The 144179-nt window shown below is 39.1% G+C and overlaps 1 protein-coding gene across 1 annotated transcript; it reads left to right on the top strand.

Moving 5' to 3' along the window:
• Nucleotides 1-25082: 25082 nt before the first annotated feature.
• Nucleotides 25083-138022, top strand: LOC102226730 (xylosyltransferase 1). Its single transcript, XM_023334238.1, has 11 exons — nt 25083-25492; nt 75278-75860; nt 83293-83465; nt 83550-83752; nt 91534-91614; nt 93416-93632; nt 94054-94230; nt 101580-101845; nt 109359-109557; nt 118735-119068; nt 132572-138022. The coding sequence occupies exons 1-11, from the start codon at nt 25196-25198 to the stop codon at nt 132892-132894; spliced, it is 2853 nt and encodes a 950-aa protein (XP_023190006.1). The 5' UTR covers nt 25083-25195; the 3' UTR covers nt 132895-138022.
• Nucleotides 138023-144179: the final 6157 nt, after the last annotated feature.

Below are 144179 nucleotides of genomic sequence, written 5' to 3'. Positions count from 1 at the left end.
GAAAGCATTTAGTAGACTAATAATAAAGAAGTAGAACTTTATGAAAGGTTTGCTTCCTGTTACATGGAACTGGCAGAGCATTTTAGAAAAAAAATTGACATTACAGTGTTGGAAGGGTTATGAGCCAGGACTGCTTAACTGCTTCAGGACCTAGATGGCTCGTTCTGATCAGCGAGGCCATAAATCCTGCTCTCTACCAGCCATCTTTTTCTGACCTTAAGCTGAAGTGCACTCGGGCTGTGAAGCAGCACAATGATCTAAAGCACACCATGACAGTTTTTCAGAACATTTGTGCTTTGCTGAATTTTTCTAATATTAAATGTGTCCTAGCTTCCTGGCAAATGTGGCTGTTAGTTGTCTGTAATTAAGATTGTTGGGTAACTAAGACTTTTAGAGCTTGTAACAGTAAAATGAGAGGATTTCTGAGGAAAGAAAAAATAATTTGTGTCCATTTCTACTGAACAAAGACTAAACATTTTCCAGTTGGGTCAAATTTTCTCCCAGGACTTCCCTGCTTCATTCATCTTTCCATCAGCTCTGACATTTATGTTTGGTTTCCTGACCCACATGCAGAGGAGACTCATAGAATACTAAGCAGTTTATTTACAATATCAGTGGCATGAAAACAGAGTCCATTAATCAGACACCATTTATTGCAGAAGAACAGAGGATCTGTTAGAAGAGGGTTAACACAGAAAGGAGAATATGAACTCGAAAACTGGAGGTTGTGCTTATAACAAGCAAAAAACAAAAACAAAACGCGGTCACAAGGAGAGGCATGAGGTGAAGTAATGCAGGCAGGTTTAGGTTTCTTGACGATGTTTCCAGGGCTGCTCAGGACGATCGTGTGAATTAGTTAGTTCTTCCTTGAGAGTATACTTGAAGGAGGCGAATATTCGAGGAATCCAACTTTGAACCAAGGAAGCAGTGATAAAGCCAACCTGGGAGGCACAGGGAGCACTGGGAGTTAGAAGCATGAATAAATGATCACAGAGACTCTAGGAGGCTCGACTCTACCACCAATGTGGGAAGACCAAGTCTTCTGCTGGCCGCCGACAGCTCCTTAAATCCCCCGCAGACTGAGGAGTGCAACTGCAGTGAGGTGTGAGAGGTTCCTGATCTCTCAGACGGTGAAAGCTCTGCTACACAGGATGAAACTTATGAATAGGTGCGTACTCACAAACAGTAAAGGGTCATGACACTGACACTGTGGAAGAAAAGCATCCCCCACAGCATGATGCTTGCTCCACCATGTTTCACAGCAGAGTTGATTTTGTATGTAGTTTTTCTGTTCAGTTTTGCGTTTAGACAAAACACCAATATTGATCATGCAGCATGATCAATATTGGTGCAGCATTTCCTTCTCCCACGCTCCTGTGTTTTGTTTAGGTTTGCATGTAGGCAACACAGCAACTATATTTTGTGAAACGTCTCTACAAAAGATTCATAGCACAAAATTTTGCAGATAATTTTATTTATGACTTTTTATCTGAATTTTAAAATCCACAACACCGAACTGCTCAGTGATGTTGTGCACCCAGAGCACGGTGTGAAGCGCCTTCAGAGAACAAATTTGTTTCCTGCATGTTTTAGTAGTTTTTTTTACGCTTTGTAGACTACATGATACTCCTGAATATTACATCTGACAGCAGAATGCATTTAATCTATTCTAGCTGAATGCTGCAGTTGTTCTGTCACATGTAATTGTTAACATTCTGCTTGTTACAGTGGAGATATAGAATATCTCCTTTTGTAGTAATTCCTCTGTTGTAGATGTCCTAATATTGTCTGTGCTTCTTTTGGCTAAAACATGTAAAATGTATCAGGACTTTTTAATGTTTATGTTTGTTCCAAAAGTTTCGAGTCTCTTAATTATTTGCCAGTTTGAAATGCAAAAAGATTACAAAATGATGTTGATCAGTTTCTTACCCACAATGTTGAAGAGCACCAACCAAGAAAAAATACTGTTGCATTAATGAGGAAGTCATTTGCCAACCCCAGAATTGCTCAGCTGGAATCTCTCCCAAAATAAGCATGATACAATCAAAAATACAAATTTAGTCTTCATTTCAAAGACTCATGCATCGGTTCTTCCACACTACATATTTTGTTGGCAGCTTGCAAAGCCTGGCATTCTGCATCAACACTCTTCTTGTCAGTCTGTGCCTGTGTTCTTAAACAGTGTTTTTGCACGTATTTGCAGCCTGTATTTGTTAAATGAGTACCGTTGTACAATCTGAGCTGCGGTTTGCTGTGTTCTGAAATGTTAATCAGCTCCGACAACAGGATCAACAGTGTCCGGGGGATGTAGGCTAAGGACAGAAGGACCTTGACGGCGGGACGATGCGTCCACCCACACTAACTAGTCAGCCTCTTTTCACCGCATGACTGTCAAGACAATTATGATTGTGCCTGTTTGTGCTGAATTAGATAAATACAGCTCAGGGGAGACAAATTCTTCAAATGTTGGCAAGTGTTTACAGTGGAGGCTCAGAAACAGTGTTTGGACTTCAACAGGTAAAGAAAGAGTTGAATTTCTCACATGAAATTAAGAGAAGGTGAAAGGAAAATAAAGCAAAATTTGACTAAAAGAGAGTCAAGGCAGAGAACAACATGTAGGGCTTGTTGTGATTGTAATATGTATTTTATTGACATTTTACAAAGTAGACCAACACAAAATAGAGTATAAATGTGCAGTGGAACATTTATACACATTTTTTTTTCACAAGAAAAAAATCTGAAAATGGTGGTATGTATTTTTATTCAATATCTTTACTCTGATACTCTTGTGCAAATATTCATCCTGGTAATAGCTAATGCACAATTATGCTTTGATCTAAATCATTCCATTATTCATCTGTCTTTATATTTAAGGTTGTTGCCATGCTGCATCCTGGACCTTCATCTCATTGTCAAGATTTTTGTAATCTCCAAAAAGATTTTTTTTTTCCAGGATTGAGTTGTTTTTTTCAACCTTTGCTTCCTACATGTTACAGTTTAATAATGCTTTGCTCCAAGCATGTTTCAGCACTACATGCTGCAGCGCAGATCCCTGATAGACGAATAACTCATCACATGCATTTGCTGGCTAACCGTTACGCTCTCTGTTGTGTCTGCTCGCTGCCAGATCATCTGTAGCCTTTGGTCTCAGCATTCCATCACTGTTTTGTTCGTATCTAAAGAGCCTTGGTGTGTTTTCTCCTCAGCCTCTCGTCCCTTTTGGACTTTGTTCATGTGTTTGTACCAAGTAGATAATCAAGTTTCTGCTTGTCTTGTGTGCTTCAGCATCGCCCTCACCAGTCTATGAACGCAGGATTCTTCTTTTGTTCAACTCTTGCTTTCCCTAGAGCACTGAGTTTTTGGTTGGGATTTTTGGCTTGCTCTGATGTCATACTTTTGTATTGGGTTATTTCTCAGATCTCAGACTGAGGATATCAACTTGCAACCCTTTCTTGCTGTTTCCCTTCAGAACATCACTCTTCCACTTAGCTCAAGAAAATACCCTCTTCAGCGCTGTATCTGCTGTAAACTCGATTCACATCTTAAAGCTAACCCATAACCCAAAAACAGCCCTTCTTCTTACAAGGCTCAAGCTTTGGGCCCCATGAGGAGCTGTTGGTCCCTACGATATAGTATATGTCAGGAAGATGATTTTTTTTTACACTGCATCAAATATAAGGCCACACACAGTGTATGTCGTTCTAGCTTCACAAAGACACCTTAATCTTAAATCTAACCCCTAACCCTAAAAAATGGGACACACCACATTAGGACCCAGCTTTGGCCCTCATAACGCTCTTCCATCTTCAGAAGATTAGTGCATATGCCAGAGAACAATGTGCTATCTTGTGAAAGCACACACCTGTGGCTCCTGTGGCTAAAATCCAACTCTAATTAATGCATAATAGATGTATGTCCCTTGCTAATGTTGAGCCAACTCATGCACTGAATGTCTCCTCGTAATTTTAGCGGCATAACACAAGGTAGAGCTTAGGACCATGTTTGTCAGGTCAGTTCGCATCACAAAATCACATGCATCAGCTATAATAGCTCTCATTTATCACAATCCTCACTGAGGAAGACCCACCTTATCCGTGCAATGCTCCTTGCCAAAGACTTATTACTTGTTGTCAGTGGAAAGGGGCACTTCATAGATTAGATTCATTACTGACCTCATCAAGCGTACAAAGAAAACAAATTGGGCAAAAATGTAAAATGTTTATCATTTGTTGACACGTGCCCTATTTTCCACTCCCACTCGTTACGCTCTTAATTTGAAGAATCGTCACCGCAGTCAAGCCACGGGAATCTAAGAGTAGTAGGAGCGAGCGGACGTTAGCTTGTATCTGGGAAAACAAATCAATAAGCTGAGCGCTTTTTTCTTCTTCTTCCATTACCAAGACAGAAAAGTAAACCGCCGGCACCAACAGTGGGATCACAGCAGTCACAGATTGTTGTGAGGGGTGGAGCAGGAGGAGCAAATCTAAATGAATTCCTGAGTTTATGTGAGAGCAGCAAACAATTACTCCAACACTCTATTGATTGAGCACTGGGTGGGAGGGAGACTATAAGGGGGTTTAATGCTGAATTCACCAGAGCTTTCTAGTTCACAGCCACGATTGCGCCGCCAAACTCATCAGAAAAGTTTGACCTTTTAACTTAAGAGGAAACGCTGAAAACCGAAGCCATTTTCTGTTCCACATTCAAAGCCAAAAGGTGTTTAATATTATGTTGTGGATGTAAGAGTGTGCATAGCTCTGATGAAATGCCTGAAACTTGCGGTGCAAAAAAAATGGAACAGGATCAATAATTACAGTACTTTTTTCTGCCCTTAACCTAATCAGTACAACTGAAATACAAGTAAAATCTCTTACCGGAAGATAAAAGAATAATATAATGTGAGTGTGCGTACATTAGGAGCCAATCAGTTTGGCACATCTTGACTTGTCTCAGTCACTTTGGAGCATCTCTTGAATCATCCTCAATATTTTCAAAACAGTAAGTACATTTCTCAAAACAATTTGTGCAAACAAGAAAACCCCATGGATAGATCATATCATAATTCCTTGTCTGTTAAAAATAAACAAGCATCCAAAAAAAATCCTGCTTTTCTCATTCTGACCTAACAGTTTTTACACCCATTCCCCAGACATGAGAATATAGGTGTCACGAAGTGCGGGTGTGAGGTGGTGAGGCAGACGCTGTAGACCCAGATGAGATAAATAATGGAAGTTTAATGATGAAAATAGGCTCAATTAAATCACAAAAGTCCAAAAAACCTGGCAACACAGTAGAGCAGAAGGCTAGGGCTCAGCACTGGTAGCAACAGGCTACACGAATGGACAAGCAACATTGACAACGACATTGACAAGGACCCAACGAGGAACAAGGAACACAGGTGGAGTTAAGTACACTGGAGGGTAATCACAGAAACGAGACACACCTGGGAACAATCAAGGGGAGGACAGGACAACGAAGAGACTCAAGGACAAGGAAAACTCTAAATAAACACAGATCCTGACAATAGGATATTGTTTTCATATGCCCTGCACAGCCAATATTTGCCAGAAATGTCTGCAGCTCTCTAGTTGTGGCTATTGGCCTCTGACAGCTTCCTTGGCCAGTTTTCTTCTAATCACTGCTTTCATTTTGGAGGGACAGTTCTTGCCAATGTCACTTGCTAATCCCTGTTTTCAAAGTCCTCCACTGCAAATCTAAAGCCTTGAAAAATCATTTTATCGTTCTCCTAAAGGCAATGTTTTGACAAACAGATCCACTGAGAATGACAAAACAATCAGGTGTGTTTTTATTGAGTTGCACAGGTTATAGGTCACATGCCAGATGGAAAAAGTTCTGAAATAAAATATATTGGTCTTGCTATTACACATCACAGAAACCTGGCGTTTCAACAGGGGTGTTCAATGTATGTACTACAAATGTCACTACATGGCTCTCTGAACTCTGAGAGTTTAGCATTTTGATTTTAAATAGAAAACATATGTATTCAATTATCTTAATAACAGAGCACAACTAATATAGCAAAAAGCAGAAAAAGCTTAACTGGAGGATTCAAATTATAAACCTTACTTGCTGATTAAGGACATGTTGTGTCTGTGACTGTGATTTAGGTGCACTCTATGAAGTTGTTTGTGTTGTCGCTGCCACTCTACAAAAGGTCATTGCTAATCAGCCGAACCAGTAGGAGAACATAATCTCTTTCAACCTACGCAACTGAGAGCTGCAGCGAGGGCTGCTGTAGACAGAATAGCCTCTCTCCATCATTACTTTCCTCCGTCTCTCACCTGTTTTTTTTTTTTTTTTTTACATAAATATATGTGTAATCAGACTCTCGCTTTCTCTCACATTAAAGCTGGGGTTTCTATTTTTACCTGACTAACAAGGTATTGGTCACAGAAGATGCAGAAAAACGCTCCCTGAGATCAGCAGTAAAGATGGTACTTGTGTTATGCCTGCCTGCACAGCTCTAAGAGGTGGAGGGAAAGGGAGACAATGTCAGAGCGAGAGCTGACAGTGGTTAGCAAAACTCTTAGTCTTGAAACAAATGAAAAGAGCTGGCCTGGAGCTGAATGTCTAAATGACAGATGTGCTGTTTCGCTTTAAATGAGACACAGTTTGACTCTTTGAAAAGTCAAACATGCACAAAGGCTTTCATATAAATATAGAGAGAACCTGGAATGCACTGAGCTGTGTGAACTAGTCCTCCCCTCTTGCAATGTTAACTTTCCCCAGAGGTATCTAACATTTGAATAAGCATTGTGTCATCTGTTTTCTAAACTTGTTTCCCCTTATTTTGTGTCTGCTCTTTGTGCTAAGCTGACTCACATCTGGCTGCAGCCTTACATTTTAGGCAGCATTAAAATTAAACATCACTTCAAAAGGTTTAGCTGAACACCCGTCATAACAGAGCATCCACATTTCAAAAATATATTTTTATTTTAGTGACAAACAAGCCATCAAAGTATGAAATGATGCTCACTTGACCTTGAGCAGCTTCTACACACTAATGGCTACAATTTAAGAGTTCCTGTTCTTTTCATTGTGTGGCAAATATGCAGTTTATGTCTGACAATATTTTCATTGTATTATATAACATTATGTTACATTATAGGATAATGGTGGCAACATTCGTTCCGTAGTCGGTGGGTTGTCTGGTTGAGCCCTGCTCTGTCTGTCTCTGTGGTCGAAGTCTCTTCAACTACTTTGCTTTGCTGACCTGTGCCAGACTGTCCCAGGGTACAATCCAGTAGTCAATGTGTGCTTGAATGGGTGAATGACTGAATGCAGTATGCAGCACTTCGGGGTCCTCTGGACTTGATACAGGTACAGGCCCATCCATCCCTCCATTTTCTAACACGCTTATCCCCTGTGGGGTCGTGAGGGGCGCTGGTGCCTATCTCCAGCCGTCAACGGGCGAGAGGCGCGGTTCACCCTGGACAGGTTGCCAGTCCAAGTACAGGCCATTTACCATTTATAGTATATTACCTTGCTCTCTGTAACTTGTTGAAGAGGTGCATGTCGAATAACCGCTGGAGATAGGCACAAGTCACCACACCACCCCGTTAGATAGATAAGTGGATATCTTGACATTACTGACATGTACATGTCCAAAATTAACATATAGTGCCATCTTATAGCATACTCAAATGTTATGAAAATACCCTATTTACCAAACATAACTTAAAAGGCTTTTGCCCTCACAATTTAATGCCTTAAAATAAGCCTGTCTCTTTAATAGTGGGAGAAAACTCCAATCACTGGCACTCTCTGTATGAGATCAGTTCAGGGATTTTAAATCCTGGTGTACCTTGGCGCTGGGAGCTGGCCCATCCCTGGAGGCGACATGCAACACCCCATGCTGCCCTTGCTGATGATGAGCAACAGAGTCATCTAATGAGACAAAAAGGCCTTCCCACACTTATTTCCTCTATTGCATTTTACAGCCAATTATGATATGCAGTGCAGTGCAAAACGCATTTCAAGAAGTATTAGCGCCTAATTGCTGTGTCTCCTTATTTTCTTCCGGATCTCCTTCAATTATTGTTCATGTTCTGTCTGTTCTGATGTTGTCCAATAGCAAAAACGCGGTGTTAAAGCATCTCGTGACTTTTAGATGCTGATTAATCTGCCAACTTTGGCAGTAAGGACAAAGCAGGACACTCCCAGAAGTCCACTGTTCTTTCCCCAGTGAGAAAGAGCTGTTTTGGCAGGCAGATCAAAGACCTACACAGCATTAGCCAGGTGGTTTTAATGCTGCGCCTGACAGGTGTAACTTAAGACCAGCTGTCAGTAAGGCAATATCTCAGCTGAAGTTGTCCTAAAAATGTGTAATATTTTACACAAATATCATTTTTTATTAAAATCCAGTGGGAATTTGTTAAAATCACAAATATATACTGAATTATAGCACCAAGCTAGTCGCAGATACACATTTTACATGCATGATGTGTTTCCATTTCCAAAGAAAATGTACTTGTAGTAGGACCTTGAAGGGGTAAAATGAAACTGAATATCCTAAATATAACTGACAGGTAGATTTCACACAACCTTTGTGAAATAAACAATTGACTTTCATGTCTCAGGAAAAGCACATGTCAATTCACAAGCTGCCGTTTTGTCAGCAGACGTCCATGCAGACCTGTTTAAAGTATGTGTTATCATTCGACCACTCAGCAAAAACCCAGAGGGAATTGGATCTGGCAGAGATAAATTATTCATTGGCTTAATGAGGGCACACAGTGCTGGACATGGTCCATGAAATAGTGTCTTCCATGGACAGGAAGTTCACTGAGTGACGTGGGACAAACAGAATAGCTCCAAGGTGATTGAATTACAGTATTAATAGACATGGAGCAATAGAGAGTTGTATTAATTCCCAAAAAGTGAAGTGCTACAGACAGGTTATGGGTCACATGGCATCTGCAAAGTCTGGCTCAGAAACAAGAAGGCTGCAGTAGAAGATGCTCTTTTTCATTTGGATATACGGTATTATCTCACTGTAACAATAAAGGTCAAAGTGAATTACAACACATTTTAAATGAAAACTATCAAATTTATGTTCATTCGTGGCAATCAGGCATTTTAAAACATCCAGCAGGATTCATCTTTTTTTTTTCTTTACATTTTCAAATTCAAAATGTTTTCTTAGTCTCTTTTTTTAAGTGTCTTGGGTTTATTACCAGTGTGGTATGAGAAATTATGACCTCTTGTTCAATGTATTCAATGTACTGTGTTCATATAACAAGACCTCTAGTCCCATTTATTTTATTGATTGTTAGTTTTTCTTTTTTTGTTGCTGAGCTGTTTATCATAGGTGTTTGTATCTTGTTGGACTTGTCTTAGTTTAATCCCTGTATCTTGATCACTTCATGTGTTTAAAGTGCTAGATAAAGATTGATTGATTGATTGATTGATTGATTGATTGATTGATTGATTGATTGATTGATTGATTGATTGATTGATTGATTGATTGATTGATTGATTGATTGATTGACTATAGCATACGATCTCTACATGATGTAGAAACCCTGCATTATGTTTCTTACCTTACTCCAATGCTCTGGCGCAGTGAATGCAGAACTGATGCCCAGCTGCCTCTGAAGGTTTGAGCTGAACCATTTAATGTCACTGAATTTGCATAAATCAGCCACTATTATATGAATTTGTCAATATGTGCACAGTTCACAGATGTGAACCCATCTGTGAACTGTGCACTGGTTGTACTTCAGTAGCTGGTTCAAAAGGTCAGTGGAGCAATCAGAAGAACATATCAAAACGATTGAGATCTACCCGACCATGAAGTTATGGTTTGATGTGCTTGTGCCCCATGTCATTTAATTTTAGGCCTGCAAGGATTTATTTATTTTTTCCCCCCAGCTTTCCCAGAGTTTGTCACAACAACCTTGAGTTGTCGTACATGTTTCTGAACCAAGGAGTTTGGATCCGTACAAGAATTCCTGAGATTTCTTAGCCAGTATTATCAGAATGAATGAGACAAATTAAGTGTTTTACAGACATTTCAGCCATATGATGACTCTATGGCATTTTGTTTAATCAAACATATTTAGATAGTTGCAATATTTTAATGTGTGCATCATCTGAATAGTGTAACTGGGCATGATAATATGACAATCAGGCTTTAACAAGTTTACAATTTATGCAAAAAAGACTACAACCCGATTTGTCGTCATCCTCTTTGCACATAGATCATTTCTATTCAAAGTTCACATGTTTTTTGAATAAACAGTTCAACTTCAGTTCGCTGCTATATGACTCTAAACATTGTGGTGGTAAATTCTTTTGATCAGCATCTCTTTGCCTTTAATCACTCTGACCAAAGACCTCCATATAAACTGCATTTGTCCTTTGCATTTGTTATCAAAATCAGCTCCAACTCCTTCAGATGTTTCCACACTTCCTCTCAAAGCCCCTTTCTTAATGATGAAGCACTTTGATATTTTTCTATAGCGTCCGCTGCTTTGAAGGATCAAGTATCATTCTTTGAAGATCCTGTGCGAGTTGTTTGGAGGGGCTTTGATTGCTGAGTGTTACTGCGAGGGCCCAGAGTGATCAAACTGCAGACATGCTGAAGATTCCTCTTCGTCTCACCTCACAAGCAAATTAGTATCTAAAGAGGTTCGTGGAGTTTGATTTAACATTTTTGACTTTTATGTGATGAACAAATGCTTTGCTTGCATTTTGGCCAAGAGAAACTTTTCTTTCTTTCTTTTTTTTTTTTAAATCAAACTCAGGATCTAACAACATAAAAAAATGGTTTGCAGCTAAACCATAAATCTAAAACCACCATCAGCTCCATTACTGTGAATATGAGCCACTTGCAAAATTTTGTTAGTGAAAAATAGTCATCATCTAATAATGATGTGTAGCTGTAGCATTGCTGAAAACCATCAAAAGTCAGTAACTGGATTGTTCAGATGATATCTGCCCCACATTTCACTTTTTAAGTTTCTACTGGGTGATGATAACAGGTCAACAGGACGGTATTGTCAGAAGCTTTTCCTCTACACTCTACAGACTTTGTCATAATTGTAGAGATGTTCCATAAGCACCTAAAAGTGTGTTTTTGCAAAGTAGAATAATAAAAAAAAACAATTATCTGCCGCCTATGTTCCATGACACAGAGCGAAAAACAAAAGTAATATATTTGTAGCCAGGCTTTACAAATATATTTTATAAGTGAACAGATTAGCAACTATTAGCAACGTCACAACACAACTTAAATCAAGTAACTATAAACCTTACCACAGCTTCTAGGTGTTATGTTTCCAGGTTTTTCTTTATATTTCTGTCAATTTGCTGCTGTGAGTCATCTGTCATTTTGAACACCACTTTTTTGAACACTGACTGAGGCAACCGAAGCCTTAATTGTGGCAAGCGAGGCTGGCAGAGCTGTGGAGTGCAGTGCTCCATTTGTGGATAATAATATGGTTTGCTGGTGTGGGTTTTTAACCCTTACCAGACCAACGGATGGCTTTGAGGAAGGATTTTTTTTGTTTCCTGTTTTTGAATGTTATTGGATCAACATAATTTGTTGATTTTTTTTATTTATATATTTTATCTACTTCATGCTGTGAGCCAGGTGTTAGTTTCTGAAATGTCTTGGTTCCTCAGATTGGGACAAGCGAAAGTGAAGCTGAAGCATACAATGTGGTTAATCACCATGCCAATGCTTGAAAATGGACGTTCAGAAACATTCTACTCAATAAACTGAACTCGAGTTATTTTACAAAGAAAAGTTGTCAAAAATGTCAACCTCAAAACGTGCTAAACTGAGAGACCCCAAAGACTAGCAGCTGTAATCAAAGCGAAAGGTGGTTCTACAAAAAGACGCCTCATTCCCTTCACCTCATTTTCCTTCCACTTCATTTAAAAGGGGAGGTTGATTTTTCCAGGAGACTGTTGTTCTTTCTATGCATTGATGTAGTGCCACTCTGTCACTGCGCAAACAAAGAAATCCCACATTCAGTCACCACCTTGATATTCGCGTACGTTTCCATATCTTTTGTTGGTCTTTAGTTGTGAAAATGTGATGTTTTGCAGTTTGTTGCAATTTTCCTGTGGCTGACTTCACTTTTCCTTATCCATTTGCCCTTTTAAAGCTTCAGCCTCGACATGTACTGGCTGGTCTGTTTTCCCTGGTGGTGATTCAAGCTTTGTACCTGATAAGAAGTGCTGCGCTCCTCTAGGGCAAACGGTCTGATGTGAGAGCCGCTTAACTCCCCAGGATTTGAACATTTCTCCAGAATTCACCATCGCATTTGCACATATGGGCATATCTTAAGTTTTTACACTAAGTGTAAAAACTTAAGATTTCTGGTCCACACATTCCCAGATCAGCTTTGAAACCAGATAATCTGCTGATCTACCTCTATTAACCTCATAGTTATGCATTTATTTCATCTCGTGCTCTGTCAGTCTTTTAAGAAACCTTTCTCAAAAGCCGTCTCCACTAGTTACCGTTGCTATGCCAGACAAGCATTTGAGCTTTCTGTGGCACACTTCTGCAAAATGCAGCCATCAGTGTTTGATTTAACACTTGGTCTTAAATGACTGGAATTAAAGAGAGAAAAACAACCCAGACTCCAAAAATTATGTTGTTTTTTTTAAAGTCTAGCACTAAAATTTATTTAGTTAACACATTCTTTACTTAAATGTTTTGCGTAAAAGAGCCCCACAGTTTGGCCGTATGGAGTTTATAATACTGAATTTCTGTCATATTTTAAAAGCAATCTGAACTAAAACTAATCAATTGATATTAGCTGAGAATAACAGCTTCCACCCACTGAGTCCCACAGAAAATCATTTCAAAGGTTTTGATCAAATATATTATTCAATTGAACAATTAGCTTCATCATGATTGCAAGGCTACAAATAGGTTTGTTGACAAATCCAGCAGATTTGATTCTTTCTGATGTGATCAAAGCATTTGCACCCTTCTGTGTTTTTTATTTTATTTTTTACCTTCTTTGTCACTTTAAATGTTTCACTTTGAAGATTTCACAGCCATTTGTAATTGTTTTAAGTGCATTTCTATTTTATTTTATTTTTCTTTACAAATTGCTTGCAAATTGTACCTTTCTTCTTTGATTACTCTGTGTTGAATTTTGTCCTGTGCTTTTATTGTGCTTTCTGCTTTGCTGCCAAACTTAGTCAGGTTTAAGTTCACAATCACACATTTTGGTAAACCATTTAAACGTTTCAGACCAAAAATTATACAAATTTGGGCAGTTCCAGAAAAAGTATGGCAGGGAGCCGCTGCAGTTTTGGATTGATCATAGAGGGATAGTGAGAGGAATTTTGGCCAATTTGGTTCATGAATTACCTTCAACAAGATTAATAGACCAGATTCTGCTGAAGCCCTTAACAGTATCATCAATCTGTTAATTGTGCATCAGATTTAGTCTCGGAGAATAACATAGCGAAATTAGTAATCAAATGTTTTGAATTTGGCAGACCCATTAAAGGTACGTAACACCATTTGTGATGAGCATAGTTCCTAAATTCTAAATACTTTTTAAAAAATGTGCTGAAAGAACAGAAAACTTTTTTTTTGCCAGGTCTCCATAGAGAGAGAAAGACTTCGATCTCAGTCAGATATTTCCTAAGTAAATTAGTTTGAAATAAAACGAATTTAAGAAACTTTTCCAAATACTTGGTATCCATGAGTCATATATAAAGCAGCTGCTAGGCAAAAAGAAGCCTAAAGCATGAAACAACAACAACAACAACAACAAAAAAAAATCCAAATCTCAAAGACATTTGGTCAAATATTCTGTGGAGACAAAGGTACAACTTTATCAAAGGTCTCTGTCCTGTTACACTAACAGCATTTAAGAAAAAGATAATCATATTTACAGTCAAACACAGTGGTGGCAGTGTGATGGTCTGCGACTGTTTCATTTGTTCAGAACCTGAAGAAATTGTGACCAAGTCATATATTCTGCTCTCTAGCCAAAAATTCAACAAAAAACATTACAACCGTAGCTTAAGGAGCTTACGCTCAGCATGACAAAGATCAAAAACAAACCAGCAGGTCAAACTCTGAATGACTTCACCAACCCCGACCTGAGTGTTCTAGAGAGACTCAGTCAAAGCCCTGGTTTAAATCACGATGCTTTGGCCCAATATTCCCCCACAGTGATATAAAAGATTCATAACCAGTTAAAGGAACACTTGAGGGCAGTTATCGCTGCCAAGAGTCATACAACCATGTATTAAAGTTAAGGGGTAATTACTGTTTTTTACATAGAGGCATCTGGTTTGGACAGCTTCCTTCCCTTAATAAATGAAATCTTCTTGTGAAAATTGATTTCTGTTTTGACTTAGGCAAAAACACAAGACTACTGAAAAAGTGCACCATATTCTATTCAAAGACTGTACAGCTCTGAATCTCTGTGGACTCTCATAATTTTAGCTCTCTTCCTCTCTCTATAGTAGCCACAGCCACTTTATTCTCTGGTTGTATCCCAGTGTGAGGGGAAAAAACCCCTCCCTGCCGTCCCCCAGGGCATCCCTGTCAGAGCTACCTGTCTGCAGCTGTGTTTCTCTGTTTTCTGCTGCTCTCCAGTCAGCAAGCAGCCTGATTACATAAACCGCTGAGTGCAGGAGAGTGTCCTACAGCAGGACGCCTGAGGCTTCAGCAGCTATGTTGTGTATCGCCCACCCGGGCTCCTCTCCCTTCTGTCCCAGACTCAGTCCACCAGCTGGCTGCTCATCTGTGCCTGTCTGCTGTTTCACCTCAACACGTAGATGCAGGTGGATTGTTTGCACGGAGCGAGCACATGTTTGCTTTTAGCTGCTGGTCAGTTCAGTCAGCCAGTCAGTCAGTCAGTCAGTCAGCGAGCGTGGCTGTCTGTCTAGCTATCAGAGTGACATAAAGGTCGACTTTATTAAAACCAGCCCATGTTGCCAGAGGGAACGGTGACCACGGACACGGCAACAGTTGGATCGCTTGGCGCCCGGCAGCTAATTAGAGAAAGTCATGTCTCCTCTGCCTCCATCTTTCTCTGTTTTTTTCATCTTTGTATCTTTCTTCTTAATCAGCTTACCAGTTTTTTTGCTCCCTTCTTCATTCATAATTCATTTAGCAGACGTGGGTTCCGAGGTTTAATTATGTTTTCATTTCTCTTTTCCATTCTCACTCTCCAATAATGTAAATTTTTGTCATTCAACAGTTCTTCATTTGTCTCATCTTTCTGTCAGCCTTTATCTCTGCTAAAACATCCATCCCACCTCACACCGCCGTTTCTTGGCATCTGTCTCGTTCTCGTGTATGCAGCGATGAACAGCTTCAGTCCCCCTGGCCTTTTTCACTCTCCTTGATGAAATATGAATTAACATTTAGAAGATGCTCAAATATCTTCAGCGTGTTTTGAGATTCTGCACGTGTTTCCGTCTGAACGCCGCAGCCTTATCTCTGTTTTTGAAACTACGTTTGCCTGCAGAAATGCAAGCGATTTGATCGCTAAATTAGAGATTTTGAAGCTCAAACAGTGAAAGAAAACTTTACAATGAGATTATAGATTAGAGACATAGAAACATTGAGAGCAGTGTTTCTATTTACTCATAAAAAAACTGTGCTGTTACAGTAAAATATCATCTTTCCAGCTGGCTCTCTTACATCCCAGGTAGTATATTGTGCAAACGGTTCTGTCAAAATAGCAACTTCTACAAAAGTTGTAAATAAACAACTCCTCCCAAGTAGAGAAAACTGACCAAAGGCTTCAATAGGAAGCCACTGATATGATTGTACTTCATCCAAAAAGCAGTCCTTATAACAGGAACATTTACTTTGAGGGCTTTCTTGCTTCTTTTCACATGAAATCTCAGGCCAAATAAGCTGAATGCTTTGGAGGAGGCTTTTTAAATCAAGCTGTCTGGATAACATTTTGTCCGTGTTTGATGTCTGAAACGACAGATATTAAAACTAATTTACTTTTATTCATGTAGCTTTTTCACTATTCACTTACAAGTTGCAAAATGCAAGGATAATTCTGTTATTTTGTTCTTGTCATCTTTTACCTTTGCCTTTTTACAAACTTTTCAAACTTATTTGAAGAAAATATGGCAACACTTTCATTTTAATTGCTGAGGCTCGAGTCGTGGTGTCACATTTTCTATGCTTTTGTGTTATTTTTACCTCGCAGGTAATGTGCAGCAACTACCAAAAACTAATCATACCATTTGAACCTTTTCACATTTTCTCACACCAATACCACCAATCTTGGTGTATTTTATTTGGATTATATTTGACAGACGAACACAGTAGTGCTTAAGGGAGCCTAAGTAAAAAAGCCCAAAAAAGATGAGGAAACTGCTCGTTCTGAAAAAGGCTCAACAAAGGCAGAACTGACCAGGTGAAATCACTTTATCTAAGAACAATTTTGTGCAAAAGTAAAACTAAAAACATGTCTTGTACAGCCCATAGACCTATCTTTCTTTAAAAGGATGCATAATGGGTCTTCTTCAGGCATCAAGTTGAAGTAAAATATTATGTGGTTTATAATTTAAATAATACAGACGTCAAAACCATGCTAAGTATTTGTATTCATCTCTCTTTAATTGACTATCTCTTAAAAATATCCACTGTGAACAACGATATTAGAGGTCTCCTAATTTGGAAACGGTTCCCAGCTAATCTCAGTGTAAATTTACCTGTTCTGTGAAGACCTCAGAGGTTTGTTGGAGAACGCGGGAGAACAAACAGCATTGCGAAGACCGAGGAAAACCTCAGGCAGGTCACGGAGAAAGTGGAGAAGTTTAAATCAGAGTTGGGTTACAAAGCAATATCCCAGGCTTCATGCGTCTCAGAGCTCTGTTCAATCCATCATCTGACAATGGAAGCAATATGGTGCAACTATAAATCTACCAACATATAGCTGTCAACCTAAACTGATAGGTCAAGCGAAGATAAACATTAGCCAGAGAAGCAGCCAAGAGGCCCATGGTAACTGGAAGAGATGCAGAGATCCACAGCTCATGCTTTGGATGTTCTTGTCTTCAAGAAGGGAAGTTGGTCATGGCAGACGGAAAGTTGGTGAAGCTAAATGTAAGACAGGCCTCTGTGCTCCTTTTCCCAACCGAAGGGGTAAAAGCTGTGCTGTAAGTGCATTGTGGGATATGTAGTACGATTGAGCTTTGCGTATTTATGTTACAGCAGTGGTCTCAAACTGCAGTCCTCGAGTGTCAGAGTCGTGCAACTTTTAGATGTGTCCCTTGTCCTACGCATTTGTGTTAAATGGCAAAACTGCCTAGCTAGCATGCAGCCAAGCTCTACAGCTAATAATAATTCTACAACTAATGAGCTTCTATTAGAGCCAGGTGTGCTGAAGCGGAAAAACACCTAAAAGTTGCAGGACTGGGGTTTGAGACTACTCTATTAGAGGCTGCAGAAGACTTTAGTCTGGGACGAAGGTTCAGCTTGTAGCAGGGCAACAACTTTTAACATCCAGGCAGAGATACAACGGAATAGTTGTGATTGATTCATAGTTATGTCTTCTAATGGACCAGTCAAAGTCCAGATCCAAATCCAATTGAGAATCTCCATCTCATCTGACTGTGCTTGAGCTATTGTGCAAAGGAGAATAGGCAAAAGCTTAAGTCTTTAAATTTGCAAAGCTGGTTGAAACATATGCCACAAGACTTGCAGCTGTAACTGCAGCAAAAATTCTCTACAAATAATTGACCCAGGGAGTCTGAATACAAATACAAAGATAGTTTTGGTGTTGTAACCTAAATGTGTGTGTTTTTTTTAGTTTAATAGGTATAAATGCATTTGCAAGGCCCTGTAATTTGAGTACTCCTCTTTAGTATATTGAGTGAGATTTTTTCTTCTCTCTTTTTGTCCATCAGACCAAATTTAACAGTCTTTAAATGTGCAGCAATAAAAACAAACTTCTGTAACTCAGAAACTGACTAGAATGTCTAATTACACTGTTGAATCAAAAGTGACAAGGTTAGCAACTCGCTGTCTGTGAGAAGCAGCTTCCTTTGTCTGCTATCAGACTCTTGTTTTGGACTCTGCATTTGCTTTGTCTGTGTGTCAGTAATGTGATCCCTGAAGATGAAACCCACAATGTGTGGCTCAAAATAATACTTCCTATTTCTGTGTTTCAATAGCCACCACAGTGTGTAATTTACTCCCCAGTCCGAGGGGCAATATATGCAAAACCTTGCTGGGTGTTGGAATCTGCATCTAGCAATTTTATTGTTTTCTTCCCCGAGTTATGTTATTTTGCCCTTCAATAAACATAACCAGCTATCAATTTGTCAGGAAGCAATTGCTACTGTCGTTGTGTAGTCAGGCAAAATTATATGATTGCTGCAACACATTGTGTATCAAAGACAGAAAACAAACGTAGGATTGTGCTATTTTATGTCACACTGGTTGAGAATAATCTGATTTAGCATAATTTGACTTATTAATATTAGGAATATCTGCATATGATGTCGCAGAACTCTGAAAACAAGAGAACACCATCGGAAGAAATTTCCTTGGATCTGGATTTTGGGCATTAAGTAAATATTTACCCATCACCTTGATCTACTGGCAGATGTATCTATGCAAAATAAAGAGAAAAAAGTAAATTAAAGACCTACACCACTTTGACAAGAGCTCAAAACTCTAGTACCACTGGAACTTCCATGAACTATTTATTCTGGCCCCATGATGGTAAATGTAATTAATTCAGGATTCTTTCTCATTGAAAAATTCTGGACTTTCCAAGACTTCATTGTCCACAGTACAGGCATCTTAACCCCACTTTAAAAATCTAAAATACAGAAGTTAATTGTGAATATATGGCAGATCTTTCCACATTGGGAAGGAACACACGATTTGGACCAACACATCATTCTCTGGGTGACGGAACCAGTGTCGTTTGTGAATTCCTGCCCAGTACATCCATGCTTGAATACAATGCTTGGAACAAATGAATGTTCAGGTATGTGGAGACTGTAAACAACAATAAACTAAATGTATTAATATCTTGCTTGATTGCTGATGATTTGCTCTTATGAGGTCACAGAGAAAGTGTGTTTAAGGTGTTTCATAAAATAAATTCACTTTCACTCAGTTGTTGTGACACTATCAGAAGATAAACTAGAATAGAATAGAATAGAATAGAAGTTTTATAAATACTAAATTGAGTTTCAAATAGCCTTTGTCCAGTGTAGAATTATGGAGCTTCAGTATTCCACTTATTTAGGGAATAAGTGGAATACTTATTCCCCAAATAATAAGTATTCCAAGTATTATTATTTGGAATACTTATTATTCCAAATAAGTATTCAAATTATTTTCCGTTTCGAACTTGAGATGGTTAAAGGCAATTAATAAAGACAGAAAGGGCTATTTACCTAAGCACATATTTAAGGATGTGAATCAAATCTTCTGTGATGTGCAATATGTTTTAGCATTGCTTACATAAAGGACACAGAGCCATCTCACCCAATAAAAAAAACACCTAGATGGTGAGTGCCACATTCTTCTTCTGCACAATAAAATCTATCTGATTTCAATCTATGCTGGAGCGTCAGGAGGCCATCATGACATTGATTGGGACACCTGGGCCCAGTGTGTGTCACTGTTATAAAAGCTTACACTCCTTTGTTTCCTATATCCCTCTCCAAGAATTGCTTGCATTTAAATTACATTTTACAGGAGGTTTAAAATATATTTTTATTAGTCTTTAAGTGTTTGGACATGTTGCTTGAATACGGTATAATGGGTAAAATGGATTTTAGACATCCATATGTTTTAATATGCTAGAAAAACATGCATGCAGAAGGCGTCCTATAGTTTTTAGCTTATGTCTGACGTCACTGTCCTTTGTATGTCATGTCTGCTTACATATAAAACACAGCATGGTGTTCATGCTGCAAACGTATTTAAGTCAAAAATAACAAAATAAGAAAATGAAGAAAAGTCCTCCACGCCTGTGATTTTCTGTGCTTAATTCAAACTGCAAACTGAGAGTTCATCAATTAAATGTCAGCGAAAAGGAAGGTGATGTTAAAGCTCCAATAACCTCACCAGGCCCAACGAGTCCAATAGGCAAAAAACTGACAAAACACACTGACACCTGGGAAAAATCAAACTTGACATTTAACAGTTATAGTGATAGTGACAGTGATAGAAGTAGGATCATTTGAAATCATACTTGTTTTTTATAGACATGAAAAACATACTTTTGGATTACACAAATCTTCTAAAACATTAACAAAAATGCTTTTAATTATTTGGGTTTTTCACCTTATTTTTAAAATAGACAGTGGATGAGGCAGCTTGGCTTGACTATTATTCTCCTAAAGTGATGCTGGTAACAACCGCAGTGCACTTGACACGACAAGAAATATGGAGTGAAAACTACAGAGATTTTCCATCTTTCTGGATTTTTCCTGGAGTGAGAAGTAACATGAACCAAAGCAGGAAAGCTCCATGTATTGTGAGCCACCGCAGAACCAGCGGTGCTGTCAGTCAGCTTGGCGTGAGCTGCAGCCTCAACCGAGGGGAAATTTTCCTCCCAGGCCTAACACGTGTACATTGAGCCAAGGAAATTATAGTGTGCAGTAAAATGACATAATGTGAATCATGCTGAAATTGGGCACAGATGCTGCATGTTAACATTGTGGAAACGCTTAAAAATTCTTTGTCAGTCTCTGATCTTTTTTAGACAGTGGTACTGTTAAGTGGCGAGATTATGCAAAGGAAACAGACAGGACAGGCACTATGGCAAATAATAATGCGGCAAATAATAATGCTTTTGGGTTAAGAAGGGCAGGCGATACTTGTAGTGAGTATGCAAAAGTATTCATACATGTCAAGTTCTCATTAATTTCTTCTGCTTGAAACTTGAAAAAGGCTTAACCTGGAAGAACATTTTGGCTTTCCTCCTCATTTTTGACTTTATTGTATAGAATAAAAATCCCTTTGCTTTCTAAACAAGTACCAGTGCTCAGTCCAAATGGATGGAGAGTTTAACCCACAGACTGAATGTGACCTGACACAATGTACAAACATGTAAGGAGTACACTGAAATAAGGCAACATACAGTATATTGTTAATAGTAACTAGAAGAGAAGCTCAGTCTAGGCTAAAAATGTTGGTTATTGTCTTGTTGTTGTACATGGTTGCTGAGTTTGAATCCAGGCCTGAGGTCTTTCTTCATCTAGTTTGCATATTCTCCCTATGTATGTGTGTGTTCTCATTGTGTGCCTTTCTGATGGACTGGTGAATTCTCGGTGGCGCACCCAGCCCCTCGCCCAATGACCATTTGAAATACTGAAATACACAAGCCCCCCAGCCAAGATAAGCAGGTATTGACAATGGATGAATGAACTGATGCTGTAAATTGGTAGCTTTAGGGAACAGAAACACCTGGTTTGGCCAGAAAACACAATCCTTTAGGACCTTACATTGTCTTCAAATAGTGTCACTCTGATAAAACAGGACAGGCAGCATGTACAATGTTAAGCTTATGTGTGTCCCTGCTTTAAGAGGCATAAAATGACAGCCTTTCACTCTGATGATTCTGCTGGCCATTCACGTTGGCTTACTGCGGGGACTTTTTGAGAGACTTGACTTGCAGTGAGCCATGGCTTAATGTTTTTAGTAACACCTTTGCCTTTCCTACCATGACAAGTCAAAATGCCTGCTGTGTAGAAAAAGGGGCCTGCTGCAGGAGATATTGTGACTCTGTTTATATGATTGCCAAACCTGAGAACCATGAACGGCTTCAGGAGAAAGGAAAGGGAGGCAGACACAAAGACTGAGGCCTTTGTAGCAACCACTTACCTGAAAATGTGCCCAATTTGTGAAGAAAAAAAGTCTTTGAAAATGGTTGTATTTGTCAGAGCTCATTCAGTTATACTGACAGTTCAAAATTCTTCCATATTTTGTGATTTGTTTTAAAGCAATGACAGACAACAAAGGCTTTTTTTTTATGATTTTTGTTTTCAATATAGTAAAGTACCAACTGAATGAGTGTATTCAATTTACCTAGATCTATTTGTCTGCACTAAAAGCTTAATTTATTTTAAGACTTAATCGTTTAGTGCAGGGCCTAAATCCAATCTTTAATTTAAATCTGTTTTTCTAAAATTTCCCTTAAGGCTTTTCTCTATTTTCACTAGTGGTTCCAATATTTCCGCAAAGTAATATGACAAAACGAAAAGGGAGCGCAAGTCAGAGTAAATGGAAAGCTGGAAGTGGTAAACATAGAACAAACCAGCGTTAAAGAATTATAACTAACAGTATCAAAAATAAATTATATTAAGAAAACGACGCCAAAGTCTTTGATGAATCCAGATTCTGAATCTGTTCCCTAACTGAGTAACAATAAAAAGTGCTGAAAATGAAAGCAGTTCTGAAGCTTGCCCTTTCAAAAAGAGTTACTTTCAAGAAGATGTCCTACACACTGTCAAAGAGCTAAATTAGGCTCTGAATACTTAAGAAATGTCAGTGTAAATTGGACATAGTAGTAAAGAAAATCAACAAAGCACTCCGCACAGGAGGACGGCCTCTTTTATTTATGTGAAATGTATGCAGATTGCTTGACTGAAAAAAAAGGAACAAAGTTAAATTGAAAACAAGAAAATTGTAAAAGCCCTTCATTCATTATAAACTTATTTATGTAGCTGACAAGAAGGAAAGGGGAAGGGTGATGAGCTGAAACCTGAAAGCTGGAAAAGCACTGCAGAGGCAGTTGGCCTCATACTAACTCAACACAATAACACTGGAGGTAATATATGAGCCAACAAGGATGAAACAGTGTAAGAAATAAGAACATTTTGCACATGTAAAGAAAGACATTACTGACAGCGAAGTATATAGAACTCAAATGGTGAAAATGATCAGCTGGAACAAGTGAAAACATCATTTGAATTCACAACATATTCAGAATTCAGTGGCAACTTTTCTGAGGCTGAGTTTTGTAGAGCAGTAGTCTTCATTCCTACATCTGCATGTTTTAGGTGTTTCCTTACTGCCACTTGATTTAAATGAGGTGTTCATTTATGGATTTCTGCAGAACATTATGGGATCTTGGGGGAGGTAATAATGACCATTTGATGATTTTAGACACATCCAAAACATGCTGTCTAGTGTTCCCTTAGGAACAGGGTTAGGGAACACTTCCATTGGGAAATGATGAGCTGTTTGTATCTCACCTGTTGTAGATGACCATCCAAAGTACCTCCCATATTTGAGCTAATGGCCCGTCACCGAGGGGCCAAGTCTGAAGCAGATTACTGCCATTTTACAACAGATTTAGTCTAATTAATGTTGGTCAATCATTACCAATAACAAATGTGAAACATTTACTACAGAATGAGTATAAATGGGCACAGAAAACATCTAATAACAAAGCAACAAGTATTATTTAAAACCTACTTTCTTTACTGATGACTTGAGAACATTAAGCTTTTGTTCCACTGGCATTTGCCCTCTAACAGATGTCTTCTGTTTTTTTTTTTTTTTTTGGTCACAGTTAAGTGTTCCAGATGATCAAACAAATGTTAATTTCAGACAAGATAAAGAGAGTAAACTACAGACTGAAATTATGATTTCTTATATTGAGGGGAAAAAAGTTTCCGAACCAAGCTGCCTATATGTTCAAAAGTAATTGAATCCCAATTTTAATGACTAGTTGTGCCACCATTGGCAGCAACGAAGCCTAGAATGTGTTTGCAGTAACTGGTGATGAGTCTTTTTTACATCGCTGTGAAGGAGGTTTGGCTCTCTTGTCTATGCAAAGCCTGTTTAAGGGAATGCCACTGCATCCCAATTGGATTTAAGTCCAGAACCTGACTAGACCAAGCCAGAAATGTCCATTTATTTTGTTTTGAAGAATTAAAGGTGGAATTGCTGGTGTGCTTCATTGTCCTGCTGCATAACCCATGCAAGTTCACTTGAGACTTAGGTCAAACTGATGACTGGATATTTTTCTTCAGGGCCAGACAATAATTCATACAGTTCCATCAATAACAACAGGCAGAAGTTGTAAAGCAGCAAAACAGTCCCAAACCATTCCACTATCAACACCATGTGAAGGAATCACTGCTCCCTGTTCATTAGTGGTTAATGGCTGTTACTGCAGTTCCCTTGAGCTCCAAAGGATTGGTTAGAAATCCCCTTCTCTCCATCTGATAGCCGGGTGTAAAAGACCTTCTCATGCATTTTTGAATTTCTTTAGATTACGTCATAGTGTGTTGATTTTTCTTTGTTGGCCTAATGAAGTTATACGGCAGTGATCAGAGCTGTTTGTGACTCGTGTACTTTGACTTAGCTTTGCAAAAAAAACATCATGTTCTTCCCAATTAATTCACGATTAAAACCAATAAAGAGGTTTAATTACGTTTAATTAAAAAATAATTATTTTTACTTTGTGGTTAGGTTTGCTTGGATAGCATTTTTTCCCCCTTTATAAATTAAGTTGGCATTTTAAGCAGCATTTTGTATTTGGTCGGGTTATCTTTGCTTGATGATCTAGTGGTTGCTTCTTCAAATAAAGAAGCAACCACTAGATCATTATTTCCTTATTCAAATAAAGAAGCAACCCAAAATACTTTTTACCTGACTGAAGGTTTATTGGAGAAAAAACCCTTTTTTTGCAGTTTAGCCCAACAGAAAGTTGACTGATATGAATTAATAAAGCTGCCCAAGGGCAACATAATAAAACTAGGGACCCCACAGTCAATGCCTCTATTGACATCAGTTAACTTGACTGTCAAGAAGCCCTACAGGCCCAGTAATTCTGCAATTTTCTGCCTTCTAATAACGCAAAGTGAACATTTCCATATTTGCAATTACCTGTACGTATTTGATATTATCCAAATTCTTCTTTTGGTAGATTAAAACGTGGACTAATTTCCGTCTCACGGAGATTGAACTGGAAGTGGACTCCTAGCGCCCGGAGCATCACTTCTGTCGGGTTTCACCACACGGTGGCCCCCCTGTCTCTCCTTCCCGACGCTCCTCCTCGCCTCCGCCGCCACCATAAAGCTCAGCCTCCCTCCACCGACACCACCTCCTCCTCCACCTCCTCCTCCTCCTCTGCCTCCCTCAGTACTTCCACTCTTCTCATCCCGTCTCCCCTGCTCGCTCGCTCGCTCAGAGCCACAGACGCTCCTCCAGCTCTGTGCAGCGCGGCGTGCGAACATGGTCGGCGGCTCCTGTGCTCGCAAGCTGGCCCGTCGGTCTCGGTCCGCCCTGATCGCAGCCCTCACCGTGCTGCTGGTGCAGACCCTCATTGTGTGGAACTTCAGCTCCCTCGACTCCGGCGAAGAGCGAGAAAACGCAGGCTCCAGCGTGCGAGAGAAGAGGGACCGGGTGGCGGGCAGCAGAGCCGCCGGCAGCGAGTATCTCCAGCGCGGAGACCAGCAGCAGCGGCAGCCCGGGCAGCAGCAGCATCTTCCTCCTCCGGGGAGGGGGACGTCTCGTCACATACAGCAGCCGGTAAGACAGCAGCGCTGTGACCGTGTGGTCGCATCTTATGCTCGGTGTAAAGGACCTCATCGGGGGGAAGGATGTAGCGGTTGGCAGGCTGGGTAAAACATCTTCGGCTTAGATCCCTGTTTTTTTTTTTTTTTTGTGTGTGGAGACAATCGCTCTGCAGGGCCTCTGAATGAATTTTTGATCGTTGTCGGGCTCCTCTGGAAGGGAATGATTGTCTTACATGAGCAAGATGCAAAGCATGCTCCCTTTTAGTCATCCAGTGCATCTGTAGAATGAACGCCAGACTTCCTTTCTTCACAGGGAAAAAAAAGATATGCCAAAGCAGAGTGAAATCAGTTCACTCCAGGGCAGTGTGGTTGCAGGGAAGGGCGAAAAGGGGAGAGAGTAGGGGGGGAAAAAAAAAATCCTTTCACAAGATAGCAGCTGTGAAGATGCCTGGACAGCAGAGCCACTGTCTGGGGTTGTAGTCTATACCTGTCAGGGTCTATTTGGTATTTCAAGTCAACAGTTTATGCACAGCTCAGCAGCACTGTCTGGGCAATGCCAAACTGAAACATAACCTAATTTGCAGGGTTGGTTTTGATGAGTGCAGAGGAATTAGAGTCGTCAAATTAAACATGAGGACAAATCTTCCTACATATGAACAAATCAGCTAATACCGCAGTTTCTGCAGGGTATTAAAAAATCTTGTACTTCCATCCAGTCCATTGACTTTTTCTTGCTCATTTTTAATTTTACAAGTTGTTTTGTTGCAAATTGCATAAACATGGGCTGAGTTGGGCTATTTTGGATGAAATTTGTGTTTTTTCTTTAAGTCTTTTATATACTTTGAACATGAAACTGAACAGTCTGTGTCCTTTCAATTTTGTTGGGTCCTATGACTCATACCATAGTGCTGTTTTTTCCTCTTTCTTTGCAAGTTCATGTCTATTTTATTTGCATATTTGAGATAGGTTAAATAACTCTACTTTTTGACAACTCCAGTCCTCAAAGGTGGAGCTGAAACTGAAGGGAACCCAGAGGGCTAAAAGTCTCCGGTACCTCCGGATTTCCCGTACTAGGTCTTAAATTTGATCAATCAATATGTTGAGTATGGATTATTAATTTATTGCTTCATACTTCATCTATTTGTAACAATAAATCAAGCTGGTTTATTGGATGTTGCCTCTCTCTGTTTGCCGCTTATCTGTGTAATCAACTCCAGAATATAAAGGAACTTGTTTCATTGAGCAAATTTAAACAGATGTTAAAAATTTTAGAGAACTAAATATCTGGATGCAAATATTTTAACTGTATTGAACTATTGCTCGTGTCACTGGTCTCAATTGAGTTCTGGGATATTTTTAGTGACATTTTGTAACGTCTAACCAATTTTATGAGTTTTTTAATAGCTTTTTAGTGCTGCCTTTATATGCTGTCTTATTTGCCAAGGCAAGCTTTTAAAATGATATTTCAGGATTCAAAGGGCTTCCTTTGTTAAATAAGGAAAAAATTAAAACAACTAAATGTTTTGGCAATCACAGTAGAATTGTTCTTTGCATGTCCACTATAAACTCAGAAGAAGTGTATATTTAACTAGGTTTGGCTTCAAGAAAGGAATTTCATTAGTTAATAAAACAATATGTAGCTGAATATTTAACTTATTTAGACTATTTTGTAAGTTAAGCTATAAAAGGAATATGCTATTTCTCAGAATTAATAACATTCTTAAATATAAATAATACATGTCACAAATATTTTGAAAAGTTTCAAATTTAGCATACAAAATCTCACTGAAACCCTGTCATTCATTCTGTTGTATCTGTTTTATTAGCATTTAATAACATTGCTTAATGACAACTAACAGGCTCCATTGAATTGTTAGCATCTGTACTATGGACTACATTCCTTAAATCTAATGAATTTTTATATCACGTTATTAAATCATCACTTCTAGACTGAAAAATTAATTGTACTTAAGTGTCATGCCCCTCTGGCGCCCAGGCCACATGGACTTGTACGACACGCCACATACAAAACAAGATGGCCGCATACAAATCACATGCTCCACAAAAACACCATTACATTTTTAAACTCAACCAGCAGCACTCGTTTTCTTTCCCAGGCTTTACAGACAAAAACAAGAAATGAAAAAAATTACCCTATCATACATCAGACTTAATACAGCATCCCCAGATAACCAAAATGCATCTGCATTACCTATTTTTATCTATTCAAATAGATAAAAACCTAAATCATAACGACAGCAGAGAACCAAGTGATACTGGCGACAGGGTCATTTGAGGCACCAGAGAAGCGAAGGCTGGCCGGTGTGGTCTGACCTAACAGCCGAGCTCCTGTAGATCAGGTTACTGATGAAGTTAATGCTGGTTCAGATGAAAAGCAGTCAGATAACAAAGTGCATCGCAGTTTGTTGGGTATGGCATTACATAGTGGTGTGGATTTATCTGATACACCAGTCTACTCTTCATTCGGATCTTGAGGGAAATTAGGAGAAATTACAGCACATTAGGGTGTTGTTATGATGCGCTGCATTGAATTACTGTGCTGCACATGAATTACATAACAGCAACTCCGGATTAGTCATGTTAGAACCTTTTCGTGCTGCGTCCACACTAACTTATCCAGTTGTGCTTCATTGTTAAAACACCTCTTTTTCCTTTCATCTATTAGACGTGGGCGCTTTGCTCATCTGTTTCAGAACGTCAAATCTCTTTGTGGTTGAGAGAAACCAATCAGGCTTTGCCATGTCAATATCAGTGTCTTTCAGATCTGATCTACCGATTCCAGTCATTAATTCTAGGAATTATATAAAAAAGGAAAAAATGTGCTTCATGTTCTTTGGTAAATATAGTAGAATTGAATAGAACACAAAATGAAGGAATGTCAAGATTACAGAAGATGTATGCATCAAATTAAATACCCCTAACACTCACCTAAAATGCTGTTATCTTTTAGCTTTGATGCATTTAACCATTAGGAAAAAAATACCGTAGAGATGCTATGATCAGACTTTTCCTGCATAATACCAATTATAGGATTTTGTGGAGATTTGATTTGACCTATTGATTCTTCATAAGGACTATACCACATCAGAGGTGAGAAAAATGTGATGGAGGATCTTCAACAGAGGTAATAACTTTCTAATCCACCAGAAAACAATGCCTCCAGGACATATTACATAATATATTGTACTGAAGAACAACCTGAGATGTAATGAATTTAAAAAATAGGAAGTAAAATTTTGAGATGCACCAGTCAGGCTTTTCCTGGTTGATACCGAGTTCGGGCTTTCTTTGAGAATTTACCAGCTGTTTCCAATAATGACAGATACAGAACTTCTTTTTCCGACTGTAATACAAACACGAGAAAACAAAAGTACTGCAGTGTTCCTAAATTAAAGTAACAGATTAGAATCCAACATAGAACCAAAAAAATGAAAGATTACTATTTATGAATCATCTCTAACTTTTATCCATTTCTTCTGAAAGTCAAAAAAGTGAATCATAATATAAGTTTTTGGTTGATACATCAATAGATCAAAAATTGTGAAAGTGCTTCTTCTAGTATGTATTTAACAGGAACAATAATAAGTGTTTTCAAGATTTGATAGGACAATCTAGACTGGATAGGACAATCTGGCCGTTTGACTCTGGTGATTGATTAATTTATCTCTTAATACAATTTTAATATGTCACTTTTCAACAACTCATGGACAATACAGGAAAAATTGACAGATTGATTGGTTTATCTCTTAAGAATTTTGATTGTAAAATCTGTACCTGCTGATCTCTTATCAGAGCTGGTCAACAGGATATTAGGTGATGTTGATTTCTCACTGATTTATTGGAACATCTCTAAAAATAAAATTTCCACAGCACCTAACCCTCCGATTACTGATATGAGCCCGTTAGGGGCAGATTAGACAACTCCCGTCTCTGGCTCATTCTCTCTACACTGTATAGTTCTGTAACCTCCAGATTCGACATCCACATATTTTCTCCTACCTGATCACCGTATTTTCATTCCCTCTTTAGTTATGAGAAGCATGCATGTCTGAGTGGATCTCTGTGAGTTGGCAAGGCCGCCTTGCCTTGTGTAAGACTGCCGCATGAGTGCCAACTGATGCTATATGAGGCAGTGCGTCTGAGGAAAGTTCGAGCAGCAATTCGATCCAGAACAGAATGAGCCAGGAGCTAGACTTTGACAAAAGGCAGCATTTCTACATGATAACTGGTGTTACATGGGAAAATTATGCAGATCTTCAGATGTGTCATCCCAGCAGGCAGAAGCCACAGCTGTCATTAGAGCATATTTCTTGTTTTGTTGTTGTTTTTAGGGAATTTCTCCTTGAAGAGTGTGCAGAGTTTGTGTTTTCACACATGCTTTGACTACCTGTTGAGCATTTATCATCCCCTAAAAGTTCCATATTTATTAATTAGCCTGTCGTCTTTATTCTCACATCCATTTATTACAAGAGTTAATGTCACAATTATTATTAATAGGCTTGTAAGGGTGTGTGTGAAGAAAGAGAAACATGCCCTCAGCAGCAGATTGAGGAAAAGCTATGAAAGTCTACACATCTGGCCATCAGCAGTTTCTTTCCATCTGTCCCAGCACTCCACTCATATTCTGTCATGATCCCCCTCTCCCAGGCGTAGCGGGAGTTCAGGCTCACTCCCGTTGTTAAGATTTCTCCTCTTAGTCATGGTAATACGTGCAACATTACCCCTGATGTACATGTTTTCCATTGCATCAAGTTTTCCAAATGGTCTCCTATGGCAGTAAAGACATCACCAGCCATCTGGTTGCATGTGAATTTTATTCTTCTTTTTAACTGTTTCCACAGTATAATAATGGCACACGTCTGCCTTAACTACAAGTGATTACAAGTTATGATATTAGGAAGTTTGTTCTCATGCCACAACACACTCAGCCAGACACTTGAAAGGTGAAGGATTTGTCTCTGAGAAAAATGGCTCACTGACTGAATCCAGAGAAATACAAGCGACGTACTTTGAATACATGTAGATTTTTATGTACCTCATTATTTATTATTATTTTGTACCTTTTTAAGGTCATGCCATAATATCACAGAGGGATGCATATCCAGAGTTTGACTAGATCACTCAAAAATGTTCATTTGTATATTTAATTTTCTACCTGCATTAGTATGCTTGAGTTCAATAAAGCTCACAGGCTGATGGCAAGAGATTCTCCTTCAGGATTTTCCATTATAGGTCATCATCAATTTCACTACCATTACCATGTTTGACTGTGGATATGAATCTTAAGAGACACAAACCAAACGGTTCAAAGATGTGCTTAGCTGGAGTCCCAAAGATCATTCATTCACTTCCTCGGCTGCTAAAACTACAGGCAGACTATAATTCTAAAACAGTGCAGAAAACATCATCGTTCACAACTTCTGTTCTTTTTGTTCTACCTGCAGAATTTAAGTAAATGGGAGAAAGCTCAGACTCTCTGTGAAGCATCTTCTTTTTTCTGTTTTTCTCTTTTTTCTCTGTGCTTCCAAAACTCTTTGGCATTCTTGGCACTAATTTGCTTTAGAAAGAAAGAAAATATACTAGATGTTAAATATTACGTTGGCTCACATGATCTTAGAATCTATTAGCACACTTATAATGTGATGTTGACATTTAATTCATATTAGTTAGTGTTAGTGATATTTGCTGCAGAAAAGAGATTGTATTATCAAGTAACCTCCATGGTGAGAGGTGAAAATACTGAACAATTGTATTCATCAGCCTATATTGAAATATAAGAGTAAAATAGATACATGGATAGACATTTTTAGGCAAAAAAAAACGCAAGTGACCTCAAAGACTGACAAAATTAACATTAATAGATTGATTGAAAGAACATAACATACAAGGATTATTGTTAGTTTTAATAATGCATAGTCTACATTCAATGCTTCAATCTCTTGTAACCATTTATCCTCCAGCCACATTCACAAAATGATTCATCCCAGTATGTCTATGATCACAGCACTGAGTCACGCTGACAAATGCATACACACCATGTTTCCACTAAGAAAATGATCATTTTGGCCTTTATGGGTAAATTGCTTTGGTCTACTGTGTGAAACCATTCCTCTGGAGTCCTTGAATCTTTGGATTTTCATGCAACACTTGTACCATTTCCTGTTAATTTCAAATTACATGACATTAAGGTGTGTCTCATGTGATATGGAAAATCTACCTTTTAAATATGTACAGTCAGTTTATATTTCCCTTCATAATTTCTGTTAGCACCAGAAGTTAAACACTTGGTAACAAAAAATAGTCTCACAGAAGGTCGAAAGGTTGTAGTATAAGTACTTTGATTTCTGCTTCACAATCTGTCTACCGCTAGATGACAACTCCCAAGTGCACACACAGGTTTTCATCTGTCCCATTGTTTCTCTGAATAAAATAAAGGTAGGTCAGGGATGGTCTTTATTAGAAAGTAAAGAACATAATACTGCTCAAATGGGGTATAAAAATATTGAAAACTTGCCTCTTGTTAGAAATGAACTTAGACTCAAGCACACTTTGGTAATGTCACAGTAAAAAAAAGTCATACTTACTACTCATTCTAAAGAATACTTGATAATGTTGTTGATGCTACAATTTTTCTTTTAAAGCATAGTTTTCTAAGTGAACAAAATCGGAAAATATAACCAGTAGCAGTTTGAGATGATTTTTATTGAGTTAATTAGTGTCATGCCAATAACAAGTTGGTAATACAACAACAATTTAGTATGAAAAAGAAAAACCTCAGTGATGCATACAGCAGCATACCCATGAGGGCAGTAGCGATACACTAATCTCACGATACGATATGCGATATTCTGCTCACAATATGATATTTATTGCAATATTGAGCAAATGATACAATTCGTTTTTTGCTTGCAAAGTCCCTGTGAAATTGCCAAAAAAAGTTTACACAAATCAGTTTAGGAAGGAGTCCTTTGAAAACTACAGACAGTACATGGCAGGAATTACCAAAAGTCTTGACTGAACTGAAGGAGGTTCTGTTTCTACTGTTCATCACAGTTCTGCAGATGATGGCGATGTAAGTACATAACGATGTGTTTGTTTTGTATTGTTGTTCCGCGCAAACATAATATGTCAGCTAGCATTTGCTAACGCTGTGCTAAATGCTTCTCCTCTGTATAACCTCGCAAATATATTTTTAAAAAAAGGTTGCATTTGAGCAAAAACACAGGCTTTGTGCTGAATTTTTGTGCTTTTGTGTCTGTTTTGAGTTAAAGACTACTGTGTGTTTGTTTGTAGTCATTTTGAGGAGGTGCTATGTAAACACTGAGTCAGGAGGGCTTGGCCAACAGTTCATTTGCATAATCATGATGTATCCCTAAAACAGCGCATTCCTTAAGCTTAAGGAGCTCAAAACAGGCAGAACTGATCAGGTGAAATCTCAATATCTGGGATTAATTTTGAGTATTAGATGCTATGAACATGTTTTGTACAGCCCACAGACCTATCCCACAGCTTGTTCTAATATAGTGGACCTTTAATATCACTTGTTTTATTACTGACCATAATAAAATTGAATCGTATTTCTAGGCCTGTCGCGATAAACGATAAATCGATTAATCGTATGATAAATTAAAACTATCGACGTCATTTCAATTATCGGCATTGTCGTCTCTTCCGGCCTTTTTCTCTTTCTGTTGATGACACCGAATGAAAAAAGGCTCAACTCCGGTGCTCTCCACCGACTCCTCCCTTCCTCATTTCCTTAGTTTAATGCCCAGCGCACACTACACGATCTTAGAGCTGTCAGCCATTGTCGGCCCATTTTTAAAACCTGAGATCACACATTAACCGACAGAAATCCTAGGTTTAACGGTTCGATCGGGTTTGTTCCTGCCGTGTGGTGTCCAACAATGGGCACAAAATAATGGCTACAAGTCCAGTTAACTAATTTTAAAACCAGACATTAATCAGTGCTTTACTACAATCTACCTGCAATGCATGTGGCTAGTGTCAGCGTAAAGTCCTGACTGAATGAAAATCATTAGAACCTATTTACGTCACGTTAACGAAGAACAGCTGAAAAGTTACCGGGTTTATCAACTGCGGTAGCAATTTCGCTCCAACTCCTCCTCTTGTCATTTCTATATTCTTTGCATGTTGAATAAACATTAATGTTGTTTCCACGTCGGCTGGACTTCGGGTTGCGCTGTGTCAGCTGTTTGGGATTCCCCGACGTCATTTCCCCTCAGAAAACACGGAGGAGAATCCGCGCTTTCTGATTGGCTACCTGTCACATTCAACAGGTGTAGTTAAAGCTCCCAGTCGGGGAAAAACCCTGATTTAGATCGGAGCGGCAACGACGATCTACCATAACACACCACACAATCTTAGAAAGACCAACGTTTTAAGATTGTTGTAAGGGGAAAAATAGGAGCAAAAAATCATGTAGTGTGAATTATTGCATCAGGTAGTCGATGTGCCCATCTTCTCTATTTAAATCTAATTATTACTGAAGGGCAACACAATATACAGACTTCATAATCTGCCCTCTTTTGGTTGAATGCAGTATTTATTTCCACTTTGGCTTTATGTTGTTTAGTTTTTATTCAAGTACATTTATTGTTAATGGAGACTGAGAATCCATTTTATTTTTGTTTTTGGTTGTTTTGCTTATTTTGTTTATCAGCTCCAGTGAAAATCTTTTGAAAATAAAGTGTATCTAACTTTGGCAGGAAATCGCATGCATTATTACGTCATTTCCATTAAATCAGTGTAAAAAGGTCTTCAAACAATATTATCGTTTATCGCAATAATTTTTTGAGACAATTAATCGCTCAGCAAAATTTGCTATCGTGACAGGCCTACGTATTTTTAAGATTTTGGGAGTGGAAGGCTTATCTTGTCCCCAATAAAGGCAATTTAGGAAATTTTTTAGTATCTATTATAATGAAATATTGAATATTTTGACAAAAACCCAAAACATACTAAAAAGTTTTCCTCTGGGTGGCTTTACCGTACAAGTTTAAGGAACAATATGGATTGGCTTACATCCAGGCTTATTCCCCGTTGATCTGATGTGCTATGCCCCTAAAGAAGGCATTAATGTAAAAAATCACAATCCAGTGTGGCTGAATTAAAACAATAAGAGTGGTTAAATTCCTCCAAAGAACTTTACAAATTATTGCAAAGTATTTTTCGGAGTTGCTGTCACCAAGGCCTGCACAACCAAGTATTATGAAAAAAGCTTACTTTTTCAAATACTGCCTGGTTGGTATGGATAGGCTGAAAAGAAATCATTGCTATTTGAAAACCATCTGTATTTTCTCATGTTATCTTTGGTAATAAAATTAGTTTGATAATCTTGAACACTTAATTGTGATTAAAAAAGCAAAAGCAGAAGAAATTGCCTTTCAAGCAAATTCCAAGTTGCTGTATTTCTGCACAAGACTGATTTTATGCCATCTATGCTAGAAGATGGTGCTTCTTTAAAGTCAATTGTAAATTTAAATAAATTGACATCTTATCTGTTTAAACAGACAGCATTAAACTTTGTTTGAGCTGCCTTATCTGCCTTTTTGCCCAGCCGACAAAGGCTCTGTGGTTTGTGTACGCCCATTCTTCCACTGAGGCAGAGGGAGAATCTGAATCCTGCAAACAAAGCCTAATATTAGGCTAATCATCATTCGTCTCCATTCATTTGAGCAATTTGTTACTTCTCACTGACGGTGGCAGATCCAACCTGTGCAACGTATTTCACTAAAGTGAAACAAAAGCCCGCCATTGTCTGGTGTGACATTTTTAATGGTGTCATTATTTAACGGCCGGCGTTTTCATTTATCATGAAAGGGCTTTCATTCACACTGTAATAAAGCTGCTTTCCCCCCCCATCTTCCCCTCACGTCAAGTCCACTTCATTCTCACACTGCCATTCCTGGGGGTGCCGTTTGTTCCTGCTCCGCTGCATGCACCAGTCACTGTCAGCGCTGGGTTTCGTAATACATCAAAGCCACTCTCAGTGTGGTAATTGGCATTTAAATTGGCTCTCCCAAAAAGTAAATCGTTCAGACGTGAGCATGAGCTGCTCTGCTTTAAACAAACCTTTATACACACATGATTACGGTCCTGAAAAAACTCCCCAAGGAGACTGTGATTTAAAAACTCTTAATGGCCCAATCTTTACAACAATAACGTGTTATTCTGTAAAAATCCGCAATAAGGAGAAGAGTAGAGTGCAGCCTGCCCATCCATCAAAAACGTATTGTGATTTTGAACACAGAGAGCCTCTTTTCCAAGTGCCATTAGTCTGAGAGAGGTTGGCAACATATTCAGATCTAAAGGAAGAAGTGTGCACCTGAGAGACTTGAAAGAGACTCCCTGAAAACCTCAAATACTTTGATGCTGAAGTGTAATTTGTACACATGACACAGTCCTTCGTGCCGCAACAGGAAAAACATTTTATCATTACCATAATGCAAAACCCCTGTCATGTTACTTTGCTAAGCCGATGCCACTAATGTGAAAACTGTCAGCGTCAGTGTGGAATCCTGAGTGTGTGAAATGATGTGCAGAAGAGCACTGACGGAGTATCCAAAGCAACTCAAACACAACAAGCCACAGACTTCCCTGCTAAGCCCATTGTGCAGCACAGGTGCTGAATGGACTCTTCAGTGCACCATGCATGCATGCCATCTGTTCGCAGTATCGAAAGACTCCTTTTTCCCGTCTTCCTCTGTTTCTTTGCCGTCATTGTGTAATGAGACAACAGCCATTCAACAGGTGTTACGCTGCTGAAAATACTACGCATGTCTTTGCAAACAGAAAACACAGGGGAGTGACTCACACAGTCCGGTCAATTATATTGACTCCCCGCCTGGGCGATGAGAGCGGAGCAAGTTCCATTACCATATTATGGTTAATAGGGCAAATGGATAACTGCAGCATCGAGTTAGGAGCAAAAACTGTGTGTCGAGGATTTAACGGCAGAGGGTGTGTGCAGTTATTCTGCTTGGATTAACGTGGTCTGTGTTGCACGTGTGGGAAGGACTTCTGCTGCCCTTCTTGGTTTGAGGTTTTTTACGAACAAGTAATGGTCGCCACGTTCCATAGGAAGAAAAATAAGTAAGAGTTTTGGTTTTAGCAGAAATTGTGGAAAATTTTGATTTTACAGACTTTATGTCCAGATTGGAGAGTTATTGGAGTATTTTCTAGGTCTCCATACATATGGAACAGGAACATGAAGTAAATTGAGGTATTTTTGAGCTCCATATTTACATGGAGTTGCATAGTAACCACTGTTGTTCCCGTAGATTCTGTAGAAGACATTAAGGTTCTTGTTGTCCATCTGTCTGTTGTTTGGCACATGTTCTCTTGGTTTCTGTTCCATTTCTCTTGACTGCAGTTGAAAACATTTGAAAAAAACAGATGGATCAGTAAATCAAAAGCTTCCTCATTTAACTTCTTCTTTATCGCTACAGGAATATTTTCCTCATTTACTGTGGAGAACGATTCTGCCATAATCATTTACCAAGACACTCAATATGTGGAGCTGCACAATAGGCTGATTCATTGTTGTCGTTGCAAAATCAGTGCATGCAACAATGAATACGTGGATGAAAATGTTGAAAGATCGTTATACTTCAAGTAACATTCATTTACCCTCACATGCCAATATGTTTGGCCAAATGAGTGGGACTTTTGTTCTCCTTGATGCACAAACTGTTCATAAGTCTTATTGACAGAAATCCCAAGTTTCATAGAATGGAAGGAGAGGAGCCAAGAAATTGTTGCTGAACCATCCTTCTCCCATTGTCTTCTGCTTAACTCAGGGTGAGATCATAGAAGGCTTCAGTCTAAGCTGAGAACACAGTTACTTGTTTTGCTAATTTCTAAAACCCTACCAAGACAGGAACGCTATTAGGCTCCAGGTAAAGCCTCATCCCCAGTTCAGAAAAGAGCATTCCATGTTTTCTGGTTGTGAACTATGACCTCAGACTAAAGAGGTCCTGACTCTAGTGATCGCTACAGGTCATGTTGTGGCCTGACCCCTTCCTGGTGCTTATATGACCCAAGCAGGAAATTTTTTAGTTTTGCTTGTCCCTTGTGCAGTTTGTGCACAGCAACATGCTCACAAAAATGTATTTAGAAAACGATTTTTCACAGATTTAGTGTAGATAGTTGTGGAAGAGCCCCACATTCTCTTGCAAGAAGTTTGTTTCTCCAATCAGGTCTTAACGCTTTTTTGTGCTTCAGTGAATCTGTGTGTGCTCCAACCTCAGCATGGCGCCTTTCCTATGGATGATTTGTAAAAAAATCAAAGATCGTAACTATAGTTAATTTCTATCCTGTCAAATCTACTCCAACAAAGCCCAACATTTAACACCAATTAGATCTGCATCCCTCTGTCCAATATCCCTCTGTGAACAAACAGCCAATCCTCACATAATACCAGCGCACACTACTGTCTCCTGCCTCCTAGTTTCCCCATACACACACACATCCTCTGCAACCACTGTTGCAAATGGTTTCATTCTCCGATACATTATTAATGCATCATCCAGATGAATGAACCTATATTATACTCGGTGATGACAATATTCTTGCAGGTAAGAGGCTTAGCAGGCAGCCCTGGAAGACACACACAGGCGAGATAGGAGGTATAGTTGTTTGGGCTTTTGATGGTGAAATAGAAATTTACATAAAGATCCATTACTTAGTGCAGCGCTAAATGGTGGCCCAAGAAATATTTGGAACATCGTATATATACAAGGATTTTAAGGTCTGTCACGCAGCTTCTTTTTTATGGATGAGCTGGTAGGAGATTCTCACAGTGTGAAAAACCTTAGCTAAAAATATAAGTACAACTGTTCACGGTACTAACAAAAAGATGCAGATAAAAACATATAACAGAATGTAATTGCCTTTATTTTCAAACAGCCGAAAAGTGTAGCAACCTTTTTTGAGCCAGCAGTGCAAGGAGAAACTTACTCAGTCACTTTCTCTGGGACCTGATTGAAAGGACTTTAAACCGTAGGATTGATACGAGGGGAACATTTTGAGGTTCTGAAACCCTTGTGTATCTTGATTACGATGAGTGGCCCTTGTCTACTTCCTTACCTGCTAGCAGTTTCCGGATGATTCTTTCAAATAGAGCTCTGTTAGCAGAACAGGACTGTTACCATGAGAACATTTCTCTCTGTCTGTCTCTCTCTTGCTCGTTCTATTTTTTATTAATGGAGTCCCACCACTTGCAGAGAGAGTTTTTGTTTGATAAATATAGCTTATTTCCAAATGTATAACACAAGATCAAAAATTTTTTTTATATATTTTGTATTATCTTGTACACACTTATGAGGGAAAGTGCTGACTTGACAGTTGTTCAGCAAACACTCACTAAGACACAAAAGGTACATGAATAATTTCAATGGAAAGTTATTCGGAAGGTAAAATGTGGTGGAAAGAAATGCATAAGTTGAGATGACAACATTATTATACCTCCGTTAATCACCAGCTCACACTGTTTTGGCAGCAAAAGGAATAACTGTTGCGTTTCTGTTTTTGTAAGTCATGTAATACTGTGAAACCATTGTTTTGTTTTGTTTATTTTACCAAAGGTTATCATATTGTAATAATCTCCCATACACAATCTAACCACAAACCTAATTAGGTTTCAAGACCAAGTTTTCAATCGCTGTAAATCATGCTTTTAAAAATAGACTTTCACATTGTAATTATGCCCTGAAAATGTAGGATTAAACTAATTTATTTCAGAAAATGAGCTATTTGAATGAAGTGATTCCATGGGAGCACAAAACATGAGAATTATTGCAACTAAAACACAGCATGACTCTAACTTTCACTCATGCAACACAATTAAAATCAATCCGCTGTTATAGTGCTGCTTCTTACTTATTCTGTGGCAAAGTACAGATTATTTAGGAGAGGATCTTGCAGTTTTCCAGTAATGGCACATAAAATGTAAGTGAATTTTCCCTTGATGGTGTTGTTTGTCAAGTTTGATGTGATGAGAGGCTGCGGGTAATGTTGCTAGAAGTGACAGCCACATATCCGTTTTCTTGCTGTTTCTTTTTTATTTTTTTGCTTTTCTTTTAGCACTGATGACTTATAGTAAATCTAACATCTCTGCTATGTCCCCCGCAGCATTCCCCATGAATAGTTTTGTGCAGTAGGTCATTAGACAGCGTGGAGCGTGCTTGTCTTTTAACTGTAATAGTCGCATGTCATTGGGGAAAGAGCTTGACTGCCCTCTTCTCTGAAATCATTGCAGCTCTGCCTCATTCTGCTCCAGTGACAGGCAACGTGCTGATTCACATGTACAATAGAAATGCACATGAACTTGTAATCACACCCACGCAGACTAATGACGCCGAGCACGGGCCGCTGCCTTGCTGCTCCTCTCTCAACACATCATACACTAATCTTGGTGTGCTACGTTGTCCTTAAGCGACGGGGAGGGGGACCGTGGCAGGAAGTGAAAAGGCTACATGGCTCTGCGGCAAAGACACAGGCCGATGACATGTTGGCTGGGCAGAGATAGAAGCGATCCGGCCTGTCAGGGAAAGCTTTTGTCCTTCCAGTCCTGTGGAGCACAAGGAGAGGAACTGACAGCGGTGCTTTTCTTCCTCTTCCTTCTCCTCCCTTTTTTCTCTCCTCATCGCCACTGGAGTTGAATACCAGAAACCCCAGAAGACTTGTCTCAGTGATTAGAGGGAGAAAGTGAGAGCAGAAGAAAGGGAGAGAAAAAGAAAATGCCGAGAAAAGAGAGAAACACACATATACATATACGCAAGACGGAAGAAAGCTGGAGGAAAAAGGGTTTGAGGGGGAGAAGAAAAGAAAAGATAAATGTCTCATCTTCCTTTCTACAAATCCGATGTTGACTCAAATCCAGGCGTAATCCGGAGGGGGGGGGATAACCCGTTTTTGGTGTGAAGGCTTGTTAGCATTGGTATGGATGTGACATTGAAGACTTTTTTCTGTGATCACACAGAGATTATGCTTTAAATTGTTTTTTGTTTGTTTTTGATTTTTCATGTTGGACCTTTGACTGTTAACAACCAGATGGTAGAAAAAAGGTACAGAATCAGTAGACAAGACTCAGTTGTTCTAGCTTCACCCACTAGGACACACAAACATTACTTCTTGAAGGTTTGGACAGAATCTCAATTCTTTTGTGGACCATGGTTCTTACACAGTCTGGAAATGTCTGGACTTGGATGTGAATGTTTTCCAGGTCTGGAAGTATGAGAACATAGGAGTACACATAAATGTTTGCATTTCAGACTTTATTCCCTATTCAACTCTTTAAATGTTGTCCTTCCTTTTGTTCTTTCCTCCCTCCTTCCTTGGCCTCTAACTTTCATCACTTTTTGTCACTTATCACTTTTTGTTCTCTTCTTTCTTGTCTCCTTCCTTTTGTCCTTACTTTTATGTATCTTCCATACTTTCTTTTCTGTGTCCCACCTTTCTTTTCTTGTGGTCTTCTTTCCTTTCATTCCTTGTGTCCTGCCCAGATCCCATCCACCCTTTTGTTTGTTTCTTGTGGCTGTCCTTCATTTCCTGTCTTGTGTTTAGTTCTTCCCTATTTGCCTCCTACCTCACTTGTTTCCTTGCCTCCTACCTCCCCTCCTCTGATGTGTTCTTCAATACAGTATTTGACTAGAAAAGTCTAAGTTTAAATGCTGTGTTTGAGTGAGAATTGTTCTCAGGATCTTGAATTTAAAAGGTCAGACCAAAGGTATATTATATTTTGTAAGTTGTAGATAATGTGCTGTATTAAAGATCATCATCAGGGTTACTTGTCGGCACCATGAGTCAGTTTTCTTGTTTAGCTTTTATGTTGTCATACCAGTTTACAAGCACAGTGGTGCCATTGTCTCTGAACCAGCTTTGGAATGGCCTTTGCTTCACCACCCTCTCAAGGCTTCAATTATATTATTATGTGCACTTTTTCCTCCCACTAAATGTTCCAGTAATGTGTCTTAGTTACAGCAGTCTATGAACAATCAGCTTCTTTGCCTGCCATGCTTGTTAAGGGTGTCAGTGAAAATATAGTTCTCATTTGCTGTAAGCCATAATCATCCAAATTAACATAAACATGTTTGACTGCGTGTACTAAACTCTATGCAATACACGAGTTTCACTTTTTGAATTGAACTGCTGGAAAGAATGAACTTTTCAATGACATTCAAACTTATTGAGATGCAATTTCATAGCATTAAGAGAGTCTTAGCATAATATTTATACATGTATCTGAACACACACACACACTCCAGCAACCTCTTCAGCATCCTTCTCCCCTGAAGAAACACCCACAGAATAGCTAAAATAATAAAATATTCTGCTTCCTAAATCAGAAAAGCACTCACAGACCCTTCATGAACACACTCACGTACGTGCCAGCACACACACACACGCACACACACACAAAGATCTCAATCATCCTCTTCCTCTTCTCTCGGCTCATGCATAACGTCTCTGCTCACCACCTGAATAGCTGCTCTTCAGTATTCATGTTAGGACAAGTCGGAAAGCTCGCTCTCATTACGGAGCAGGTGTTTTTTCTCCATCAGTGGTGCATTTACATCCCGGCTGTTCTTTCCTGACTGCCGACAGCTCCGAGACAGAGAGAGAGAGAGCTCATGTGGTCTTAATGCCGGCATTAACGTTGGCATGTTTGTACACCTTGACTACTTCCTCTCCTTTATCATCCGCTTCGCCCCCTCCCTTTCGTCTTCCTCTACCTCCTTGAGTATCTCACTGCGCCGCTGAGACGTTCATCGGCCCTCCAGACGCCGCAGGCCCTCCAAATCAGACTCAATGAGAAGCCCCACAGAGGCCCGTCGCAGCCGGGAAGAAATTGCGGTGTAATTGAGCTGCGTGATAATAATACGTTCTTCCCTCTGATTTCCTAACAGCGGCGAATCATCAACACCATCATCATCGTGCCATCACATCAACACTTCCACGCTGCTGCTGCCGCCGCCGCCATCGAAGCTGACCTGCTCTTTTGCTTCAGTCTCTCGCTTTCTCGTCAATTGCTTTTACTGCACCTTTTTTATTTCTATTTTTGCTCTCCTGCTCTTCCCTCACTCTGCGCTCAGACCCGTTCAGCCAAATATCTTTCCAGTTTCTGTTTCATGGCCTCGGGTGGCGTGCCTCGGAGGTGCAGGCTACATAAATGACAATGTTTCGAGTAGCTAGTTGTTGTGTGAGGAGAGAATTGACAAGAAGGGAACATAATTAGGATGTGTATTTTTTTTCACTGAGACACCAAAGTTGTTTCTGGCCGTTTTTCTCTTTTGTGTTTTGTTTGTTTGCAAAGTCCAAGGTGGTAAAAATGCAAAGCTCAGAGCGTCATGCCTTCTACAAGAAAGCTCTGAGCTGTTTGGAGCAAGTCGTCGCCCTGGCTTTCTGCTTAACGACTTCACAATTTCCGATGCATTTTCAAAATCGCTGCCCATTTGCTACTTTGGTGAGAAGGACTTGCAGACATCTCAGCTCAGACCTCTGGCTTAATCAGCCAACCAGTCCATGAGCCGTAGGGTCCTGGTGGCTGGTGTGGGCTGCACATATTTTCTCTTGTGCAATATCAGCAGTCAATCTAAATATCCGTGTGAAAACAAATGTGGTGAGAACAAAAAGTAATGTAGCTGATCTATTGCATTTCTGTTTACTGGAAAACTGTTTTCCTGTAGTTTAGAGATAGCTTTTGTTGCTAGCGTTACTCAACATTGATGAACCCTTCATTATATTTTCGACACAACCACACATTTCAATGTGTTTAATTGAGATTTTAGAGTAGAATAGGATAGAATTCAACTTTATTGTCATTGCACATGTCACAAGTACAACCAACGAAATGCTTTTGTACTTGCATCCAACCAGAAGTGCTTAACAAGAAAATAAAAAAAATTTTAACTGACGGATCAACACAGAGTTGCATAATTGTGAAGGTAGATGAATGCTAAATATTTTTGTCTCATTTTTGTCCAATAAAAATATTAATTTGTGGTGTACATTTTTATTAACACTTTGTAAAACCACCTTTTACTGCAAATACTCCAGCCTGCCTTGTTTTGCACCCTCAAATATGGTAAATGTTTGCCTGTACTTAGCTCCATCCATTTTTGGTTTATCGGATAAAATCCTAAAAGAACACATAGAAATTTTCTGGGTCTAACAGAGTTTTAAAACCCTCAATGGGTGTGAATATTTATGTGTATTACATCCGTCCATGCTAAAGTCGGGTAGGTAGGTAAAAACCCAACAAGATTTTTTTCCTGTTTAAATAAAAAAAAAGAAAAGAAAACGAAGCTAAAGAGCACTAAGAACATTTGGACTTGAAAAATGTTCAGGAACACTGTTTCTCAGGTGACAAAGTGCTGGAAATGTGTCATTTTGAGAAGCAGAGATTTAAGAAAAAGGAACTTCATCAATCGTTTCGAAGGGAAAGCATGATTAAAATGTTGTCTGTTAAAAAGCAGCTAAAGCTGTTCTAGTGGACCTCTGAAGGAAAACCGTGTCTTTAGATTCACATAATGTGAGCTTTTTAAGACATTGCTGGTTCATGAGTCACTGCTGTGCGTCTCCGTTTGTTTGGTGCAAACCTTCAAACTAGGAGCTCTTATCTCCTGTCCCTGGATTAGAACAAGTTTGAATTCACTTTGTATAAAGTCTCCCTCTATAAAGACATCTGAGCTAAAAATATTCAGACATACCTGCATTCTCACATACAAGTGGCTCTTTTTATAAAGCATAAAGGCCTCTTTGTTTGTCTTTTTGGCATGCCCAGGGTGTTTGCTTAAGATAATAGAGAATCCTTCTGTATCTGAACAGGAAGCAGTTACACTGCATCAGAGCTACTTCTGAATGTTATAGACAGAAAGGGTTAATCAGAGCAACTAAAGCTGACCTGAAAAGATAAGTCGGTGGTAGTTGAGGGCTTTTGGCGTTGCAGTTTAGATTCTGGGGAGCATTTGTGTGCGTCTGTGAGCAGTAGGAGAGTTTACACACGGCTCAGAGTACTTTAACCATTCTCATGAGAAATGCCTTTCCATAGCAGAGAACCATTAAGAAAATCATTGGCGGCTTATTAGTGTCAGCACTCTACTAGTGTTTGTGTGTGTAAGCTCAAACAAAGAACAATGCTGCTCTTTTTTTCCCCTCCTCTCCCTTCCTAATGGCCAGACGACATTTTGCAGGAGCTAAAGGTTAGAGCATTTCTTGACTTGTTCCTTTGTCCTCGAACTACAGCAGGGGGGAAATTGGTTTGCACCAGTAAATATGCACATGTCTTTTTTTATGCAACTCATTTCACTTGGTGTTCAGATAAATGTTTGGTGAACTTGTCTCAACAAAGTTGTGAATTTGAGTAAACAAACGAGATATGTTTGCTGAGCAAGTGTATTAAGCAACTCTTTGAGGTTAAAAAGAAAATTTTCAGGCCTGAAAAAAAATCATGCCATAGAGAAGTACCGATCAGAGTTTTTGGCTGAATTTTGGCCTGCCAATGTCAATTTTATATTATTCCAGTGTCCCGCCATTTATGTTGCAGATTATATTCTTTTAAAAATAAAGTCAGAGGGATTTTGAGTTAATATTTTAAACTCTTTAGCATCTTTTATTTGCAATTAGTATGGAAAACAGCAGTTTCTTACCTTAACTCTGAAATTTTAAAAACTCAATATTCCAAATTTCAATATCAGATGTTTAACACTTGAAAGGATAAAACAGAGCATCTTTTATCTACTATGTTCAGCCTCCATGTTATCAATAAAAGATTTCATCTATCACCATTAGCACGTAGCGACAAAATACAGTCCTTTTTTTTTACAGACAGGAAGAAAACGGACACATTTTGATTTTGATTTGGAAATGTGTAGCAGTTTTGTAACTGTGGAGGAAAAGTCTTCCTGAAACTTTTGAAAGCATGTGCTGGAAAATACTTTTGTGTGACCAGTGAAATTTTCTGTGGCAGCAGTCAAGTCTAATCTGAAGCAAAACCAGCATAAAAAAACAAGGCAGTGCAAAAAAAAATAAAATGCCAGGCTAGAGGGAAAAAAACAGAGCAGCAGAGTTAATCTCTTAAAACCTTAAACAGAAACATAAAAAACAGGGGTCTGTGTTACATTTCACTAACACAAAGAACATTTATGTAGAGAATAGTCAATGATGGGCCGTTTTTTGACAGATTTATTAGAAAATTATATCATATTTTTGAAGACATTAACTTTCTGTGCTATGATCTCAAAAATAAACTAACTTTGGAAACAATTATTCCAAGCAAAATCACAGATGATGAAGTTGTTGGTTTTTATAAAAAGAATCTTATGAAACAAGTCTAAGCAGATCTGTGAGGTGAACACAGTATTCAAGTAAGGCCGGTGTGTGTTGACTGAAAACAGTCAAGATATGGCTTCCGGGATGCATCCTTATGAGAAACAAGGCTGGCAAGGATTTACATTAATCTTTTCACCAAACACAGAACAGAATATTGATAGATGTTTAAAAACTCTCCAGATATTACTGTTGTTAAAAAACAGCCATTTTTAATCTGAAATTATGCTTCTGCAGTAAAGAATACACTTCTTAAAAACATTTGACTGCTTTTTTTCTTACCAGGGTTGCTAATAGTTATTGAGGTCACTGCATATGAGAATCAGACAAAAGATTGTGTTTTTAAATACCATACATCACACTAAATCATGCATTTCAACATAATGTATATGAAACTAAATATTAGTGCCCTAGTGAATCCAGTACAATATCAATCCAGAGTGACCGTGATGATCAAATATTGATATGGATATGGCAACACGAAGCTGTAATCTGAAAATAGAAAAAAGTTCAGTTTATTTAATAGACCCCAAAAAGGCAGTAAAGTTCAGTTAATTATTCAGATTGATTAAAAATATCTATCTGTAAATCTATCATTCCATCTAAATGTATATATATGAGTATTACGTTTTCATTTAATTGTCGTTTTTCTCTGTTTTTATTTGTGTTAATTTCATATATTAGTATAAACTAATTTGCTTCAGAGAAAATAAAAACCAATTTTGGTGGAATAAAACAGAATCGGGTGCATTTAGGAAAAGGTCCAAAAGAGAAAAATATTAATTAGCCTCTAGATATCCCAGTTGCAAGCATCAGAAACCTGCACTGCAGGAATGAGCTGCAGTTTGATGCACTTCTAAATACAGTATACAACATTTTTATAATACTTAGAAAACGACATGGGGTGTACTCACTTCTGTGAGATGCTGTACATCAGCTTTTCACATTTCCACCATACAGTCCAAAGATATGGAGAGAATGCAAACATCACAAATGCTGAGCGAGAAATTTGGTTGAAGCAATTATAATTCCACCTAGGCATGTCTGCTTGCTTAGCACTCAAGTCTATTTGCTTAAAATACACACATTCCTGCAATTTAACAGCAATAGAGGGAGTGTAATGAGTTGTTAACTGTTTGCCTCATGTGACTGTGTCGCTGTAAGGTGGAAGGAATTATCAAAGGAATGGGACTTTATTTTACCAGTTTTAAATCCAGTGGCAGGAAAGACGATTAATACAGAGGAAAGTTATTAAGTTTCTCTGAATTATTATGCAAATTTTCCTTTCTTACATGCTGAAATTTGGCTCAAGCACTACAGTATTTAGGCTTTGCTGAAATGCTTTGACAAACACTGGGATGGCTGGTGATCGTAGTGGCATCCAGTAGACAGAGATGCCTTTCATTTGCTTATAAGACCATTGATTTTCGTAGCACAATGAGGACATGCCCCTCGGATTAAACAAAATCCAAGGACAGATGTGAGAGAGAGCATTTGGTTATCAGTGGATGAATATCTGTATCCCCTCTGTTTTCCATCCGTATGCCGAGCCAAACTCCCAGAAAGTGACCGCTGTAGTGCACAGCCATGAAGCGATATTGATCCGCTCATCTAATTCACAGCAAGACGGCACATAAGCGTATTTATTCTAACAGTCCCTGCGTTTTGATCGTGTTTTTGAACGTGACATTTTTACCGAGATTAGGCAGATCTTATGACGGAATTTCATCATCATTTAGGTTTTCCAGCTTTCCTTTCAGTCAGCTCATCAGCTCAGGATAAACCCACTTTGGCGGCTACTCGAACGCAGCAGCTTTTAACGTTGGCAATTTCAGATAGGACTGACAAGAGATAGGTTATCTACCGCTACATCCAACGACCCCTTCGGCTTAGTCCTTATCAGCAGATGGAGTTTCTCATTCCCCCCTCCATCAAGGGGAAAGTGGAGGTAAGCTTTAACTGCTAATGTTTGTTTGTTTGTCAGTGAGATTATGCAAATAGAAACAGACATTTCATCAATAAGCGAAGCATAACCAAAGGACTGATCGGATCTTGATAAAGATCTGAATCTCGCCTCACCCGATTTGAGATTCGGGGGCTTTGGGTTTGGCAGATGACTGCTCTGTACGAGTCCTTTGAGTTTCAGCGGAGCTGCAGATGTTAAAAGAGCTCATTATACAGAACACACCATCTGCTAATAGGGGATGCAGTTGAGAGCACCGCGGCAAATAAATAGTTGTGCCTTGAGTGGAGATGGTTTGTGTTGACATGAAGTGATTCCGACATGTGCCACAGACAAAAAACTTAGCCAAGATCATTTTCTGCAGGTAAACATAAAAGCAACAACCTTAGAAAATCCAGACATCACCCTGAAGCCACAAATCTAAGCTGTTTTTTTTTCTTCTCAACTTTTTGTACAATGTCATTCATAAAGTAAAAATAAATTTAATTGCTTCAAATCTTTTTTTTTTTTTATTTAAGATTATATTTTTCTTCTACAATGGGAATAAATACTTAAGTGTGAGTGAAATGAACAGTTGGATATTACTGAAAAAAAATTAGTGATTAAAATACCATTTAGTCACTAGCATTTTCCATCGAGTTTTTTGAGCAATTAGCTGTTGGCTGACATTTGTTCTGTGGTTGTTTTATTTTAACTGAGGAGCTTTGGTTTGCAAACAAATAAGTTTACTGTAGTAATTACTCAGAATTTATTGTGTTTTTAAGTCAACTATTTTAATAGTTGAAACCCTAAATATACTTTAACATGCATTAATACACAAACCAGAAACCATTCACCACCATCCATAGCACTACCGCTATGGTAGTGCCATTTATGGTACTACCATACCATACCATACCATACCATACCATACCATACCATATCACTACCACATTCTTCCTTATTTTTTGCTGTTGGGGTCACAGCCTATCAGTGCCAAGGAAAACAAATGGTACTCCTGGATTGGCTGGTTTGCAGACTCCAGCCAATAGCATGTCAAGTAATATTGCAGCTACGTATCTCACGTTTCCAAACTGCCTTTTCTTTCGATTTTTTTTATTTATTTGTTTTTTACATATTTTCTATGAAAAGATCTGTCAGTAGTCAGATTTTCTGTTAGGCAGCACTGTTTAAAAGACTACAAAGCCAACAATTGTTTTACTTGATTTGTAATCCCGTATTACTTTCCATGCACTTTGTTTTGTTAGATTTTCCATAACAATGAAAGTACTTTTCAGCTGAGACTGTATTGACGGCTGTAGCTCTGTCTCTGGATGGGCCCAGTAAATTGCCATCATTAAAACTTAGATGAAGTTGAAATGGAAATACAGCGAGTGTTGGGTCTCAGAAATGCCTGACTGTCAGTAATCACTGCAGACAAACTGTTGACATTTTTGAGGCAAATTCTGCATCGTGATACATCACTAATGTTTAATAGATGAAGAGTGCATCACGCCTCTGGCTTTGCTCATGTTTACCATGTGTTTTTGAATGTGTACGCACCACTGAACATCAAAGGTCAGCGAAGGTGATGAATGCTTCTTCTTCCCGTGCGCGCGTGTGTACGATGTGTCGAGCTCCACATGTCGTCTCAGCCTGCAGCAGACCCGATGATTCAAAGGACACAGGCTGCATTGGATTCACAGAGTCTGACCCTTTACTACAGCAGCTGTTACTATAATTCTGCAGCTGTGTGCCTTATTTATGTCGCTGTGTTCTAACACCACTAAACGCAGCTCAATATGTATATTTGTTGCGTTCTTGTCACTGTTAGTATCCCCTCTTACAGAAGGATATGTGCATCTCCCTGTGTTTTGCATGGCAGTGTGCGACTGTGTGTATTTAGCGCCTGCTGGCTCACCCCAGGCACTCTGTGCTCTTGCCAGTGCCCTGCTTTGACTCCCAGAGGCCTCAGAGCTTTTTTGCTTGGCTATGCTGACAAATTGATGCTGCCGGACTGGCTAACTGCTCCTTCTGTGGCTGGCGCTGCTGCAGCGTACTGTGAATACCAAGCGATGGCACGGGGCGCTTCCCTCTGCCTCTTTGTTTCCACACGCGCAAACAAACAAATGCGAGATCAGGGAGCAGACCCGTCTTTTAGCTGGGCTTCGCTTGAGGAAAAACCACCAAATCCAGCCTGCAATCTGGATCAAAAACCCTAATCCTCGGCTCTGGGGGATCTGATCTGAGTCACTGTGGGTATGGCTATCAGCCATTGCTTCCTTCCATATTTCCCATTGCCAGTTCTCCTCCTTTCCTCTTGTTTCTCTTCAGCTTATGCCCTATCAAATTTTGGGCAGCTTTGAAAAGGGAGGATGGTAGGTTTGTTTTTACCAGTAACACTGCAGTCTGGGCATCTGCTATGTCAAAACGATTAGCACAACAGGAGGTGTCTTTATTCTCGTGAAAAACACATATGGCTTCCATATGTGCAACTGAGCATCAGCTTGATCTACATATTTGTATAGAAAGGGTTGTACTTGGCAACATGATCAATAAGTCTTTCAACTGCATAGACAGTACAAGCAGCGAGTGTAAAACAAAAGTGAAAAGTTTGTGTGTCTAAGATTCATGAGCATATCATCCGGACTGGCATTATACATACAGTGATATTAGGTGGCACAATTTTTAAAAGTTTATCTTTATTGATTCTAAGTTTGTCATAATGCCAAAGCAATGTGGAAAAGAAAGCTTCTTGGAGTCTTAATGATTGTAGACCATAACATTTCCTCTACCACGTTTTCAAACTCGCAAAGCATATCAAATGTGTATGCTTCAAAGTATTGTAATTTGATAGTTTGAAATATGGTATGTTTACTGCAAGAAAAAAGATCAGATTTTTTAGTTTTGACTCCTCAGTGGTCTTCTAACTCTTAACGCAAAACAGTTGCTGAGTTTAATGGACTTCCACTGGCTTAATACCCGCATCTAATGTACATTTTAGTGACCAAGATGCTAATGTTAAGGTTATTGGGTACATTGTGAAAATGAAGGTGAGGAGAGAGGACTATGTGTCGTAACTGCAGTTTACATTACAGTATTTATTAATATTATTGAAAATTAATGCTTTCTTCTCATCCTGCAGCCCAAATACTCCTCTTTGCATCACTTTGAATGGTGTTTGCATTTGGATAAGACAGAAAATAAATGTGAGTTGGCGACATTCTGACATTTTCCATGAATGTTTGCCATGCAGATTGTTGCTCATGAGAAAAAACAGATATAGTAATCGGGGCATCCTCAAGTTTCAGCAAAGAAGTATTTTCCATCTTTTATATTTCCAGAAGAAGTGTGAGTAGCTGGAAAACTCAAATTACTGTTTGGCATAGAGCACTTTTCAGTTTGGATGATCTTTTGTGCTTCCTCAAAAAAGGCTTTATGAAGACTGCTGTTTATTAGGCTATTTAGCTGTAATTGGTTACTTCCTCTTATCTAAACAAGCTCCACCACCATTCTTTTCTTAGCATTGCTGAAATTAAAAATTTTTTAAAAACTGTCAAATGATCTTACACTAATATGATTAATATGTGTATATTTAGGCTCAGCTGGTAGACGTTTGGGTTGGCGGTTCTATCCTCAGTCATAGGCTTGTATAGCAGCCTTCTGTCAGTCTGCCCCAGACCAGCTGGGGCTACAATGTACTACATTGTAATACTCTGAAAATATTAGATATGCAGTAATCTTGTTGAAGTGTGTGTGAATGGGTGAATGCAGTGCAAATTGTTTTGGAGTCCTCAGACTTGATAAAATGAGGTACAAGTTCAGGCCATTTACAGTTTATTTATTTGGGAAAGTCGTTTGTAGTACTGGATAGCAATATACCTTTTTGATAGTGCAGCGCAATGCCACCAACCTCTGCTAATGGTCACCCACTCACAAACACTCAAGCTTGCTGTTTCATTCCCAGTTTCACAAACACACAGAGGACGCTCTGTGTGGCACAGTTTTCATACAAACTGGAGCAAAACAGCTCCTGCCCAGGCTTAGTTTGCCACATGGCACACGACTTTAGCTTCCGTTTTCTTCAGCTGTAGCAACCATCAGCTAGTTTCCGCAACTCGCCAAGGTTAACCACATAATTGCTGCACTCATCTGGATGAATCACTTTTCAATCTGGCACAGGAGCGTGATCCTACTGTCGAAAATGAGCTGCTTAGGTTGAAAAGCACACGAGACTACAAAGCCGAGGCTGCGGACTCATAACCCTTTCTGTAGAGAGGAGAAGATAGTACTGGTTTGCTCGGCTTATCTCTATTAAAAGGTCATGGATTAGTAATCCCTGGGCCTTGTAGCCATCACCCGCTCTTATGGATCCACTCTGTGCGGAGTCAGCAAACCAGTATGGGGAGCTTAAAGTGCTGTATGTTGTGGTAGGAAAATCTGATTGCTGGTGTTTGGCCCATAATGAATCTTGCTGGGTTTTTTCCTCAGGACTACTGTTTCTGTAAATAGCAGAGAGAAACAGAAAGAGCAAACCAATAAAATGTCAGTGAAAATGTTGGGACGTTTCGGTCTTATGACATGCCCAACCCATAAAAAGTTTTAGTGCAAGTGGACATGAATGACATAAATTTCCCCTGGCAATATACAGCTGAAGGAAAAGCTGAGGAAAGCCAGAAAAAGTTTAAAGTTACTGTATCTTAATGTACTCGTCCATGAAACTGGGAGACTTAGAGGAAACTTTTCCTCCTTAACCAAGAACATTGGATGTCAAACCAGTTCGCTTCTTATTTTTAAAATATCATAAAGGAAATTTGAGGACAATCTTATCAAAGTAAGAGCATGGAGTAACTGAGAGTAGATTTGTTGATGACTTGACCTTACTACAGAATTACACAATTACATTTATGCAGCTCGTTTTTTTTTTTTCTTGAAGTCATTCTGCAACTGTTGCATTTTTTATTATTTTTAAAATAAAGCTTTTAACTTATGAGTGAATATACCAGCAACAGATTTTGGAGAGCTCTCACACTCTGATGTAATTTCAGGCACTAATTACTGTACTTCAAATGTCTTTTTAAGAAGAAATACAACTTTTTTTATTCTTTCTGTATAATTGAAAATTAAACTGCTATAACTTTAGGATGTTCATGTTGAAATAAAATAATGAATTCTGTGGCCAAAGTTACTGTCTCTGAATTTCTAAAAATGCTTCTAAAATACATATCTGATGTTCTCCAGGTTATGACGCCGTCGTGCTTGATGTAAAAACAACACGTAAATAAGACATAACTGCAGCACTTCTCATTTTCTCTCTTCTATTTTGTTGTAGAACTTTCCCATACCACAAGATACTAAATATAAAGTATAAAACAGAGCTGCAATATCTTAACCTTCCTGATATCTGCTTGAGTGTTGCTCTCTGTCATAACCTCTGTAGACTGCAGAAAGTACAGATTCCTTTATAGACGTTTTCAACACCCTAACCAGAGCTACAGGATACTTGGATATATTAGATATGCAATAATCTTGTTGAATGTTATGATAACAATATTGCTATATTCAATAAATACATATGGAAATCAACAAGTCTGTTTAGGACTCATAGCAAACACAGACTCCAGGTAGTGAGTAATTGATAAATACCGAAAATAAGATACAATTTCTTCAAAATTTTCAGCAAAAATCATGGCTACCTTTGCTGTAGACTGAAAAAAAGTCTTTACTAGAACATATTAATTGCTCTCCTTAAGCAGCTTTTACTTCCTTAAACAACAAACTTCACAAAGTTTAATACTGGCATAGAAAGCCTTAATACACGATGCTTGATACTGTCATAACTGTAAATGTGCTATTGCTAATTGTGCTGCCCTAACCATGACAGATGTTAATTATTGCTAACTTTGAGACTCCTTTATTGGGGAGAGACTTCCACACCGAAGAGTGTTGTTTTTGGTGAAAGTTGGTGACGTTATGCATTCATCGGTTGCAGAAAAGCCAACTAAGTGGTCAAATATCATAAATGACCAAGCATACAATTGTCTAATTAGAAGCCTCTTGACTCTTTATCAAAGTTTGCATACTTTAGCCAACAAAAGAGTTGCAAGCCTGTGCCATTTCTATGTTGTCAATCCAAAGCCAAAAATCCTGACAAACTTTTTGAGGATTTCTAATTAGTAAAACTATTTGAAATTAAAAAAGCTCTTTGCAATTAATTCTGCTGGGATTCTTAAAAGTTTCAGACATTTTGTTATGACAACATTGTAATGAATTATGGGACACCGTCTGCCAGTATTGCAGGTAACAATTGCCCAAAGCCTTTTTTAGTACAGCTGAGAGTAGACTGTCACCTTGGTGTGTCTGGAAACTTACAGCCACTGACTGATCATAAAAGAAAACTAAATCCTAAAAGCCTCTACCTTGGCCACAAAACACGAGGCATAATAAATTCCCTACTGTTGTCAATGGAAAACGTTGAAAGGTTTTGGCTTTCTTAAAGACTTTACAAAAAAACAATTTACTTTTGTTTCCAGTCAATCTGGAGGTAAACTAGCACTTCTAGCTTAGAAAAACCTAAAGATTATAAATAATTTCTCTTGTAGTTACAGGACAAATATACTCAAACAGGTGAGAGTACTGACAACTGTTACAAGGGGTTAAAATATTACCCCAAACCCACATGTTGATGTGAACAAATATAAATTCATGTGTAAACAGCACAAACCTTCACTGTTTTTTACTCATTTTTTCATATCTGCCAAAGCTGAAGTATTGAAAGGATTTATTTCTACAGAGACCTGCTACAAATTTGAAAGTTTCAATTATGTATTTACCTGTGGTGGATTCAGAAGTCGCTTGAGAAACTATTGAACATCATTAATACGATAACGCCTTGAGCTGAACTGACAAGGATGGGGAAAGAAAAGGGAACAGAGACAGCGACAGACCAAAGAAGGCAAGTGACAAACAGGCTGAAATAAAGAAAAGTTTTTTTTTTTTTCAGAATAACACTACGTGGGAGGAGATTTGGAGTGACCTAATTAAAATGTTGGAATCCTGAGAGAAATAAATTAAGAAAATGTCAGTTAGGCTGAGCCGGAGGAGGGAGATTAAGAGGCGCAAGCTCGTATACTGTCTGATTTTTCTTTTCTCCTCTTTTTCCCGTTTATCAGTGAAGCATGGGAGCAGTGCTCTAAAACGACGACATATCGAGTTGCTGGTTGTTGTTTTTTTATTAACCAGTTCAGTACTTGAAGAGGGGTTTGAAATGACTTGTGAAAACAGAAGAACCACAACTTCTGAAAGGGAAGAAAATTCAACAGATGCTCACATTTACTGTTACTGTTTAGATTGTGTAGCCATTCTTTCATTCGTTTATACCACCAGCTTTAGGAAGTTTTATAAGATCACAAATGTTTTTTGTGAAGGGAGACGTCACACAGTGTGAGTGAGACTGAGAGAGAGAGAAAGCAATCAGTATAACACAGCTTTGTAGTGAAACGGTATTTCACCAGTCCTTCAAAACAAGCCAAATTAATTAATTAGAGGTGAAGTTTAATCTGTGAACTGAAACATATCACCTGTAACGTCTCACCGAGGCCTTCTGTTTTTTTTTCTGATAAAGAAGGAAAACCTAGGAAAATAAAATGAGATTTCTCAAATCAACAATCAGTATTTCCTCCTATTCTGAATTTGTGATTTTGTGACTTGTAGTAGTTGTTTCTCTCTGCCATGATCACTGTGTTTTCTGCACTGTTGTAAACCACAAATAAAGCAAATCATTATGATGTTTCACAGGAGCTCGGCTCGGTGGGTCTTGTGGATTGTAAGAGGTCTGTGCAAAAACGGACATTGGAAAACCATGTGACCACGTGTCAACCGTTCGGCTTCTTTCCGACCATGCTGGACCCTTAAGTGTGCGTTGTTTTTAGAAGTAATGGACCCTTACTTTAGCCAGGGAGGCTAGTTCTGTTTATGAAAATACTACCAATGTTTCCAAATCCAGAATCTACCATGCCAGTTTCCGACCAGATGATCACCCTTTAGGGCTGGTCAAGCAAAAAGTTTGTTGAGGTCAGTGTCCTATTTCATCTCTGTTTTTTAGTTGAAAGTGAAAATCTTAATTGTCTCAAACAGCTGATATGGTTTGATGATGAGGATATTTTTTAAAACGGAAACCTAGAATAACATAACAAAGACAAAGTGAATGAGGAAACAGCAGGACTCCAGCATGAAAGCCGAACCTTGGAAAAGTCAGCATCTTTGCTTAACCGTAGTTCCTTTTAAGCTCTGTGTTCTGTGAGCCTTGTGAAGCTTTCAACCCAACTCAATGCCCTCAGCCTTTCCAAATACATTCTCCCCTGTGGGGAAGCTCCATATGGGGCCAACATTTTTCTGCGGTGCTGGACAGGATGGGGCCATACAGCCGCTGTCAGACTGCACGGAGTGTGTATTAAAGCAGGAGACAGCATAGATAATATGTCTGTTGTTGCAAAGAAAGGGGGGAAGGTGGGGTGCCATGAACAATGAAGGGCAGATGTAGGAGGATGAAGGGAGGAGGAGGAAGAATGGACAGCTGGCATGTTGAAGTTAGTAAAGGATGGGTTAGTGACATGTTGACAAGATGCAAAATGACTCCATAAATGTTTAACGGCAGTTACTTCCAATAAGTCATACATTACTGTATTCCTATCAACATAGAATTGGGAACAGCACCATGCATTTATTTGTTGACTTAATAAAAAATAAAAGTTAATCCCTGGTTTTTCTAAAACCGAGACTTCACCGGCCTTCACATGTCTTGCACATCATCTGCAACATCTGCAGCATCTTCAGCATAATGCGATGTTACATTAATGTTCCTCCTCACGCTGCTGTGCATGCCGCACTCGCTTTGCTTTCAGCCGCAATCAATTCTGAAAGTTGCACTCCATCAAAGTTTTCACAGCAACAAACTTCTGAACTGAAATGAAGGTTTTATCTAATTTATTTGGCCTCGATCGCTTCCAAATGAAAAGTAGTTACAGTTCCGAGTCTGAATTACCCCCCTCCAGCGTTTCCATGTCACACTCCAGCGCTCTGACTTACTCCCTGAAATGCAAGCATGTATTTGATCAGTATGTGAGTATTTCAGGGCTGTGCTCCAAAATCCAAACAGAGGGTTATTTGTTTGTTTGTTTATTTATTTATGTTCAGCTACTCCTAAAAGGTCAAGCTAGCTGAGAGAGACTTTACATATTTTTTCTTCAGGGCTTATCCAGACATTGAGTGTGTTTGGGGCTGCCATGTTTGGTGGGGCTGGTGGTTGGTTGTTAACGCTACAACAGCTGTGGGGCTACACTCCACTTCGACTGTCACACGTGTGATAATGGGTCAGTTTCAGTGTGAAGCAATATGTATTTCTGAAAGACAACCAAAGACTCACCAGGCAAACATAGAGAGGGTTGCATGGACTTCTGGATGGATGATCTGGTCTCCTTCATTTCTTTCTGCCTGTATTAGCAAAGACACAGGCCAGTGTCCAGTGTGTTGCAAGGTTTTATAAATATTAAATCTTGACCTTCCTACAATTTGCAGTTCATCGTCTTTCATGCATTTTTAATTTTTAAATATTTATTATATTCTTTTGAAATTGTTCCTGTTATTAATCTCAAGGTCTACAGGTCTATTCCTCTGATTTTAAGTCCTGCTCACAACACTGAACAATTTGGAGTTTTTGTAGCTAATGGTGGGAAAACTAAGAACTTTCGTTCAGAATTACTTCAATTTTTTTTACACTTTTTCTAGACTTTTATTATGGGCACTTATCTGTAATTATTAAAGGGACAATATTATGTAAAAATTACTTTTTTGAACTTCACACCATGTTATAATGTAACATGGTTGTAACATAATACTGCCTCTTTAAACTAGTTGGGCTTTATTTTCTGTATTTGTTTTCACGAATCATAAAAAAACACAATGGTGAATCTAATGTTGTAAAGGGTTATTTCGGTGTTTTCTGGAATGGGACAAACTTAAAACAGTTAAATGCATTTCTTCTACCCATACATCTATGCCTATAGTGTTCACTGATCACAGTTTGTGATTCTGAAATGTTTATCGTTTATTTAATGGAATAAAATTTGGGAACTTTATTCCATACTCAGTTTTGATTTGTCCATACTTACACAGACGTGGAAAATGATAAAACTTGTAATTCCATATTTCTCCAGACTACCTGTGAATTTAAATAAATTAGTGAATGCTCTTTTAAAACAACAGACAGCCAGTTACAGGGAGACATTTCTGTTACGCAGCTGGCTGCAGGTTCTACCTGAGCAAATACTAATTAGTAGTAACTAATGAACCTGCTAATAAGAGCTTGTTATAATTGTGTTACTCTGTGAAAGAGCCATTGCACACAGGCTTAATATTCTGTGCAACTTGAAAACTACTGGATAATTCAGTGGGTGTGCATCGTACAATTTTGCCCAAATTTATGTCTGAGCTCTGAAATGGGAAGAAATAACGTGATGGACACTGTATTTTGACTGCAATTATCTATGTGTTGTTTTTGCAGCCTTTGGAATAATAGTTTGAAATAAATTCAATTTCACATCATGCTGTTCTTAATATTTAAATTTGTTTTAATTGGAAGTCAGAGAAAGTGCTCTGACTGCATGGTCATTCGCTTACCATGCAGCCAAGCGAATGACTTCAGTTTTTTTTGTTTTTTTAGCTATTTGGTACTTAGGGTATTGAAATTCTGCCCATCCCCCACCTGTTGCTGCATACTACTGGTTAAATTAAACTGCTCTAATGCCTTTCCCTTTTCTACAAGAAAAACTGACTCGACTGAAATATTTCCGGTTGAATAACCGTTGCTATTTTTGTGTTAAAACTGTGGTATTGTATTATTGCTAGTCAAGGTTGTCAAACAGTGAGAATCTTACACCAGCCTTTGATAAAACAAGCTGGAAAATGTGTTTCTTGATTTTCATTGCTTTATATTCGAGAGAGAGTGACCAACAACTTTCTGAAAGGATACACACCTGATCTGCAAAGAACAGAGGCGCAGTGATTTCATGAGAACATGTAAAACTATTTTATTCCAACTTTATGGGCCACAGTGTACTTCAGTGTTCAGTGCCAACTGTCAAAGGGAAAGTATAACACCTTTTAGTACCAAATTAATATAGTAAACTAAGACTTCCATACTTTTAGAACTATTTTTTGAAAGTAGCTGATTAAATTGTAACCTTTATTAAATAAAAAAGAAAAATCACAGATGAGACATCGCAGCGAGGAGCCAAGATTTATGACTTTCAGTTGCTTGGTTAATTTTGCAATCTCCCGATGCCCAGTTGGATATTTTCCCAGTTTTAGTCACAGCACCTTCATATTATTATCAGCAAAGCTTAATATTATCTTATTATAATATTCTGTTGAGTTGTACAACTTAGAACATTTTTCTCCACGTTATCCATTCTTTATTCTGCACTTCTTTGCACTCTAACCGTTCTAATTTACCACTACACACACTCTTTGTTTGGCATATATCTATGTCTCATTTGTCTGCTTTTTTTTCCAGTACCCTGCTACTTTTTGTTAGCTTCTGCTTAATTTCACACAGTAGCCCTGTCGCCTCAGCAATGCTCCTACTCGCAGTGTGTATGTCTGTCTGTGTGTTTCCTTTTTCCCAGTGACATTTCTGTGCCAGGTGTGACAAATGGCAGGCAGAGAGGAAACATTTATTCCCTGTGGTGAGCTTAATTAGCCTATCAGCTAAGCCCTGGCACCAGCTTGTTTTGAAAGCCACACAGACACACATACATACATTCACACTTACAGTATATATATATATATATATATATATATATATATATATATATATATATATATATATATATATATATATATATATATATATATATATATATATAAGAATCCAATAACAAATTCAACGTCTACTGTAGCCATTCACACACACTCTGGACAGATCACGTCCGCGCATGAAGCCCCACAGATAATTGGATGGCACAATTAAGTGATGTCCAAATCGCTGCTCAAATTCTTATTTTTCTTCTATGGCTTTACATCCAGAGGGACTCAGTTGTATCCAACCTCATTTTTTCTGCTATTAAAAGGTTAAATCATTTACAAATTACAGCTCTCTGGCAGCAATTAGCATATGTTGGGGGGCTGTAGAGGGCATACCAGGCCAGCAGGCGAGACAGTGAAGTAGAAGCGTCGGTATCCGCTATCAGAACGACTGCCTCACACAGATCCATCTGTATAAATCGCAGCGTGCGTGTGCATAAACATCTGTCCCGCTCCTTGTGCCGATGCCACGCCACGCTGCACATCTGTAGCCGCGGAGCGGAGGTGGGGGGTTGATGAAGGCCTCCTGGTGACCAGTAACCCTGCAGCCAAGCGAGATGGCTGCAGCACTTCTTGCTAATTGCGCGCTCACACACCGAGGCAATCAAACGCAAACACACAAGCTCATAAAAGTGCTTTCATCTGAATTAGTGGTGTCTGAGGGCCGGTCTCTTCTTCCGTCAATCTGTGGACAAATTAGGGACATTGTTGTCTGCAGGACAAGACTCCCAGTCTACCTTCCTCTTTTTTTCCCTCTGTCACGCTGAGCGGAGGCTTTGGCATGTCCTGCTAAACTCCTGCTGTGAGGGAGGAAATGAGAGCCAAAATTGCTGTTGATGTGTCTTCCTGAAAAGCACCGGGTTTCCAGACTTTGATGCCATGCAGGTGGTGGTGGAGGGGATATTAAGGTGCCCTTTAATGGTAGAGAAGAGAGGAGGGGGAAGTTTGTAATTTGACCAGATTGTGTCGCGACTTGTTTTGGGTGTGGCCTGGTCAGGGAGCCCTGCTGGCAACAAATGGCTTTTGATGTCAGGTTTAAAAGGTTCATGGGGGGGGAGGGAATTTTATTGGAAACCACATGCTGCTCAGAGGTGGGACTAACATTGGGAAAAGAGAGAGCGGTGAGAAATCAAGCGTGTTGGGGGTTGTTGTCTGTTGCAATAGAGAAGAACTGGATGTTTTTTTAAGTGATATTGTCAAAATCTCAAGAGAAGATGTCACTGTCTGATTTCTACAGTATACAGGGACGTGTACTCACAGTATTTACTATGGTAGAGCAGTTAATCAGTTTCATTTTCAATGTTTGTTCCAGTCAATTGCAAAAACAGTGTAGTCGCAAAAATGTGTAATGTTTTTGGTTTATTCTGTTTTGCAGGTATGCTCTTATTTTGTAATTTCCTGACTGATGTAATGTGATTTGATTTAGAAGACAAAGAGATGAATTAAACAAGCCATGTGCAAGATTTGGTACTAGATAGTATTTGCAGATGTCAGCAATACATTTTTCATTAAGTAAAGTTAGTATTGAATATAATTTTTGCTCACATTTAAATACATGTATGAGATCTTTCAAGATCAATGCTAAAATGTGAACAAATTTATTTGGAGAAAATGACTTGCTTTTACTTTTTATTGGTTTTCACTATACATTTTTTTGTTTTGATTTTATTTGAACAATTTTTAATTTGTTTTTAGAGATGATTGAGGTACTGCGTTGACGATTTTATATCATTTTTATATAAATAAAAAAAATCATTTTCAAATTTCAGGGGAAAACTTGAAAATGTCCTGATCTGGGTAATTTTCAAATTCAAGACATATAATGACTTAAAATATGAATGTTTGCAAAATTAAAATAGACATTAAGGTTCCATTTCACTCAGAAGTTGGACATCAGAGCTTAGAGTGACATTAACTCAGCCTAACCATTTGAAAACCATTTTGCAAGCTTATAAGTAAAGTTTATTTATAAAGCGCTTTTCACAGACGTAAAATCACAAAGCACTGTGCAATAGAAATCAACCTTAAAACTATACAAAGCATAAACCAAACATAAGAAACGCAGTAGAATCAACATCACATCACAAGCAATTTACATCATACCACTCCCTTTTAAGTCCTTCTAATGAGATTATCTTAGTTTAATTTCATGGATACTGTAAATCTATATATAATCACCTTTCTAAAAATAATTACCTACTGTATGTCTATCTTTTTTGGCAAAAGTGTTTATTTTTTGCTAAAATTTTGTCAAAAAAGGTCATAGGCCATTGTTATACAAATGTGACACTATAATGTCTCATCTGCCAATTAAGTTGGTTTTGGCTACAGGATACATTCCAGGAATATATAAGGGAAATGGACCGGTGACTAGATCCAAAGATTTTACCTGCTTGAAATGTAAAAATGTGATCTTTTCCCATGGTTCATGCACCAACATATTGTTGGCACTACCAGATCAAACCTACACGTTCCTAATGTGGAAAATGTCTTTTCAACATACTGTACATGTGAATGATAACTCATTCCCTTAAGTCATGCTGCAATTTAAGGATGAGGTTAAAAGAAGCCAATGATTGTCTGCTGAAATTCTCTTCATGAACCAAAACTGCTTAATTTTGCAAACTGGAAACAATTTTATGTTTTCTGAACATCTGTGGGTTTGACTTGTTGTTGCAAGCAGGCTTTAAGTGGCCACTTACAGAACTGCAGACTTAAGCATTAATCTGGTTCCTTCTTCTTCAGCCAACTTTTTTAGTTTATTGCCCCAACCCTCTTCTTGTCATGCAATCTTGTTAACCACTGAACCACAAGCTGCCTGATTTAGAGAAGGACAAATAATCTTTTTGATATCTTTTTAGATTTCACTGAAGGCTTTTTTTTTCTTACATTTTAAGAAGCTAAGGCTTGACATCTACTCTCTTGCTTGGAAATAACTTGTCCTGGAAATTTTTATGATGTGACTGTCAAACGTAAAAATCTGTTCAGCCATCTGTGCTCTTGCTATTGCTGTTTCCTTCACGTCTCCCCTTCACTTCCTCTCCTTCTTACTACTTTCACTTTGATTTTTTATCTCCCACAAGGAGATAACTGTAACTTTAACGACTTTTAAAACTCACAAACTACACCTTTCAAAAACCATAGATTGCTCTATGAATGTAATTTTTCATTTCACATTGACTGTTCAGACATACTGCATTCACAGTTGTTTGGACACAACACATTAGCTCTGTGTTTGTTTTGCAAAATGCAAATTTGACCACATGATGTGACTTCCAAATGGATTGATTATAATCGTTTGAAGAATTTTATTCAAGAAGGATGTTAAACTCTTCAGCAAACAGTGCATTAAGAACATTTAAATGCAACAGGTGTCTGAAAGCGGCGTTTTTGAGTTTCTCTGCTTCGGTAAACAGTTTTTTCACCCTCAAGTCTTTCAGTAGAAAAAACATCTAACCGGCAGCGTCCACCCCGGTTTCTTTCTGCTAAAGAAGAAGTCATTATTTGATTCTCACCTTAAAGTACTCACTCAGAAAACAACAGAAAACCTTAAGAGAGTGCTGATATTAGCAATGCGGTAAGTGTGTGGTATTTTATAAATAACCTGCACTGCCAGAATAAACTGGACTTAAGACGCAAAAGAATGTCATATGTTGCCTGATCTTGTCTAACCTCATTAATTTGATGACATAATCCCCAATATATTAAGTTGTCAGCAGGTCTCAAGGAAAACTCTTGCTGGTTATTAAGACATTTGGTTATTTCTGTCATATTTTAAGTTAAAAATGTTTCTTTGGACACTACTAAGTACATAGTTGGAATATAACAGATTTGAATTAGTTGTTGTCCAGTATTTCAACTTCTAAGTCTTTGTCACATTACTTGATGATGGGTTTTAATTAAAAGGCTTGAGGAAACAGACAGGGATTCTCTTAGAAACAAGAAGGTGTACACGCCAAGATAAACAATGAAGCATTGTACAATCTTTGTGCATTTTGAAAAAAAATTAAAAGAATTGGGCATCAGGCAATTGTTTTCCAGTCTTCCTTATCATTCAGAATTACCAACCATGTGCCTTGGGGTTTGTCCTGCAGGCAGAACGTTTGACAGCACAGTGGAAGTGAAACCAAATTGCCTCACCATGTGGTATATTTGCAAATCATTTGCATGCTGTTCCTAAATATGGTGACTGCTTTTTTTTAAGCATGCAAAACACAAATCGAACTGGGATCAAATGTAATTTGCCTCACAGACAAAAACAGACGAACGTGACTCTCCGCTCGGCTTTGTGTACGTATCTTGCTGTGTCACTGCTTTGTACTCAGCAGGCCGCATACCGTACTTCTACATGTCTTTCCCGTCACACCACTGAGGAAGAGAAGGGATACCCTGCCAACATACCCTGCTCTTTCTATTTCTTAAGTTCTTCTTTTCTACTTTTAATCTCTCTCATGCCAAACCCTTTGTCTGTCTCAGTTTTTCCTGCCCCTAATCTATTTTTGGGCCTATGTAAAATGTTTGTCTCTCGCACATCACGCATACACCGCCCTCTTTGCACCCTTATGGGACCCCACTGTGCTGACAGACCACGCAGCCTCGATGCATAGAAGGGACCCTGTGTTGCTGCGCCATTGAGCGGGGCCTCATGATGTCACAGGGAAATTGCCGTCATCCCTCACTCGCACGCTGACTGCACAGAGACGCGGCCCCTCCCCCTCCGCTCCCTTTTCTTCCCATCGCCGTGGTGAATGGAATTGCATGGCTGTGCAGTTCAATCACTGTCAAGTGCAAAGAAAAGGGGTCTCTTGTGCAAAATTTCATGATTCACAATTGATTAAATAGGGGTGTCATTTCATGGCTGAACAGGGAGGTGTGCGACAGGAGGAAGAGGAGGGGTAAGAAACTTTTCTTCATGCCCTTGTGAGATATGGCTCAGAAATCGCCTGATGGGCTTTATTCAAAGTCGGGAGATGTAAGTTTCTGGGGTTTATTCAAAGAGAGGAAATATTATGACGCTATAGGAGAGAAAAGAGCGTGAAGAGACACAGTAGGAGAATTGGCTATATCTTAACAAGGCCTGTTAAAGGGCTTTCAGTGGCTGGAGATATATAGGCTTAATGCACTGTTTGCAAGCTGAATGATTTAGATTCCTGTTGTCATCTGGAAAGTTTCTGGATTCACCTAGTGAGGAGGCGGTTGAGGATAAAGGACAAGTTATTTCAGCATCAACCTGAAGGCATGAGAGGCATATTGGACCCCACTGTCACACAAAACAATTATTAATGTTATAGTTTAAGGAGTTATTGAGCTTCTAAAACGTTTTTCAGCATAATTTTACAGACATTGGTCAGAGTTTAAACCTAAAATGGAGTTTAAAATTAGTAAAATTTGACATAATATCCCCCCCTTAAAGCTACTGGTGTTTCAGTTTTGGCATAATGTGGTGATCGTGATTCATACAATATTGAATTTCTCTTTGTGATCACAGCAAAAATAAACACTAACATTTCTCCTAAGTTATTTTTGACAACAGTGTTATACGTACATAAGCTGAACCATACAGGATCTCATCAAGACTACCGTTTTGAGCCGTTTTTATGTAGCATTTCAGAAGATAAGTCATAAGCCAAGGACTTCTCTTATTATCACAGGTGTTCTTGGACTATTAATCAAATGTTGAATTCTGTCTGACCTTGATATTATTCAACGTGGGATTAATTGTGGAAGAACACCACGTTGAACAGTGTCAGGTATTGATTCAGTGCTTTGTAATGATGGCGGTTCAGACTCTTGTTAGCAAACAGTGACTGGGATCAGCAATATAAAGCTTCCCGTATTTGTGAAACAGCTGCCTGGTGGTTCACAGACAGTTTAAATTTAGTACCATTTCCTCTGTTGTAAACAAGTTAATAAAAGCATGTACCTCACTGTCAGTCTTGTTTTCCTCTGTTTTCTGTCACACAGTTAATATTACAAGCAACTGCTGGCCATGCAGTTTTGTGTTAAAATACGCTGACTGAACTTTGGGATGTGTGTTCGCTTTGCACTTTGGTTTGCCAATCTCAGCACAGTAGGTTCAGAAATAGGCATCCTGAACCTTACTGATAGGTTTTATCCAGCTGTTGAGATCCATGTTGATTTGAGTTCTCCAAACAATCAGCAAGCAGTCAGTTTCACCAGCAAACTTGTGAGAAACGCCGAATGTAGGGCGAAATAAATTTCTGCTCTGATTAGTTTTCTCACAGTATGAGAACACCCAAATACCTTATCCAGAACTAGAACACATAGCGTGATTGCTGCCTACACACACATAAAAGGAAAGACGAATCAATGGGAGAAAGACATGATGTGTGGTGGACCCCAGCCTGTTTATGGATCACTATTTGTGGATTCAAGGACTTGCAGATTTTTCTGTAGAATATGACTTAAAATTATTCACAGATTTTTTATTTTTTTATTTTTGTAGAGCATATTGAAACTATTCCAAAAAGAGGCTGCTTGGGTGCTGAAAGCTCAATGCTACTTAACACATTGCTGACTGTTGTTTTCAATCAGCCAATCCAGGAGCGCCATTTATTTTCCTTAGCAATGACTGGCTGTACCCCCAAAAGCAGAGAACAAGAAAACTGTACATATTATGTTCTAATATAGCACTAAAATGGTTTCCACTCTATGTGTTAATGCATGTTAAGAAGACCAGAGGGAATCTCAAGTTTTCAGATTTTAGCTATTCACATGTGGATGTCCAACCCAGCGCACCTCAACTACTGGTGGATGTACTGTACCAGTTAAAGATGTGAATGAAATGTGAGAAGTTTGATGGAGTAACTGTACACGCTAACTTCGTTTAGCCTAAAATCAGATGTTTCATTTTTAGTATAGTTATGACTTTAGCTACCCAGCAGAAAACTTGTATTTTCTTACAGAAGATGGCGAGGAGAAAGTGCAAAACCTGATCACTTCTCACGTTGAAAGCAAACAATACTTGTCAAATAACCAGTTCAGTCTTTAGCTATGTCACGTGACTTATGTGTGTAAAGATAAATTTCAGGTTGCAGACATGTGTTGTACAGGACATACATTTTGGAGCATTCTCAAACCCAGCTGGGTTTCTGGAACCTCCACAAGCTGCACAGTCACTCATACACACATGGACACAACCAAACACACAGACATGGCTGGGTTTGTGTGACTGAGCGGTGGTGGTGTTGTTCAGTTTGATGTACAGGTGCATACGTGTGTGGGTGCTTGTTAAAACATCTATGGAAGCTGCCTTAATGCCAAGAAGGTGAACCAAAACTGAAGCACTGCATTCATTTAGTTGTTCTTTAGATCTTTTTACTCTAACATAATTTGCAATGTGAGATCCCACACAGAGCAAATCTTCAGGGTCATCTTTCAACTTAATTTTCTACTTAATCCAATTCAAGTGTAGAAGTTTCAGAAGTGAATATTGTTCATCTCCGCGCAGATTTTCTTACATTTCCACCGTAACGGTCACATCAGGTCATTTCCACATCAGAAAGCTAATGTTAATGAAATGACACTTTATGACATTTATCTGATGATATTATTCAGAAACACACGTCTTATGTGTGCAGAATGCATTAGCTTGAATTTATATATTCTAAAAAGCAATGAGCAGTGATTTAAATAATTCAGCGTTTAAAATTAGAATACAAAGATTCAGCTGTACATGTTGTGTTTTGTAATCAGGAGATATGTTTCTTTTTTTTCTGCTTGAAGAGGAATATAATTAATTGCAGAAGACGCAGCATCAAACAACCAGAACATAATCAGGATCATGGTCCGAAACAATTGGCTGGAAATGTGTCTCGAAAGTAGAGAAATTAACCCCTTTAATCTTTTTTTTTTCATTAAGTTTTTTTTCTCTTCTTTTTGTACACAAAGCTTTTGAAATCTGCAGAAACATATTTTGCTTTGATCACTCAAAACAAGGTGAATTTGATAAGTCTTGCCACATAAAGCATTTTTATCAGAATACTGATTTTTGCCAAGAATTACATGTCGAGTTTGTTATCGTTTCATTGTAAGCACAGACTAAAAGGTATGGATCATTACTTTAGTCTTGCAAAAATAGGAAAAACTCCTGCATAACCTATTCCCTATCAGTAGCAGTGCTTCTTTCCCTGTTCTTTGGTGGTATTTAAGTTTTTGCCACCTATTTGTCATAAGGATCACAATTTTAGAGGTGTTGCATTCCAATTCTGATTTAATCTGATTTAATTTAAAGTGTAATAAAGACATACTGTATTTACCTCCTTACAGAGTTCTTGTTTTTTGATACCACATTTACAAAGGAGTTATTTCCTGGATTTCTGGCAAAGAGACGGTCAAATTAGATAGTGATGATATTATCAAGTTGGTGTTTATAAGAGCCAATGTGCTGCAGCAATCAGTAAGCTTTTTTTCATATACATATAATTAACTATTGTCAGAGATATTGTGTTAAATTATAAAAAAAAAAAAAAAAGTTTTTTGCTCCATACGAAACTTTTAGCTGTTTTTTAGTTTATTTTAGTGTGCAAACGTTACTCTGAAAAGCCTATCTATCCCAAAAAATATAAGTAGCTTTCAGTTTACCCTGCTATGCTGTGCAGGGTGAATATGTAATGGGATCAGTAATGGCTCTGAAGGCACTCTAATGAGTCATAAATCAGCCAGCGTGAACAAAAGAAGTGACCCTGAAACGATTGTAAAAGCTACAGGGAAATTTAGCAATTATTGTTTCACTGTATACAGCCTTGCCTTTTCTGTTGTGTGTAAAAATCAAAAAGAAAAAAAAAACAGACAACTACGTATCTAGACGCAGCTCTAATTTACAAATGACTAACCCTTCTGTTATTTTAGATTTATAAAAAATGTTGTTCTTCACAAACTCGAACGTTGATCCTGTGACTAAGATGACTGACTCACTGTTATACGTAGTTTAAAAAATGAGTTAACACATCGTTGGTGCTTTCTGACTTTCCTTTTTTGGAAACTTGGCTGAAGAAGTAGGCAGGAATGAGTCTGTTTTCACAAACCTGCAGGTTTATTTGATGAGTGAAAGATCCCCTGGTTATCTGCTGCCATTACATGTTAAACATAATTCCCACAGTAGTGCTTAAAAAAGACTGAGAGGTTCTGACTGTACAGATTGAGATGATTAGAGAATAGAAACGATTTAATGTGAGAACCATTAACAGTAATATAACAAAGTAAGCCTGGATCTGAGAAAAGAATCACTACCTGCAGCTTCCTCAACTAATAACAAATAAAACAAAGAAACTTTTCACTTTTAATGCCATTGTGAGCTTATAGAAACAGTCACAAAATGAATGTTTCATTATGAGTTCATGTTTATGTGCAGTTTGGTAATATTTAAGGAATAGAAACTACAGTGTCTGTGGGAATGATTCTGTCTTTCTGGGCACTTTATTATCTTGACAAAGCAAAAATACACATGTGCAAACACAGTTTGCAAAGCCACATAGTTGCAACAGAAGAATGTCTGTTCGGATGAAATGGGAATTCTGCATCAGTTTGAAACCTCACCTTTGACCTCTGGTCTCAGTGAAAACCCTTGATCCTTGTCTATGTAACTCCAAAATCTTTTCTCTTTGGTCTTAACCAAAATCTTTGTCTGATTCTTAAATATATTTTTGCTATCAGTACATACAATGTGTCCACCTCAAATTTCCTAGACAGAAAGTGTTACTAACGTTCACTCTGATGAAAAGACACCCCCCGCTTCCAACACTCCAGCTCCAGGGCTTGTCACAGGGCACACAAGCAGCTTCTGTGCATACCAAACCCAGTTCATTTGGAGCTACTGTGGGTGCTAATCGTGCATTTGCGTGCACACACACACACGGACACACTCCTTCTTTTACTATACATGTGACCAGCATTCTCCAGTTTTGGCCTGTGGTAAAAAAAAGGGGGTTTTAAGAGAATGTCTAAAGGGAGAAACAGAGAAAGGAAGCTTGGAAAACACGCAGAACACAGAAAGTAATGAAATCTTACAGCTTGGTTGCCAGTGAAGAGACTATTTTGTGTTTCCACAAGCCAGAAAGATGTGTCATCTTAATGTTTCCCAGGCATGAATATGCACTTTATTCATTCAATTAAAAGCAGTAATTGGTAACAAATAGGTGGACAATGGGAAAAGAAAATGTGGGTTCTCGATCAATCAAAATAAAGGGAGCAGATGCAAATTGCAAGCAAATTTTCATTCACCAGTGATTAGCAACCTTTGTCTAGAATGGAGAAGTCTAACTATAGTCTAACACGATGACATCTTGAGGAGGTAAAAACAGTTATTTGATCCTGTTTGTTGTGCTGGAGCAGGGATGAGTATTTAACGTATCTTCTGAGAAATAACTACCTCATACTCATTCCTCATACATATGGCAACTGAAGAACATTCAGTTTTTATTCAAACTGAGAGATCAGCCCACTTAGTCACTTACAAATCTTTGTCATGTTTGACTGGTACACTTTGGGGCCCCCCTTATTGACACATTTAACTCCATTCTGGCTCATTTCTCACTGTGGCGTCCTCAGGTGCTAGAGCAGCTGTGCACCAAGTCTGTCAACTGCATCAGTCTTCCATGTCGCGCCAGACGCCACGTCTTGCTCAGAGAATTGCTGCCACTCGGTTCAGGTAATTAATCTGAGCTCGTTAGCCACATGGAAGGCAGGTTGTACAGAGATTTGCCCACACTCTCGACACTGGTAACACAGCACACACTCTCTTGTAGATAGTGACTCTGAGGTTTTTAGAGTCTATGAGGAGTTTTTTTTTTTTTTTTTTGGTTTGGTCAGTTCTCTGGTGTTAGCTTTGTAATGGCTGTCCATTGTGTGTAGACGTGCACCGGGAATCTTGAACATCATTAGATTTTTTTGCTTTTTTAAATTAGCTTAATTGTAAAATTCAATCAAACCTCTATATAAATAGAGCATCCAATGATAGTTATTCGTAAACAAGCGGTTTATTTTCTGTATTTAGCAGAGGGATTTTTTTTTTGAAAAGTGAACATTTTTAAGGTAAAATATCCAGACTAAATTTTGTCTGGACGATGAGGATGCTAATCAGGTTTGGTGGACCAATTTGATCAGATAAAGGTTACACATCCAGCTCACAAAATGTGACCATAGATGACACCAGGTTGACGAGGACAAGGCAAATTTTAGCAAAATAGTTTTGAAAATCAGGAATTCACCTTAATTTTTTTTTCCACATGTAGAATAACAATATATCTCTTTTTAAAGTGGTCCTAATTCCAGAAAAAGCATTAAGAATAATCCCTCTTTGTGTTTTCACACATCAAATTATGGCTTCATTTATGTCACAATATACATGCTTACAAACATTCCTATCAGGTCCATCGTCCCATTATTACTCCTCAAAATGTTGCCAGATAAGTGACATAAACATCCAGAGTAATCTGAAAAAACGGTGTAATAGCCCTTTACTTTGGCACTGTGGTGATCTCGGAAGCAGATGTTAACGTTAGCATAGCAGCTGAAGGGTAGTCAGTGAGTCACTTGTGTCGCGTCAAAACGCTTTTTAGATAATGTAATGCAGACCAATATGGCAGGCCGTTTTGTGTTAAAACGGCCTGCCATATATTTTCAAATCTTTTGTAACTTGTCTGTTACACATATACCAAAGTATTTGCATTTTAGCTCAATGAGCACAGCAGGGAAACTCAAGAACTATTGCAGGGTTAGATTAAAACAAGCCCTTTAAATATACCTTTAAAATAAAAGCCAACTGAAATGGTGGCGTGAATCTGATCTGTGTTGTTATCATGTGGTCCGTCACATATTCCTTGGGACTGCAAGAGCAAATGATGGCATTAGGAAAGGGGAGTACGGTGGACCAGATAAATAGTTTTTTTTGTTTTTCTTTTACTGAGAGCAAGGAATAAAAAGCCAGAGAAGAGGAGGATGAGGAGAAGGGTGAAGCTGGACAGGTGCTGAAAGACAGATATGTGCTTTTTTCTCCCCTTTGCTGCACAGAAGATCGAGGCAAAAGGAAGTGAGAAACAGAGAAAAAAGGACAGGTGAACTATTTCCCCCAGTGGGAGAGGAAATGAGGTAAAGTGGAAAGGGCCAGCTTAGTATTGAGAAATGGACTAAACCATCCCCAGAGGGGGAACTGAAACTCCCAGCTCCATTGGGCCTCTCTCTAAATGTACCTACCAGTGATGGATGATTTTTCTTTTCTTTTCTTGTTTACCCCCTCTGCATTTTCCTCACTGTTCAGCACAGCTCAGGGCGCTCCCTGCTTGTGCTCATTTGTGCGTGTGTGTCTGCACAGCCACCTCGCCATATGCCAGGCAATCCCCGCTTTGCCTCCCTGACATTCCCAGGGAGCGGAAAACACATCCCCAGCAACAATCGATAGCTCCCTGCAGCTCCATGCCCCAGCTGTAGTCCAAGGCAGCTCTATCTTCAGTGAGTGCCTCCGCTATTAATTCTGTGTCCCACCGTTTCCTCCCGGTCCTCGAGATTAAACAGCAGCACAGCTCCTGGAGTCCTTTGCTCACAGAAGGAGGAAGAGAGGAACACCGTGTGAAGGTTGTGGATTCACAGGAATCTCCTCAGTCTCTGCTTACACATGCCACTCGTTTGGACTTCAGGCCACACGGGGCTGCTTCACTGTATTGGTTTTAGTAACTCAAATCAAAATCACAAAGATTTGGAACAATATAAGGCAGACATTTTGCAAACTCTATAAAGATAAACAATTTTAATCAATGTCTTTGTATGGCATTATTCAAAATCTAAAAAATCTGTAAAATGTATGAGGGTGTTTTTGCTGTGTTGTCAGAGGTGTTCCACATCCTCAAAGCCATTAGTTACACAGAAACCCTGTCTAAACCAATTAGTTGAAGTGGGAGAGAATCTTCCAACTCTACGCAGAAAGACTTTAGGAAGAGATTCACTCCTTTGTCGTTCCTTCTGCGCTCTAACACCGCAACCCACCGCTCCACCCTGCAGCCTCGCTGCCACCAATATAAATAATTGATTATCAACCACTGCAGGAAGCCAGGTCAAAGCTTTCCAAAGACCTGAGATCAGAAATCAAAAAGGATTCTGCTCGCTGCATCTCTCGATACGTTGTCTAGAAGACGTTAGATCCTCTATGTTGAATTGTCTGCGTGATCATGCCCCAGCTTGTCTTCGTGGTAGCGTAGTTAAAGGATTTTATGCTCTCCCACAAAGTGTAAAAGATTTAGACTCTCTACCATTAGCTTTGCTTTGGGGAGTACGTGCCTTACAAGTCCAACAACACATCGTCACCACATGCCAGACTTGTCATTTTTAATTTAACAAAAGAACACTAGAGAGAGATAAAAAAAGGTCTCATTTTAAAAGCAAGAAAAGCTTTTAACTACTGGCATCTCACCTCTCTAACTTCTGCGTCGTGTCTGTCTGCTACTAAGTTGAGGCACACACTTGTGGTGGTGTTTTTTTTTTCCAGGCATTTTTCCAATTTAACTGTGTCCCTCATCTTCTCATATCTCTCTCAGCAGGGATCAGAGCACAAGTGCCTCCAGGGCAAACACATGCTGCTTCTACTTCACTCTTTCTGCTTTAAACAAAGAACAACACTCTCCGTCGTGCACTTTTTGAACAAAATCCACTACAAGCACGAGCTTTACAGACATAATCATGACTGCACACAGCCTCATTTTACCTCTGGAAACATCCAGTGACTTGCACTGCGTGGATTAGTCTCCTAAAGCATTCCCTTTGAAACTCCGAGGCAGGGATTTCTTTTTAGGTGATCACCGGCCTAAGCAGCTGTTACACGCAGGATTAACAAGTTCTGCCATTCACAAGAAACACAGTCTTGTTTAAACTAGTTGTGGGGGTATGGCGGGGGAGGAAAGTAGTCACAGACAAGGGCAAAGGGGAGACGGGGAGAGGTTATGACAGGCAGGAGAGGTGGCAAAGTGGTGGATTAATAAAGAGGAGGTGAGAAGAGGGAGAAAGTGAGGTGTGAGAGGCAAAATGGGTAGCAGATGATCAGAGAAGAGGAGGGAGATGTGCAAGAAAGGATGAGGGATGATCGGAGTGGAGCGGAGGGGAGGGAACGAGATGTGTGAAGAGAAGTGTGAAGGGCAGGAGTGAAGGAAGAGGCAGAGATTCAGAGGAGAAGAGAGGCAGGCAGCTTTAACGCATCTAATTTAGTGAGAACCAGACCTCCGCCAAGGAGGAAGCTTAGAGGGAAATGACAATGGGAGCGTTGTCCCCCGCCTTGTTTTCCCTGCAGTTTTGCGTTGCGCCGTATAATATCATCCCCCTCCTGTCTCTTTGAGCGTGAAAGTGTCCCACCTTTGTAATTGTGCGAGTACAAGGTGTTTACAGCGAGGAAAGGTCAACGGGGCGATAACAGACCTGGCTGTAGGGGTGGAAAGACATTTTCAACCAATCTCGCTTCTCTCTCTCGTGCTTCTCACCTGTCCTGGTTCTGATTCTCTCTTACAGGCTTTATTTTCCAAACATATCTATGATCCCTGCTGTTGTAGTGCCTGGTAAAAAGATCCAAACTCTGGGTAATTTTTTTCACATTTTAACATTTCATTTTTAATAATTTGACAAATTTCATGAGTTTTAGCTTCACTTCGCAGTTCTATGCTACTTTCAGTTAATGTTTTACTTAAAATCCTTGTAAAATTCAAAGAAACTTTGTGGGCTTAAGCCAAGAAAATATTTAAATTGGTTGAAAGCCCCTTATATGTCTTTCCTTGGCTGCTCTTTGTCGTCCTGTTTCCCACCTTCATTTTTTTTTCCCTTTCAAATTTCAGATTAGCTTCTGTAGAAGGGTGCATTACAGCAGGTTGGCGGCAGCTTTTTCTGTTTTTTTTCCCGTTTCATGCATCACAGAACATTTCAGTAGAGAAAATCAACATAGCTCTCACCCTGTGCCAGTGCTCCTTCATCCTTCATCCTCCACCGCTGTGTCACTCACTAGCAGATTTTTGTGCTGCTGTGCCCCGTGCTCCCCTATGCTTTCAGCCTATTCTGCTGGAAAAACAGAGGACGGGCACAAGCAAACAATCCCGTTCACTCTGAGACTATCTCCACTATGCAGCCATGCAGTGCTGAGCAGTGCAGTCAGACGCCACGCCTCTGCAATTTCTTTGCATTTTTATTTGTCTCAAGCAAAAGAGAGAAGACACGCGCGCACACTTGCTCGTCTACGCTCACGCTCAGTCATGTTCTGCATCTTTATTCCCTCTTGGTGTTTTGTTTGCGGAGCGTTGGGTCTGTTTGAAGGAGATTTTAATTGAAACCAAGGGCTAATCTGATGATGGCACAGAGCAACAGAGTCCCTAGACCTGTATTCCCTTGAGTTATGTAGCACCCTGTGATGCCTTGCTGCTTCATTTCATGGCTCTTGGTTCAGTGCCGTGCTGCCTAGTCTTTAATGCCATGTTGATTGTTAATCCAACACTTGATATGCACGATGTTCACTCAGTCCTGATCTTGTTTTTCTTCTTTGTGTCCCCCCTTTGCTCTTCCTCTTACCTCTATCTCCACTCTATTTACCCAACACTTCCTTCTCTCTTCTCCTCTGCTCCACCTGTCTCCTTCCAGGACGGGTATTACTCCCATCGGCCGAAGGAGAAAAACAGAGTTGACAGCAACAATGAGAACTCGGTGCCGAAAGACTTTGAGAACATAGATAATAGTAATTTTGGTGCCCGTTCGCACCGGCAATCTGTAGGCGCCACCAGCAGCAAGCAGCGGGAGCGTGTGCAAGGGAAGCCCCACACCCAGCAGCAGGCGTGGCACAACAGCTCCCCCAGACTGGGCCGCAGCTCCAATGAGATTTTGCCCATAGGCCACCAGTCCCTAGAACTGGGAAACAATGCCTCCTATCCTGGTGGCCAGGGCATCGCCGGAGGCCTGCAGCAGCAGCACACTCGTGCCTCAATTGACCAGCCTGGCCAGTCCCAGCACAGACATCAGCATCCACACAGGAAGCAGGCGACTACACCAACACTGGAGGTGACGTACGATCAGCCTCCGCAATGTGAGATCAGCGGCAAGGAAGCCATTTCTGCCCTGTCCAGAGCCAAGAGCAAGGAGTGCCGGCAACAGATTGCTGAAGTCTACTGTAGACACAAAGAGGGCCAGCTAATGCCTGATGCAGTAACTCGTTATTGCCCTATTGAAGGTAAGTGCATTACTCTAGTGAAGGGCTGTCATGGTTTTATGTTTACATGAGAGGCAGAATTTGAATGCTCTCCCAATTTGTGTGGCTTTTATTTGATTACGCAAACTTTCTTTCACAATTTCCAATCAAGAAGAATGGTGTGAATCTGTTCCAGTAAGTTGATCTAGACTGCTGCAGGAGTTCTTGCTGTATGGAAAGAATGGAAGCACCAGGTCAGGGATACTTTGTAAGGAAAAGATAATTACAAAGTGTATACACATATTTAACTACCACAATAGCTCCATCAATGATTTTGTTTGAGGAAAGTGACACCACTAAACATTGAAGCAATGAGTCTGGACTTTTTTCTCTGGAGACATTAACTAGGAGAATACAACAGGGTTTATGGCTGCAAAAGCCATAAACAAATTAGCTACATCTTGGAAGGAGACACAACTCAGCAGAAGCACTGAGCCAAGAGTACTTTCTATGGGATAGAAAAATAGAAAGAGTAGCTGTAGTAGTTGATGGGGTTGGTTGCTCTGTCTTAAAAAGAGACAGTAGCTGCGTTTCCATTAACTGTAAAATTGCGCAAATTGCAATTACAAAAATAAATCCACTTGACAGAAATGCAGCAATTTTGAAAGAAAAACTCACATTGCTAGAGAAAAGGCTTTTGCACTAGAATGAGAATTTGTCAGCCACATTGAAACACTTTTTTTTACATCACACGAGTCACATGATCAACAGCCGGATGTTGCTACTGGTGAAAAGGACGAAGAAGACAACAGGAAGTAGTGGACGATGGTGTGGTTTTGCTTTTGTTTTGCAAAGTGCAGCTGGCTGTACGCGAGTTCTCACAGCACTGCACAGTTCATAAAAAGTTGTTCGTCATTCAAATGTGTTGAATCTGGTTTCTATAGGAAAATACAGATTATGTTAAAGTTGATGGCTATGAATGGCCATTAGACTTTTTTAAAATCAAACAGAAATACGTATTTCAGGCAAACGGCTTTTTTCCTAAGCTTCCTCTCAGACATTCTAACTCATTTGTGACTAGAAATTATAATTACCGTTTGAAAAGGTATCACTGCGTCTCAGCCAACACTGAGACATCTGAATGCAAATTCAGGATATGATCTGATTGTCGGAGCTGTCACCAGACGAACTTTCTGATTAAAAAGTTTCCAAAGATTCCCTGCGACTAATGCCTCCTCCTCTTCTTCTCCCTCTAGTTGGAATTGTGAAAAAGAGCTGCCATTTTGCTGTGACACTTCTCTTTCAGTCGCTCCTCACATTTCAGTGTTGCACTAAGCGCCGCTGTCCTCAGTGCTGCTGACAGAGCAGCATTTGAAATGGGAAGCATCCTCACTATACGCCGAGTTCTCCAGTCCACAGAGAGTTTTGCATAGTTGCTTGAAGCTGTAAAGTTACTTGTATAACAGTGTTGGGGGGGAAATGTATTTGGTTCCTTACAGAGTTCTGATGTATGGAAAAAAGTAAAAAGCTGGTAGATTGTACCACCGTTGGCAGATAAAACTACCAACTGGCAATGAGTCTTTTCAATCGCTGAAGAGAAACTTTAGCCAGTAATCCCTTATTGAATTATTTATTGCCGTCTCATTGGTGGGTTTTTGAGCTTGTAAAATCTATTTAGGATCAGACAACATCATCTCTACGGGATTTAAGCCCAGACGTTGACTCGGCCTCTCCAAAACCCTCAATTATTTTTATTTTTTTCTCTAGGGTTCAACGTGGCTGTTTTGATTATCCGTTAGAGAGCAAAAACATCGATTTTATTAGGCCCAGACCATCACACTGCCGCCATCGCGTTTGACTGTTTAGTTAAATCCCAGATGCAACACGACACACAACTTCATTGAAGTTCCACTTTTATTTAGTCAATTCACAGAATATTTTTTCCAAAAGTTTTGAAGATGATGAAGATGGTAAATTTGAGACAGGCCTTTGTAGACTTTTTTCTTATTCTTTCTTTCTTATTTTCTTTTCTTCAGAGCTCTCCCATGGATGAAATTTTCCCCAACACCTTTCCTTGTTAAATCGTGAACACTGACCCGGACTGGGGAAAGTGGCTCCTGAAGCTCTCTCATCGTTTTTCTGTATTCTTTCTGTTCTGATCTTTGAGCCCACTTCAGGATGTCAGACAGGTTTTCTTTCAGTCATTTATTGGTTCCCCAGGTCAGTCAGTGGGAACGCCTGGGTTTGAGTCCTAAAACCAAACCAAAATGGTAACTGTCACAGATTCTTTATGATTTAACATGGAAATGAATCATTTGAGAGTGAGGTTTGATTGGTTTTTCCTTTAACAAATGAAATCATTATTTACAAACGAAATATTGATTACTTAGGTTATCTTTGAAACTGAAACGTGTGTGATGGTTTGAGAAAATTTTAACAAAAAACAAAACAAGAAGATAACAGAAAGGAACAAATACTTTTTTCAGAACCGTACACACCAAGTTAAATGTTAATTTTTTGGAACATAAGTTAGCCATCTACAAAATCACTGCAATTAATTTATGGTAATGACAATGATTTAGACAATTCCTCCTAAAACATGTCACTGTGTCTTTAAATAAGTAGAATTAAATTGAATGTTTCAGTGCAACTTTTATAGGAAAGCAGGAGCTATAGATAAAAAATAGGAGTGAGCAATACATTAAGTAGAATGAAATTAAGGGCTGCGGGGAGCTATCATTCGGAGAAAATCTTGTTAAAAGTTATTCTGAATTATTTTCCTGCCTTTTTGTCTTGTTTTTACATGTTACTTTTCTCATTACGTCTGCCTAGTCTTTGCCGTGAAGGCTCTTCCCCCCCCCCAGAGAAAACAACAAAAGTAACCACTTCACAAAGTTAAGTACAGACAGTAGGTCTATAGTGAAGCTTAAGTAGACGGAGAAAAATTTCCTCGTCTCGTAATTGCAATTTCTCATCAAAGCCGAGATATGTCCCCCGCTCTCACCCCTCCAATGTGTAATTGGTGGAGTAAATTGTTGGATAAAATTGGGATGCTGCTTGTGTTCTCCCCAAATTGGTTTTTTGGTTTGTTTTGTCAAGCTGGCCACAGAACACAGGTTCCCTCATCTTTTTCAGACGCACCACGCTCACAAATTTATGGACATCTGCAGGCTGGTTGTGGATTCTGTAAACAAAATCTGTTGCGCCGGCAGCCATCAGCGAGTTGCACGCATCAGCAGGCATGTTGAAGTGAACATTGCATACACACCCATGCGAGCGCACGCAAGGCAGCGGACTGTATGCAACGCAGACAGCAGGAGAGGAGGAGAAACCTATTATACCTCCTGCCTGTTCTGCTGAGATACCTCTCCTGCCCTGGCTCCTGTTGTTGTAACTTGACGAAGCACAATGACTTTGCAACTTTGGCGCATTCCTTTTCCTCATCAGCGGGAACGTCTGCCGTCTGTGCCTGATCTCTTGTCATCTCACACAGCAAGTCGCAGCCCCACTCGAACTGACAATTTGATCAAAAGAGACAAAGAAATTGAAAAGGGCTCTCCCCTGGTGGCTGGGCTGTAACAACACAACAACTAAATTAAATCACTTTTCTTTTTCTTCGTCCGCCTGCTGCCTGCCAACGTGTTATTTCTCCTCCCTTCCCAATCAAGTCTTAACCTTGTTAGCCGAAAATGCCCAATTTGGCTTGATCGACTTTCAATCCTCGAGGCTTCGGCTAGATTAGAAATTGTGTTAGTTCTGCATTAGAGTCGTTGAATTTAGGGGGAACATGTTCACCCTCGATGATCTCATATGCTAACTTTTCTAGCGACATGACTGGAGTGCGCGCTCTGCTCTGGCTGCCGCATCAACAGGCAGCTGCTTTCTGATGGGGAGCAGAAAGGCCTCATTTGGAAAAAGATCCATCTGAATAGCGATAAATATTGGTAGAAAATTGATGACTGTGTCATAAACCATGAAGAATTATTTAGATCTATTGAAAAATATAATTAATTAGAGGCCATTTTTAAAATTCTATTGAGACCATCCTATTGAAATATATCTCAATAAATAGTTAGGAGTGACCTGGCAGTCCATATTGGACAATTGCAGAATTGGACTAAAAGTTATGAAAGCACTTGAAGTTCAGATATTTGTGAAAGACTATTGTACTGTAACGCTTGGCTTGTGTTTAAGGGAGGAGAAGAGGCGGCAGACTCGTCAGGACGGTCAAAAACTCACAACCACACTGGTACTGGCAATTTCACAGTGTTGTCCTTCAATAAACACTCTCTTCACCAACCTTACAAAATCCGGTTGAACGGCTGCTATGTTATCAAACATGAAGATGAGTCCAAACAACCCGTAACATTCCTAAAAGTTAGGGAGCTAACATGTCTGTCTCAGCACATTTCTCCCACGCTGCTTCGTGCATACTTGTGATATCATTAGCGTTACTAGAGTATCTTAAAGAGACACTACACAATTACGGCTGTTATAGTACCCTACAAACTGTGGTAAGAAATATAAGAGTAAATGACAAAAGAAAAAACCAGAAAAAAAGTAAATAAATTAACCAAAAGACAAAATAACAAGAGCCCACTTACTTTTCCAAACTATTATTTTACTTACAGCTTCTAAAGAAAACATTATGCTAAAGCCAGACCATCCATAATATAAAAAGTAATAAACCAGGAGGCCTATCTTAAGGCCTGGTTTACTGCAGCACAGCCTTTGGGTTTCATAATGTCATGTAATAAAGTTGTAAATTAGTTGGGCTTTTGTTTTTATGTTATCTAGTACAGATCTTACTGACATACAGTATATGAAACTTCACACATTAACCTGCACAGATACCGCTACGGAGAAACATGGTGGTGGCAGCATCATTCTTTTATTTAGCCACGGAGAAGATGGATGGAGCCAAATAAAATCCTGGAAGAAAACTTACTCGAGTTTGTAAAAGACTTGGAGTTGGCATTCATCTTCCAGCAGGGCGACCATAAACATCCAGCCAGAGCTACAAAGACCAAAGTATATTCATGTGCTAGAATGGCCAAGTCAAACTGCAGTAAATCCAATAGGAAATCTGCAGAAAGTTATGAAAATGTGTCTTCACACTGTCTCCCTGAAGATAAACCAAATATGACACTTTGAAAACATCAAATGCAATACCAATTTTGTTATTCATACGGGGTTTTTTTTATCTGCAAATCTCACTTTGTCTCTTTTTCTTCTCTTTTAAAGCAGAGACAATCCTTGAGACATTTTCTAATGCAATTTGGTACATGCCCTCTGGGACCTTACTCAGCTCTTCTTCTAACCTCTCATATGAGCATTTAAGATGGAGGGTGTGTCAGAGCCAGACGTTACACAGGATGATGGAGGAAGAGTGCGGGATGATAGCAGATGAGGGAAAGGCAGTTTCAAAGATTGATAGCAAGCTCTTAGCTCAGGTACACAGTCTGCTCAGAGAATACGCCACGCAAAGCTGCTCTTCTGCAGATGAACAGGTTGACCAAATTGACAATAAAAAAAAATGTTTAGCGCGCACAGAAGAGCTCATTAGTTCAGCCAGACAGTCTTGCTCACACTCTTGGAGTGCTTTGAGAAGCGACTGGCCAATTATCTGACTGCAAAGCAAGCCAGTGGATCTTCTTAGCCGGTCACCAATTACTGTTCAATCTGATACGGCCCGCAGCAGATTCCCCTCAGAGCACACACACACTCTCACACACACACATGTGCAAATGGTGTAGCACAAACTCCGTGCTACACAGACGGGATGACGGGAGGTAAAGCCAGTTAGAACCAAGCGAGCGTATAGTGAGCCTTACTCTTGTCGTTGGCCTTTAAGCAAATCCACCTTAAGTTTCAGCAAGTGCAATCGTTTTCTACAGAATATGGATATGACAGATACATGCACCGAAACCCGTTGTAATTACAAGGCCTCGGGGCCAGCAGAAAGGGCTTTTCCTTAATGCCAGGCGAATAAACAGTCCACATGTCAGTATTCCCTTAGGTTCCCCGTGTCTACACTACAGACAGGCTCTTGGGAGCTGTAACCCTAAATTATAGTAATTTGAGGTTTCAGCCCAAGGCATATTTAGTGAACAGAAATCTTTCATACACTCTCTGTGTGCATTTGCTGTGATAGCTAAAGATTTTAAAAACAAACAATGCCCATGATAATTTTTTGAGGGGAAGAGCGGGGGAGGTTAACAGCTTTAAGGGATTCAATGAAAGTCCGTTCCTCTTTTGTACTGGTTTAAAATCTCTACAGTTTATTTTACATCATAAGATTTATGTTGGTATAAATTTTTAAGGGTTGTTTAAGCGTGGTAGAAAGCCATCCAATGAAGCTAAGCCATGTTTCCAACAATTCTCCACAGACCTCTGGGATTGTTTCACTTGACAGGCCACAACCTGGGTGTGTGTGCTCACATTCATACTGTTGTCATCTTTTGCAAAGTCCAAGGCGTCTTCGGGGAGTTTGGCCTGTTGTGGTATGATGGCACTCTGTCATTCCAAGCTACGCCCGGATTCCCGGAGGAACCTCTCATAGGATTCCTGTCTGTGGGAGGACAGTGGTTACAGCAGATTTTATGTGGCTGGGATTGTTGAAATGGCTCCAATTCAATCAAATGACAACTGAATGAGCGACTCGTAGCGTTGAGCTTCTGTAGCATTACATCTTTCCTGATTCTGTTTTTATGTTCTCGTTTGGTTTTGTAATTGTGACAAATTTGGGTGTTAACATCTCATTGAGCACTCAGTCTGGAGTGGCTATTTTTCCCCCTTGTTTAAATGGAGTGTGGACCAGTGTTGGATCCTCTTTTTTTTAAGATACATGCAACAATATAAACCTATATGAATCATAATTGTGCAAATTTGATACATAGACAGACGGATAGATAGATAGATAGATAGATAGATAGATAGATAGATAGATAGATAGATAGATAGATAGATAGATAGATAGATAGATAGATAGATAGATAGATAGATAGATAGATAGATAGATAGATAGATAGATAGATAGATAGATAGATAGATAGATAGATAGATAGATAGATAGATAGATAGATAGATGATCCATAACATTTCTACGCTTATTTTTCTTTATTTCCTTTAGCTTCTTTGACATTATGTAGCAAGAGTGCACTATCTCAGTGTTGTCTTTTTCTTTTACCTGTCATATTAAAATACATATTTTGTCTAGAAACAGCCTGGAATCATTTATCCTTGTGGTCTCAAACATTAACTTTCAAATGTGCCTGATAAAAATAGGTAAAATTGCCCAAAACAGATAAAAAGGATCGGACAAAAAAGACTCTTTGGCCTAATTTCTCTAATGTAGCTGACCCTAAAAAAATTACTATGACTCATTCTTTGCATTTACTCTCTTTATTCTGGTTTGATTTAGTAATTTCCCATGAATAATACAAACCTCTTTGCTGTCTGTCAACCTGTGAAGGTAAAGCCAATGTGAACATCCAGTGGGATGAAGACTCTGTGGAGAGCTTTCCATTGAAACCAGTGAGAATAGCTTTTGTTCTGGTGATTCACGGACGAGCCTCTCGCCAGTTCCAACGTCTCTTCAAAGCCATCTACCACACCTCTCACTTCTACTACATCCACGTCGACCAGGTGAGCTGCAGAGAACCTGAAACACGGTCTAAAACAGGAGCCACGCGACTCCAAAACACAATTTGTTTCCCCTCTCTCTTTCAGCGCTCCAACTACCTGCACAGGCAGGTGCAGGCCCTCGCTTCTCAGTATCCCAACGTGAGGGTGACGCCCTGGCGCATGGCCACCATCTGGGGGGGAGCCAGTTTGCTGACCATGTACCTGCACAGCATGGCTGACCTGCTGGCCATAAGGGACTGGAGCTGGGATTTTTTCATCAATCTCAGTGCTGCCGACTATCCTATCAGGTAACACAGGACCTCACGTTACAGTAAAAGCCTGGAGGCTGAAATAAAGATATGCAGGGCTCCATAAAGATGAGTAATCTTCCCATTCTGTTCTGTGTTAGGAAACGTGGATCAGAATTTTTAGATGTTAGTTCTTATTTTCTTAAAAGCATTTGTCCTAAGCAAAACACATAAGAACAGCATTCAAGATGTTTTGCTGACTTCCTTATACAGCTGATTTTTATATTAGGAGCAGATGCTGTAGGGTCTTACTTTCTTACTAGTGCAGTCAGAGCAGCTAGCATAGCTTAACAATAAGAGACTATAGTCAGTGAGTAGGAAAAATAGAGCAGAACCGTTCAGCTTCCATTGAACTATAAAACAAGAAAATACTTTAGATTTGTCAAATGAGTATAAAATATGTTAAGTCAGTAGAAACAGGTGCAACAAGACAACATCGACTGCCAAAATATTGTTTTTATTCATTTGTGAATGGTGTCTTTCATTTCTTTTAAGAATTAGGACATAAATTCAAAATGCTTTTAAAACTGTATTTTTGTGTTTTACTTTTATTTTGAGGTGGAAATTAAAACACAATTCTTGTTGGTTTGCTACACCTTGTGGGGTTATGACAACCACCTTTGGTGATCACTGTTAGTATTGGCTACATACTATAACAGCCTTTATGTACGAGTCATATGACTGAATTTACCAGATTTACAACGATCTGAAATAGCCAGGTACTGGACTAAAAATCTATAAAACAACAACAAAAAAAACAATGTCCCAGAGCACTATTGATCAAAACCACCTTTAAACATAACAAGAACAATATTTTTGCCATAGAATACTATTCTGTAGTAAGAAATGTTGGCATCTTTAAAATAAAGACATGAGGTCACAGTGAAGATATTGCAGTGTAATGTAGAAAAGGATTTTCCTTAAAAGCATCTTGTCACCGCAGTACTATCCCACTCTGAGTCAATGCACAAGTAATCCGATACTCTCCAGTCTATGCTTCTGTCGTTAACTGTGAGCTTTAAATACAGTCAAACCAAACAGATCGATGATGTAGCACCTCTGCTTTCTTAAACACTGTTCATTCCTACCCTTTTTTTCCAAGCGTCTGCCTTCTAGTTCTCACAACATTGAACAGTTTACATGTTTAACTTACTGCGATTTAATTGCCTAAGGTCAATACCCATTGACTTTCCAGGTCTGTTGTGGACCTCGTCGTCCAAGAATCATCCCTCCAACTCAAAAACATCCCACTTAGGAAGCTGTAAAGTGTAATTAACTGCTGCAAAGTCTACACAGGCGAGACATGAAGTCATGGAAATAGCCTTTTGGAGGAGAAATTTTCATCACTGGTGTGAGTTTACAGTCCTTCTGGGACTTGAGGGTCTGCTGGGTTTTTGATGTAGCTCCACAGCAGCCAATTAAAATCCCCCTATTAAGGAGAGAGTTATCTCCTCAGCACAGCCAGATGTCCACCAGTTGAATTTAGACAAGCTGTAATGGCCACCGGGTGAAAAGCCGCGATGTCTCTGCAGCTGGAGCGAAGATGCTGGAGCACATGTGGATTCGGATGATGGGCTGGTTCAGTCTCATCTGTTTTGGCCTAATCAATGGCATGCTTTTCTTTTGTATCTCTGCATCAATACTGTTTGCACAAATTGTATGCTGCCATCTTAGTTCTGGTCTCAGCCGCTGTTTGTGCAAAGTTGTGCAGATTTATTCTCTCTAAACGCTTGTTAGGCCGTCTGATTAAACGTATTTGTGAGTGTGCTGGTTTTTTTTTTTTATTATTATTTTCTATCATTTGCATGTGGAGGGTGTTGGTGTTAGGAAAACGGCTGACAGTGGAGGTTTTTAAGCCCCGTCTGCTGGGAAACGAAACGATTGATGGAGCGAAAGAAGGAGCAGAGAGGCAGAAATGACAGGAAAAGGAGAACGAATAGGCGGTTAGAGGAGGGGAATGAGAGGAAACTGCACGATTTGGATCCATGCAATATGAAAATATGGAAATTGCACTCTTATATCTTTGCTTAGGAAGTGCATGTGTAGCCAAGGCATGTCTTTAACCAAGTCTGCGAAGTGCGTGTTTTTATTGAGTTGAACTTGCAGATCTTTTTTTATTAATTTTTTTTCCTGTAAGTGCCAGGTCTGGGTTCAAGCCTAAGTGAGAGTGAGCCCATTGCTGCTCAAGTGCCCTCAAGCAACAAGCTGAGACCCATTCAGCCTTTTTTCCAGTTGACAACCCCGTCTCCTATCTTCAGGAGGGAATCTGAGAGAAAAAAAAATACAAATTTATATTTTCTCTGTGTAACAAGCAGCTCTACATTATTATTTTGTACTCACTCTCTCAAAAACATCAGCGGATAGAGAGCTTCTTCGAGGACCATCAAAGCTACTATATTACAGTTCTTAACTAGACTAATATTTAGCTGAATAATTAAAGGCACCAAACAAAATAACGTTGATGGATTTATACAATGCAATTACGCTGAGCTTCGATGGTTTATTTTCTCCTTGAAACACGTTTTGTGTGTTGCTCATGATTTTGCAGCCTAAAAAGAAACAATTACGTGCTTTTTTAGCATGTCTGTTTGTGCTGTGATAGTCAAAGGCCACTATGATAACCATGAGTAAGAATACCACAACTTCACAGTAATATCACAAAAAAGTTCAACATTACCAAATTGCTTCTATTTAAAACATGAAAAGCAGTGATTATATGTTCTGCTGAAAAAAAGAACTTGACATTACTACAGTATAGCTGTGATTGTGCTACCTATAGCAAAGATGGGTAAAAAGAAGAAATGCTACATGCTTATTGTTGAGATTATTGAAAGATTTTGCAGCTCTTCATAAAGTAACACGAATACTACTAACTTATATTACCTGATTGTTGAATCTAGCCATCTGCTGTGGTTTTTTATAAGTAGAGAACCTGCTGATAAAAAATGCTGCTCCTGGTTTTCTAACTTATACAAGTGATGGTCGGTGCTCCTCTGGGCTTCTGTGTTTGAAAAATTTCCAAAGAGATAATTTTGTCTTTTTTGATTGAAAAGTGCAGAGGCCTTCCATAGGCCTGCAATCAATAGCAGCACGTAGGGGAGGGGCAATTTTGTATTACTCTATATTTCAAACAGAGTAAACTATATTTGGGTAAATGTAAGACTTTGCAGAATGCAACATGCTTTGAATCTTTTTTATGAGAGTATGAATGAATTGTGGGACAGTTAGGCGTCCATACACATAGTGATTTGTTAAATTAATCGGCAAAGAAACATAGAATTTTGTATCTGGAAAATTTGTAGCAAGCATGAAAAGAAAACTCCACCTCCTGAGCCGTCATCCAGCCAATAAATTCACCTCATAAACTTAAGCTTGAGCTGCTGCTTCCTACAAATACAATCATTTTTGTCCCTAAATGTTGTCGCCGGTGTGAATGCCGTGCGTTGTTCCAGTCTGGAATGCGGGGGGGGCGCCCCTCGGCCCTGGACTGCCTGACTGTTATTGTTGTTATCAGTGGGACTGGAGACAAGCATTATTTCCTCGCTAATTCCCTGATAATGTCTGTTCTGCCGCATGGATGGCTCTCAAAGGCAATCCCAGAGTCGCTGGTTGAGAGGCTGCTGTGTGTCCACCGGGGAGATATAGCATCCATGTTTGCATTGGTGTCTGTGTGAGTCCAGTCGGGGTGGAGGATGAGTTACACGCCCTCTTTGCCAGCTTTAATCTCTGCCGGCTCCTTTAAAAAAAGAAAAAAACTTTTATAGACTTTACCGCTGCTTTTTTGAAGTCACAGCTTTGTGGGGCAATGATTGACTCATCGGCATCACATGGTATTCATGTGGGGTAATAAAATTGCGGAGCTTCAGTCTTGTGGATGCCATTCCTGATTTGGAAAATAAACGTGACTCACTCTATCAAAGTGAGGTGATTGTAGATCCTGTTGGAAAAACAGTGATGAGTGGAGGAACCTGTGCCTCATTGTTACGATTCTCCTCACAGCAGACACAATCACGTTTTGTCACCTCTACTTTGTTCGGATTTGATGTCTGCAAGAAGTAGTAAAATTATGATAGAGTCCATAAAAAAAACAAGGATACCTAGCATTAGTAGACAGAGTCACCTGTCTCTGACTTAAACTAAGTGGTTTGTTAGAGAAGATGTTATGTAGAAAGCGTATGATACAATCATAGACTTTCCAAAATATGACCCTGCACTCTACAGCTCTGTGACAAGAAGTAAAGTCATAACTCTTCTTTGGGTGTTGCCACAATCAATGTAGGGGATGCTAAGCATACAGCAGAAGCTACTCTTTGGCCTATATATAAAACATCTGGCAGGCAACTAAGGAAGTTGTGATACTGAAAAGCCCAGGAGACTAGACTCAGTTGTGCAGGAAGCGTCAGACGATTTCACACTTTGATTATTTTTTTTTTTTACTTTGAATATGCAGTTTTAAAGTAGACCACGTTGCCCGAACTGCATCATGTAGTTACAACAGCTGTTCATTTGGGGCACTATGACAAGAAGCTGCCCAGCCTGATGACCAGAGGAAGCAGCGAGTTACTGAGCATGTTGCTCTGTGTGAGAAAAACGCAACAGCACAGAAAAGGCGCCTGAGAGGGTGAGACTGTGCTGCGTCACAGGGGTTGCACAGATGTCAAACGGAAGTCTAAAAGGTTTCAGATCTCATATATAACCCTGTAAATAATATTACTTTCTCATTTTTGTTCTTTGGATAGTCCTGTTTCCTGTTATACCAACAGTCCACCACAATGAAACATGGTAGTGGAAGCATCATGCTCGGGGAGTGTTTTCTTTTGCTGGAACAGGGAAGAACGACAAACTTGTAAGTGGCTGATAAAAATGTCCAGGTGTCACAAGGACCTAGTCAAAGTCCAGACCTAAAAGTTGAGAAGCTGTGGCAAGTCTTAAAAAAATTAGCGTAACAGAAAAATATCTGGTACAGACAAACCTCAAAAGATTTACAGTAAAGGATTGTTATTAAAACTACCTAAAATTGCATTACACTGAAGCTGAGTGAATCATTTTAGGCATTCACTCAGCTCTCCATTTTTTTATTCATAAAAGGTTTTGAAAATCCGAGTATCCATTCCTTTCTACTTCCTGCTTTTGCCCATCTTTGTGTTGGGCTGTGGCAAAAAAAAAAAAACAATCCTAGTAAATACATTACAATTTGTGGATGCAATGAATCAACATTTGAAAGGTTAAGCACTATAAAGACCTGCACAAGGCTTTCTGAGGTACGAGTGTGTCTCTGTGTGTGAACAGCACTGCGAGACAGGGCGGCCACAGGGCTGACAGTTAGCAAACTGCACCCAGTGGACAGGGTGACCACTCAGGTGGCAAATCTGGAGCTTGACATGAATTCCCCTGCTTCTGTCGGGGTGTGTGTGTGTGTGTGCACTCCTGCCTGAAGGCATTGTGTGTCTGTGCGCAAGGACTGTACGCTGCACTGCCAGTGTGCATACCAGCAGATAGACAGCGTGTGCAGGAGTTGTTGGGGGGAGCTGCGACGGAGACAGAGGTCTGTGCAGCACATCATCCGTTAGACTTTATGGCTCAAGACCTCCTAAGATAAACCCCCCAGGCTGTGAAATTGCTCCTTCAGGGGAAAATGACATTAATATGCACTTGTCTCTCCCCCCACTGATCCTTGAGCCTCACTGCTCTTTTTCAGAAAGACAATCCCAGCCGTCGTGAAAGGCTCCGGCGCAGATGAGATGTTGGAGCCATTGACTGGGGCAGAGCCTGCAGAGCAAAGCTTTTAGCCTGTCTGGCCCATGTCTTGGTGGAAGCAGACCCCTCTACAGCTTCAGAGCAGCGTGGAGGCATTGATCAAAATAGCGGATAGCGACACGGTCTTTTGTGTAACCCTAAATAGCTTTTAACAGCTTGAAGGAAGTGGAGGAGTAGCACAGGCAACATCTTTAATTGATTGGTATGTGTGACTTGAAGTCCTTCAGTGATCCCCTTTAAAACCTCAAATATTCCTGTATAAAATGTCAAATCTTCCCCCCACCCCTTTTTTGCTTAGGAATGTTTGAGCTGTTCCTGCCAGTCGAGTCCTCTGCTTGATGTATGTGCAGTTTGGAATTTAAGAAGCTGTTGTTGTCGACATAAGGGGGGATATTTCTGTGCTCACTTAAGACAGGAGATTTATAAGTTTGGTTTTGTGGCATTACAAACACTCACAGAAGCCAGCTGCAACTCCAAATGAGTTTATATTGCTGTAATGTGGAGGGTTGTAAACTTTAATGTGAAATGGAAGCTGGGAATGCATTTAAAGTTAGAAAGGAAACATCTATTTCATTGTTTAACGGTGCCGACACGCGAATATTAGGAGCACGTGGCTGGTCAATTCTCCTTTAGCAGCAACACCGCGCGGAGCTAGAGCATGCCAGATTTGAATTTTAAAAGGATTTCCGTCCTTAGTCATTATTTTTAATGAATTTATCCCTCAGAAGACACATCCGATCTGCCTGACACCGGCTTAAGATGAATTTATGAACGATGGCTGAACATACATCATCTCTTTCTCCCTGTTTTAAAGCAGCAATAAGAGCTTAAACACAAGGACCCATGAAGGACCCCATCACTCACATTTCCAAGATGCTGTGAAACAGAAGTAGCAAGGCCTGTTTTTTCATTTTTTTTCCTCTGTGATTTTTGAGGAGTTTTGAAAAACGGGGTTATCACTCCCTTCCCTCACCTGGATAACTTAATCAGTCAACCTTCTCCCTGATAAATGTTTACTGTAATTCATTCTTTGCCCAGATTCAAACAATTATGCAGCAAAAAACTGGGTGCAGAAAATATTTTTTGTGGATTTTCATTAACTGAGTCAAAATTATACATACAGGCTCAGGTATGTGTATGGAGGTCTATTGTCGTAAGTTGTCTCCTTGTGTTTATCAGTAACAATCCAGTTACGGTTTACAGTTTGTGTCATATCTCATGTTTTAGATGCATCTCAGCTTCAGCACATCTGATTCATTTGGTCGCATTGCGTCCTTAGCATTCTGTCAATCAGACATTTATTTAAGTCAGGTATTTGACAGCCGTTAAACACCTAAAACATGCAGACAGTGATCCCTGAGTTCCAGGTAGAGAAACACACATTTACATGATTTTGCCCACTTTGTGCCAGTTTACCAATCTTTAGATTGTAATACACTTTTTCCTCTATAAATCACTGTTAATATGATTCTGCCTACCTCAGGCACGCACTTTCATCCTACCAATCCACAAACCATAACACACTTGTTTAGAGCTTTGAGGGAGTGAATATATTATTGAAGGCCAAAGATTAATGGCTCTGTACCACTGATAAATGTCTGTAAACTTCTCATTTATTTTTAGCCAACAGCATCGCTTTCTCTCTTTGGTGCAGTGGATGTTCCAGCACTTACAGAGTCGACTTAAAACCTGAATTAGTTCAAAACTCGGACAAACATGAGTCAAAGTCGAGGCAGGCGCATGTCTCACAAAGCATCTTGAGTTCTCAGTCTCAACTCTCCGTTTGTTACACTTTGTTCTCTCTGTGTTGTTCTCAGGCGTTTGCTAATTAGAAATGCAGCATAATTTATATATTTTTTAAGGCGTCTTTTACAACCAGACTGTAACAGATGAACCCATTTGCGTAACTGTCCTCCAAAAAGTCATTAAACCTATAATTTGTGCTGGAGAATCAATTTCCCTCCATTATACAGCGCCCACCATATGTTCCCAGTCAAGAGTAAGTCATTCTCTTTTTATTTCAGGAACAATAACCAGCTGGTGGCGTTCCTGTCCAAGTACAGAGACCTGAATTTCATTAAGTCCCACGGCCGGGACAATGCCAGGTAAGGTGTACATTTTGAATCTTCCTTTTTAACCTCACTTCTAGCAGCCCTCTCCTTCCTTCTGTCTCTTTTCCACACTCGCACCCACACTTGCAGCTCGTGTGCCAACACAACGTGGACAGTGAATCATAACACAATTAGCCCCCATCTGTGGGCTCCATTAATTAACCTTCTTGGTGAGGAGAGGTTGCTGCCAGAGCGCCGCTCGGTGCTGACGCCACCCCTCTCTCTGCCCGGTCGCGCCCTCGTGGTCGGCCACTCATCGCTCAGCACCGTGGGCAGAAAGACCCAAAGCAGAGGGAACAAATGTCCCGCAAGCACGCATGAGTCAGTGTGACTCAGCGGTACCTTTTTGTGATTGTGGCCGCTGTGTCTGATCACGTGATTCTCTCTGACAGAAGAGCTTCTTGTTTATTAAAATACGCGCACGACTAATTAAATCAAACATCTCAACGATTGCATTAATCGCTTCTAACCTCTTTACTACAAAGATTAATGTCTGAGCGTGTGGCACCGGTTCAACACATCACCATTCAGATAGCAGAGGGTGCAGTCTGACCTGCCTGACCTAAATTTGACTCCCCGCATCCAACACTTGATCTGTTCGCAGGAGTAACACCACCTGCTGTGTCTGTAGGCTGTCACTGTTACTGCAGCGGGTGTAGTGAAATATTTAGTGAGAAGTTGTAGCTGCCCAGCTCTCTGTGCAGTATTTCTGTGTGAATTTATTGTGCCGTTTGCTCACATTTTTTGTATCTTTAAGAGAGGAGTGTCTCCAAAATAGATGGGGAATTAGGTTTCATATTGGGTTTGGAACAAGGATGGAAATGTTGTCTCAAAGGTGTAACCTATAGTATAGATAATTGAATAGAGAATAAAATCCACATAGCAGTTCTTGGTGCACAATTCTGATCTTATTTTTTGTTTTTTTATTTATACTACTAATTAAGCTCGACCGAAATGAGATTTCTGTGTGACCGGTTTACGTCCCCAAAGTGACCCACATGCGCAGAAGAAAAACACTGATGTCATTCAGCAAGAATTGTTTACAGAAGTCATAATGGATGGAGGAGTTTATTGAACGATTTTGATGTTTATAGCCAACAATGTCACAAAATTATAACAACATGGAGAACGCTAATAAGAAAGCATAACTAATAGCGATGGCTTTTTGTGGAACATTGACTGCAACTTCTGTAGAGAAATCGGTTTGGATGTGTAGTCAGACCCAGCAGTGGTCTGATTGTGATGCGCTTCAGTGAAGCACTTCTTTCATAAGTTCACAATTGTAATTTTCAGACATTTTTTACATCCCGACGTACCACATGTGGCTTCGTCTGGTGCCGAATTATGACACGTCTCACATCAATGACATAAAAGTCAGATTAAATGCAGCGTGACAGTTAAGACAACAGACGCTTTGAAAACAATTGGATATGTATCCGAATCAGTAGCACACATGGAAGTGACACAGATCGGATTTTTTTGGAGGTTGAAAAGATTGGTGTGTTCAGACAGCGTTGAAAAAGCTGGATATAAGTCGCATTTTGGGGAAAACCCCAGATTTGGGTCGCATTTGCCTTCCGTGTGAACGGAGCCTAAAGAGGCACTGTTTAGGATTGGTAACCATCACATAGACTCAACCCACATTTTTCTCACAAATGTGAAACCATTTTCTAAGAATAATTGCCAAGAAAAAAAAATCTTAGACACATTTTTGTACTTTTTCTTTATCTCATGAAAGAAGATTTTTGTCCAGTAGTCAGCTGTGTGACCAGACCGTCCTGTTCGTCTCTATTAGGTTCATCCGTAAGCAGGGTCTGGATCGCCTCTTCTATGAGTGTGACACTCACATGTGGAGGCTGGGTGACCGAAAAATCCCAGAAGGCATCTCTGTGGACGGCGGCTCTGACTGGTTCCTCCTCAACCGCATGTTTGTGGAATATGTGATCAACTCCAAGGACGATCTGGTCACCAACATGAAGCGATTCTACGCGTACACGCTGCTGCCTGCTGAGGTAACACAGGCCAGCACACAAACACAGACAAGGTCACATCTTTTTTTTTTTTACTCTCTAACTTGCAGGCCCTGCTTTGTATTTGCACTGCATCATTTAACAAACAACAGTCACACTGTTCTCCTTTTGTTAATGTGAGATGACTCAAAGGCGGACACTGAGTCTGAGAGTGAGGGCAAGACTTAAGATCCTAACCTAGCAGCCATTAACTCAGGTTGGGGGGAAACAACATAAACCTCTGCAGGGAAATTGAATGTTTATCAAGAGCTGTAGTAAATCCATTTTTTTCCTGCTCCCAATCTTATTTCCTCTTGTCAAGTGGATTATGTGAAAAAGCAACAGGCGCACAGTTTTCTAATTTTCCATCTCTTTTATTTTTCCCTCCTTATCTCGCCGCCTATTTTTGCCCCTCATTTCCCAGTCGTTCTTCCACACTGTGCTGGAGAACAGCGCCCACTGCGAGAGCATGGTGGACAACAACCTGCGCATCACCAACTGGAACCGTAAACTGGGCTGCAAATGCCAGTACAAGCACATCGTGGACTGGTGTGGATGCTCACCCAATGACTTCAAGCCTTCAGACTTTCACCGCTTCCAGGTAAACGCAACACGCCGGCTGTTCTGATTGGTCAACAGCAACACCTTGAAATCAAAATTCATAATAACTGGTGTCTTGGTGACAGATGCATTTTTTTCCTCTTCCTGATAACATCAGTTTTGTAGGGTTATTAGTAGTAAAAGACAAAACATTCAGAAATAGTGTAAAGAAACAGTGTGCACCAACTTCTGTTTTTTTTTTGCAAATAAGACAAATTTTGACATCAGACAAACTTGGTTGAACTTAACCTGAATGAACAACATTTAAAGCAGCTCTCACTTGCCTTAGTTGAGGTCAGTGTTTATAACTGAACAACGGGGAACAGATTAGGCAACATGACCTCCATAGGAGAGTTTCAAGGCAAAAAACCCCACCTGATCAAAAATAACTCAAAATTGCACATCTGTTAGAAAACATCTTGATGATCTCCAACAGCTTTTGGAAAATATTATTTGGTATGACGAGACATCAGTGAAACCTTCTGAAAGTTCTGTGTCCAATTATATCTGATGTAAAACTGAGGCTGGGCTTTATGGCTCAATAGTAAATCTCGGATTTGTTTTTATCCCACATGCAATTTCTGATTTTAAAATTTTTTTTCTTCACTGTTTTCTGTTAAAAAATATAGAATGAGAAAATATATTTTGAAAACTGGCTTTTATTTCAATCATTCCTTCTTTAAGCTGTACAACATGGTTGTCACACAAGCTGCTAGTTGTTGGGTTGGATAACATCAGTCTGAACTATGGAAACCCTAGAAGTGCATTTGTAAAAAAAAACAAACATCCAAATGTTTTGAAAATTACATCTTTACAAGACAGAAAATTTGATAAATCAATCAAATCGATTGATTGGAAACAGCCCTACATAAAACTAATTCTGCAAGTGAGAATGGAGACAAAATTCTTCCACATTGATGCAAAAAAACCTCTTTATCATTTACTCATCAGGTTGAAGAGGCAGTTTCTTTTTGACATCAGGCTGGTTGGTTAGTTTGGATAACTTTTTTAAGTTAATTTTGAAAATTGCTTTCTATATTTATGACTCTGCTTTGTTTCTCTAATCAAACTACGTCTTAATGATCTGAAACACTCAAGTGTAACAAACAAGCAATAAAATAAGTAATCTACCGGTAATTGGAACAAACTTCACAACAATGTAACTAAAGGCAATTTTTTTGATCTTAATGCTGATGTTGAACAAAAGGATTCCTCTATTTCTTTTACTCTTCTCCTAAACTACAAATGTTTAGAAAGGTTATTTTGGTAAAACAAAGGTTGCACAAATAATTACCAACATATATATCAGACATAGTCCTGAGGGCCAGTTTTAAAAACTAAAATCAACATAAATAATGTCTCCTTTTAACGCATGAGTGCAGCATTTAGTAGAAAATCAACAGCAGTCAATCGTAATAAAACGAACCAGTCCTCTCACGCTCGGCGTCCCACAGCATTCACTGTCAATATGTGCAAAATCACATCTCCATTAGGATGACCCTGATAGAGGAGAGAAAAGCAGCAGCGACAGTAATTAGGTCCTGTTTGCCTTTGGTATTGAGAGAGAGAAAGGGGATTTGGCCAGCTTATCACAAATAAAGTAACTTTGTTTCACTATTTGACTTTCAGACGGCTCTTAAAACAGAAAAGAACAAAGTAACCATTAACCGTCTGCCTCAGCTTAGCTTCATTTTTACTCATATCCTTCATGTGGTGAGTCACTTCATGTGCAATGCTCTCCAAATACCAGCCATCACACTGACCTCCACTCTCCCTTTGCCAAACCCGGTTGTCTCGCTTCTGTCTCTGGCAGATCAGTGCCAAAACATTGCCCTGAGCTCCTTGGCGCTGCTGCAGGGTCTGCTTGGCATTCAGCATGGTGTCAGTGAGGTCTGACCCTGGAAACAAAGCAGCCCTGTGAGAGGACTAACTGATGCTCTTATAAATTATTTTAGTAATGATGTTAATTTATACATGAACTGCATTCAAAACCTTGCAAGCTGAACCAAAGTCCTGGCCAACACAGTGGAGAAAGATGGAATGAAAGAAAACGCATGAAATTAAGCAGTGCTAACAAGAAATATCTTTTAAACAATATTATATCAATTAAGTAACAATTTAGACAGGGAAAAGTCTCAAATAAAGTCAATTTAAAGTTAATTATCTTGGGGAACTTGAGAGAGTTTGAGACCTTTTTGTTATTATTTGTGGTTTTTCCCTGTTATCTCTGGGAAAAATTACACAGAGAGTGATATATTTAAATTCTGTTAACTTTAATGCTTATGCCTTACAGCTAATGGAAGTCCAAATTCAGTTTTTCAGAAAATGTAAATATTACATAAAACCTTCAGAATTTTTTTTTTCACAGAAATGTTATGTTATACTCATGGATACACAGACAGTCACATTACAGAGTTTCTTTTTCTACTTTTGATTCTATCAGTGACATAGCACATACCTCAAATTCTGTAAGACTTATGCGCCTGAACAAAAATAACTAGACATAATGTTTTAAACAATAAAATTGCATAATCTACAATAAAATCCGTCTACCTGCCTGTCTGTGTGTCTGCATATAATTTGCAAATAAAATACATTATGTAAATTAATGTAGTGTTTTATCCATAACTTTAAAAAAATTATAATCTAAATTAACTATTTCCAGGGTGCAACACTCTTATTGCTTTTCAAGATTTATGGAAAAGCTGATTTCACTTCCCATCAAGAATACCTGCTTTAATGACCATAGTGACTGATTGGCCAGCAAACTGTCCTGATTTAAACCTCGGAGAGAAATTATGAACTATTGTTTAGAGGAAGACGAGAGACACCGGATCCGAAAACACAGACGAGCTAAAAGCTGCTTTTAAAGCTCTCTGGGCTTTCTGAACACCTCAGCAGAACAACAGACTGATTGCCTCCACAGCATGCTGCGTTTTGTAGTAATTCATGCAAAATGAGTCTCAACCAAGTGTTGAGTGCACATAATGTACACAGACATACCTTGAAGCAGTATGTTCATGTGTTAAAAGCGATCCTAATATAAATATCACATTTACCGGAAACAGAAAAGTTCTACCTCACGCTTTTCTTCTACTCGACTTACAACTAATATACTCGAGAAACAGTCAGCTTCTTTAGCAATGACCTTTTATTGACTCACCCTGGTTGTGACGGGTGTCAAGGAGTGATGGACAACTGCCAAGTCAATTTTCTCAAGATCGTGTAAGCCAAAAAAAAAAAAGCCAAAATATAACATTTTTGTTTTGTGATTTTTTTATTATGTAGTTGATGTTTTTTTTGATAAATTGAAGTTTGTTTTTGATTAGCAGTAACCCAATCATAAAGATTAGCAGAAACAAACACATGCATTGTGTCAGACTCTGTGTATTTAATTTGTATAATACATGAATTTGAACTGCATCATTAAAATAAAGAATGTTTTTATGTTATTCTAATTTACTAAGATATACTTTAGCATGTTTCAGAAAAAACAAATCAGTTCTTTCAAACAACTCCACAGAATGTGAGCCGGGGCCCCCTCACTCTGGAAGCATATCTGTGTTTAATTTAACACCTCCGGCTTGCCGTACATCATCCCACACTTACTGCTACATGAGAAAAAAAAACTGAATTCCAAGAAAATGAGCAACCACCTCATTAGGTCTCCTCTTTTATCAGTTAAGGGTTTTTTTTTTCTTTGCAGGTAACACCAACGTGTTTGGTACTGCAAGATAAATAGTTTTGATGTCTGGGACTAACGTTAGATGTCTTTGAGTCTTAGCCAAGCTGTGGAGGAGGCGAATTTCATGACGCATCATCAACCACAGAATAAACGACGTGGCATGGACAAAGAAGTGGAAAAAGATGTGGATGAATCGGAGGCAAAGACCAGACTGAGACAGATAAAATGGGGGCATGTTAGTTGGACATTTCTGTTGAATCATACTTTCCAACTCTGCCCACATTTAAATGCAGATAGCTGGGAAATAAGATATTTTTTTTCTTCCCTACCTATTTTAAATTAGTCAATAAAAATTTTAGTCAATTTTTATTGACTAAAATTGACCTATTTTAATAAAAGAAAAACTTTTATTGACTACGACAACAGGCAGTGATGTTGTGAATGACTTGCAGTTTTTGTGGTGAACTTCAAGTCAGTGGCCAATGTATTGGGATATTACGACTGTATAAAAAAAGGTTTTTATTGAGATGTTTGGAGGATTTAGTGGAACAAGTCTGACCAACTTTGAAAACTCAAAAGAAAAGAAACTCAAAAGATCTGCAACTATAGTCTCTGTGAATGATATAACAGGAAGTATCTACAGCATTTTTAGGGAATCTTTTCCAACGTATTTTGTTTTGCTTGTAGCCTGGCTGCATATTCTTCTGCCTTGAAACATGTCCACCCTGCCGTAAAACGAGAAGGTTTTTCCTTCTGTTTACGACTTATGAAGTTAGTTTGAATGTTTACTTACACAATCTCATAGATTTTGAAATTTTAATTATTCGGTTAAACTCTTTTAACCGAAGAGGTTGTAAAACAAACAACTTTAGGTCAAGGAATTGACCCCGGTTCTCTGAAACATGAGTGAGGTATCTCACTATGGGACACGACCCCAGCGCCTGTCCCCCAGAAGCTCTATTACATTACGCCAGTCTTGACTGGCCAGTAGCCTTCACCATTGACCTTCTATTCAGAATGTAACTGCAGGTGGAAGCTGATTCTGCTCGTGCCACCATGTTCAGCCCCGTCCCCGGCAACAAGACACCGGGCCAGGAAAACCGTCGCCACACTTTGCTCACAGCCAGTAATATCCCTTCAAAAAAACCCGCACAAAAAGAAGACGGTCAGTTCAGACCCTCTGTCCTTTCTGCCCGCAGGGTCAATGTCCGATTCTCGGAGGCTACACTCGATAATGAGTTCAAGAGGTGAAGACACCTGCACGGATGTCGCCATATGTCACCTCCAGTACCCCAAAAAAACCGACTGCAGACGTAGCAAAGCGGGCCGCCTCCAAGTCTTCTGCTTTATCTGCCCAGAAAACTCCAGGACCCTTCATTTTCACCGGTAACACGAGTGCTTTAGGAACACCTGGAACCCAAAAGAAACCTGCCTTCAACCTGAAGGCGAGTCTGCCGCGTCCTCTCTCCTACAAGCCCCATAAAGGTAAACTGAAACCTTTCGGAGATGTCAAGGAAAACGCAGCAGGAAACAAGTCTGCGATCGCCAGTCCTCGCTAAGAAAGTTACAAACAGCCCAAAATCCAGTCAAGGGAGGACCGGCGAACCAAACAAGTGGAAAGCCGGAAGCAGAAAAAAAAAAAAATGCGCGGGGCGAGGAGAGAACTTGTGATGACGTAGACGGGGTTATTCTTCAAAAATTACGGCCATTGCGAAAGCGTGATGCTTTTTACTGTAAATATTTTGACGTGGAAAAGCTCAAGTTTTCTCCAACCTGCTTTATTTGTAGAGATTTGTAACAGCCTTGTTAGTCTCATTGGTTTCTGCCAAATGTGTGAGCGACATTCAAACTTTTTCAGTAAACCCCTCCTGCATGCGGTTTACTGAGCGGAATCATAAGGTTTTACTGAAACCCAATCCGGCTTATCTACCAAAGGTTTTTAACCCGGCCTTGCCATGCCGCCCTTTGGAGTTGATGGCTTTCTGCCCTCCACCATTCTCCTCTCAGGAGCATGAACGACTGCATACGCTCTGCCCTGTGCAAGCGCTTCGGATCTACGTGAAGAAAACAGCTGGTTTTCCCAAATCTGAGCAGCTGTTTGTGTCATGGGCTTCACCACATAAAGGGAAACCTCTAACAAAGCAACAACTTTCCCATTGGATAGTCGGAGCTATTGCTATGGCCTATCAGAGTAAAGGCCTTGCACCCCCTGCAGATCTACGAGCTCATTCCACTCGTGGCATGGCCTCATCCTGGGCACTGTTTCAGGGTATACCTTTGGAGGATGTATGTGATGCTGCCAGCTGGGCAACTCCTCACACCTTCACCAGGTTCTATAGACTGGATGTCACGGAACCAACTCTGGCTCACACAGTTCTGGGCGTGGGATCCACACTTATATAACTGCTTATCTGGCAATACGGGAGTCGCCACATCACGTAGTGAGATACTGAAACGAATGTTGAAAGAGAACTTTAGGTTAAGGAATTAACCCTGGTTCTCTGAAACATGAGTGAGGTATCTCACCAGATCACCCTCCTGGCTGGAGCGAGGAAGAGGTGTGCTTAAAAGACTGAAGATCGCTTGCGTGACATCAGGCATTTATACTGGGAGGAAGCCCCTCCTCCTGGAGCCGACGTCACTTCTGCCGGCCAGTCAAGACTGGCGTAATGTAATAGAGCTTCTGGGGGACAGGTGCTGGGGTCGTGTCCCATAGTGAGATACCGAAACGAATGTTGAAAGAGAATTTCAGTGATTTTTAAAATAGCAACTGGGTGGTGAGGGTTTAAATGTTTGTATGTGGATATTGTCTCCAGGCTCCGATATATTCATACACTGTCCCTAATATTTGAGTAAATATGCCTTTGACAAGTGGCAGCTTGTCTGCAATGCATTGGTGCCACAGGCATGCAGTGAAACTGACCCTCAGTATGATACTACCACTACCATGTGTGGCTTTTGCTATAAAGCTCTTAGGTTGTGAAATATCCTCTAGATTTCAATTTAGGTTAGATTGATGGGACAAAAATCCAAAACCCAGATTAAAACTGGCTTTAGAAAATGCAAAACAGTCTTATACTAAACTACTGTAAGTAAATATTGAAAGAACTGGATGCAATCATTGATGAAAGCAAAACAAACCTGTTTAACCTGTTTTGGGATAAGGCACAATATAAATTCCTGATTTAAAGTTTATATATTTTTGTAACTTTTCATTTTTTTAATATCTATGTATTTTGTGAAAGCATTAAACACCCTAAGCTTTTTCAGTTCCTCTTGTAGCCATTTTGGTAATACTGACACATTACCATTGGGAGTCTTTAACACAAATGTATTTGCAGATTGAAAAGTGAGACCAAATAGAGGGCAATTTTGATTTAATACAGATTCTAATTCATTCACAAATCTCTAAGAAAACGATTTCCCCGTTTTCGGTCTGCTGCCTTCAGCCGCCCCCCCACTCAACCTCTTATCAGCATTTTCTTTTTCTCTCTTCTCTGCCCACCTATCACTTCCACACATATCTCACACATCACATTTCGTTCCCCTCACATCCTGGCACACCACCGTTTAATAATCTTCTCCTCTTTTTTTTCTTCTCTTTATCTCCTCTGTCCCTGCTTCGCTCCTCTGCTCGCCTCCCGCCTCGCTCTGCGTTTCTGCAGCAAACGGTGCGGCCCACCTTCTTTGCCAGGAAGTTTGAGGCCAGCGTGAACCAGGAGATAGTGAACCAGCTGGACGCCTACCTGTTTGGACCGTTTCCTCAGGGGACGCTGGGACTGAACTCGTACTGGGAGAATGTTTACGACGAGCCAGATGGCGTCGCCAGCCTGTCGGACACGCTGCTCACGTATTACCACTCCTTCACGCGGATGGGCCTGGTGAGGGCTGCGGCCTCGCTTCAGGGGAACCTAAACGATCACAGCTGCAGGTTGGTTTTCATAAAAATGTGTGTGCTTGAGAGGGTAAACATGCGTGTGCATTTACCGATACACAAGCATGTAGCTCTTCAGCATTTATTTCACTACAACCACTCTTGTAATTGCTGCTATTACACACCTGCAGCTTGTGTTTGTCCAGTTCGTTGTCTTCTCAGAAACCAGATGCACCTTTATTAGCTTTGGAAACCACATTGTGCAGCACATAAATGGCCTTCCGTGTTTCTCCTGGTGCATCGCCTCATAAGATCACATATCATGGAAATAGGATAACAATGGATAACTTCAATAAGCAACTGGGAGGCCTGGCTAAAGCCTTTCATTTTGTAACACAATATGACACCATCAATTTATCTCTGCGATAATGAGGCTATGTAGGTCATACCGCAGAAAGCCAGCCTGGTCTATTATTAGTAGGAATGAATGAATTTCGGAGTGCTGTTAACACATTGTATGTGGTTGAAATAAAAAGAACAAAAGGCTGTATGTCAATTTGATGTACTTGCCATTTGGTGTAATTTTGTTTTTATTAGTTTGGTTTTTCTTCTTCAAAAAAAAACTTTTCCAAACAGAAGCTAATTGTGATGCACTAATCTCGTTTTGGTAAAGTTTTTACCTCCTGATACCAATTTTAGGTAAGTTCAGTTTTTTTTTTCTTATCGAGAATAACAGTTCCAGTAAATTCTTAATTTTATAAGGAACATAGTTAACATTGTGTGTGAAGGAGGAGTCACTGTAAAGCAGGGTTTTACCATAACAGAGTGAACAGCAGACATGTATGGACTTGTCATAGATATGCTTTTTTTCTTTAGTTTATGAAACACCTCTTATATCTCTGTGTGTAATTCATTCTTACTTGACCTTATTGATACTGAAAATTGCTAACTTTGAGTCTTCCTCCCTCAGGAACAACTTCCACATTGACAAGTGACGTGCCAACTGGATGTGGTTGCACTTGGTACAGTAGTCATTAGAAAAAAATTCAATTTTTTTGAATTTACAAACAACTGGTCAGCGGTCAGGGACGGTCGATCTAAAAATTGTACAAAACATATTCATCAAATCCGGTCGGGTCTGTGGTTGTGCTTTCTTCTTATCCTCTCATCTCCTTGACTCGCTGGTCAAGCCTGATCATGATCTTGGTTCTGCTTGACATCACTTCCTGTCAGAGGGGACGTGTTCCTCTCCACTGTTGTTCAGTTCTTGCACATGGTGAGGGATTAAAACAAAATCAAGTTCTTTGAATTTTCTTCAAACAGTAAAGTGCTGTTTTTCTTCAACTGAAACTGGCATTTTGTGATTTCTTTAATCAGATTGTTTGAAATTGCATTTTAATTGGCTAGATTTTGACTTTGTGCTATTAGTCTGAAGGTGAATATTGCAGTTCTGCCTGAAATGAATTGAAGGGTGGTAATCAAATTGGAGCTGGACCCTCTTGTTTTCATTCAAAGTACACAGTTGGTGTGATTTTATTAGGACAGTTGTGACTAACTGTTATGACTGATTAAGCTGACTGTAATATCATTAACATTAAAACTCTTAGTGAATACATCATTTTTATTGAATTATAATTGTTTATCACTTTACCTTTGTTTAACAAAAATAAAAAATATTTTCCTCTCCTTCCTACTGTAGCAGTCTGCAGGAATGCGTGCCTGTCATTTCATACATCCGTCGCGGTCGGCTTCACTCATTGGCTGGTTCTGTGCAAACAACAGATGATAAACTAATGGTTTGGATGCTCCTCACAGGAGCACAACCATAAAGCATGACCATTTGAAAAAGACACATTTTTGGCTGAGAAATCTACTTAATAGACTCTATGAAGATAGACAGGCGGTCTGTCTGCTGTAGCGGTTCGAAAGCAAAGGATCCAAGTCGAGGCATTTTCAGATAGTGTTATAAAAGAACTCAGACTTCTTCACATTTGTTACAAAAATGAAACAAAATGTACCTACAACTTAATTTCTTGCTCTGCTTTTACTCAGAAATGAGAAACTTTCAAACTTCTGTTTGAGAAAAGAAGGAAAATCAAGTGGTTAGATCAATCAGTTAATTCATCATTTGTCCACAGTAGAGCTCGTGTAAAGCAGTCATTAGTGGCAGCCCTAGACGTGAGACGATGCAAATGAACTGAATTGAGTTGAACTGCTTTTGTTGGTTGTCTTCCAAATGGCCAGTCCACATCATGCTTTGGGAAAGTTTTAGACCCACTTAAGTGAGCTGACTGTCTCATTTGTTTAGTAAATCTGGGTGGCATTGCAGAATCAATCACCTCTTTGTGTGATTTCCTCCTCATATGCAGAAAATAAAGCAGTAGCAAACCCCTCTACCACCCACTGTCCGGTCTGCAATGTAAACGTTCTTTAAAATGTTCCAGGTAAAAGCAAGAGATGAAAGGAAGACAGATTTCACGGTTTCCATACGTCAAACCAAAAAAAATGACTGCCAGCTATAGGGATTTTTTTTTTAATTCAGGCACTGGATCTTTTCCATAGAGCAGTGTTTCCCAACCCTAACTCAAGACTCATTACCCTGCATGTTTTAGATGTTTCCTTGTTTTAACACACCTGATTCAGATGATTGCAGTTCAGTGAACCCCTGTTAATCAGATGTCAATTGAAATCAGGTGTGCTGATGCAGGAAAACATCTAAAGCATGCCAGGCAGTGTGTCTTGAGGACCAGCGTACCTAAAAATAAATGTATGGTATGTAATAGGAGCTGTTCCAATTAGCCTTTCTGTTATCTGGTTCAAGCAACTGAATTAATTCATTTGGAGTCGTGACCCAATACTTTTTGGCAACGTAGTGCTTTTTTTTTTTTTTTTTTTTTTTTAATTGAAGCAATGGGGACAATTGTAAATGGTTAAAAACCCAGAGGTCACAAATGATGTGTGTCTATTTGAGATAAAGTTGTGCGTGTGAGAGTGTAAGTATGCAGGTATGACTAATCTACCCTGAACTCTCACCTAATGACCGCCGGGAAAAAGGCGCCAAACTCCCTCATAATCCTGCAACAATAAACAAGTATAGACAAATTTTATTTACTTATTTTTTTCAGTTACAACTTCCTGCTGCATTTTACAGTGAGTTTAATTCTCACATATTCAGGGTTTATTTTTATTTTATTTTTTTTGCTTTATAGCAAAATACCATGACTCCTCTATATTGCTGTATCATAAATACTACAAGTCAGAAAACATAACCCAGACACAACAATACTAAGACGGTTCTAAAGCTATAAAAATTGATCAATGCATGAGCAAAAACACAAGGTCACAGAGAGCCAAAATAAATGGATAAAAGTCTTATAGATGAAATCTAGTCATAAAGCAGGTTAAAAATACAAAACTGAACTAAAATGTATAAACAGGTGTTGTTCAAAAATATGCCACCATGTAGTAAATGCAGTCCAGATCCAGAGCTAAATAAAGTCATAGGGTTGAATCTAATCGTTTTTTCTCAGGTTTATGTTTGTGTTCTAGGCTTTACGACCATTACAGCAATTTCTTTGATTTACAGCAGAGAGTCTGCAGACTCCGAGGAAAAACATCAGAGGGTGAAAGGAGCAAGAATGATTCTCTGCAAAAGGAGAAAGTTAAATGAGAAAATACATAGCAGTATCTTTAGTGACAGGACTTCACAGATTCATTCATCCTGTTTGAGCTTTTAATCCTGTTTGTCTGTTTTGCTCAGGGACAGTGTGAGTGTTTACATCAGCAAATTATACTCCTACTAAGTGAAACTACTGATAAAAATACCAAATTGTAGAATCCTGCCACAATCCCAGTAGTTAGTTGGAGAAGGGAGACATTCTTGTCCTCCCAAGAATATATTATATTCTAATGTGAACCATAATTTGAATGCTGCTCTTAGTTCTCTGATACTCTTATAATCCTGAGCTCCCATGGTCTGTGATGAAGCAGGTAAATTTCTAGGTCTTTCATCAGTAAGTGAAAATGTATTTTCACTAACATGTTGTGGCAACATTAAACAACACTGAACAGCAGCTCTAAAAGGAAATACCTTCATTGGTATTGATTGGCTGTTCCCCCAAGAGTGGAGAAAAGGAAGACTGTAGATTTTAGCTTAGTGTCCTATGCAATGTCCATTTCCACTGGGCGCATTAATGCATATTATAGTGTATTTATTATTTGAACTATTAAAAGAAGTAATTATGAAAAAAATTTTAGAGGGGGTGTCAAGGATTTGCAGGTTGTAGATATTTGTGTTCAGCGAATGAAGTGTATTGAAATGTTTTACAGCTAAATAGACTAATCAATACAAATTTCATACCTAATTTATGTGTTAACAGCAGAGAAGAAAAAAGCAATCACATTTAAAAGAACCACAATGCATTTATTACATAATGATGTTAGTAATGGGCTCAGAAACTAATGAACTCACCTACCAACATTTCTTAACTTTTGTAAATCTAAATAAAACTTTGATCAAAGACTGTGGCCTTCTTCAGGTAAAGGCTGTTTTAAATTTTTAGATTTTGATCTATAAAAATAGCATACTACACAGCAGTTATTTCGTTAGAAAAGCCTTTAAAAGACATCTCTCAATAAGATCGACAAATGCTACAGTTCACATACATCTTGTTTTCCTTGAACAGAAAAATCTCCTTGGAAAGTTTGAATTTCTTTGGATCTTCTCTATTTTTCCCCCCATAGTTTGATACTTCTGCTGCAGTGTGACAAAGTGATTCTCTAAGTTCTTTTTTTTAATGATAAACATTTAGATGTGGATGTTCTCTCAAAAATACAATTCTTTATTCATTGCATTCCCTTCTTTGCATTAAAAGCTTTTTCTAATTTAATAATCTCTCATAGATTTCATTGAAACGGTTTGGAAGAAGCACACAAAAGCTTTAAGAACAATGAGATAAATAAAATGGAGACAAATAAAAATTACACTTGTACATATCTGGCCTCTCTCTGGTTTGTTGGCATAATGACTGAATGTGTAATTAGTCCAGTGAAACGATGCAAAGCCCCGTGCCTTGAGCTGTCTTCTTTATATTTTATCGGTCTGAAATTTTACCAATGAAGCCAAGTAATTCAATCGATCAGGGTTTACCTTGACGCGTGTCACAGCAAAAATGATTACTTAGGAGTTTGTTTATAGGAACTGCCTGTTGTGCTAAGTTTGCTCTCATATGGCAGAGGTGTTTGTTGCTGCCTGCATGCAAAGCATACATCGAGACTAACAGATGGGTGGTTTGGCTTCGGCATAAGACTATGGTGAGAGAGAGTAGACGAACAAGAAGAGTGATTTGGATCTTTTAGCAGCTTGCTGTGACTTTCTTGGAGAGGCAGAGCAGTAAAAGCCTGAATGGAGCTTCTGTGCAGGTTGCTGTCCGGCCCCCTTCGCTCAGCCTTTCGTATCGGCTTTTTGGAAAGGCAGGTCAGAGAGACCTGAGAGCCGAGGTAAAGCAAGGTGAAAGAAAAGCGCCAAGAGCTGCAAGAGGGGCGAAAAAATAAAGGAAAGGAGAAAGACACAGAAAACGAAGCAAGAGATTGGGGGGAGTGTGCAATGCAATCCTTGGGGGTGTAAGTATTTGCTGTTCTGCTTGTCAGGGTAGCGTTTGCTAGCTCTGGTTGACTCTTGGTGCTTTAGCTGAATACTGATGAGGCTGCCTGCTGCACAGGGGAGCTGGGGGGAACACTGTGTGTTTGTGTTAAGGTGTGTGTGTGTGGGGGGGGGGGGGGGGGGGGGCGTGTGTGCGTGTGTGTGTGTGTGTGTGTGTGTGTACACAAGAAAACGTGGAATAAGGAGTTTGGGATACACAGAGATTAGAAATCTGGGTGAGAAGGAGTGAGAACATGAGCAGTCAGCAGCTGTTGAGCATCCCCCAACATCGCCCACTCTCAATCCTTTTATGTTTTTCCAGAAGTTGCTGCGGCTGTCTGGCCTCAGGGCAGCCCTCTGCCACATATGAAGCCACGCACAAATAAACACTCTAATCACAGGGCGAGATCTTCATTCTGCTTCAGATAACTGGATGACCCAGTTCAACTCCATGCTGCCAGCTTACATTGTTCTTTGTTCCTTTTCTCGCATCAGTACTCACACACCCACTTAACAATAGATATGTTATTTGCCGTTATTCTCTTTGTGGTTTACAAGAGTTTTAAGGTGCACTATATTACCAAAGGTATTGAGACACTTGCTTCCATACACACTTTAATTTTAACTGCATCCCATTTGTAATGCATAGGCCGTAACATGAAGCAGTAGGCCGCATCTTTGAAATTATTAGAGCTTCAGCTATTTTGAGAAGGATTTTCACAAGGGGTAGGACTGTGTTTAGCATTTGTGAGGTCAGATCAGGGTGACCCACCGCCACTGTGTATGTGCTACCTCAACCACTAGTGCATTTTGGCTAGCATAATTATTTTTATTCTTGTATCTAAAGGAGAAATGGATGAGTTTTAATGATATATGTATGGATATCTTTGACGCTGCTTTCAAATGATATTAGGTACGCATGGAAAATTAGGTGAGTATTATAAAGACACTTTACTATGACTTTGTATTTTTGTGATTTTATGATGTAAGCACTTTGAAATGCCGTGTTGCTGAACAGTGCTATGCAAATTATATTTGATTGATTGATTGACATAATAAATATATACAAATCATATGAACTGTCAAATATATATCAAATAGTCAGTAAATTACACTGAGGCTAAAAAAAACATGTTTAAATCAGGTTATATTTAGTACTTACAGATTCCTAAACTGTATAAATATATCCTATAGGGGCATTCTATTGTTTTCATTTTCCTTTTGATCAGGCCTAATCTTAGCAGCAAATCTAAAAAAAGACAGTAAATGCAGGTATGCCTTCTTGTTTGGGTTTGTCATACTGAAAATTTTCAAAAGTTACACCCATCTTTTTTTTGACCTCTTACAAAAATGCCCCACCTTTTTTATGTTGTGCTGAATTTCTTTTTTAAATTGCTGATCATGTTTCTGATCCTTATCTAAGATGAACCTGTACTTATGGAAGTAATGAGAATACCCAGGTTAGATGATTTAAGGGGTAGTTTTGTTATAATGGGATAGTTTTGTTATAATGGGGTAGTTTTGTTATAATAGTGTCCTTCATAATAATGTTCAGTGTTCAGGCCCAGATAATAAAACGTATAAACTCCAGTCACATAAGTGTGGGTTTAACAGCCGACGAGCAGCACTTCCCTGGAATAATCTGTATTGTCGACATGTCTTTGACAGATTACATCTCTGTTAAAGGTCATTGAATTAATGTCCACCATGTCACACAATTACAGAGCACATTGACTCCCCACTAACCTTTACAGCAAGTACACATTTGCATCCGGCCACATTAGCATGTGCAAGGCAGACTCCCTCTAGACATTACCTAAATAAATCCTGAAAATCTTCCTTTCTCCCTTTTTACAGTCCTATCCGTGAAAAGCTGCTCCATAGTCTGAGGCTTTTCTGATGGATTTATCCTTTTTTTTATTGTGTCAGGTATTTCCCAATGGGCCACCCTGTGTCAGTGCATCTCTACTTCCACCTAGACCAGTTCCAGGGCTACCTGGTCAAGCACCATGCCACCAACCTGGCAACAAGCAAGCTGGAGATCATGGAGACCTGGGTGGCACCAAAAAGGAACTTTGAGCTGACCTCGCTTCCAGGCAGCACATTCAGCCGGCTTCAGTTTGCCGAGGTGAGTCTTATCTGTTTTTAGTTTGATTTATTTATTTATTTTTAAATCAAGAATATATTTTGGCAAAAAAAAATAAAACAACCAGAAAGCCATTAGAGTGTTTACTAGAGTCTCAGTAGCTTAGAAATTTCCTTGTGGGCGTGCCGTGGTGGCGTAGCGGTTAGCGCGACCCGTATTTGGAGGCCTTGAGTCCTCGACGCGGCTGTTGCGGGTTCAACTCCCGGACCCGACGACATTTGCCGCATGTCTTCCCCCCTCTCCTTCCCTGTTTCCTGTCAGTCTGCTGTCATATAAGGGACACTAGAGCCCACAAAAGACCCCCTGCAGGGGTAAAAAAAAAGAAATGTCCTTGTAACTCTTGCAGGACAAACGACATACGACTGGCTCTCCTGTGTTTTACAATGTTTTTAAATCGGAGCATGGTTGGTTGCTATTGAGATCTTTCTGCCTTCTTCATGTCATCAAACGGGGAATTTTCTGATTCTGCAGACCTGGGAGTATTCAGGCCAAAAAATACCCCAGAATAAATCTATAATTATACATTATTTGCAGTTTATCGCTACAGTGACATTTTATTCATTCCTTTATTGCCCATAGTTGTAGAAGCACATCTTCACACAATTAAACCATTGCCTGTGATGGCCTTGTAAAATGCGAGTTGATTGAATGCACCCGAGTCTACGGAGACGAGTGCCTCACGTGTCGCTCGTTTGTTGCCTCCTAATATAATGACTCCTCACCTTCACACCGGGATGCTTCCCCTGATTGTCTTGTTATGTTAATCTTTGTTTCTGTTTAGGATACAGTCACTCAGCTGTGATGCGACAGCCAGTCTAGTCTAGAAAGAAATTAACTGAGCAAATATAAATTGACCTTTTTCTCCCGGCGTTATCCTGCTTTGCGAGGTGCAGAAATGTCAACAAATCTGACAGTGAGTTTGTTTGCTTTGTTTCGAGCCTGCAACCAGCACACTCACACTCACCTTCACCTTGTTCACCTTTGGGTACCGACTCAGAAGGAATCAGAAAGAGACGCTTTCTGTGTGTCAGGCCTGCGAAGCCGTGAGTGACAGAGAAGCAATGTGAGCGGTGGCTTTTATCTGGATGCTAAGCATTGGAAAGCATTTGTCGTCGGCTGCAGCGCCTTGACTGTCACTCAGTTTGTCCGTCTGTCAGTCAAAACCGGCAGAAAGAGCTTAAATGAGACAGCCTGACTCTGCTGCAGAGGGTCGGTGCTTTTTGTCAACTTAGCAGATATGAACCATGTTACTCTGGTTTTACAACTGTAGTTTCCGAGATAAACCACGCGGCTGGCTGAACAACGTGTTCCCTGTCCTTCTTTAGATATGTACAAAGCCAGACACGTTTCTTTCTTTCTTTTTACTCTTCCTTCTCTGCCTCCTGGGCGCGTGTATGGCTCTTTTTGAACTTTTAATATAGAGGCACTCGAAGCCAACACAGTTAAAATTAGTATTTCACTTATTGCACGGATTTGACATTGAGAGGTTTATTACTCTGCTGCGTGAATCTAACCAGTTTTATCCTTGCTCGTAGCACATTGTTCCAAATTTATACAGATATACATGCAGTACCCTTCACATTTATGGGCACCCCTGGAAAGATGTATTAAAGGCCTTAAAAATAGTTTGCTCTTTGTTTTAGTAGCCTAAGCTTTAGCTTAAGTACATTTATTCAGTGCAGGAAAAAATCTTTTAATTGTGTTTCACAGAGCCAATAGCACATAGCTTATTAAAGGAGTCCTATAAAATGAATTTACCTAATTTTGTTCATCTATTTTTTATTATTTGATCAAAACTTCTTGGAAATATAATCCAGACATTTTCCTCTTTTTTTGTCACCACACAGTATTGAGAATATACGTAGTAAAGAAGATTAAAAAAAAATACAAAATAAATAAAAAATATCTCCAAAGCTCAATGTTGGAGAACCACTTCAAAGAGTGGGATCACAAACTCTACATAAAACCAGTAGGTAAGAGTAATACCACCAAAAAGCCTATCTGTCCAATTATCACAAAAGCTTTGGTGAGATCAGTCTAAGAGGAAATAGATACTCTAGTTGGGACAGGAATATAAACAAAGGATGAGTACGTGAGCAAGCACGTCATTGGAACCTTGCAAGCAATTAGCTTTTTTATTAACAGCCAAAATGTAAATATATATAAATGTGTCTATGTACATTTATATATGTGAGTTTGATTGCTCCTTTTAACAGGATTTAATAGGTGTCACTAATAAAATGCACTTGTTTAACTGATCATCAGAAGGTTATAGCACGTCTATAAATGCCAGAGTTTTTTTTTCAGGTGTGGGTTTGAAGCGTAATGAAGTGTGATAAATACCATGCAAAGTTGTAAATGACCAAATTGTTTCTGCCAATAACCTGGAAAGGGTTATAAAACCTTTTCTAAACCATTTGAAACCCATCACTCTGCACTAAAATAGATTATACTCTTGTGGAAAATGCTAATCTTTGCAGGTGTGTGCAGCCTAGCAAGGCTGCAGGCTCGTTTCAAAGCCACAGAACCTGGACACCAATACTGTCAGAGTCAAATGTGAGGTTATCTGTCCCACAGCTGACACACGACCAAATTGGGCCCTCAGTAAGACAGTGGTCTCAAATATAGCAGCAGACAAATTAAATTGGTGAAAAAGAATCATATCAGGGTGCTGCAATGGCTCAGTCAAAGTCTTGGCCTGGTTGTACTGCTGGGGTCGAACCGGAAGACAGCTGTGCAGGAATGCTTACTGGGTTCGAACCAGACCTGACCATCAAACAAATAACTCTGGCCTCATCTGACCAGAGATTCGGGTCAGGATTGAGTCGGGCCATAAATTTAAACTCTAATAGTCAACAGAAAACGTCCAGGCATACATTGCTAAACGTTGTTCCTGAGATGTACTTAGTTTTTCACTCACAGATCTATTCATTTTAACTTAATGTTTGTCAACTAAATAAGGACAGTTTGAAATTTGTACTTTGTAAGTTCAAGGTGAGGTCTAAATAACTTTCAGGTCATTAGTCATTTTTACTTTGTCCATTTATCGTTCTTTTTTAACTATCAAAAGCTACAGGGGCTTGCTTAAAATCGATTAAACTATAAACCAAAGTCTGTTTTGGTGCCAAAAGTTCTTCCTCAGAGTTGGACACATGTTCTCATCATCCGTCTCGTCACATCCATCTTTGCCCCGTGTCTTTCTTAGCATTCATCAATCTTTCCCTGCGGGTTAAAGAGAGCCCCGTGGGAATCAGTCAGTGTTGCTCCTGGAATCCCTCTCTTGTAAAAGTCTGAAGTTTGTTCACCTGCGTTTCATTTTCCTCCTCTAAAAAGTGTCACTAATGAGCCTCCAGGGGTGCTCATGCCCTGTGGTTTCAAACAAAGCCAGATGTAGAGCGAGACTATCCATGCCCCTGATTGATCAAACTGACCTGCCTTATTTAATGGAGGTGTCAGACTATTGGCGCCGGCAAGCTCGCGATGTGGAGGGAACATTTATATATAGGGGGTATGTTCAGGAAAGTAATAAAAGTGAAATATAAAAAGTTGCTAAATCAGGAGTTTCTCCTTCCAACTTTCTTCCTTTCAAGCTTACATAAAACTTTGAGTGATTAGAGCGAGATCTATTAAAGAATAGGGATCCAAACACTGGGGGGAAAAGTAATGACAAAGCTGCCAGTTCAGTAATAGTTCCTCAAAAAAGCCAATCATCCATCAGAGAAATAAGGCTGTGCTTTGCTGAGAGGTCATGCGATTTAATTGGGTATTGGTCTTAAGCCAAAACCTAATGAGTAGACACACAGCCAGTGACAAGCTAAATGTGGAGGTCATTGTACGCTGTAGGCTGTAGCTGAAAAGGGCCAGAAGGTAATCTCTCTTTGGCCTGCTTTGGAAGAAGTTAATAGTTAATTTTCCATCAAACTTCCAGCTATTGTAATAAGCGAATGCTGTGAACGTTGTTTGACTACAAACTGTCGGCCGTAATTTCCATTAAACATGTTAAAATTTGTACCCATGAACAAGACCTTCCAAACTTTTTGAACTTCTTTATTCTGCATTCAGAAAGGTTACGCTCAACTTCAGATCACTGGAGACAGTTGGAGGTCAAAAATAAACAAATAACAAAATTTGCTTTAAGCCCTTTCAAGTTAACACTTTGTTGAACTACCTTTGACTGCACGTCAAGTGTCTCGCTGCTTCACGCATCTAGAAACTGATACTTTTGTATCATCACTTGTAATTACACAGTTCTTCTTCTTTCCACTATTTCCAAATTGGGTTTAGGTGTGGATTTTCACCAGGCCTAATACATAAATACACTTTATCTAAACCATTTAGGTCTGGTTGTATGGATAGTGTTCTGCTAGGAAGAGAAACACTGCCTAAATATCAAAACTTTTGCAGCCTTTAACTATTTCTCCTATTTTGGAGCTCAGTATTTAGCTTCATCCATCTTCCTATAAACTTTGACCTATGCTCCCACAGCATAATGGTGCTACCACCATGTTTTGCCATGGTATTGTTCAGGGTTGTGTTCTTTGTTAGTTTTCTATGTAGGTTTTCGTAAGCCATAAAACTGAATCTTACGGCGCCCCCTAGGGGACACAGAAGATTTTTTTTTCTTTTGCGTTACCTCGCAGAACTTTTGCGATGTTTATTGTATTATGTTATATATAGTGGTATCAGAGAAAACAGGGTTAAATACAAATGGACACAACACACTTTTCATATCCAACTCAATCATTTGCATTGAAGCTTTTTTTCTCTGGTGCTGCCCAAAGTAAACAGCAGCATGTTTACAATACTGTCTTCTTTTTCTTCTCAAGGAGCGGATTTGGCTTTTGGTTATTAGGCAGACAGCTTGTCAAGCAGTGTTTATGTGCCTCCTATTAAACTCTGTATGCTTAAAATGCCTTACTCTAACATGTTCAGTTAGAGTAAGGCCTGTAGAGCTTAAAGGGTATGCTGCCCACTCGTCTGGCTTGAAACGGCTTGAAAAATGTGCTGTCTGGACTGCAGCAGAACCTTCTGTTCATTATTTACTGTATGTTGCACTTAATCAATGCTTGTTGCCGAATAAACTGAGGGCAAGATCCAAGTCTCTTGAGCTTCCCTCCTACCTGCGACGCGTAAGCATAGGCAGCCTTTGTTTTCCGCAACCTTAAGTTTAGACGGCCGTTTCCAAGCTCTCCTTGGAACACAATTCAACATTCAGTCAATAATACTGCATAACTTTGAAAAGCTTGATTGTAGGCTTCAGTGTGTGTGTGTGTGTCCATCTGGCTTAATGCAAAAAGCTATACAAAAGCCAAACAAGGCAGCTGATTCGCTATATAAAGCAGATCACGCTCCACAATGCTGGAACTGCAGAAAAATCTCCAGTAATTGAGATGAAAGCAAGGTGTCTTTACCAGATGGCCAAGAATCTCTGTCTTTTCCTGTTGGTTTCATTTAAGCAAGTAATGTCTATTTTTACCGTGCACAGCAATCTAAGCTCTCGGAGGATGTAATACTGAATCAGTTCCAGTCAGCCATTGATCCTCCAGCAGGGTGGGGCTGTATTAATCAGCTACCATTGTCACAATGAGCGCTTCCAAAAGCAGACTTTCCTCTCACATTTCTGCCAGCATGCCCCAGGCATTTTTTTCTGTCAGTTTTGTGTATATGCGCATGTATATGTATGTGTGTATTGCTGCCTTCCTCATCATCCTCACGGCTCCATGTCTCCTTTTGCATACTCATTTAGCTATCCTGATGTTTAGATTTGTTCTCCCTCTATCCATCCATCCGAATATCCTTTCTTTATTCAAATTCAACTAAAAAAAAATTTTAAGACTTTTTTGCTGCAGAGTCTTAAGGGTTCTTTTGCTTCAGATGTTTTATATATATATATATATATATATATATATATATATATTTTTTTTTTTTTATCACACTCTGAAACAAAAATGGTGAAACAGAAACACAGTTTAGTGTAAGATGAAAATGATATGAGTACAAAATGCAGTTTTCAAATTACTATTTTATTTATTATAGCTGACGTATGTAACTTTTACATTAAAAAAAGTTTTTTGTCTGTTGTGGGTTTTTTTGTCATGACAGTACAACCTGAGATAGATAATCTGTGAAAAAAAATCAAGCTCCTCTGCCTCCTCCCAGTTGTCCTTCAACCACTTGCAGAAATGCACGGCTCCCAGTCAGAAATGACCAATCAGAGCCAGGAGGAGGATCTTAGTCCTGTCAATCATGTTTGTGTATGCATACCCTCTCCCTTGCAGCATATCATCCGATATGCAGCAGATATGCTGCATCGGTTTAGCCACCGATGACGGTGGCTAAACGGTTTTCCTGTAACAGGAAGTTGTTTCTCCATCATTGGCACAGCTGCAGCGCGAAAAATGATCCAAAGCAGAAGGAAATTTTAAATTGGCAAAATAAATAGCTAAAATGCAGCTTTTGCAGTGGTCTAGTCAAAGTAAGGACTTATGACTGAAGTTCTGTTTGAGATGGTATGGCTTGGCCTCCAACTAAAGTCCTCCACTTAGACGTAAAAGACTCATTGCCAGCTGTAATAATTGGTTTACAGCAGTTTTTGCTGCCAAGGGCATTTTCAACATAGACAGGTTTTAGCTTAGGTTAGAAAAACGTACTCACTAAAAAGTAGGCGTTTGGTATATAGGAACTTAAAAAACGAACACACTATAAGATTGTTTTCTAAAATTTTGACTTAACCTTCAGATAAATAAAACGCGGTTTTGTCGCTGTGCCCTGGCTATGTCCCTAATAAAAGAGATTCTTTGAACTTCATCTCACATCAGCATAAAGAGAGATAGTTGAGGAGACGCCACAGGCAGTAACATAATTCCAGATCCAGGGAGGGACTGCAACAAAAACAGCAGCAGCAGACAAACGTGTCCACTTCAATATGTGGAGACATAAGGATGATGATTTTTGTCATTTTTTTGCTGTAAGTGGTCATTAATTTATATTAGGAGCAGAAGAAATGTCACATTGTGCATGCAAGAGAGCAGTCGATGGAAAACAGCGATTAGCATTACTAAGACAATAATCTGTGTCTGCATTCACAGGATGCTTAGATCAGCACCCTAACTCAGATTTCCAAAAGTTTTGCCAACATTCCCAAGTCCAACACAGCCATCAAATATTCAGTTTATGTTACATCTTTGTGCTATTGCTGACTTCATTTTGAAACGCCTTTTCAAATACAGCCCGGTTCCGCAGTGCTGCTGTCCGTGTGACGTAGCGGCGCCTGGTCAGTTACTGTCAAAAGCCAGTTTGTTGTTGCATCTCTGAAGATAAATACTACTAATGAAAACATCAGAGAATTTGACTTCAAACAATCTATGCTATCCCTTTGACAACATTTTTTAAACTGACGTTAAAAACCAATGCTCTGCAAATCTTCGAACACTAACTATAAGGCTAATAAGCTTTCTGTAAATAATACCCTGAAGAGGCTCGTTGTTCCTCAGGCAGTCTTCTGGTGCAATCCAAGCTGTCAGCTTCTTTCATATTCCACAGCTGTACTTTATGTTTCTAATTTATATTCAGATATATTTTACTCACTGATGCTGCCTGTTCGGTTTTATTCTCACTTTATTTCTCTATATATTGTCACAGAGAATGCAGCCTCTTCCAGTGCTGGTGGAAACGTTTGAAAGCCCCTTTTTATATATCTCTTCTCTCTAGACTGCCGTGTTTTTTCCTGTCAAAAAAGGCTATAATGGATGCGTCTAGATATACTTAGAGTCTTCCACTGTTTTGGCTTTTTATTCACTGATCTGAGGTTGTAATCTTCTTCACTGTTTAGAACGAGCCCGTCTCTCGGTGAGTAAAGGTGTCCATTGCCTGCTTCTTCCACTCACACCTTGGGGATGTGGTTGGGGCGTCACCGCATGTTTCTTTCGCCTGTCTCCCAATCCAGCGCGTTGCAGCAGCCGTCTGGAAGAAAACCGTAAATGTGGAAGAGGAAACGGATCAGGCTTGTCGCCATGTGCGTTCTTTAACAGTGGAGGGCAGTTGTGATGACTGAGGTAGATTTTGACTGATGGGAAAAATCATGCTGGGGACTGCTTCTCATGATAATTTACTGCAGCTTTGGTGGGGGTTAAAAACGTTTCTGTAGCAAGTGACATTCTGTTTATTATTCAGGTCTGCATAAAGTCCTAAGAGGGAATTTATAGCATATACACAGCATTGAAAATTTTAGAATACCACATTAAACATTAATTTCCTCTAACATGAATGATCTTATTGATTATGTTTGAGAAACAAAGTGGTGTAGCTACAGATAAACACCAAAAATGTACTTTTCATTACTCCTTGGAATAAAACATCAACAAAGCTGGACCTTCTTTGGCTGGAATAACTTCAGTGAAATACTTCTAATAGTCATATTCCTCAAGAATCCTCTGATACATGGTAGAATTGGTGATAGTGGACTTACCAGGTCTCCAAACCATGACACTTACTGCTTCATAGCTGACATGAATTTCTTTTCCTGGAGTACTATATATTGTTTGAGAATTAAATATTCTGCTCTGGTGTCCAAATAATTCAATTTTAGTCAAAATGACATGTTCCCAGACATCCAGGCCTGGAAAAAATGTTTCTCTGGTAAACTTCACTGTGGACTTCTTGTTTTTCTTAGAGCGCACCCGTCATGAAAGTTAATCTTCTGCCGTTTCTGAGGTTTATGCTGATTGTACAGGCTGTGTACGCTGTCATATCCACAGTAGCAAAAGTCTGCCATGGGTCCTATACTTACATCATAGGGTTTAGTTAAACCCTAAGATATTGTGTTTGGCTCTTAGGATAAATATGCTTGTTGTGAGCTGTTTTGAATGTCCTCCATTCTTCCATATGCAGTGAAAAGAGCGTTCACTCTCACTTCAACATTCAAGTGCACATCAAGCTAAATGCATTTGTTACTGCATTTTGCAAAAATGTTGAACATTTCTTTAGCTTTTATTGTACTGTATATTTACATTACTCAGCTTTGTTAGTATTGTTCAAATTGATATGAAATAATTGCATGTTAAAATATGTGAGAAGAACCCACAGGTTGTTGTGGGGTGCCCTCATTTTTCCACAAGTCTTTATGCTCACTCCTCTCAATTTTCCTTTTGTTTCTCTCAGATTGGCACAGAGTGGGACGCTAAAGAGCGCATGTTCAGGAACATCGGCGGCCTGATGGGCCCCATGGATGAGACGGTAGGCATGCAGAAATGGAACAAAGGGCCAAACGTCACAGTCACTGTGGTCTGGATCGACCCCACCAACGTCATCGCAGCCACCTACGACATCCTGATCGACGCGAGTGCAGAGTTCACCCACTATCGTCCGCCACTCAACCAGCCGCTGCGACCCGGAGTCTGGAACGTCCGAATCCTACATAACTGGAGCCCTGTGGCCGAGATTCGTTTCCTTATCGTTCCGCTGGCCTATAGCAAGCACCAGCCTATAAGACAAGGTGAGAAACATTCATATACCTTCTGTTGTAATCAGCATTTCTCATTTATTACAGCTTGAACATGACATTGATTTCAGCCAGAGAAAACTCCACCAATTTCTCTCCCTTCTCATTACGAATCCTCGTAAATTTTGGGTTTTTTTTAAAACAGAAACATTTTAAAACTTTCGTACACCTTGAAGCCACAAACCACTTTAATCAGCAGTCGGTGTCTTTCCTTCAGTCGCTGCTCTCTGTGCGACCTCACTCTAATGAACATGGATTAGATTTGGTCCCTCGGTTAGCTCAAGCCAACTTCTTGTTAAAATGGAGCGAAGATAAAAGTTGATTTCTACCATTTTAAGACTTCAATCTCAAATGTTTCAGAGGTTCATCCAAACTGAGTTTTATTGACATTCACACAAATGCCACGTTTGATTTTGATGATTACAAAAAAACCCTTCTTTTTTACAGTGAACAGCATGGTAGTCTGCAGATAACCTTTCTGTGTAACACTTTATCTAAAACAGAATGTTTTCAGTTTCCAAGGAATTGTTTCGTTACTACTGTGAAATTAAAACAACTGAGATATTGTAGAAATTATAGGGACATTGTTTTGATACATGTCCACCGTTTTTTTCCTTAGATAATCCCTTCAAGTAACATAATCATGTTTTGTTATGTTTGACTCAAACAGGCCCAGACACACAAGATCTTTAATATGAAATGCATAAACTGTAATGCAAAAGGGCATAATCAAATTCTGTTTAGTCATCTCTTCAGGTAAGATACTGACTGTTCATTACCTCTTCACAGAATCCCACTTCTAAAAGTCCATCTTAATTCTAAATTGTAATTCTTTTAATGAAAAACAAAATGTTCAGTCCTTACATCTTTCTTTTAATCTGAATATTAATTAGTAAGACAATTTGAGTCATGACATGGACATTAATTGTGGGCTGAAAGTAAAACTTACTTGATTAAAATATTTTTGCATATTACTGATGTGTGCAGACTTTCACATTATTCTCTGCTCACATCTAAATCTCTGGCCGTTTTACCTGGAGTCAGTGTTTTAACTCCAACTTTATGTCATTCCACTATAAGGCAGTCGCTGAAGTTGTCTTGTGTTTATCTTTTTTTTTTCTCGCCGACACTGACATTGTGTCAGATGCTATATTGAGCGGCTACATTGACCATGAAGTAATGTTTGCTGATTTAGGTGTCCCAAAAGGTCCAAACACACACACACACACACCAACACACACCCGCACGCAGCCTTGTATCTGCAGTGATGCCCTTTCTAATCAAGCCTCGGGCCTCTACAGACCCTGGTTATTTGTCATCAAGTCACCCCTAATAACCCAGCGAGCAGCTCATACATACTAAACAGAGTGTTAAACAACAGCGCACTTAGCCCTCTAAAAACAATGACACAATTAAATCAATCAGTCAGCATGGGCAAGAAACAAGACTGCAGTGTTCCAGTCCATAAGCCACCAGTTTCCTCTGAAAGTCACATGAGAGCTGAGATGCCGACTTCAGCGTAATCAGTTCCTCAGTTCAGGCAGATTATTAAACCAAGAAGGCTTGGTTTAATAATCCGCCTGAGCTACTTTAATGATGCAGAGAAACAACACATGAAGTTGCATCTGTCGCCTCATGCGAGTCTCTCATGAGACGACACGTGACTAATATGTGTTTTTGTGTCACATATTAGTCACAAGTAAATGGTGGTGCTGACAGTGGTCCAGGTAAGTTATTTTTCCACTCATGGTGGTGCGCCTGTGTCCCGCCTCTGCTCTGCCTGCAACCGAAACGTTTTCACCGAACACATGCGCTCTGAGCTGGGACAGTAGGAAGTCGTGAGTGTGTGAGGCTTCAGTTGAAATTGGGGGCGCAACGATAAATTAGCCTAGATTTTGTTACATTAACAGAAGCTGAAGTAGAAATAAAACTATGAAGGTATTAAAGTATTTGAAACCAATATCCACTATATTAAGGCTTACTTGTTCCAGGCCTCGTTTCTTTCTGAGAAGTTTTAAAAACACTTAAAAATTTTAAGAAAGGGAAGTTGTCTGACGATGGATATTTTCATGTTTTATTGCAAAAACATGGAACAAAAAGAAAGTTGCTTTAGGGACAATTCCCAGTATTTTTTTAAGTGATCTTGGTATCAAAAATGCTTGGATATGAGAAAAAGGTTTGAAATATAAGTAGCTATATGGACAATTTTAATTGGCCATCAATAAATCTCCATTTCCATCCTAAGAGTGTCAAACAATATTAGTTTGCTCCAGCAGGTGTGTGGTTGATATATGAAGTTATGGTTTTCGTATTTCACTCTCACTAAAAAAAAAATAAAAAAAAAAGACGGTCACAGCAATTACGTACTAAGAAGGATGTACTGAACCACAGTTTGTTCATATATTTTTCTGTTAAAAACTACGCTATCAGATGGAATAACTGCATTCTTGACTCCCAGCATGTGCTTTGGTTTCAGCGTTTCATCTTGCTGCTTATAACTTACTGCTGAGTCTGGCACCATGTTGCCTTCCTACATGCAGTGCTGGTAAAACTTTATGATGTGGCAACAGCACACACACACACACACACGTACACGCGCACACACACACACGCACACACACACACACACACACGCACACACACACACACACACACACACACACGCACACACACACACACAAGCATTAGATGCAGAAACAGTCTTTCAAGGTGCAGAGCTTTATAACACAGCGATAACACAAAGCGAACCGTCTGATGTGCTGACTGCACCTCGGGTTTGACTGCATCATTCTGTCACAAGTGTGTGAAAAACGCTGATGTCTGCAAACATCTGGGTGTGAGGGGAGGAGTGTTTTTTTTTTTCCTTCCTCCATAGCCATGCTTCGAAGGGATGGCTGGCATCCCAGTTAGGAGACCAGTGAGGAATTTAAAGCTTCACTGGAGCCCAGGGTGGAGTGGGTGCTTTAAAAGAGAAGCTGTGTTTGTGATTTCATAGCCTCCCTTCCATGGCTTTGTCATCACAGGAAACAGGAATGAGGGCATGTCTTGGATCCTTCTGTTTACATAAATCTGGCATTGCAACAATGTGGCACACCACATCAAAAGCACACTTGGGAGATCGAATTGCAGATTTAAATCCAAGCAAATTATGAACCAGTTTGTACCTAATTCCCAGGTCTCACCGCTGTACAAAGCATTTTGTATTTTGAAAAGTTTGATTCTGACTTGTTGAACACTTAGTGCTCTAGTTCCTGTTATAAATAAGTAGAGAAATTGGGCCTTTCTGGCTCAGCAGTAGACTTGTGTGGTAGTGGAGTTCTTTTTCTTAAGTCTTGAGCATCTGCACACTGAAACTGGGCTCTAAAAATTCACACATCCTTCATTATTCTCTTCCACTTTTCAGTTGTCAAAGATTTAGAGTGACTGCTTCATTTGCATCGAACCTTCAAATGTAGACCAGGATAGAAGATAAAATAACAGAATCTTTGATTTTAATATTATAATCAGATTCGCCTGACCCAAATATGATTGTTTAGGTGGTGTTGTCACAAGATGTCTGCATGGGAACCGCACATCAGTGTGTTTTTGGAGTCATTCAACACCAGTCTTCAGTTCTGGCCTGCAGTCAGGCCACTGAACTTCTAAATAATGTTGTAATGGAAACGAATGGTAGCTTCACGGTGCGTTCAAGCACTGTTTGTATATTACTTGCTCAGTGTTGAAATAACCTTTAAATGATTTATCAAGCTTTATTGTTATTAAATTTAACCAAGATGATGAATAACATCCACGACCTATTCTAAGTGTCAGTATTGTATACTAATTGTAACTAGAAAATTTCGGAAGAAATTTAGCCGGGGCCTGCCAAGGCGCGCCCGTCGGGCATGGGCCCGGCGTCGTCGCGCCACAAATCGGCGTCGACGCCAAAGGACGCCGCGACGTGATCAGTGGCACGCGGAGAACCGCAAGAACGTTAAGCGAGGCGGACGTGCACCGTTCGGTACGATTTAAAATGTTGTCAAGGCTTTTATTTTGGAAGTTTTGTTAACCTTCATTTCAAAGGGCCAAACTAATCCCATGCGTAATAGTCCTTGGGTTAAAATAGTTATATAATGCTCAAAACACAAGTAGCTGATGTAAAAATATTCAAGGCTTTTATTTTGAAATTTTCAGTATGCTTCATTTCAAAGGGCCAAACTAATACCACGTGTAACAGTGCTTTGGATGAAAAAGTCAAATAAAGCCAAAAAGAGCAATTACGTCATGTAAAATTATTCAAGGCTTTTATTTTGAAATTTTCAGAATGCTTCATTTCAAAGGGCCAAACTAATACCACGTGTAACAGTGCTTTGGATGAAAAAGTCAAATAAAGCCAAAAAGAGCAATTACCTGATGTAAAAATATTCAAGGCTTTTATTTTGAAATTATTATTATGCTCCATTTTAAAGTTCCAAACTAATCCCATGTGTAACAGTGCTTTGGATGAAAAAGTCATATAAAGCCAAAAACAGCAATTACCTGATGTAAAAATATTCAAGGCTTTTATTTTGAAATTTTCAGTATGCTTCATTTCAAAGTTCCAAAGTAATCCCATGTGTAACAGTGCTTTGGATGAAAACGTCAAATAAAGCCAAAAACAGCAATTACCTGATGTAAAAATATTCAAGGCTTTTATTTTGAAATTATTATTATGCTCCATTTTAAAGTTCCGAACTAATCCCATGTGTAACATTGCTTTGGATGAAAAAGTCATATACGGCCAAAAAGAGCAATTACTTCATGTAAAATATTCAAGGCTTTTATTTTGAAATTTTCAGTATGCTTCATTTTAAAGTTCTGAACTAATACCACGTGTAAGAGTGCTTTGGATGAAAAAGTCAAATAAAGCCAAAAAGAGCAATTACGTCATGTAAAAATATTCAAGGCTTTTATTTTGAAACTTTTGTTAAGCTTCATTTCAAAGGGCCAAACTAATACCACGTGTAACAGTGCTTTGGATGAAAAAGTCAAATAAAGCCAAAAAGAGCAATTACATGATGTAAAAATATTCAAGGCTTTAATTTTGAAATTTTTGTTAATATTCATTTCAAAGGGCCAAACTAATACCATGTGTAACAGTGCTTTGGATGAAAAAGTCAAATAAAGCCAAAAAGAGCAATTACGTCATGTAAAAATATTCAAGGCTTTTATTTTGAAATTTGCAGGATGCTTCATTTCAAAGGGCCAAACTAATCCCATGCGTAATAGTCCTTCGGTTAAAATAGTTATATAATGCTCAAAACACAAGTAGCTGATGTAAAAATATTCAAGGCTTTTATTTTGAAATTTTTGTTAAGCTTCATTTTAAAGGGCCAAACTAATACCATGTGTAACAGTGCTTTGGATGAAAAAGTCAAATAAAGCCAAAAAAGAGCAATTACGTCATGTAAAAATATTCAGGGCTTTTATTGTGAAATTTTCAATATGCTTAATTTTAAAGTGTAAAACTAATCCCATGTGTAACAGTTACTGAGTTAAATCAGTTATATACAGCCCAAAGCAGCAAGTAGTTGTAAAGGCCAGTTCTCAGTCCTGATCTGTTTCAACTGAGGATAGATAGAACTACAACGATGCGTATTCGTAGTCCTAACCAGCAGCCAATAGCCTCTTGAGTTCCGTTGCTATGGCAAATAATGGTCTCAGCAGGTGTGAGCTCTGAGCTGTGAGCTCTCAAACACACAAGTGTGTTTGAGCAAACACACTTTACTGAAAAAAAGCATTGGAAACAAATCCTTCTTGTTCGGGAACCGTAATACATATTCGAAAAGCGTTTTAAGCGTATGACAGTTCAATGTGTCTTCTGCGATAGTCCCGAGATTCATATCTGTACCTCACTCAGAGCATTTACAGTGATGAGAGAAAGAAATGTTGTGCCCAGATATGAACCGAGGTCGGCTGTCACTCTAATATGAGCAAAAATGAGAAACTTTGGGTCGCTTAGAGGCAAATTGTGGACAAACCATAACTGGTATCGACGAGCCGTCTTCACTTTCGAAGAGATCACAGACGTATCTACAAAATGAAATTTGAATGGCATTTCTAGGTGAATTTGTGACGACACAGCAAATCCTCAAAAATAGGGTATTTCTAGGATTTTTCCCATTGAGTTATAATGGGGTTTTTTTCGTAGTTTTTTGCGAATTATGTCGCCATGTTAATCCCGAATCCCACCAAAAGTAATAGCTGGAATGGCGTGAATTTTCTGCACGTTTTGATACCTCTTTTGTAGGTGTGCACGCAGCGGTATGAGCCGCATTAACGGTTACGGATGAAAAATAAAGAATAACTAGAAAATTTCGGAAGAAATTTAGCCGGGGCCTGCCGAGGCGCGCCCGTCGGGCATGGTCCCGGCGTCGTCGCGCCACAAATCGGCGTCGACGCCAAAGGACGCCGCGACGTGATCAGTGGCACGCGGAGAACCGCAAGAACGTTAAGCGAGGCGGACGTGCACCGTTCGGTACGATTTAAAATGTTGTCAAGGCTTTTATTTTGGAAGTTTTGTTAACCTTCATTTCAAAGGGCCAAACTAATCCCATGCGTAATAGTCCTTGGGTTAAAATAGTTATATAATGCTCAAAACACAAGTAGCTGATGTAAAAATATTCAAGGCTTTTATTTTGAAATTTTCAGTATGCTTCATTTCAAAGGGCCAAACTAATACCACGTGTAACAGTGCTTTGGATGAAAAAGTCAAATAAAGCCAAAAAGAGCAATTACGTCATGTAAAATTATTCAAGGCTTTTATTTTGAAATTTTTGTTAATATTCATTTCAAAGGGCCAAACTAATACCATGTGTAACAGTGCTTTGGATGAAAAAGTCAAATAAAGCCAAAAAGAGCAATTACGTCATGTAAAAATATTCAAGGCTTTTATTTTGAAACTTTTGTTAAGCTTCATTTCAAAGGGCCAAACTAATACCACGTGTAACAGTGCTTTGGATGAAAAAGTCAAATAAAGCCAAAAAGAGCAATTACGTCATGTAAAATTATTCAAGGCTTTTATTTTGAAATTTTCAGTATGCTTCATTTCAAAGGGCCAAACTAATACCACGTGTAACAGTGCTTTGGATGAAAAAGTCAAATAAAGCCAAAAAGAGCAATTACCTGATGTAAAAATATTCAAGGCTTTTATTTTGAAATTATTATTATGCTCCATTTTAAAGTTCCAAACTAATCCCATGTGTAACAGTGCTTTGGATGAAAAAGTCATATAAAGCCAAAAACAGCAATTACCTGATGTAAAAATATTCAAGGCTTTTATTTTGAAATTATTATTATTCTCCATTTTAAAGTTCCAAACTAATCCCATGTGTAACATTGCTTTGGATGAAAAAGTCATATACGGCCAAAAAAAGCAATTACCTGATGTAAAAATATTCAAGGCTTTTATTTTGAAATTATTATTATTCTCCATTTTAAAGTTCCAAAGTAATCCCATGTGTAACAGTGATTTGGATGAAAACGTCAAATAAAGCCAAAAACAGCAATTACCTGATGTAAAAATATTCAAGGCTTTTATTTTGAAATTATTATTCTCCATTTTAAAGTTCCAAACTAATCCCATGTGTAACATTGCTTTGGATGAAAAAGTCATATACGGCCAAAAAAAGCAATTACCTGATGTGAAAATATTCAAGGCTTTTATTTTGAAATTATTATTCTCCATTTTAAAGTTCCAAAGTAATCCCATGTGTAACAGTGCTTTGGATGAAAACGTCAAATAAAGCCAAAAACAGCAATTACCTGATGTAAAAATATTCAAGGCTTTTATTTTGAAATTATTATTATGCTCCATTTTAAAGTTCCAAACTAATCCCATGTGTAACAGTTACTGAGTTAAATCAGTTATATACAGCCCATAGCAGCAGTAGTTCTAAAGGCCAGTTCTCAGTCCTGATCTGTTTCAACTGAGGATAGATAGAACTACAGTGATGCGTATTCGTAGTCCTAACCAGCAGCCAATAGCCTCTTGAGTTCCGTTGCTATGGCAAATAATGGTCTCAGCAGGTGTGAGCTCTGAGCTGTGAGCTCTCAAACACACAAGTGTGTTTGAGCAAACACACTTTACTGAAAAAAAGCATTGGAAACAAATCCTTCTTGTTCGGGAACCGTAATACATATTCGAAAAGCGTTTCGAGCGTATGACAGTTCAATGTGTCTTCTGCGATAGTCCCGAGATTCATATCTGTACCTCACTCAGAGCATTTACAGCGATGAGAGAAAGAAATGTTGTGCCCATATCTGATCCGAGGTCGGCTGTCACTCTAATATGAGCAAAAATGAGAAACTTTGGGTCGCTTAGAGGCAAATTGTGGACAAACCATAACTGGTATCGACGAGCCGTCTTCACTTTCGAAGAGATCACAGACGTATCTACAAAATGAAATTTGAATGGCATTTCTAGGTGAATTTGTGACGACACAGCAAATCCTCAAAAATAGGGTATTTCTAGGATTTTTCCCATTGAGTTATAATGGGGTTTTTTTCGTAGTTTTTTGCGAATTATGTCGCCACATTAAGCCCAAATCCCACCAGAAGTAATAGCTCCAATGGCGTGAATTTTCTGCACGTTTTGATACCTCATTTGTAGGTGTGCACCCAGCGGTATGAGCCGCATTAACGGTTACGGAAGAAAAATAAAGTTCTATAACTAGAAAATTTCGGAAGAAATTTAGACGGGGCCTGCCAAGGCGCGCCCGTGGGGTTCGGGCCCGGCGTCGTCGCGCCACAAATCGGCGTCGACGCCAAAGAACGCCGCGACGTCACCAGTGGCACGCGGAGAACCGCAAGAACGTTAAGCGAGGCGGACGTGCACCGTTCGGTACGATTTAAAATGTTGTCAAGGCTTTTATTTTGGAAGTTTCAGTATGCTTCATTTCAAAGGGCCAAACTAATCCCATGCGTAATAGTCCTTGGGTTAAAATAGTTATATAATGCTCAAAACACAAGTAGCTGATGTAAAAGTATTCAAGGCTTTTATTTTGAAATTTTCAGTATGCTTCATTTTAAAGTTCTGAACTAATACCACGTGTAAGAGTGCTTTGGATGAAAAAGTCAAATAAAGCCAAAAAGAGCAATTACGTCATGTAAAAATATTCAAGGCTTTTATTTTGAAATTTTCAGTATGCTTCATTTCAAAGGGCCAAACTAATACCATGTGTAACAGTGCTTTGGATGAAAAAGTCAAATAAAGCCAAAAAGAGCAATTACATGATGTCAAAATATTCAAGGCTTTTATTTTGAAATTTTTGTTAATCTTCATTTCAAAGGGCCAAACTAATACCATGTGTAACAGTGCTTTGGATGAAAAAGTCATACAAAGCCAAAAACAGCAATTGCATGATGTAAAAATATTCAAGGCTTTTATTTTGAAATTATTACTTTGCTCCATTTTAAAGTTCCAAACTAATCCCATGTGTAACAGTGCTGTGGATGAAAAAGTCATATACGGCCAAAAAAAGCAATTACATGATGTAAAAATATTCAAGGCTTTTATTTTGAAATTTTCAGTATGCTTCATTTCAGAGGGCCAAACTAATACCACGTGTAACAGTGCTTTGGATGAAAAAGTCACATAAAGCCAAAAACAGCAATTACCTGATGTAAAAATATTCAAGGCTTTTATTTTGAAATTATTATTATGCTCCATTTTAAAGTTCCGAACTAATCCCATGTGTAAGAGTGCTTTGGATGAAAAAGTCAAATAAAGCCAAAAAGAGCAATTACGTCATGTAAAAATATTCAAGGCTTTTATTTTGAAACTTTTGTTAAGCTTCATTTCAAAGGGCCAAACTAATACCACGTGTAACAGTGCTTTGGATGAAAAAGTCAAATAAAGCCAAAAAGAGCAATTACATGATGTAAAAATATTCAAGGCTTTTATTTTGAAATTTTTGTTAATATTCATTTCAAAGGGCCAAACTAATACCATGTGTAACAGTGCTTTGGATGAAAAAGTCACATAAAGCCAAAAACAGCAATTACCTGATGTAAAAATATTCAAGGCTTTTATTTTGAAATTATTATTATGCTCCATTTTAAAGTTCCGAACTAATCCCATGTGTAACATTGCTTCGGATGAAAAAGTCATATACGGCCAAAAAGAGCAATTACGTCATGTAAAATATTCAAGGCTTTTATTTTGAAATTATTATTCTCCATTTTAAAGTTCCAAACTAATCCCATGTGTAACATTGCTTTGGATGAAAAAGTCATATACGGCCAAAAAAAGCAATTACCTGATGTAAAAATATTCAAGGCTTTTATTTTGAAATTATTATTATTCTCCATTTTAAAGTTCCAAAGTAATCCCATGTGTAACAGTGCTTTGGATGAAAACGTCAAATAAAGCCAAAAACAGCAATTACCTGATGTAAAACTATTCAAGGCTTTTATTTTGAAATTATTATTATTCTCCATTTTAAAGTTCCAAAGTAATCCCATGTGTAACAGTGCTTTGGATGAAAACGTCAAATAAAGCCAAAAACAGCAATTACCTGATGTAAAAATATTCAAGGCTTTTATTTTGAAATTATTATTCTCCATTTTAAAGTTCCAAACTAATCCCATGTGTAACATTGCTTTGGATGAAAAAGTCATATACGGCCAAAAAAAGCAATTACCTGATGTAAAAATATTCAAGGCTTTTATTTTGAAATTATTATTATTCTCCATTTTAAAGTTCCAAAGTAATCCCATGTGTAACAGTGCTTTGGATGAAAACGTCAAATAAAGCCAAAAACAGCAATTACCTGATGTAAAACTATTCAAGGCTTTTATTTTGAAATTATTATTATGCTCCATTTTAAAGTTCCAAACTAATCCCATGTGTAACAGTTACTGAGTTAAATCAGTTATATACAGCCCATAGCAGCAGTAGTTCTAAAGGCCAGTTCTCAGTCCTGATCTGTTTCAACTGAGGATAGATAGAACTACAGCGATGCGTATTCGTAGTCCAAATCAGCAGCCAATAGCCTCTTGAGTTCCGTTGCTATGGCAAATAATGGTCTCAGCAGGTGTGAGCTCTGAGCTGTGAGCTCTCAAACACACAAGTGTGTTTGAGCAAACACACTTTACTGAAAAAAAGCATTGGAAACAAATCCTTCTTGTTCGGGAACCGTAATACATATTCGAAAAGCGTTTCGAGCGTATGACAGTTCAATGTGTCTTCTGCGATAGTCCCGAGATTCATATCTGTACCTCACTCAGAGCATTTACAGTGATGAGAGAAAGAAATGTTGTGCCCAGATCTGAACCGAGATCGGCTGTCACTGTAATTTCAGCAAAAATGAGAAAGTTTGGGTCGCTTAGAGGCAAATTGTGGACAAACCGTAACTGGTATCGACGAGCCGTCTTCACTTTCGAAGAGATCACAGACGTATCTACAAAATGAAATTTGAATGGCATTTCTAGGTGAATTTGTGACGACACAGCAAATCCTCAAAAATAGGGTATTTCTAGGATTTTTCCCATTGAGTTATAATGGGGTTTTTTTCGTAGTTTTTTGCGAATTATGTCGCCACGTTAAGCCCAAATCCCACCACAAGTAATAGCTCCAATGGCGTGAATTTTCTGCACGTTTTGATACCTCATTTGTAGGTGTGCACCCAGCGGTACGAGCCGCATTAACGGTTACGGAAGAAAAATAAAGAATTATAATAATATTAAAGAGACACTTTGTTGGGTGTAGAGTAATAGGTTCCTGCCATTGCTTTGCATGGCAGGCCCCAATAATAATAATAATAATAATATTAAAGAGACGCTTCTCTCCGACAATAGTAATAGGTTCCTGCCATTGCTTTGCATGGCAGGCCCCAATAATAATAAAGAAACTTTTCTTGGGAGAATAGCAATAGGTTCCTGCCATTGCTTTGCATGGCAGGCCCCAATAAATGACAGAGGCTTATCAGAAGGTGGCCTCTATTTAATTTTTTTTATAAAATAAATAGTTTATTAGTACAGTCTTTATTATTACCCAGGGAAGCAAATATGTGGTAACCATAAAAGAAAAGCTTCTTGAATTATTAGTTTTTAAACTATTAGCAAGTTAACTCTGACTCAAAGAGGCACACATAGTCGACGTCACCATGTCAACAAAGTTTTACAACATGCTTATGAAGAAATATATATTTACATGAAGGAATGCAGGAGATTCGAATTCCAGTCTTCTTTACGCATTCCAGTGACCGTCCAGCTGGTAAACACTGAGCCGGCCATGTTTACTAGGAAAAGAAATACAGTAACATTTGCTTATACTTCGCCCTGATCCATCCACCTTGAAATATGCTTCAAGGTGTGTTTAGACTCGGAGCATGTTGAGATTTTTGGATAACAATTTATGATTTCAATGGTGAAGCACCTGAAAATGGCTGGTTTGGAACAAGATGGTTAGATTTGATCAGCTAATAAAACTAAATTATACAGCGATAAACCTTGTTAGAAACAGGCAAGTATTTTATTCATGAACTGTTGAGGAAGACCTTTGAGAAATAACTTAGTTTTTTTGGAGGTATTTCAGCAAAGATCATCCAGAGTTTAATTGGATGCGAATGCACCACCAAGTTAAAACGTAACTGTAAAAGGCAAAGAGAGGAGCAGCTAGTGGAGGAACAAATCTCAACACTGGAGCTTGGCTCAATACAACAGCTGTGTGTCTTCACATGTTCAGCATATTGTTGTATTTTTGTGATGCCTTTGAAATGCCTTGTTGCTGAAATGTGCCATACAAGTACAATTTGATTTGATTGATTCTTTTTCCTCTCCCCTCATCAGGATGTTTGATTTCATCACAAATATTCTTTGTCTTTAGATTTTCAGTTTTAGAGCTTCATAGTCATAAGTATCTAGAAAGTTTACATTTAGAATACAATAACATTATGCTGAGATGTTTAATCATTGCGCTGCAAAAGCACAAAATCTTAACTCTTAGAGACATTTTTCCCACATGTTAAAATGTCTTGTTCCACTGGAAGATTATTTCACTAATAACCAGTACTTTTTCATCAATATTTAGGAAGTTTTGACCTAAAACAAGCTCTTATATCTTGCTGAAAAGTTGCTTGTAAGTTGGTTTTGCCTTATTGCTAGTGTACTAAGAAACTAGACCAAAAATACTTGGCAAAATTCCTTTGTTTTTTCAATGTGATCGTGGTTATTAAACAGCACAGCTCTCATCACTTGCTCCACAACGCCAGCCAGACTCAGGAGGGGAACCTCAATGCAGCTCATGGAGCACTCTGTTCCCCATTCACTGATTTAATCACCAGTTCAGATGGAATATGGGGTCAAACTCCACACTACGGTTAAATGTGTAATTTTTTCTTTACCAGGTCATTTTTTTCTTTAACTAATTAATAAAAATTATTAGGTTAAAGTTCCGGCCCTTAACCTTAGATTACAAAAAAGCTGCTTTCGTTACTGCTCATCCCTGACTCTTTGTCGTTTCCTTCCTGTCTTCAGAGGACACGCTGAGGCTCCACAACGGGCCAGCAAAGAACAGCTACATGGAGCAGAGCTTCCACGGCCTGAACCCGGTGCTCAACATCCCCGTCAGCTTGGCTTACGTGGAGCAAGCCAAGAGGAACGCGGCCCTCACCGGACCGGAGCTCGAGGGCTGGGTAGACGGCCTCGTGGGAGAGCTGTGGGAGGCCGCCGACATCTGCGCCGTTGGCCTCACCGCCTGCCCCGTCATGCAGCCCTGTGCCAAGAGCCCTTGGAGCTCCATGAGCCCAGATCCCAAATCCCAACTGGGAGCGCCGCACCCCGACGGCCGCATAAGGTAGCAGCGAGGCCTCCAGCTGGACGGGAGGCCGTGACACTTTGGTTTTATTTATTCGAGAAGCTTATTGCAAGGGGTAGGGGGAGGGAGGAAGAGGAGAAGCTCTTCCTCTGCACCTCTGAGCAGAAGCAAATGAAAAAAGGTGGCGTCCATCAGCGTGCTGTGGGTAAGGCTGTCTTAAAAGCGAGGGGAAGCATTTCTCTGAACCTCCCACAGAGTTTATTCCTTGAGGGGATTTTGCTGGCTTTGCTATTTCACTTTCTCAGTGTATTTATTTTTCTTTTCATGGCTGAGTTTTACTGTGATAAAACGTTGCAATTTTGGAGCTTTTTACTGTGCAGCCCAATGAATTGCGACACCCTGCTTTTGGGCTGTGTGGCCATGCGAGTCTGAACTGTCGACACTGCTGCAACGAAGCCTTAGTGGGAAGAGATTCACCAGGAGGTAGCCGAGCACTGATACAAACCTGGCTCCTAAAACCTCATCAACAGAAACACTATGACAACAACTGACCGATAAGCACCCCTAAACAGATTAGTAACATTTTGTGACAGCTCAGATTTTATTTATTAGATAAACACACCAGCCCTTATATCTATCTATATAGAGGCACCCCTGGTAAGGATATGTAAGAAGCCTTAAAAAAAAAAAGTACATCTCTTACTGGAGTAATATAATCTCCTGATGAAAAATTTTCCAAGTGTGTTTTTGGATATTTTTATTTACCTCTTTACCATCCCCCTCACTCTGCATGTTGGCAATTTAGCTGTGCTTTTCATGCAACCTTTTTTGTCACACTACCAGCTGTTTTAAGCTTTTTTTATTTATCACGCTGACTGTAGACATGAGGGTCGTCATGATGGTAAAGTTTCAACTCAACAACATTTAATATCAATTTTTGATTGTTTCTCTAAAAGCAAAGGATTTCTTTTTAATACAGATCAAATGTAACGAATTGCTCAGTGGCAATATTTCTCATTGTACACACAACCGATAAATAATTAGTAATTCAGAAAAAAAACAAACTTTTATTTAAATTTCTTTTTGTTTAGCAAAAACTGAACTAGAACACCTAAAAATGTAAAAGTGTTTAAGGAAGAATTCAGAATTCATCAGTGCAATCAATTGGAAGAAAAATGGTTTTAACATTGTAATCCAGGATCTGAATGGATATTCTGGGTTTTTTGCTCTTTCGTACCATTTCGTACCAAACTCCTTACTAACTGGGAGCTTTTCTGATCTGCAAAATTGGCAGATTTTTAAACTTCCAGCAGCATATTGTTTCAACCTGGATAGTTCAGGTGAGCCGCAGCAGGAAGGGGAGGGACTGAGTGTCTGCATTTCCACAGCGCTACTGTGCGAAGTTGTGAGACAAGTTGGGGAGATGAAAGTTGCTCAGTTGGTATCTGCTGTGACGCAAATAGCACCTAACTTCCTTTTTCATGTTGATCATATTTAAATATTGTTTATCTTGACAATCCCTGTAGACATGGACAGCCTTAGGCAAGTAACACATCTGCCTTACTTGGTTTGCATTTTGAACAGTCAGGCCAGAAAGTAGTATTTCTAACATCCCATTTACGAAGATACATTTCCAGACTTTATGATCAATTTTAAAAAGAAGTAATGAAAACTTATTCAGTTTCACAGGGATTTAATTTAATTTTTAAATTTGTATTTTTTTTTTTCCTTTTCTTTTTACCAGGGGTGCCGATTAATGTGTGGGGCGCTGTAAAATCACACATTTCTGCAGTTGAGTGCCTGATTAGGTTTCAGAGCAGCTGTGGCTGGTTTTGTTTTGTTGGGATAAAAATGCCTTTTTTGAATTATTAGTTAATTGGAAAAAAATATATATTACACACAAAAAACCTGCTTGTAGACATTTGTAAGTTGTGTTACTTTGTTTTTAGATTTAACATTTACATAGATAAGACTCTTTTTTTTACAACAGCCAGGGTTTATGACAGGCAGAAAAGAAGAAAGTAATAGTTTCTTCTTTTCTTAATTCAATCTGCCTCAAACTTGAAACTAAATTACCTTAAGCTAACCTTAAAAGTCTTGTGCTTGTTGAGTTTATTCCAGTCATTTCACAACACCTAATGTTGTACATAATTATTCAAGTATCTTCAAAATTGTATGAGTGAGGAAGAGGTATTGTTATTTATTTCTAAGTTTATATTAATACTGATATTTTTAGTCAGTGACTAAATAACTGCAACGCTGCCTTGGCAGCATGATGAGTATTTTTTGTAATGAAAGCCGCCTTTATTTACAAAGGCCATCACCCCGAACTTAATATTGTACGTTTTTATGGCCCGCACTTGTGTGTGTGTCTGTGTTGTCCTGTCTGAATAAGACCTTCTCGTCCTGGTTTCTTTCATGGCTGTTTTCAGTGAAGCTCACAAGAGAAAAACGGTGCCTGAACTTTTTAACATTTTGTCATGTTACAAGCACAAACTCATCTACATCGTACTATTATGTTGGCCCAACACTTTGCAATGCTCAGTTACGAAGTGAAAGGAAATAAGATGCTTGATTTTGTTTTATGTCTGAGATTGAAATATTTGCCTATTTTTTTCAACGTAGCTCAGGCCGCAGGGCTCTGCATATTACAGTCTGTGACAAATACTGCGCCATGTCTCCACATACTTGCTTTAATCATGTGATTCCCAATAGACATCGTCTTGTGTTTTTTAGTAACTTTATACAGTATTCCAGTAATAATATAAAGTTCAACCTATCTGTCCACACATATGGGCCTCCTGGCGCCATGTTTAATTTTTAACAGGAAGTTGTTGTTATTTTTAAACATTCTGATTGGCTGATATAGGTTTTAGCTTTGCGTTACACTGCCCCCTATGGGTTTGGCATGTTTAAAGCAACGTCCAGTGGCGTATTTGTGCAGGTTCACGTGAATGAAAGCTTTTCTGAAACCGTTCCTGTGCGTACAAGGCCTCAGATTGAATGTGGAGTATCTGTGAACAGCAATTTTTGAGTTATTCTACAGATTCTCAAATGGATTTAGTCCTGAACTTTGACTGGGCAATTTTAACACAAGAATACGCTTTGATTGACCCATTGTAGCTCTGGCTATATTCTTAGTCGTTGTCCTGCTGAAAGGTGAGCATCCAGCTCACTTTTTAAGTGTCTCGCTTCCACAATTTAGCATCTTTTGAGCAAATCCAACTAAGTTATTTGTCTGTAGCGAAGAAAAGCACTCTCACAATGTTGTCTCTTGCATGTCGGCCAAAAGATTTAATTTTGCTATCGTCCCACCCAGAGCTCCTTTCTCCACACGTTTGCATCGTTCCCTATATAACACAAATGCCACTTCTTAAACGAGCTTTCTCCTTTCCACTGGTCCAGATTTGTTTCCATTCCACAGTTTTTCATTTCTTTGTGTTGCGTTAAATGTTAATTAAATACATTATAGTTTGTGGTTGTAATGTGACAAACTTGGAAAAAGTTTCAATCTTGCAGAGCACTGCATCTGTAGGAAAAATAGAAACTGTCCTCATAAGCAAATACTCTGGACAACGTGTGGACTTGAAGGAGAAACTGTGTCTTTTGGTGTTGTTTCCGAATGGCAGTGAGTGGTTGTAGTTTTCATGCTGTGACAAAAAATGTACAATTTCAAGTGAATATTATATTGTATCTTGAGTGCAAAAAATGAATAATTTATTAGACATGGCACCTTGTCAGCTCTGCTCTCTTTAAAGTACCTTTTCTCTCATCAAGACAATCTCCGGACACTTGCGTCAACTTAACCACACTCGGGACGGCAACTGATCCTGAACAAGGAGTTCAGTCACATATTTGCTTTACCTTGAAAAACAGTTTCATCTGAAGCCAATTAGGTTTTCAATCTGTGATTGTCAGCATTGTTTAGTCATCACATGAGCTAAATGAGTGGTTTTGCACAGGCTAATGAAGAGACATTACTGTTCATTAACGTCAAGTTCACCTTGCCTCTCTGTCAGATGGGGAGGATTATAACTGCTGTCTCTCTTCCCTTTCAAATCGACTGTTTCTGGTGTGAAACGTCCTCATTCTGACCGCCGTGCTCTGAACCGCTGCGTCTCACACACACAGTACTTATTACGCTGTAAACTCATTGGCAGGTTTGGATAAAATTAATTCAATGTAACTTAATGTGAAAAGTCATATTTTGTAACAAAATGGTTAACAAATGAGGATGTACTGTATATAGGTATTTTGTATTGAAATGTTGTTTCAAAAGAACACCATTAGTGTAAATACAGAGGTGGCGAATTGACACTGAAGTGTGAAGAGTTGTTTTTTGTTTTTTTTCCAAAGTGTTGCTAACTGGACAAAAAGAGTGAATTCAGTGTTTTATCAAGTAAAAGACATAAGATGTTTCAGTATTTCCGACTGCTGAGAAAAGGCAACCTTTGCCTATACGTGTCCCAGAGAATCCAGATTGTTGTTGTTCTTGCTGGAATGTATTGTTGAGCATCTGTTGCACAAATATCTCTGACTCATCATGTCCCCCGTGTTATTTTATTCAGAGAGGCTCAGTGTGCCTTAGCTGATTTTTAGAACCTTCTCTGTCCATTACAGAAATTTTTGTTTAGTTCTTTTTCTTTTTTCGTCTTTTTGACCTCATGTGAAGAAAGCCATGAGTCCATCAAGTGATCTATCAGTAACTCTGACACCAAATTGATGTCTGCTGTTGTATATATCATCAGGCCTTCTCTTGCTGTGATCGACTTTTCTTTCTTTTCTTTTTTTTTTTCTTGTTCCTCCCTTTTGGGAATTTGTTTGATCAAAATGGCTTGTTTTACTTTTCTTTGACTGCTTTTTGGAAATAAAATTCTGTAAAACAGCAGCTCATGTGGATGTGTGATGTACCGCGGTCTACAGCACTGAACCTCTAATGAGCAGCAATTTACCAAGAACGGTTCTTGTTCCAACCTCTCTCTATGGGTTGCCTCCTCCGATCTGTGGACCTGTAGGTTAATTGTTTCCTGTTATGGGTCTGCAGGGTTAGCAAATGGTGTTTTATTTGCTAAATGCCAGGATCGTAAAAAATTATTTTGGTGATCCTAACTGACCTACAATGCAGTAAATATGTGATATGAACTGGATGTATTATTAAAAAGAATGGATTCATAGCGTTTCACTTCTTCCACATTTTGTTATGTTAAAACTTTGTTCCTAATTGTATTAAATTAATTGCTGTTCTCACACAAATATACACACAAATATTACATTATGGCAACGTGGAAAATGGTTTTGAGATGGTTTTTTTCGTTTTTATTTTTTCAATTTTATTGAAAAAAAAAACAAGAAGTCACATTTATGTGAGTATTCAAACCCTTTGCTTTTTTCTGTGTTCAACTTTTGAAACAAGCTTAGCTAATAGTAAATACATACAATGTTTTAAACAGTTTTAAAGGCTTTTAATAAAAATAAAAATTTATATTTGGAGCAAATACTTCACACATAATCAAATAAAAGGAAATATTTTATTTATTTCATACTGAAAAGTCAACAGTGTCATTTATTAGATCGTTTTAAAGGTACTTAATTTCAGTGACAATCAAAAGCACGGTTGTTCATACCAAACTGTTGGGCTATTTAAGAAAACCTTTAACCTGACATCTTATTAAAATACAGCGAAACAGAACAGATAAACCAGGCACAGCTCGAATTAAATGCTTTTTTAAGCAGAATCACTTTACTGATAGCAATGCGCTTCATCATAGCTTGTAAAGACTTTGCTTGGTTATATTAATAAAATTGCGCATCACAGTTTCTAGCCTTCATAGAGGCAGTCACTTTTATTCTCTTGTCATAAGTCTAACCCTCACATTAACATCCAGCAGCTCAAGTGGTTTGGCCACTTTCTTTATCTTACAGGTCATGTAATCCTGTGACAGCAGTGGCTTCAGAGGGCATCTCACGTATTGAGTCGCTGCGGTTAATCCAGATTGCAGACCTTCCTTTCGTCACTACACGCTGCGGCAATCTGGTCAGCGTGTTTATTATGAATGGTACCATTCAGGATTTTATATACACTGAAGAGTAAAGATTCCCCGTCCTAATCCTCACAGCGGCGGCCAGGTCCACTGCTCCAATTTCCAAATAGAGGTTTGTACAGCATGAACCGCAGGACGGAGGTTCATGGGAACCGTAGTGGTTTACTTTCTTGCTCTTAAGCAGCAGCTTCTTATTTGTTCAGAACTTCTTAGGGTTTCTGAGGCTGCAGTTTCAACCGACTGCTGAGTGTCGAGAATAAGCTGCTGGATATCACCAAGGCTAACTGTACATTTTGGTTGATCGATTTTCCTCTATGTAGAGGACAGAATGTGTCTGTAAAAAAAAAAAAACATAAAAGGGATTTTCTGTCAAATAAATCCAAGCATAAAGGTTTGTTGCAGCACATGTGTTGCACATCACCACTTCCAGCACATTTATTTACACTTTAAAAAACATGAATTGTTCCAATAAAATATTTTCGGTGAATTCTCACAAGTACCACGGTTTTACTACGTTTACTACATGCGGGTGTGTGGGTAGGTTCCTTCTTAAAAACAAAGAGTCTCACCAAACAATTCATTTAGTGTCATAACCTTAGCTGTTTGGCCTCAATAGGGTTGTCAAAAATTTTAGTTTTGAGCAGCATACTGAGCGCTACCAGGTCTCATAAGACCTTTCAGTGTGGAGGAGAAAATATATATATATATATATATATATTCTCTCTGTTCTGTACTGTATACAGTACAGACCAAAATGTTTGGACACACCTTCTAATTCAATGGGTTTTCTTTATTTTCATGACTATTTATAAGGCAAGAAATCCCACTTATTAACCTGACAGAGCAGGTTGACCTATGAAGTGAAAACCATTTCAGGTGACGACCTCTTGAAGCTCATCAAGAAAATGCAGAGTGTGTGCAAAGCAGTAATCACAGCAAAAGGTTGCTACTTTGAAGAAACTAGAATATAAGGGGTATTTTCAGTTGTTTTACACTTTTTTGTTTAGTGCATATTTCCACATGTGTTATTCATAGTTTTGATGCCTTCAGTGTGAATCTACAATGTCAATAGTCATGAAAATAAAGGAAACTCATTGAATTAAAAGGTGTGTCCAAACTTTTGGTCTGTACTGTAGATATATATATATATATATATATATATATATATATATATATATATATATATATATATATATATATATATATATATATATATATATATATATATATATATATATATATATATATATATATATATATATATATACAAGTAAAACATATTTAATACGCCATTTTGCAACACCACTGAGATTCATTCAGGTTCCTGTGCAGTGAAGACGATCCGCACTATGCGGTCAAGTGTGTGTTATTCTTCTGGCCTTTCCTCTGTTGTTCATAGAACAGGCTGGGATACAGATCTATATTCTCCATAGCACACACAGAATGACTGCTGTTTTTTGTATAGATAGCTTAAAACATTAGCTGATAACACTTTTGTCTTTGCTTAAAATTAAAAGCTAAATCTTGTTTAATGTTGGCCGCTCTCTCATGCTGCTCACTGCAGAAACATAGTAGGGAAATATTGGTAACATCTTAGATATATAGTTTTTGTATTATAGTTCTTGAAAAAGAAATATGAATTGGTATCAGCAATCCAAAAATTGTGTTTGTTTAGTACATTTATAATTTCCAAAATGATAAATTTACTCAACTTACAATATTTAACAACCATAAGATGTTTTTTTAAAAGCCAAATAATACCTTAAAAGCCCCAGAAAACCAAAGTATATAAGAAAGTCCTTTTAGCTTTGCAGACACCATAAAACAGCAGTCAGGAAATATGGTGACCTGCAGCTGTTAATGTTGAAAAATGGCACCAAGATACAGCACAGATTTTCTTTTTTTTTTTTTCAGTGAAGGCGTCAGGTCCATTAAAAGTGTTACATAAATTTTGTGTACACGGAGTTTCATTTGTCTGATGAAGAGGATTTTAAATCACTCCGGAAAGCGACAAAGTGAGCCCAGTTGCTCCCCCGTCCTCACTGCTGCTTTGGATGTGATATTTGAGAATGACACCTCTTCCGTCAGCTCAGGCGCATTTTTAAGCTCCTCTAATCTTAGAATAACTACATCTGACATCTGACAGTTTCCCTTAACCCTGTGGTTGGGTTCATAAAACTGCCATCCAGATCTGTCAACAATGTTCAGCTGGAAAGTGTGATTAGTGAAGGATGACAAGTTGACTTCAATGAAGGGGCCTTTTGGTAAATAATTTGACTCCCCCCGGCATTTGTCACCTAAACACAGCTACATTACAAGGATGCAAAACGATTCATGCTACTTATAGTTTTTCACATCTTGTCACGTGATAGTCACAAACTTAAATAGCCTCATCCACAAAAGATTTCTGTCAGAGCTCCCTCCATCAAACTTGTTTCGAAGGTTCCTGTCGTAAGATTTCCGACTTTTGCCTGGAACAGATGACTTCTCATAGATGTTCTGATAGCTATATGTGTCTCGGGCCACACACAGCACGCAATAAAAAAAAGAAACATTTCAGAAGGACACATTTTTTGTCAAAAAGAAAAAGCACAGAGGCACTAGCACCTAATAATTTCTATCTGTGCATGTCTGCCAGGTAGGCTGGTAGACCATTAATGGATGGATCACTTTCTTTTCACATCACAATTCAAAATTTAAACATTTAATGTGACAATGTGTGCCAAATATGAGGGTGATTAATACTTTTCAAAAGCCCAGTGCTCCTCTGCTTTCTATTTTAAATCCTCTCTTCACTTAACATAATTTTTTTGTGTGTGTCAGGGTTAGGCATTTTTAAACTTTCAATTGTTTACAGTTTTACATACGACATGCAAGCGCACAATTTCAGACTTTCCTCGCCCTGTGTGTGATTTCCCCAGATGCTCTCTAACATTCGGCAGTTCTGTCGAGTGTTTGCGAGGCGCTAATCAAAGGAAAACTACAGATTCCATCTACTTTCCTCTCAGAGAGATTTGCCCTAGTGGGAGAAAGCAGCTTGATTAGCACGAGCTTCTGCTGTTCTATATTTATGCACATCAATGTATGTGCTTTCCAAATGGGAAAGCATGTCTGTCACAATTTAAAATAGTTTGTACTGTAGAGAGGCTTTGAAGCATCTTTGGATTTACTGTGATGTGAAAGTCACAGATCTAACACTACATAGTAACTTTATGATGTTATGAATCTATAATTTGTTATTGTAAATCCTTAAAAACCATCAGTTCATGATACACAGCTAAATCGTTACCTTGAGAGATTCAAGGTTTTCACATTTTCCCAAAGATATAGCTGCATTTATTAATTTGACAACGAGCAAACATTTTGACACTCTCGAGATTGAAGAAAACTGTGATGTAATGTGTTTTAATTACTGCCTGCAAATAACCAGACTAATTAAGAAACTAATGAATGAGATGACCTCACAAAGAGAATTTTCCCCAGGGTTTAATGTGTTGGTATTTTACAAAGTTCTATTCCAGAGCAATCTATTGATGAACACAAACACTACAGGCTTGCAAATGTACGAATCATCCTATTTTCTGAGTCTCTGAAACGCATTATTTACATAAAAAATGTGTATTATTTTATAGCAAAACTGGAGGTTTTTTGTCGCCCCTCCATAGTTTTAAATTTCTATTTGTTCTTGCAATCAGCCACTGCTCCGCCTCATTTTGACAAAACATGTATGAGCTCCAAGTTTGGTTTTCTTTGAATTCCATCTGGTATTTTAGTTCCCAGAATAGTTTCTGATTATGATTTCAGTCTCATCTCATGACTTTTCCAGGTTTAAGAGTAAGCTGTGCCAGCATTAGACAGATGCTGCCACTTTCAGTTATTTTTGAAAAGAAACAAATAGAAGTATGCCATTTATAAGGCTTCTGCAAGAATTCATGTGATGTGACAAAAGAGTGTGACTGGAGTTTCTATGAAACCTAATCCTGAGCCCGGTTTAAGAAAATCTTTAGAGCTGAGACCTCAACAGACAGGCACGGATATGAGACACCAAACCACACAGTAAATTATGAAAAATGGGCAGACACTCAACTCCTCTCTAGGGATTTGTGGACAATATTTACTGACAGCGTCAGCCGTCTCATTCTTTATTAGGGTTATATTGAATGAATCTTGAAAAGGAAGCTGTTTCAGGTGAGTAATTTCAAACATCCATCCATTATCTAAACCCACTTATCCATGCAGGGTCACCGGGGGGACTGGTGCTTATCTGCAGCAGTCATGGAGTTAGAGGCGGGGTGCAACTATACACACACACACTCCTGTCTCAGGACAAGTTAGATTAATCAGTGAACAACCAACACAAAATGGGGGAGAAAAGCATGGAGGAGGGTCACTCCTCCTTGTTCTCTGCTATTGCTAGTTGTATGGACCGGAGTCAGTCGGTAAGGGTAAGTTAGAATGGCCACAAATGACGACAGACCAACAGTTTTTCTGTAACAGTAAGTTGTTTCTCCATCTTTAGCAGTGTTCGACATGACCTAAAACTGGAAAAGACATTCAAGCAGGACCACAACCTTCAACGTATGTTCAGAGCTGTGATGGAATAGATGAAAGCACGTGTTGATATGTCAAAGTCCAGATCAAGATCCAATCAAGGCATGTTTCCAGAGTTGAAAATTGAAAACCTCAGAAACTTTGCATTCATTCTGCCGAAGCTGGAGCTGTTCAGCAAAGGTGAGAAATTAGCCAAACCTTTAGAGGATGAGCAACCTGAAAGACAGGAAAGGTTGGTCCTGCAACGCAGCGACACAAGTTCACTTTTGAGATTTTATTTTCACAAAGATTTTTGAAAATCACAAGTGCTTTTCTTTCAACTTCACAACCATGCTCTGAAATAGCATACAGGGAAGTTTATGGTTGTAACGTAATATGATGTAGAAATGGTCATGAGGTATGAATACTTCTACAAACACTGCAGAAAATGGTTGTTATAGATGTTGGATTTCTCAGGGTTAGTCCTCTTTAAGAACAAAGATTTTAGTACTCTCACTTAATCTCTTAAACAACTTCAATTCCAGTGAACTCTTGCTCATTATTTCTTTTTAATTTAACAGAAAACTTTTTCCCTAAACATAAAACTTTACGGTTACCTTTGCAGCTGTGAGTAAGATTGGTATGAGACGTATTGAATTACAGATGCATCAGACGTATGTGGTAAATATGACTTATGTTGTCCTCGGCTTTCATCTTTACTCCCACTCACAGTTCTCCTCTTTCTGTCTGCAGCAGA

The sequence above is a fragment of the Xiphophorus maculatus genome, chromosome 5 (genome assembly GCF_002775205.1).
Source record: "Xiphophorus maculatus strain JP 163 A chromosome 5, X_maculatus-5.0-male, whole genome shotgun sequence".
NCBI classification, from domain to species: domain Eukaryota; kingdom Metazoa; phylum Chordata; class Actinopteri; order Cyprinodontiformes; family Poeciliidae; genus Xiphophorus; species Xiphophorus maculatus.
The sequence above is the reverse complement of the archived record's forward strand: the minus strand, read 5'-3'. Positions and strand labels throughout refer to the sequence as shown.

Coding starts and splice junctions, on each gene's coding strand:
- LOC102226730 (XM_023334238.1), top strand. CDS start 25,196: ATGGTCGGCGGCTCCTGTGCTCGCAAGCTGGCCCGTCGGTCTCGGTCC. Junction 91,615..93,415: donor CACGGCCGGGACAATGCCAG/GTAAGGTGTACA, acceptor CGTCTCTATTAG/GTTCATCCGTAAGCAGGGTC. Junction 119,069..132,571: donor GCACCAGCCTATAAGACAAG/GTGAGAAACATT, acceptor TCCTGTCTTCAG/AGGACACGCTGAGGCTCCAC.